The 111,605-nt window shown below is 41.1% G+C and overlaps 17 protein-coding genes across 23 annotated transcripts in view; 10 read left to right on the top strand and 7 right to left on the bottom strand.

Moving 5' to 3' along the window:
* Positions 1-2,612: 2,612 nt before the first annotated feature.
* LOC115759084 lies at positions 2,613-13,731 on the bottom strand. Its single transcript, XM_030699916.1, has 3 exons — positions 13,489-13,731; positions 7,647-7,832; positions 2,613-3,349 (listed from the first exon to the last, which is right to left on the bottom strand). The coding sequence occupies exons 1-3, from the start codon at positions 13,556-13,558 to the stop codon at positions 3,132-3,134; spliced, it is 474 nt and encodes a 157-aa protein (XP_030555776.1). The 5' UTR covers positions 13,559-13,731; the 3' UTR covers positions 2,613-3,131.
* A 3,403-nt stretch (positions 13,732-17,134) lies between these two features.
* Positions 17,135-20,533, top strand: LOC115758579 (intraflagellar transport protein 80 homolog). Its single transcript, XM_030699295.1, has 6 exons — positions 17,135-17,274; positions 17,331-17,787; positions 18,198-18,425; positions 18,483-18,862; positions 18,925-19,476; positions 19,918-20,533. Exons 1-6 carry the CDS (start codon positions 17,135-17,137, stop codon positions 20,513-20,515), a joined length of 2,355 nt encoding a protein of 784 aa, XP_030555155.1. The 3' UTR covers positions 20,516-20,533.
* Position 20,534: 1 nt separating this feature from the next.
* Positions 20,535-22,267, bottom strand: LOC115758581 (glyoxylate reductase/hydroxypyruvate reductase). The gene is made up of 4 exons (XM_030699299.1): positions 21,712-22,267; positions 21,016-21,347; positions 20,824-20,949; positions 20,535-20,764 (listed from the first exon to the last, which is right to left on the bottom strand). Exons 1-4 carry the CDS (start codon positions 22,167-22,169, stop codon positions 20,646-20,648), a joined length of 1,035 nt encoding a protein of 344 aa, XP_030555159.1. The 5' UTR covers positions 22,170-22,267; the 3' UTR covers positions 20,535-20,645.
* A 1,025-nt stretch (positions 22,268-23,292) lies between these two features.
* Positions 23,293-26,865, bottom strand: LOC115758580 (glyoxylate reductase/hydroxypyruvate reductase-like). Of its 2 annotated transcripts, none has more exons than XM_030699298.1 (5): positions 26,810-26,865; positions 25,190-25,600; positions 24,800-25,137; positions 24,616-24,741; positions 23,293-23,518 (listed from the first exon to the last, which is right to left on the bottom strand). In XM_030699298.1, the coding sequence occupies exons 2-5, from the start codon at positions 25,582-25,584 to the stop codon at positions 23,400-23,402; spliced, it is 978 nt and encodes a 325-aa protein (XP_030555158.1). In that variant the 5' UTR covers positions 25,585-25,600; positions 26,810-26,865; the 3' UTR covers positions 23,293-23,399. The 2 variants fall into 2 exon arrangements, with proteins under 2 accessions (XP_030555158.1, XP_030555156.1); XM_030699296.1 differs by lacking the exon at positions 26,810-26,865 and adding an exon at positions 25,732-26,085.
* Positions 26,866-29,986: 3,121 nt separating this feature from the next.
* Positions 29,987-31,085, bottom strand: LOC115758623 (protein AF-9-like). Of its 2 annotated transcripts, none has more exons than XM_030699356.1 (3): positions 30,894-31,085; positions 30,448-30,840; positions 29,987-30,369 (listed from the first exon to the last, which is right to left on the bottom strand). In XM_030699356.1, exons 1-3 carry the CDS (start codon positions 31,047-31,049, stop codon positions 30,091-30,093), a joined length of 828 nt encoding a protein of 275 aa, XP_030555216.1. In that variant the 5' UTR covers positions 31,050-31,085; the 3' UTR covers positions 29,987-30,090. The 2 variants fall into 2 exon arrangements, with proteins under 2 accessions (XP_030555216.1, XP_030555218.1); XM_030699358.1 differs by having other exon boundaries at positions 30,448-30,827.
* A 680-nt stretch (positions 31,086-31,765) lies between these two features.
* Positions 31,766-34,009, top strand: LOC115758607. Its single transcript, XM_030699334.1, has 5 exons — positions 31,766-32,575; positions 32,784-32,926; positions 32,995-33,083; positions 33,541-33,849; positions 33,906-34,009. The coding sequence occupies exons 1-5, from the start codon at positions 31,863-31,865 to the stop codon at positions 33,966-33,968; spliced, it is 1,317 nt and encodes a 438-aa protein (XP_030555194.1). The 5' UTR covers positions 31,766-31,862; the 3' UTR covers positions 33,969-34,009.
* A 104-nt stretch (positions 34,010-34,113) lies between these two features.
* Positions 34,114-54,045, bottom strand: LOC115758954 (protein FAM107B). 3 transcript variants are annotated; one of them, XM_030699754.1, is made up of 3 exons: positions 53,897-54,045; positions 35,091-35,289; positions 34,114-35,022 (listed from the first exon to the last, which is right to left on the bottom strand). In XM_030699754.1, the coding sequence occupies exons 2-3, from the start codon at positions 35,240-35,242 to the stop codon at positions 34,737-34,739; spliced, it is 438 nt and encodes a 145-aa protein (XP_030555614.1). In that variant the 5' UTR covers positions 35,243-35,289; positions 53,897-54,045; the 3' UTR covers positions 34,114-34,736. The 3 variants fall into 3 exon arrangements, with proteins under 3 accessions (XP_030555614.1, XP_030555615.1, XP_030555613.1); XM_030699755.1 differs by lacking the exon at positions 53,897-54,045 and adding an exon at positions 51,992-52,076; XM_030699753.1 differs by lacking the exon at positions 53,897-54,045 and adding an exon at positions 40,204-40,624.
* A 1,180-nt stretch (positions 54,046-55,225) lies between these two features.
* LOC115758924 (equilibrative nucleoside transporter 2) lies at positions 55,226-59,651 on the top strand. Its single transcript, XM_030699722.1, has 5 exons — positions 55,226-55,775; positions 56,537-56,837; positions 56,895-57,368; positions 57,949-58,231; positions 58,295-59,651. The coding sequence occupies exons 1-5, from the start codon at positions 55,473-55,475 to the stop codon at positions 58,404-58,406; spliced, it is 1,473 nt and encodes a 490-aa protein (XP_030555582.1). The 5' UTR covers positions 55,226-55,472; the 3' UTR covers positions 58,407-59,651.
* A 1,501-nt stretch (positions 59,652-61,152) lies between these two features.
* LOC115759158 (1-phosphatidylinositol 4,5-bisphosphate phosphodiesterase classes I and II) lies at positions 61,153-80,436 on the bottom strand. 3 transcript variants are annotated; one of them, XM_030700027.1, is made up of 14 exons: positions 80,306-80,436; positions 77,838-77,971; positions 77,231-77,416; positions 76,967-77,164; positions 75,799-75,981; positions 74,514-74,694; positions 73,212-73,452; positions 70,390-70,574; positions 66,508-66,721; positions 65,579-66,442; positions 64,650-65,118; positions 64,194-64,580; positions 63,974-64,118; positions 61,153-62,323 (listed from the first exon to the last, which is right to left on the bottom strand). In XM_030700027.1, exons 1-14 carry the CDS (start codon positions 80,414-80,416, stop codon positions 62,072-62,074), a joined length of 3,750 nt encoding a protein of 1,249 aa, XP_030555887.1. In that variant the 5' UTR covers positions 80,417-80,436; the 3' UTR covers positions 61,153-62,071. The 3 variants fall into 3 exon arrangements, with proteins under 3 accessions (XP_030555887.1, XP_030555889.1, XP_030555888.1); XM_030700029.1 differs by having other exon boundaries at positions 64,194-64,559; XM_030700028.1 differs by having other exon boundaries at positions 64,650-65,100.
* Positions 80,437-84,383: 3,947 nt separating this feature from the next.
* Positions 84,384-86,910, top strand: LOC115759160 (proteoglycan 4-like). The gene has a single exon (XM_030700030.1). It carries the CDS (start codon positions 84,474-84,476, stop codon positions 86,748-86,750), a length of 2,277 nt encoding a protein of 758 aa, XP_030555890.1. The 5' UTR covers positions 84,384-84,473; the 3' UTR covers positions 86,751-86,910.
* A 144-nt stretch (positions 86,911-87,054) lies between these two features.
* On the top strand, positions 87,055-89,074 carry LOC115759162. Its single transcript, XM_030700032.1, has one exon. The coding sequence runs from the start codon at positions 87,220-87,222 to the stop codon at positions 88,975-88,977; it is 1,758 nt and encodes a 585-aa protein (XP_030555892.1). The 5' UTR covers positions 87,055-87,219; the 3' UTR covers positions 88,978-89,074.
* A 1,429-nt stretch (positions 89,075-90,503) lies between these two features.
* LOC115759237 lies at positions 90,504-92,090 on the top strand. The gene is made up of 2 exons (XM_030700136.1): positions 90,504-91,365; positions 91,492-92,090. The coding sequence occupies exons 1-2, from the start codon at positions 90,504-90,506 to the stop codon at positions 92,088-92,090; spliced, it is 1,461 nt and encodes a 486-aa protein (XP_030555996.1).
* Positions 92,091-94,247: 2,157 nt separating this feature from the next.
* LOC115759161 lies at positions 94,248-96,652 on the top strand. Its single transcript, XM_030700031.1, has 2 exons — positions 94,248-94,327; positions 94,511-96,652. The coding sequence occupies exons 1-2, from the start codon at positions 94,320-94,322 to the stop codon at positions 96,549-96,551; spliced, it is 2,049 nt and encodes a 682-aa protein (XP_030555891.1). The 5' UTR covers positions 94,248-94,319; the 3' UTR covers positions 96,552-96,652.
* Positions 96,653-96,750: 98 nt separating this feature from the next.
* LOC115759164 lies at positions 96,751-101,586 on the top strand. Its single transcript, XM_030700033.1, has 2 exons — positions 96,751-97,849; positions 101,290-101,586. Exons 1-2 carry the CDS (start codon positions 96,871-96,873, stop codon positions 101,319-101,321), a joined length of 1,011 nt encoding a protein of 336 aa, XP_030555893.1. The 5' UTR covers positions 96,751-96,870; the 3' UTR covers positions 101,322-101,586.
* Positions 101,587-105,480: 3,894 nt separating this feature from the next.
* On the bottom strand, positions 105,481-107,259 carry LOC115759165 (lectizyme). The gene has a single exon (XM_030700034.1). The coding sequence runs from the start codon at positions 106,491-106,493 to the stop codon at positions 105,567-105,569; it is 927 nt and encodes a 308-aa protein (XP_030555894.1). The 5' UTR covers positions 106,494-107,259; the 3' UTR covers positions 105,481-105,566.
* Positions 107,260-108,311: 1,052 nt separating this feature from the next.
* On the top strand, positions 108,312-109,275 carry LOC115759166 (lectizyme-like). The gene has a single exon (XM_030700035.1). The coding sequence runs from the start codon at positions 108,317-108,319 to the stop codon at positions 109,148-109,150; it is 834 nt and encodes a 277-aa protein (XP_030555895.1). The 5' UTR covers positions 108,312-108,316; the 3' UTR covers positions 109,151-109,275.
* A 1,646-nt stretch (positions 109,276-110,921) lies between these two features.
* Positions 110,922-111,605, top strand: part of LOC115759167 (lectizyme-like) — an 878-nt gene continuing 194 nt past the window's right edge. The window contains exon 1 of the mRNA XM_030700037.1: positions 110,922-111,605. This exon is cut by the window's right edge and continues 194 nt beyond it. Coding sequence (XP_030555897.1) covers positions 110,922-111,605 — 684 coding nt within the window.

Here is a 111,605-nt window from a genome sequence, read left to right as displayed (position 1 = left end):
TAATCTGCAGCATAAGGCGACAGTAGCCGACGACTCCTCCTGCACACCCAAAAACACTTGACAAAGCGTGAAAAATGCGACTCGCTGCGTTTGGCTGCACGCACACCAAATGAGCCGGCGATCGAGAGCGACGCCATCGCCACACTTGGAGTTGATTGGCGAGCTTGAGCCGAGCAACAACAAAGATTGCAACGGATTAGGAGGTTAAGTTGAAGCCTAAGCCGTGGCAATAAAAAGTCAAATCACATCATAAACTTAAGCACGGCGGCGGCCTAAACTTCTAGCCGGCCAGTCGACCGATCGTGGTGCCCATTGACAGCCAGCCTGGGGCCGTTGGGGCGTATGCGTAACATTTGCAGCCAGCTGAAACGCTGAACAATGTCGATTTACAATATTTACCCATGCCCCCTTGATGATAAATGGCCAGTTTTATTGCATAAACTGTACGACATTTTCGCCAGACACGTCATAAAAAAACTGAAAAAACAGACATACATTTCATGCATGTATTTAAAAAAATAATAATAAAAAAAAAAGCCAAACGAATCGTGGAAAAGCCGTGCGACAACTTTGAATGGCCAAAACGTTTTTCTGGCATAGTTACCACCCATTATTTTTATATTTATTTATATATACAATACCCTAGGATCGTAAAAATTATTGATATGCGATTAAGTTTTGCAAATGTGTGCGGCAATGTCTTCTAATAAAATATGTTACTCTGCATGTTCATTATTTGCAATTATATTCGCAATTCTAAAGTTTAATAAATTGTTGAAAGGTAAACTTGTAATCCAACAATTTATATTTGTATTTAAGATTTAACTGTTAATTAAATTGATATTGGTACTTACAATTATGTATCTACCATAGTATAGATAATTCTAGATAGCTATATATTTAGCTATGCTTAATCTGGGAAAATAGGAAATGAGATAAGAGGCTCTTGAATAACCTATGCAAATACCTATGCATTTATTTATATTTATTCTTGTAGTGTTTGTTCTTTTGTTCTAGAAAATTTAAGCATAACAGTCCTATAAAAATCAAAAACTAATTTTTAGTTCTGATATTCCTTTCACAATTACCGGATAATAAAAACAGCAATTAAGTATCTTAATCTAAGTACAGGGTATATACTAGTTAAGCACTCTCTACCACAGCACGCGCATTTGCATTTGCTTGTTAATGTTTTTGTTAGACAGCTTTCAGGTATGTCTCAATGCTTGTGACAAATTTTCTGAAAAAATAATGCAATGATCACGCTTTAGGGCGGTACCAAACCAAAAGAAAAAAAAACGAGAAAGTAAGAATATTTTCTGCACGCAGAAGTCACAATACCCTTATTGGCTTACTGTTTTACGCATATGTAAGAATAGTGAAGGGTATGAAAGCTCCCACTTTAAAGCCTAAACCTGAAGATCTTCCGGACAAATCAAAGACTCAATTGACTTGGGTCAAATGCCAGCGCAGGCACTGACATTTTTGCGTGGTCGGCAATTACCCAGAGACAATTCTTAAATGTGGGCAGTTCCAGAACTGAACTCATTTCCGTTCTGCTGCGATTGCCGAACCACAATATGAATGACGCATCGGGAACTCAACGGCTCATCCAATTGTGTATCTGTATATCTTTTATCTGTGTAGCTTGCACAATGTCAAGCGCAATGATGTGAGACAATTATTTTTGATTTGCTTTTGAAATTAAAAAATTTAAGGTTACGTGGGCCAGGCAAAACTTGGACTGGAACGGGGAGCTTTAACAAATAAAGTGAATTAGTTGGAAATGCCCGACTAGGAGATACCCCAAACCTCTCTCTACCAAAAACACACACATTTATAAATGGAAAATTTGACAATTATGTATTCTTAATGGGATAAGGAATTAGAAAGAAAAACTGATCTTAATTATCTTTTATTGTTTCATAAAATGAATGTATTTGAATAAAACCAATAGCATCAAAATTGTCTCCGTTGTTTAAATTGAAATTTTTTTCATTTTGCGAAATGTGTAGGTGAGTTAAGAAAAAATAAAAATTACCCATTGCTGGTATACTATACGAGAAGCTACATGAAAGCCTACGAGATATGCTCAAATTCAAGAATTCAATATCGATTTTTATCGATTGCTTAGAAAAAATGCAAGTTATCGATGCGAACATGCATATGAATGGACGGACAGAAAAGCAACCAGACTCACAATCTTGGCTAATCGACTCGGCTGTTGATGCTCATCTAGAATATGTGTACTGCATGGACTCATTCTATAAAATTACAAAGGATTTACATAAAAACCTTTCCTGTACTCCAAAGAATTATGATCTGATAATTATGATAAAACAATATTTTGAGCCCTTGATTATATTATTATTATGTATCTTATGTAAGTAGCTAAAATTATCAACAATGCTTCAATCATAAGTTCTCCTTGACAGAGAGCTAAGAATCCGTGTTTTAGTGCCAGCGCATAGCCGCCTCATCTAATAATTTTATTAAAAACATTTAAAATTATATTTAATAAATATGCAAAAAAACTTAAATTATTAAAAAAAAACTTTAATTTAGAAAACAATGCTTTTTTTGTTACCATCTAATCAATTTATTTGCAAGACACCATAAAAAAGTGCTTCGATTACATTTACAATAAGTAATACAATATTACAAAGGCCTATATATGTAAAGATGTCTGTGTGTGTGAGTGTGTGTTGGTATGTGTGTGTGTAATCAATCAAATGTGTGTTACCCAATTGGCGTGCAAGTAGAATATGCGACCGTTTAACTATAATTTATTGATTGCTTAAGACTGACCAAGTGGAAACCTTTGAATGTTCTACAGCTACATAACATTTACATTTAAGATTTTGTATAGTCTGTATAACATATATATGGTAATTTTATGATATATTTATAGCGAAGTGTGACTGCCAGCAATTGGGTGCTGAAATTTAGTGCATTACTTGAATCTTTATAAGAGAATTTCGTAGTGTGAGTAAAAGTCTGAAAGATATGTCGAAAAAAACGCGACTTAACTAGGCGAAAGGAATTTCAACGCTTTAAATTCATTTTTGCATTTGCTTCATGCAATTAAGTGTGCAGTCTCCACCCACGGCTGAATTTTGCCAGTCATTAACTCATTTGCATAGCTGCTGCCTCAGTGCGGCGAGCAGGGGCAGCACTAGTAGCCCCACCAAACCGGAGAGTCCTCCAGCCGAGTTGCAGCCATCGGTGGTGCAAGTGCGGCAATAAACGGTCTTGATGTAGGATGAGGTCGTGTCCATGGCGCACTTGTCCGGCGCATCGTCCACATCCTCGTAGAAGCAGGAGCGCGATATGACCCGCTTGCCATAGACTGCAATGAAACGAACGCCATAATAAACTTTAAATATTTGCTGGCAAACTATTTTTTAATTAATATATCCACAGTGAGAAAAATGTTGCACATTGAATTTAATTTATGTGCCGCGCTGTTTTTGCGTGGGCTTCGCGTTTCCATATACTGCGTCCGTTCGGTTTGACTTATCTCAAAAATGTCATTTCAAATGTCGTCCAAATCGTCGATCAGGTGCTGGCTAATGGCTGCCTGCCAAATAGTCAAGCTGTGAGGTAAGTGCAGCTGATGCAATTGCCTAAGTTTTTAAATAGATAAATAGTAAACAAAAATCCCACAGTTTTAAATAAAATGTAGTCCCCTTAGTGTACACGTGTCTACTGTTAACTATGTTATCCCCATGTTTTTCTTAATAGTTTCAGATTTTGCTAAACTATCTTACAAACTGAATGTTATTAGTTCGATTACTGCAAGCCGCATTTGATTCATTTCCATATGTTCCCTTATGCAGACGTTCGAACACGATTTTAGCTTAGCTGAAACTATCCTAAATTTGTTGCTGTTGAAAAGAGAATTTAACGTAATTAGACTACTTTTATAATGACAGTTGCAATCTGCATTTCAGTTAAATTTTCATTAATCTGCCTGTTAAGGAGGAAAGCCTCTGCCGAAAACATTGATCGTTGCGCGAGTATTGGTGAGCGTGTTAAAGCTGAGCTGCTGTCTGACTACCACAAAGAAAGGTGTCTTGTAGATGAGTTATCTGTATGTGAAAGCTCTGTGAATTGGGAAAAACCTTAGACAATAATACACTGTTATAGAATTGTAGCTTAAACTGGCTGAACGGCAAACAGACCACTGGCGAAAATGGGTTCAAGGCTTGCTTGCGACCAGCGTTTGCCAGGCCCGGTCTTGCTCGGCTCGGCTCGACTCGGCCAGGCTAGGCCCGACTGGGCCAGCAAAAACGCCAACTGAAAATGAGGCCTGCAACTATGTCTAGAGCTGGCCGCAACATACACTGCCAAAATGAACGCGGGTCTCAGCAAAACGAGACAATTTGCAATCAGCGAAACGGCAAATGAAAACCAGAAAAAATGCACAACAAATTGCGTTTTCTCATTGCGTGTGTATATGTGTGTGTGTTTCGCAAACAGAACACAACAAGAAAAACACAAAAATCAAGAAACGATATAAAACAAAATCAACCAAAATAAATCGCAATAAAATGAAGTAAAACTTTAAAAGCGGCTCAAAAAGGTGCGCGTTGACCATTTTTGTGATTGGCTCCAAGAAGCAGTTGCAAGCGAGATAGCACACAAAGTGCGTAAGTCAGGGAGAGCGAGAGAGAGAGAGAGAGAGAGAGAGAGCGTGTGTGTGTGTGTAGCAGAGAGGGAGCAGGGGCAGTTGCGAAGGGGGCTCGACATCTGAGTACAAGCCTCTAATAAAATTGTTGACAATTGTCGCCTTATCACGGCCGCGGCATCAAACAAGGCACACAGAATGCAGTTGTCAGCTGCAGAGCCCAAAGAAAATTGTCAGAGCGGAAAAATAACAACAACAACGACAATGACAACAAAAGGAGAAACTCAAAAAATTGCGTATACGCCGCGTGCGCGACTTGAAACCAAGTTGGCAATGTTGCATTGTGTCATAAATTTAAATTTTAATTAATTTAATTATTTATTGGTCGAAATGTGTGTTGGCAACATTTTTCACAGTAACAAAATCGAGAGAGCAGCAGATAAAAAAAAAATCAAATAAAAAAAGGAACAAAAAAATACGCAACGCAATTGGCCAAAAATAGGCAAAAAGTCGGCGACAACTTTTCGGTTAGCCAAAATGCAACAAGTTGCAAAATATTTGCACAGTGACGCACAGTGACAACTAAAATGCAACGCACACTCACACACACACTCACACACGCACACACACACAACGCAAATAGCTAATTGCTTGGCTTGGCTGTTATTTTTATGGAATTATGGAATACATTTTTAATTTGACATTTGCCAAAAACTCAGCCACTCGTCGGCCCAAACTTCATAAGCAATTAATTTAACGGCATATAAATTGAGCAGTAGACGCAGCAGCAGCAGCAGTAAAAATAATAACAACAACTACAACAACAACTGCTGCATCGCCTAGTTGCATTTTTCTCAGACATTTGGCTAGCATTCTGGCTCTGGCTCTGCCTCTGCCTCTGCCTCAGCGACTGGCTCTGCCTCTCCACTCCCTGGTCATTGCCGTAATTGAGCGCTTCACGCTGTGCAACAACTTAATTAATTTATATATAATTTTTTGTTTGTTTGTTTTATTTTTGCAAGCATAGTTTATTCGTATATTATGTACTCGCATCTCGCTGCTCATTTGGAGACCGAGCCGCAGTTGAGATTTGCCGCTTGCAATTTTAATTGCCAGCCGCAAATCTTTGCAAATATTCGCAGCGCCAATTTGTAGACGCTTGATTGCAAAAATTTAATGGTGTTCATTAATTGGCCATAAGAAATTGGCCTGCTCCAAGCCGGGCACTTGATCATATGCCAATCGTTGGAGATTAGTTATGTGCAACAGTTTGTTGCGATTTTTAATTAGCGAATTTTAATTTGACGTTTGTGCTTGAAAAAAGTCCGGGAAAATCAAGATGAAGGTCACGTAATATGCAATAGAGGAAATTAGAAGACGCAACTGATTCTAATAAAACTAGCGCTAATAAAGGCAAGCAATAATTAAATATCCAGCAAATAAAATATGCCAGCTTAGTAAGATGAGTCTTAAAATAATCGGCTAATCTCTTGGTCAAAAATGACTCTAGATTTTTATGTATGTGTATGAATATAGAAAACAACGAATAATTATGTATACACAACCTTTAAACTAGTTTAAAATAAATGGAGATAAAATAAAAAGTGTGGAAGTGCCATATAAATTGTGCGCGCATTGAGCCTTTGTAAAAGTCCTTAAAGAATCCTTTTTATTTAAAAACTATTAAGTTTCTAACTGTCTGCTCATAACCATTTTATTTAGCTAAGGAACTCATCTAGAATTGCATTTATACTATAAATATACTTTCTTTTATACAAAAATTTGTTTTTAAAATATTTGCTTAGAGCAATATTTTGGAATAAATTGCCAGGGGACACACATGCATCCTACAATAAGTAATTCCTGCACTAAAAATAAAAATTCTAAACATAAATAATCTATTATTATTTGCCATTATATTTTATTTTGAATTTACTAAAAACAAATATAAAAAACAAAAAGTTTACTATACTATCATTTAGACAGATTTAAAATCTTGATGTGCATAATTTAATTATGCTATAATAAAAGCCAAAATTTAAGTAACTTTAAAGTGAATAACTTTTTTGTTAATCACATAATAATATCAAGCACAAGCAATATAAGTCCGTTGTGTATTATTTATGTGAATAATAACAGGTAAACAATTAAAACGGAAATGGAAATAAACAAATGGGTGGATTCTTTGGCTGCTGTTATCAAAATTGAAATCAAAAAACTGTCCACAGATATTTAAATGAGATAGAAATGCAGCGATACGCAACGTTTGGCAAATTGAGCAGCGTACGAAAATTGAATTTCATTTTGCTCGCCTTTTTTATGTGCACTTTTGTGTTTGTTGTTGGTTTGTTGCTGTTGCTGCTGTTGTTGCTTGTCAAATGCAAATGCCAACAAGCGGCACAATTTGCACTCGCCGCAGGCTGAACAATAAAAAACTAACAAAAATGCCAAAGCTGCAGCCAGAGCCGCCGGCACAGCCAAAGATCGACGACTGCAACACGAATATCACTCATACGCCGCGTGTGTTGGCGTTGGTTTTTCTCCCTCTCCTTTTTATTTTATTTTGTGTGCTCGCCACATCGCCACATAAATTTGCCGTAAATTAGCGGCGCATGCAGCTGGCCTGGCATGGCTTGGCCTGGCCTGCCCGGCTTGGGCCAAGTGTCGCCAGCACTTGTGCAGCCACGCCCCGCCCCGTCAACGCTCAGCAGCAGCAGCAGCAGCAGCAGCAGCTGCAGCAGGGAACGCGATCGCAAACGCTGAGCAATTGTTTCGTTGCGGCTGCCTCTGTGGATTTGTATGCCGCACTTGCTGCTGCCGACTCTGTCAGGCCAATAAATCTCAATCTTGTTTGACGCTTTGTGGCAGCCAACAACAGGCGGCAGCCTCGCGGGTGTGAGCCACCGGTGGGTCCCCGCACTCACCACAACAATGCCGCAATTGACAGTCCAACGGGCATTGCTGAATAATTGCTTATCTCTGATCTGTGCTGGGTGTCTGCTGGCTTGTTGCTTACCTTCCTGCACGAGCTTCTTGCAGACGGGCCGCGCATTCACCGACTTAACGCCCACCGAGTAGGTGCAGTTGACATAGCTCCAGTAACGCTGCTGCTCCGAGATGCTGTCCGACTGGAAGGGATCATTGCAGAATTCGCCATTGGAGACATCTGTGGAACAGCGCCAGCAACGTAGAACTCCAGAGGCTGCAATATTTGAAAATGTTCTTATTATGGGTGTTTTTCAAATTATTTAAATATTCATTTTAACTAAACAGCGAACTAATGAACTAGACAGACAGACTAACAATATATGATTATTAATATAATAATAACATAGTGTATATTATTATTCGTAGACATTCAATTCATAAATGTACAACACTCCATTAATATAAAAAGTATGAACTAATTCAAATTTTGAATTCAATTCAAGGCAATAAGCCCTTTATTATATGTGTCATAATATGGGGAGAGTGATGCAACCCAACTAGGTACAATTAGAGACATATTCCATTCAAGTCAGGTGCCACAGCTGGAACGCAATTATATGTTATCAGAGTACACATTACGAAGCGTTGTAGAATTTTGTTAATTGAAATGCTGAGATGTGTGTGTGCGTGTGTATATCCCCGTTTAGATAATCCATAAACTAAGTGAGTAGTTTTCGCTCTAAATTGCAATCAAGCGATGATTTTGATAGCAAGTGCATAAATAATGGGCCACGAGGCGAGATGCCTGCTGCGATTTGTAGTTGGCCGTTAGCCGTTGGCGGCGGCTTTTGAAAAATGTTGCAGCTAAAATTAATTAGACACGGGAGCCTTTTGGCTGAGTTATTTATGGGACAGTCGATTGGAGAACTGCCTTATAAAAGTGTCAAAACTTTCGGCTCTTGGCGTTGTTTATGCCCACGATTTGGCCAAAGAGCGTGTTGAATAATTATTAAACATTTTATTTTGGAACTGCAAAAGTCGCTAGACTTAACTGAGCTCAGCTCTGTTCTAAAATGGCATTGAGATAATTTTTCATCGGAGTCTGTCCGGGTTTGCTCTGGACGGCAGCGGATGTTAATGTTGATGTTGATATTGATGTTGACGACGACGACAATAAAAACCCGTTTGTGGGGCCAATTTAAACGTCAAACGTTAACGTTCAGGTTAAATGCACTTAACCAACACTTTGAGGTGCGTTTAAATGAAAGCTTAGATAAACAGCAAATAGCCTGGCCCGGCTCGGCTCGGCTCGGCCCGGCCTGGCCTATACCCAACTGAGCAAACTGTGCTGAACGCACTCGAAACGTGTTTTTGGCCACAGTCTTCTATTGGCTTTAACCGCATTTGGCCATAAACAACAGACATAAACATTACAATTTTGCGTATTTGAATAAAAAATACAATAAAATCAAGAAACCTATTCGGACTTCATTTTGCATTGCTTAGAAATTATTATCATTTACAATATATTGAAATTAATTGACATCTGAATTGTCAGATCGTTGGCCAAATTGTTTATATGCGTGTAACAGTGCGCGCGCAGTTGCGGTGGCAGTTTACTAATGGTAATGACTGTAATTGTATGCAACATGAAAATTGATATTGTGCGCGCGTTTATGCCAAATGTTTTGGCAGTTCCAAACAGCGACCCAAAAATGGTTACACACATCACTTTACCAGTGTGTGTGTGTGTGTGTGTGTGTGTGTGTGCTTAAGTAGTTTCTTACATTTATATAAGTATGTTGCAGTTCGATTACCCAAAGATATGCGTTTGAAAAGTAAAAGGTTACATGGGCATACATTACGAAACGCAAGAAAAAATAAAAAAATATGATCTACTTATTGTGACACAAAAATAAATAGTAGATGGTCTGATAAAATCTCAGACTGCCTACTGATCATATGTGGGTAAATATTATGGGAGTAGGACTTTTATATATACATTCAAAAACTGAAAATTAAATAAAACAAAAATTATAATTTTATCAACCGTTTTCCCTATTCAAATTCCAAGATCTAAGAAGCATATCAAAATAACTATTATCTTAGTCTCAAAAGTTAATACAAAAGTTAAATTCTATCGGAGCTTATTCCAAGCATTTATTTGCCAAATACATTAAAACAAGACCTGCTGTTAGGTTTGTACAAAAAAGTCGAAAAATACTCATATCCAACTGTCGCTTGATAAGGCAATTATAGTCCGCACTTCACAAGCACATTTCATTTAAACAGCCGCAGAAACTCACAATTTTATAGCAATTTTCCTGGGTTTCGCCTAAGTAAAATGGGGCGCGCCTATGTTATAAGCCGGGTTGAATGCACTTTGAGGCACTGTAACTTTATATCAACGACTTATGCAAAAGTCAGCAATAATAAACTAAAACTTGGGCCTGCGACTTTCCCACACACACACACACACACACACACACACACACACCCTACACACATAGTAAAGTTCACATGCAATTTTCGCATTAGCTTGACTCAGTTGAGCGGGGATTTACTTCGAGTTAGAGCTGGGGTTGCAATTGTAACTGAAGTTGAAAAGTTTATGTATCTGAAAAGCTTTAAAAAACGTGTTGATTATCAGCAATCTGGCTCCCGCCCAAAAAACGGCAGAGCCCGGCAAAGTCGCTGACAAACGGCACCATATCTAAGCCATAAAATCGACAACTTACGAGTGTGGACCTAAACCTTAGAAAGAGGTGCCAGTTAGGTGCCGACTTACAGGGTAAAGGCAGGGGGTAGAAAGTTTGTATTTACAGACATGCAATCAAAGTTCGTTCAACTGAAAACTGCCAACGACAATTGCGACGACTTCTCGAACATTTTTCAAATAATTCCGCATTTGGCCCAAATGCTTGAATAATTAGACGTGCATTATATGGAAATGTGCTGGAATGCGAGGGGTTTAGCTATTTACAGAGGGTTTAGCTCGAATGGAAGGCGAATATTAACATTTGTTTACATATATCTTGTAGATTGATCAGAAAGCTAAATATCCACACCCATTAAAACGCGCCCAGCTCATTGAAAATCTAAATACACGCGCACAAATAAGAGCATAACATTTGGGAATAATGACATCTACAGTGCTCGACTAGAAGATACCCAGCAAAATTGCATTCTCTACTATCGGCACTCTATAAAACTTGCAAACATCAAGGGCTCTATAACATGCTACAGAGCTTTGTTTTTGGACCAATATGTCACCTATTGCCAGTTACATAAGTAGGCATAGATTTAGTATACCCTTTATAACCATTTAGAGAGTACAGGGTGTGCACGAAAGATTCCATTGCAATGTTGTAAAATTATTTAATGACTTACACGTAGCACATTAAAATGATGACATTTTGTCATGCTTTCGGTCTTTTGGGTGTGTGTTGGTTTTGAGGGATTTCAGGGTTGGTTTTGCAGTATAATGATTGCTCCGATTGTATCTCAGGCAAATTACAATAAACCCCAGTGACATGCATGTCAAATGATAAATAGTTGCGCTTAGTCAGTTAAGCAATTTGCATGTGAATTGCTTTAATTATGGAACTTCTCTTTAGCACACTAATGTATAATTAATTTTTAAAATTTTTGTTAATTATTTACCCTGACTAACATTTGAGATCACCAGCAAACCAAATGAAATGCCTATTATAAAAGTAAACAACTTAATAAACGCAATTCGACTTGTTTCATTCAAAAATGCAATTATTTGGCGCAGTTTTCTATTTTTCTTTGCTGCTAAAATTGGGAAATGGGTGCGACAAAATATAAACAATTAGTTAAGGCCCCCAGAAAAAACAAAATGAAAATAAAAAACAATACGAAAACAAGGTTGCAAAAGGCCAGACTGAAACTGTCAGTGTCCACAATTTAATGGAGGTGCGTGCTCCAAAGTTGCGAGTGGACACAATAAAAACAAAATTGCTGACAATGTGTCCAGAACAGAAGCACACGCCCATAAAACTTACAAAACAACAAAATAACGTAGACACACATCAACTTCCAATTGAAGATATGACGACATCGCGAAGTTACAAGCTAAAACAAGGCCTATCTACAAGGCGCCAAAAAGATTCCATCAAGAGTATGTTTACAAAAGTTGAAGTTTAGTCTATTAATAGTTAAGTGAACTACACCTAAGCTCAAACAACATGAACAATATTTAAATGAAGTATTCCAAATATATATATAAATAAAATATAAATACATAAATTTTCTACCTAACAAGAGCCTCATTATTTTATTTAGAAGCTACAAATTTGGAGTAAGTGGGTTACATATTTGCAATATTTGCCAGACTTGTTCTCACCCTGTAAAGTGTTGTATAATGTTGAAATGAAATTTCTAATACATAGATTGTGTTTTAGCTTGATCAATATCAACAGCCCATTCGATACACTCATGTCTTTCAAGTCGATATACTCTTGTCCGTCCGTCATTTTCTTTGCTTCTTTTTCTGTTTCTAGTCTCTCAGCTTAGGTCTTTCACTCCTTCTATCTATATAGTGAGCATTTCTAGTATATCACAAAGCAATCAAGAGAATATAATATATATGATATGAACAATATAACACAACTCTATCTCAAAGCACAATAGAAAGAATCTGACCAAAAATTAGCTGCTGTATCGAAAAATGTTGTTTGCAAAATATCTTTACCAAGCTCAGCATCGCATTGCTCCTCACTTAACTCTCAGACCTAAATCTTAGTCTAAAAAGGATGTAATCTTAAATTTGCAGAAAAGGGACGTTCCTTAGCTGTTAGGTGTAACTGTTAATTAAGAAGGGATATGTTTGTGAAACATTTTGACAGTTTAATCCTTTGGGTAACTATTTAACTACATTTTTATACTTTAATAACACACAAAATCCTCAGATGTCGTTTAAACGGCATTCGTTTGCTATTTGCTCACCAAGAAAATTTATTTTGAAAATTATTTTATCTCACTCAATGCACATCTTTGGCTATTTTTTAAGCAATTAAAAACTAGACTCCTTCAGTTTTGCTGGACAACCCATTTATCTTGTTTTTTATTTCTAAACGTTTCGATTCAATTAAATGCCACCATTTATTATGCACTTTAATCAATTGAAGCTCCCCAGTTTTCTAGTTTGTAGCCCGGAAAATGCGGTGCTGTTCATTTAATGTGGCTCGTGTTAAGAGTGAAGAAAATGGCACAGCGCTTATCCATGTGTATGTGTCTGTGTGTGTATCTAAAAGTTAGCCTCATTCAATGTGCTATATTTATGTCTTATGAAAAAATTCATCAATTTTAAAGGTTGTGAAAATATTTTTTCAAGCGGCGCGCTAGCTGTGTGCAATCTGTCGGTGTTTTATGTATAAATAAATAGAATAGCCGACAAGTGCATAAATATAAATAAATCATGAAGTAATCCATTGCAGGCGCTTCACACAAAACGTTAAGTATACGCCCCTGTGACGGCAGGCAATCAAGAGCGCATTGAACGTCATTATTGGAGGCTGAAAGCTGTCCGAGATGAGTGCATCTTAACAATAGCATTGATAATGCCAGACAATGCCAGCTGCGGCTTATCAATTGGGGTCAACAAGGAAATTGATTGATTATCACAATATAATAGAGCTTCATTTATGTGGGTTGCTGAGGGGGCACATTAAGTATACGTCAAGTATCTCTGGAAAATTAACAAATAGGATCTAAAAAGAATGACAATTGATATGGAATTAACCCTGATATTATTTGCATTACTTTCTTAAATAAATGTATTTCTGTTGTTTCCCCCATTTTGGTTCGATGAACCCGAGCCCATAAGACCGCACCACTCAACGCGTGCACACACTTAATTAGCAGGAAAACTCATGCGAGTGCACGCACAGAAGCTGAACACCCACCTGCATCCAGGCTCAGCGCAAGGGAGAGCAATCCCAGCAGCAGCACGGAGCAGGAAGTGTAGGGCGACATGGCAGATAGGGTTAACAACTTGTTGTTAATGTGGGCAGCAACTTGTTGTCAACTGTTGTGTAAGAATTTCTTTAAATTTATATTTACACACAGCTCTTCACTTTGCACTGCGATTTCGTTGTATTTCAAAAAATTCGAATATTTCGTAAGGTCGCGGCATACGCATGCGACGAGTTGACAAACTGAATGCGAACTGAATCGAAACTGAACACGAAAAAGCGCCACAAGTCGCAGCCAGCAGAGAGCAGCAGCGGCAGCAGCACCAGCAGCAGCAGAAATCAACAACAAAACGAACCAATAACAAAACGAACGAACGCAAAGCACAAACGAAAATGAACTAGCAAGAGCGAGAGCGAGACAGCAGATCGTTCAATCAGCTACGTTTCAATCGCACTACACGCAGAACTGCAGCCAGATTGAACCTAACAAATTGAAACACAAAACTGAGCGAGAATTTAAGATGGAGAGCGGGGCAGAGGGATAGAATGCAGGCAGGCGAAGATACGCATGGAGCGCAGTTGAAGTGTCGCTGGATTTTATATTGAAGTTTTTTATTTATATGGGTTTGGGCCGGGAGCTGGTTAAGCACTTGTCTTTGGCCCGCTCTTCTAATGGTTGCCACAAAAACACTTGCAGTTTCATATGCCGCACAGTGGACTCAAATGCACTGCTAATGGATAAACAATAAAGACGTTAAATGATAAAATTATAATTATACATTTTTGTTGATAGAAGTGATCCGCGCTTAAGCCGGAGAATGGCTCTAAGCTGGGGATTCTTCTGACGATGTACACTCTGGCAGAATGTGTAATAATAATGTGGAATAATAAAACAAAAAACATGTCAATCCTTACTTTACCGAGAGTTACAAGATTATTCCTTTATAATCAATTTGATGGCTTTTTACTTGTCCTTTTAAGAACAATATAATAAATTTCTTGAAAAAATTCCTTTTTAGTTACACATGACAGCTGTCCTGATTGTGAATCTCGCCTTCTATAGTAGGGTACATACAAAATCAAACTTTAATCTTTATATCTGTAACCTTTTATCGCCTAAAATATCCATTAAATATAAAATAAGACTGAAAATGTAGAAAAGATGATATCTTAGACGTATTTTTATAGTTTTATAAATAAATAATACTACTATTTAAGAGCAATAATATAAATTGTATTGCGTATCATAATTAAAAACGAATAAAAAAATATTCCGATTGGAAAGAAAAACATATTCTACATTTGACATATAGTTTTGCCAGCACTGGTCCCACTGTGCGCGAAGCCATTGCGTTTTCCTGCACCATTTACGCTTGATGACAGTCGCCGTTTGTCGGTTTGTCAGTTTGTCGTTTTGTCAGTTTGTCAGTTTGTCGCCAGTTGCAATTGAATGCTAACTGCGAGTCTGTCGCCATCTAATCAAGCGGGGACTTTTGATAAGGAAATGCAATGTTGGCACTTTGCGGCATGGACGCAGCCACTCGCTGGGAGAGGACACCCGACCAGAAAAGTGGTTCAATCTCTGCTTAAATTTGTTGCAAATATTTTATGCGTTTTCTATGGCATGGAGATTTGTCTTTTATTGTTTTGCTTTTATGTTCTCGCAACGGGAACTTTACGAGTAGGGACTACATTGACTATTTCTGACACGGAGTACATTGACTTATAAGTTATATGACTGTGCTTAATATCTCTGGCTTGATATTAAACCCATTAAGCTGAAGCAATTGAAGAAGACAGCAAATGCGGTTAAGCACGTGCCATTTGGATTATGAGTATCATTAAACGGGACAGAGAAAAAATAGTAAACAAAATTAATATGAAAGCAGTTTGGAGAGAACAATTATTTAGAGCTCATTTAAACTCTTGAACATAAACAACTTTTCGAAATACTTGGCATATTTCTTTAAAAACATTCTAAGCGTTCAAAACATCATAAATTAGAAAACATTTAAACATTTCGAAAAACATACACAGTTTATATATTTATGACTAGACCAAAGCATTTCTTTTTATATATTTAGATATTTTATTTATAATCTAGCTAAGTATCACAATGATGTTTTGAAATATTAATAATATGAATTTTTGTTTTGGAAATTGACGATTGTTATTCTTGTTCGTCTAGGCCAGTTCAATGCCCAACCAAATAATTGTTGAGCAGCCAATAACCTGGGCAAATACAGTCAAATGGGCGTATGCATAAAAGTACTTACTTCTAAGAAAAACCTCAGACTTAGCTCAAGCCACAACAAAAATATTGGTGTCCCTACCCCCACATTTACATGGAATCAATCAAATTAGCTAGTAGGTTCATCGAACACTCCTCAAATCCAAGCAAGTCCAAAGCAAAATACGCCCCGAGCACATGACAACGCACAAATTCCAAACACAAGGGAAGGCTGTTCCTAGATGGCCATAGACCGATATCTATCTAGCTTTCGCGGGGCTTGGGACTATGCGTAATGTGCTTAGCAGGACAACGAGGCGTCGTTAGTTGTCCTTCGGTGGATTCGGTATTCCAGCAAAGCCCCGACTTGACAGCTGCATACAAATACAAATTAGAAAATAATTATGGCTCAGCTATTATTTATGTTTTAGGGCCATATTCTTGGATCTAGTTGTGGCTTATGTTGAATGGTTGGTCGTTTGCTGAAGCTAATTAAATGGAATCTAGTTAATTACTAGCTAAAACTAGGCTAGGCTTGCAAGACTTATACTACCTGTATCCGCATATCTGTTCGGTTTCGACAAGAATTTAAGTCCAGCAACTGTTCCAACGACAACAAGTACTTCCATTTAGGTGCAATTAACTTTGAAGTTGGTTACGCTAGCTTATGTAAATAATGAACCCTGCTTAATTATGGGGTAAACAGTTTTATAACTCTGCTCAAATCTCAGCTAAGCTATTTTGGCCACGTTGTAAACTTATCTCAAATAATGTGACTTACACAACGGAAGCGGAGCTAGTTAAAGTTGAAATAATTAAGAAATTAAAGCTTTGATCAAGATCAGCCTATGATGTCATGAGGTAGCAATATCTCAAGCTGCGCTTCCAAACAAAGTTGTTTATTATTTTTCAAGAAAAATTTAATTATTTGTCTGTATGTGATAGACATCAGACTTAAAGTTAAAATGAATATGAAATTAAACCAAGTCGAAATTATAGTTGGTTCTATTCAAAAATAAATGTATATAATTACAGATACATTTATTGTACAATAATGGAGCTCATATCCATATGAAAAGAAGATCTACACTACAAGCTAAAAGATGAATTTTGCCAAGTTTCAGAAAGAATACACTGCAGTACTTAATAGCGTAGGATATCCTTCTACTCTCAAATAATACGACTCTCTGCAAGGGTATTAAAAAGTTAGTCAATGTCAGCACCACTTGATTAGCCAATGCACGCACCACCTCGACCACTTGGCTATCCTTTGCAACCCTGCAAAGCCCTAATCCGGGAACCGTTAACACTACCGGCAAAAACTATTTCTATGGCAACGCACACGCCAACAAAACTATTTTTACTTGCCATGAAAGAAACCCAGAAAAGTAACTAAAAAAAACTAAAATGAAGCTTAAAACACGCATTTGCAAAAAAAGTTCATTGAAAACGTCGGAAAGCACACAAGAGCGTGGCATAATCCAATCCCCCAGCTATCCGCTAAGCTGCGTGGACTGGAGCAGCAATGAGGAGATCTATTTCGTCAGGTGTGTAGCCAGAATTTAATTCAGCCCAACTTTAAGGTAATACTCCCCCTGAGCAGCGACGACCATCAAATCTACAAGTGGAGCGATGTGAGTCGCGATTCCGTGGAGGTGGCCAAGCTGCCGGATGACTTCATACCCACGGATATGCACTGGCTGCTGCTCGGGGGGCGGAGCAGTGGCGGGGGCAAGGGCAGCGATACTCTGCTCATTTGCAGCAACGACGGACGCTTCATTATACTGAACAAGAGCGCGCGGGTGGAGCGCAGCATATCCGCCCACACGGCGGCAATTAGCTCCGGTCGCTGGAGTCCCGACGGCGCTGGCCTCTTGACGGCAGCCGAGGACGGGGTCGTCAAGATCTGGTCACGTTCGGGCATGCTGCGGTCGACAGTCATCCAAAGCGATGAGGCGATACGCTGCGCTCGCTGGGCGCCCAGCTCAACGGCAATTGCCTTCTGCCAGGGTGGTCACATTTCTATCAAGCCCCTGGCAGCCAATAGCAAGTTGATAAGGGTGAGTTCTCCGGGAGGGAAGTTACGCTCTAGTACATTAAATTACCCAGAACAGTTGAAAATGTGACCCATAGGTATTTCACGAAGGCAAAGAGCGAACGCGCAGCGTTTCGATACAGCTCTAAGCAAAAGTCAGAAGAGAATTCCGATAATGTATATTATATATTTAGATAAATAGGTCAGTTTAAGCCTGAGTTAAGTTAGTCTCTCCAATGCATAAAACGTTATTATGAAATTCTGAAAATGTCGTAAAGTTGTCCGTCTCTGTAAACGTTTCGATTTCAGCGACTATAAAAGCTAGAGACTTTGTATTAAGTATTATTTCGCGTATTTCGAGATGAGATCCCATTGAGCACTTCAGCTTACAAATGTAATAATAAGATGTTGTTTTTGAACACCTTTCCATTGCAGTGGCGGGCTCATGATGGTCTAGTTCTTTCGCTTAGCTGGTCTGGCCAGTCAAATATTATAGCCTCGGGTGGCGAGGACTTTCGCTTTAAGATCTGGGATGCGCAGGGCGCCAATCTGTACACTAGTGCGGCCGAGGAGTATGCCATTGCGAGCGTGGCCTTCAATCCGGAAAAGGACTATCTGCTGGTGGGCACCTTCAACATGCTCAAGCTGTGCCACAGCACGGGCGTGAGTCCACAACAAACTAATCCTTCCCAGCAAATCTCAAGTTCCTATCAATTTTAGTGGTCCTACAGCAGCGCACGCTTTACAGCGCCCAGCGTGGGCTCGTTTTACACGTTGTCCTGGTCGACGGATGGCACTCAGGTCGCCTGTGGCACCTCCACGGGTCAGATGATTGTGGGCTACGCCGTGGAGCAGCAGCTCATCTCACGCAACCTAAAGGCAACAAGCACCGGCCGCAAGTGCATCGCCTTGCAGGACATTGCCAACGGCAGCAAAGACGTCCTCGAGTTTCCGCAGCGAGTCATCAACTTCGCCCTGGGCTATGGACATCTGGTGGTGGCCACCACCCACCAGCTGCACATATACAACGAGAAGTACATCAACACGCCGATCATAATTGATGGCCGCAACGATGCGCGCGTCATTGAAGTGGGCAAGAAGTGGGTGTGGCCAAGGGCAGCTCGTATTGTTTAGACCTTCCCGTTAACTAGCCTACTTGCAGGTACTTCATGGTGCTGGATGCCGCCTCCATTTGGGTGTACACCTACACGGGTCGGCTGCATCTCAATCCTCGCTACCCGGGCTCACAGGCCCAGCTGCCGCTGCTGAACTGGCGCTCCATATCGCTGGGCCTGGACGTGCTCGCCATACGGGACAACTCGGAGACATCGCTGGTGCATCTGTTCGATCTCATTCCCGGCGCCTCGCGTCAGTACGAGCCACAGTCGCTGCGCGCCAAGCAGCAGCTCGCCGAGATCGCCGCCTGCCGGGCCGGCAGTCCGGATGACCAGTTCATCGCCTTCATCGACACCAATCGGGAGCTGTACATCAGCGAGACACGTAATCTCAACGGCGGGGGCACAGCTGAGCGCCTGGCCAATGCCTCCGATGAGATCCACAAGATTGGCACCCAGCTGACGGCCATCAAGTGGGCCAGCGAGACGAACATCTTAGTCGGCGTGCACGACTCCTGCTACAGCGTCTGGTATTGTCCGGGCGAGGGTGCAGCCGATCCCACAATCATTGCACTCACGACAATAACACTGGACACAGCGTAAGCTAAATATCACAAGGGTATCTGTCGAATTTAGATTCCGTTTGTCCGTCCGTAATATCTCAAATATTTCTTAACGCTCTTGAAGCTAGTCTTTTGCGAGTGTACAGGAATATATTTACTATAGCCGAAGTCTGGATTCTCTAGCTTTCATCAAATAAAAGCTTTGCCATTTGCTTGACATGTCTGACATACTCTCTACATGAACAATCGGTCGGCAATAAGGGCTGTGCATAAAAGTCTTCAAGGGAATTTCAACTTCAATCACATATGAGCCTTCCTTCTTATTATCTACTTTATATACTAATTCAATATTTAAATTCGATTCAATTTCGGAATCTATAGGTAGAAAAAGTAGGCTTAAAAGAGAATTTGATCGATATAAATCAATGCATTTATGCTAAATCCCACTCGAGTTATGACTTGTTTCACTCGTTTCAGTGAGTTTGGCAAGCACGTGGCCATCGACAGCTTTGAGGATGCTGTGATCACGTTTCGCTGCGCCGGCGCCCTGTTGCCAGTGAACGTGAACATCTACTGCGAGGTGCTGCATCGCAGCCTGCAGGAGGGGCAGTGGCAGCAGGCGTTGAAGATCTGCCGGCTGGCGCAGCACACGAGCCTGTGGGCGACACTGGCTGCGGTGGCCACCAGGAAGCATCAGCTGCAGCTCAGCGAGGAGGCCTACTCGGCAGCCCTGCAGATCGACAAGGTTAGCTACCTGCAGCACCTGAAGACCCTCGCGCCCTCAAGTGCCGAGCAGATGGCAGAGAACTCACTAATGCTGGGCCGGCTGCTCGAGGCGGAGACCATACTGCTGCACAATCGCAAATATGGCCAGGCGGTGGCCCTGGCTCTGCGCATGCACAGCTGGAAACGTGCACTGGAGATTGCTCTCAAGCATCAGGTGGATCAGCCGGACCTGGATCTGGTACAACGCGTGCTGGAGGAGCGACAACGGTATCTGAAGGCCCTGCAGCGCGACGAATGGGATGCACTGTACCTCAGTCATGTGGTCAAGAATGACAATGTTAGTGAATAAAGATAAAGACTTGGACAAATATCATTAGCACCTATTCTTGAAATCCTTTATACTTAAGCCTACATTCTGTTTATATACTATAATTTACAACTAATTTATATAGTTTTAATATTTGCCTGGGCTCTACAATTCAATACGCTGACCTGACCATTGGCCTGCCCTCAATGGCATTGATGATGTTGTTGGCTGCCAGGAGGCTCATTTCGATGGTCGTCTTCATGGTTTGCGTTCCCAAATGGGGCAGAACGACTGCAAGAGAAGCAAAGCTTAGACAAATATCTTGCAGACAGACTTTAGCTAATACGAACCACAATTGGGCAGCTTGAGGATGGGGCTGTCGGCTGGCAGGGGCTCTGGTGTGGTTACGTCCAGGCCAGCGGCAAGGATTTGGCCAGTGCTCAGTGCCTCATGCAGATCAGCCTGATTGACCAGACCTGCAATAGATGAAATGGTAAAAACTTTATTAGCTGACCCGCCTCTCTGCATATACGCCCACTTACCGCCTCTGGCCACATTGAGAAAGACCGCATTGCGTTTCATTTGCCCGAAGGCCTGCGCATTGAATTTCCCGCGGGTTTCGTCGGTGAGGGGCGCAGCCACCACCAGGAAGTCGCTCTCCCGCAGCAGACGCTCGAAGGGCACATGCTCCGCCTGGAACTCCACATCGTTCTCCTTGCGGGTTCGCGTCGTGTAGAGCATCTTGGCCACATCCCAGCTCTGCAGACGCTTTGCTATGGCCTGGCCAATGCCGCCGAAACCAAAAAAACCAATCACAGAGTCACGAATCTCCACACCCATTCGCCAGTCGATCTGCTCCGTGACCCACTGTGAGCTGCAAGGGAAATTTCGAAAATTAAATAACTCGTCAGAAAATATTAATAATAATTTTTCAATCAATTTTGAATATTTTTTCGAAAAATAATAAAACAAGCTTCCAATTAATTTGTTTCTAAATATGAATAAAAGATTAGCAAAAAGTTAAGTTTTATATGAGAATATCCCACAGATTTTCCAACCTTCTGAAAAGAACGCCATCGTGACATTGTAAAACTTTGTATAAAAAGTTTTTCAGTACAAGAAAATACGTTAGTTTGCGATCAATTTAAAAGTTCAAGAAAAGTTGGCAGCCCGAGTAGAGCTTGAGCTTTTGGCTGAAAAAGCTCTCGCGTAAGCTCTTGCGCACAGCTGATACTCACGCCTCGATGTCGCAGCGTCCCGCATGAAAGTGTCGACCGGCTGCAATCATCAGGCCAATGGCCAGATCCGCCACCGCGTTCTTGACCACGCCCGGCGTATGGCCCAGAGGAATGCGGCGGCGCTTGAACTCCGGCACATCCGCAAAATCAATGCCCGAGGACATGGTGCTCACGGCGCGCAGCTGCGGCCCGGCTGCATCCAGTATGGCGGCGTTCAGCGGCTGATAGTGCGCCCAGTAAATGGCATCCACGCCGGGCACCTTCTCCAGAATCTCCTCCCGCAACGGCGGCACACTCTGGCAGACCACAGTCTCGGCGCCGTGCGAGCGCAGCAGCGCCAGCGCCGGCACCGGCACCTGCGGATGCGAAATGAGAACCTTGAACGCTCTCGAAACACTCATCACGAAGAGACGCGACCTGACGCGCCCGGCGGTCAGCTTTAAACTAAAACAGAACATGGAATATTATGTAAACTAAACAATAATTCAGCTTTTTGCACAAGCTCTCTGCTTCTCTTGCTATCTCGCTTACTCTTACTATCTCTCTTTCTCTTTCCATATCTGTCAGATGTTTACCAAGATCTGATTACAGCTATCGTGATAGCATAACATTATTTTCAAATAAAGATATTTATTTATATTTAATATAAGGGCAACAAATTTCTAATAAACACCAAATATAAAAGATTTATAACAATTTGATTAGCATTATATCTATGCTAGGTATATTGGTATAAAGGAGCTGATTTCAAAGACCGGGACTATAGATACGTTAATTGCATTAAGTGAATCTACTTGACAAGTAGGCAATCAAGAAGCGAATCAAAAATAACGAGCAGTAAATACTTTTAACTAAAGTCCAATTGGCAAACAAAAGGCATTTATCACGACTAAAAATTGGACTAAAAATTTAAGTATTATTGTACTATTAAAACATTTGCAAAGCTATAAGTCCTACTTAAGGGACAGCTGTGTTTTAATGAGCAGAAAGTATACTTGGAGACATTTGATTTCTGAGCAAATAACTGAAAATATAATTTTTTTTTGATTAACATATTACATCATAAAGATATCACATGCTATAATCCTAAATGATGCAAGAACGGGACTTTAAATAATTTGACTTGAAACTATAAAAAATTCTTGAAAAAACATTTTTAGAAAACTTGATTGCTTACCATCCCCTAGATTTGAAACTCAGTTTTCGCAAATATATCTGTAAAAAAAGAGCTACCTATTCAAACCTGTTTTTGCTTGCGCTACGTTAAAACTTAATGAACACGTTAAAACTTGTGGAACATGGGCGGAAAACGTGCATGCAACGGTTTCCACCCATATTCCACAGTTTCGCGTGGAATTATTTTATTATTATACTATCCGATTAAAACTTATTTCCGAAATTCAGTTGAAACTAATTCCACTTCTACTGAACATGAACCCAAAGTTATGTAGATTGAGAATCAGTTTCAAGGAACTAAACCGAGCCGAGGCGCAGCTTAAAATATGTTGCCTTATAGAGTTCCCACGTCGCTTTTGCACCGGTTCTGAGCTGTTGCTACAATCTGAATAGGCATATGCAACATTCGCATTTGATATTATATTATTTAATTTACAATCAATTGTTAATAATGTTCACAGCAATAATCCTTGCACGCTTCAGTGGGTCTCCCATGCGTTTCCATGCTTTTCCTAATAGGCCGGCGACAGCATCCGCTCCCCGGCCAAGCCGCGCAGCACGTTGTGAGCGGCAATCGTGGCCATGTCGGAACGGGTGCGCGTGGTGGCGGAGCCAATGTGGGGTAGAATAACTGAAACGAGCAGCAAAAAAACAAAAGTGAAGTGTGTTTGCCTTGAGCTGCAAATACATGCAGATACTGTATCTAACGATCTGTGAACAGACAAGTCTATCAAGGCAAGGCCTATCCAGTGCTGGGCGTTGAGGTCAAAAGGGTTCAAGGTCAGTCAGATTATGTTTATGCTAATGTGTTAAATGTATTAAAGTAGCAGCTATTTATTTTGTTCTTTTTCTTTTGATTCACTTGAAATGCTTAACAGCGCATTTAACTGTGTCATGCTAAAGGGGCTTGACGTGATTCCCGATAAGATATGTCTGTTCAAAGAAAATATCACGACTTTGGCTTATATCCTACTGGCAGGCACTACGTTTCCATAATTAATATTTTTCCGTTAAAATTTTAATTCAAAAATTGAGAAATTATAACATAAAAATTATAGTAATAAAACTGATATTGCTTATGCTAATTCTAATGCTAATCATAGTTCTAAGGCTAATGCTAATGAAAATGATATTGCCAATGCTACGGCTAATGCTAAGAATAATACACCTACTAATGCAAATGATAATGATAATGATAACGCTGTTGCTAATGGTGGTTATGATAATGCTAATAGTAATGATAATCATAATAATGAAAAGTAATAATAATAATTATAATAACAATGCTAATCATAATAATATGAATAATATTAGTACGAATTCTTAAAAGCCCTCATATCAATTTTAAGTTTCTACCATTATTAATTCGGCAATGCCTCATTCATTCTAGTACATACATTTTCACAAAAGCAATATACCCCATTGTCAATGCTGGGTATAATAATATTGATAGCAATAACAATGTTAAGTCAAAGAGCAGCCCATTTCTTTGAGGTATGGGAACTGATTTAAATAAATAATATTCTTTATGGAGATAACCTAGAAAGAACCTTGGTCATCAATTGCAAAACTAGCCCAAAAACAAAACTCTCTAATTTGTTGGGAAACAAACGCTAACGAAACTGAAGATAAGACTAAGTCACCACGGCGATAAGACGGCGAGTAATTATCACTACAAAATGTATGTATATGTAGCTACAGTTATTTATAAATAAATATACTACTTACCGACATTGTCGAGGGCGAGCAATTTGTTATTGGGCGGCAGGGGTTCGGGATCCACAACATCCAGGCCGGCGGCAAAGATGCGGTTCGATTTGAGCGCCTCGTAGAGATCGTCCTGGTTGACGATTTCTGGAAACAGATGAACGGATGAGCAGGCCAGGCACGGGTGGCATGAAGCTGTACTTACTGCCCCGGGCAATGTTGATGAGGACGGCGGTCTTCTTCATTTTGTTGAAGGCGGTGGCATTGAAGATGCCCTGCGTGGCCGGGGTCAGGGGTGAGGCGATGACGACAAAGTCGCTCTTGGCCAGCAGCTCATCGAACTCCACCTTTTTGGCGTTGAGCTCCTTTTCGGTGTCCTTGTCGATGCGACGCCGTGTCGTGTAGAGCACCTGGTCAATGTCGAAGCCGGAGAGGCGCTTGGCTATCGCCTGGCCAATGCCGCCGAAGCCGAAGAAGCCAATGACAGAGTCGCGCACATCTTGGCCGAGCAGCCAGTTCAGATGATAGTTCTCCCAGTTATCACTAAGGAAAGGATTGTGGATTAGGGCTCCGGATAATTTCAGCTTTGACTTACGTGTCGATCTTCCGGCGTGCCTCGTGAAAGCGACGACCCGCTGCGATGAGCAGACCCACCGCCAGATCGGCCACAGCCGTGTTCAGCACGGTGGGCGTGTGACCCAGTGGAATCTTGCGACGCTTCACCTCCTCCAAGTCGACGTAGTCAATGCCCGCCGACATGGTGGAAATTGATTTCAGCTGTGGCCCGGCGGCATCCAGAACTTCGGCATTGAGTGCATCGTGTCCGCCCCAGAAGACGCCATCGACGCCCTTGATTTTCTGCAGCAACTCCGCACGGCTGGGCGGCAGGCTCTGCACCTGGAAGAGCTCACAGTTCTCCTTGAGCAGATCAATGCCCGACTGCGGCACTTCCGGGTGTGTAATCAGCACCTTGAATGGCTTCGCGGACATCGTGCGATTTCTGGATCTGCGCAACAAAGAACCTTCATTGGGTGTTACCAACACGGCCACAAAGCAAAACAGCGCCAACAACAAATTCAATTTCACAGCCATTCTGCTTGAAGCTAGGTTTGGCCAGCAACTGAGCCGCATACCCACCCCGGCTCTGTATATAGCGACGGCCGCCCAAACTGGCCCCAGTTGCCGTTGATCAGCGACGACAAGCTTCTGAACCGGTTAAGCATTCCTAGTTCGGTTTTAATGGCTTTGTGCTCTTTCGATTTCGAGCTGCTCACTAGAAAGAGAGTCTGCCGTGCAAAGAGTATTTTAAGAGAGCAACAAGTGCTGACATTCTTATTGGACGTGTTGACAAGCGGGAATATGTCACGGCTGCAGATAGTTATTTCTAACTGGAATCAAGCGCTACGCTTAGGGTTGAAAGTACTTTGGAAGTGTCTGAAGCTTAGCAGGAATGTAGAAAGTGTTTAAATAACATAGAGATGTGGGGAAAAAATTACATGTTTTATTAAGTTTTTTCGTAGAAAGTTTTACTTAGAAGTGAAGAAAATTTGAATTTTATATCAAATATATTCCACACGATTGAGGATCTAGTTGTGTTACTTATTTTCTTTTTATCTATAATTGCTGGGAATTTTCAATTATATTTCACTATAAAAACATTGAATTTTATATTGAAAATGTTTGCTTCTAGATTAAATCTAATTTCTATGGCAACAATCAGTTTTCAATTGCAATGTGCTATAATAGTCACACTTCAGCCAGGGTATTTAATCTTCGGCAAGCTATCTCTAGATACTTAGTGCTAAAAATTCTATTTTCTAGCTGTTACACTTCGATTATGAGCGTGAGATAAGATTTGAAATGTTTTTGCTAATAAAAAAACTGTTCTTCAATCAATTTTATGACGCTGCTATTATTCTATTTAATTATTTAGCACCATTTCGATTCGTGTGTGCTGGAAAAATACCCAATTAACATTCAGAATGTTAAAGAACAAATCAAAAACACTTTTGCCTCTCTTCCTGCGGTTGATTAGTGGATCACTAAGAGCGCAATTGTTCCCATGTATGTTCCCATAATTTTGTTTTTAATTACAAAAAAACGTCTGTCAGATGAAAGCTCTGTTCGATATGTTGGGAACTGAATGTCAACTGAAAGCTGTTATGTGCTCTTAACAGGCGCTGCTCTCACTTGCGCTGCCGCTCTTCAAACTCACCAACTATCACTCTCTGGCTCTTGCAAAACTTAACGGCTGGGCGTTTGCCGCGCGACTGAATGGAAAGTCAATCAGCGGCTAGCTTTTTATACAGTTACTAACTTGACGATTGCCAGAAAAGTTTATGACTATGGTGGATAAAAGCTTTATTTTTTTTTTTGGTGAGCAATCGCCCACTAAAAATGGTTTATGATTAAGTTGCATTGAATTTGATCAAGTCCAGAGCAATTGAAGCTCTGCTTATCTTTTCAACGATCATCCAGCAAGCACTTCCCCTCGATTGCGTCGCCGCCCCCGAGCAGAGCATGACATTCAATTTTTTCTTCGACTTTTGTTTATCTCGCTCTCGCATTGCACATTTTGCCGCTCTTTGCTTATCTCGTTTTGTTTGCAATGTTTCTTATCTGAACGGACAGCCAACTTATCCGTCCCAGTCTCTGTTCCCGTCTCTGTCGCTGTCTCTGTCTCTGGCTCTGTGATTGTGAACTCTTTAGCTGGCCCGCTGCTGGGCCAAGCTGCGCGCCTGCTCAAAATACCAGTTGGGGATTTTTTCCATGTCATTTGTGGCGCTCGCATGCGAGTCATTTCCAATTGGAATGGGTCAGGTATCCCCAGCTCTGGTGGAGTCGAGTCGCCATTGGAACGTTGTGGAACCTACTCATACGCCAAATGCTTGGCCCCCGCCAACGCCAGATTCACAGCCTGACACCGCTTTTTTTGTGAGCGGATCTGCTCAAATATTGTCCGCATAGCAGCAGGCGCGCAGAGCCGCACAGCTGCTCTCTTCCGCCCCGCGCTTTTAAATCCCATCTCTCTGTGAAAGCAGCAGAAAAGAAACAAGAAACAGCAGATGACTTTGGCTCTGTTGCTGTCGCTGCCACTGCCACTGCCGCTGGCGTCGGCGTCGGCGTCGGCAGTTGTGTGCGTTTGCATGGATCAGACGGGGCAACAACTGCCTTGCAGGGCTGTCGCCGAATGCACGTAATTATACCCTGCATTGCGTGTTAGCAGCCGGGTAGTCTAAGTTAACAAGTCATTTAGTTGCACTTGTAGATAAGGAATAATATAGTTAGGGGTAAATGTAGTATAAAGATATAATTGAGATTGAGAATTGACTTGAGTTAAGAGATAAAGCCATGTATATAGTACATAAATAGGTAGAGTCCTATCATTAGTGTAAGCTTTATAAGGGAATTATATATTGTGCTCCAGCTTTTAAAAAATATATTCGAATAAGAAGCAAACTTGTTTTACAGCGAATTGCCTAGTTTAAAATCACAAAATAAATATGTTATGATAAATTGTTTATATTTTACACCACTAGAAAACTTTTTTTATGTTTGATTACTGTTCATACTTTTAGGCTTGGCAAAATAAAACATAAGTACATTCACATACATACACATACCTATTAGAGCTCAGAGGGTATACGAGAGTCGTGCATTTGCTTCCTCTTGTGGCTGCAATCGTAATTGTGACGCCACGATTTCAAGCTTGGGGCTGAGAAGTTCGCTCTGCGCTTTGGAGAGTTTCTAGTCGCGGCTGCACTTTGCCTAATTGCAAAAAGGTTATTGGCCCAGAGTTGCCAGCTGCCAGTTGCCAGTTGGCAGTGCTGCCAGAGTTGGCCCCCAAAGTGCGAGGGTGGTTAGTTGTGGGCGCCAAGCGACGTCTCGCGCGTCTCTCTTTGTGGCTGCGTCCGCTGTTTGGCGTCGCTGTCGCTGCTTGCGCTTTGTTCTTTTGCTTTGTGCTGATTTTCTTTTGTGGTGGCTCTCGCTCCAGTAGTTGGGCTCGCTGGGTGTCTGCTGGCTTTTATGCTTTCCTGTTACCAAAACACGATGCGTCATTTTGACTGACGTAACCAGGAGACAGCTGTCTATCAGTTGCGACCGTCGTGCCGTCGACGTCGTTGTCGTTTACCGTTACGCCCGCTGCCGATGGCAATGACAGCGCTCGCTGCGGTTTGGCGAACAAGTGCACAGCATTCAGCAGACAGCAAAAAGCAGTCGCGCAAAATAAAAGATGAGCTACACACAAAAGCACAAACACAGACACACACCATACATTCGCATGCACAGTTACACGAAAGATTGCGTGGCGCCATCGTAAAGTTACAGTTGTAGCCAACGCTGGTAGCGAAAAGCTTGCTGATAAGCGACACCCCCACCCCCAGCCCCACTCGTTCCTTTTCCATTTGTTTGATCACGCTGCTTAAATAACGGCGTTTGTCAAGGGCAGCAGCGCCCACGACATCAAGGGGCAGCATCCAGCAGCAGCCGCATTCTGTTAGCTTCATAACCAACTACAGCGCAGTCGAAATCAAAAATGGTTGCCAAGCTGCAAGCCACAAAGCTGCAAAGGCCGCCAGTCAAGTGCATATGCCATGCGCAGGCGCCAAAAGACGAAGCGGCGCCTACAGCCGCGAACGGGCCACTGCCGCCAGCCCAGCAGCAGCAGCAGCAGCTACCCAAAAAAAAAAAAATAAAAACGGGTAAGCACAACAACAAAAACAAAAACAAAAAACAAAGCACCGAGCGCCGTTAATTTTTACATGTTGTGAAAAACGGTCGAAAAAAAGCAACGCGCAGCATTGAGGCAGGTCCCTCTACGCGATACGAGCGAACAGGCGCGCAAGCAGCAGCAGCAAGCGACAATGCGACGTCGGCCACGCCAGCTGAGCGAGCAAAAGCTAGTGCGTGTGAAAGCATGTACGTGTGTGCGTGTGTGTGTGTGAGCAGTGCCAACACAAGCGAGCGCCTACGTCACAGCAGCACATGAGCAGCCAGCAGCAATCGCAGCGAGAGCGCGCGCGCTTGTGTGCCTGCTGAGAGTGAGAGAGCGCCTCTGGCTGCGTGGGAGTACTGCCAATGTGTGCGTGTTTCTGTATACGTGTATTTTGGTTGTCTTTGCTGTGACTGTGCTTCAATTACCGTTACATGCTGCGCTGCGCGCAGCTATTGTAATGTTAACATTGACTGACACCAGGCACGGGTCGTAATTTACATGTCTCTGCACTTGTACTGTTACTGTCCGTACAGTAAGACAAAAAGAATGCAGTCTGAGTGGGACAAGACACACACACACAGAGAATGTAGTTTGTCTTTGTGGAATTGAGCACAGGGCTTTTTGTTTTTGTTTTTGTTTAATAGCATTTGTGCTTTGGGAAAACGAGCGGAATTCTTATGCTGTTCTCATGTATATTTTTGTTGGATGCAGGCATGCAGAGATTATTATATTCACAAACAATTTAAGCAGCATCGATGCAGTGTGTCTGTGTGGCCATTTCAGTTTCGAATTTGATTCACATTCGCGCCAAACTCTGATGTGGGTGCAGTCGATCCGCTTGATTCCGGGCCAGGTGCAACTGCAGCACTGGCCGCCACGGCCACAACGCGATAGGGAAACGAGCGCCCCGCCGCCGGCTGCAATTGTCGCGCCGGCACGTCCTCCTCCCTCTCCATGTTGCCCAGCATGGGCTCAAACAAATGATGGAACAGGCTATAGGGCTGGGCGGTGACACTCCTGTTGGGCGATGCTGGCCGCTCCGACGAAAACGGTTGCGGCTACAAGTCGGAACCCAATTATTATCTCTCTCTCTCTCTCTCTCCCTCTCTCTTTCTCTCTCTCCTCTCGAGACCTACCTGCAACAGTGTGGTATACATCTGATCGGCATAGTTGAGCAGCAGGCGCAATCCCTGGAAGCCCTCCTCGCGTTCGGGATGCTGGCGCAGCTCCTGTGCCGCTGCATTGGTCATTCGGGTGAGTATTTGGACCACCGTGGAGAGGCTGCTCACCAGACGCATCACATCATTGTTCACATCCACGGCCTGCGGCAGCATGAACCACTCGGGCGTGTGCCCATTCGAGCTGCTTAAGCCAATAGCATCGCTACTGCTGGTGCTGCTGCTGCTGCTGCTGCTGCTGCTACTGCTGCTGCTGCTGCTGCTGCTGCCGGTGGTGGAGGCGGGGCTGGTGGTGTTAGTGGCAATGCGCATCTGGCGGGGCTCGACAATGACAATGGCTGTTGGGGGAGCCTGGTGGCAATTAGGCTAGGCGTTAGCTGTCATGGGGTTCGCGCTGTGGTTACCTGATCGCCATCCGCAGGCTCCTTACAGTCGTCTGGAATCGACCAGTCGCCAATGGAATTGGATGCCAAAAAGCTGGCGCCGCTGCCTTCCTTGCTGCACCACATAAATGGATTTGGATTTTCAAATACTTTAGATTTTAAACACGGTCTATACATTGTACGCTTGTAAACGAACTAAATGGAATTAGCCAAACGTTTTTCAAATTGTCCGCTTGCTACGATCCGACACTGAAACTTATCTCTTATCTTCAGAAAATACTCGGTCTGATAATTCACTTATCCAAGAGGCTCGACACATCCACGTGCGCACTGTACATAGAATCGAAAATATATTCCAATGTTCATATGAAGGCTCGTTATGGAAGCAAATGTTGCTCGAATATTCTAGACTATCGCTATTTATAATTATATCTAAAAACTTCAAATACAATCCATCTAACTAAATACATTCCAATAGTTCCAGAGACCGTACAGATTAGAGATGTGTTGAACTCCAAGGATGTTATTGTATCGAAGGAACTACGTCCTTCTTTTCTCATCGTTTCTCAATAGAAATAAATACAAAGCTTAGAAACAAGACAAGATAAAAATTCCATTTTCTTAAAGGTATTTTGGATTTTTCATTAAGTTTTAAGAATTTCGCGAAATAATGTCTCTCCATACCATATTATATCGAGCATATGCTCGGATATCGAGCGGCTATATCCGTGCAGTAGAAAATAAAGCTCCGATACTATTATTGAAGAACTTATATTATATTATATTGTGTTTCATTCTATGCATATGTAAATCCCGTGAAATATGTATATATCCTGCGGATTATTATAGTGTGTAGGAAATATCATAGCAAGCCGAATGTCAGACAGAGGGCAACATCAACATTAACATTAACATCATGTCAACACAACAAACAAATCGAACGCATCCATTCAAAATATACAAGAACTCTTGTTTAGCATATTAAACACCATGGCAGATCGGGCCTCCAGGAAACACACACTTATCATTATGCGCGAACGGATGGAATGGCTGGATGGACTGTTTCCCTTGCCACCGTTACCACCTGATCAGTGTCGCGATGAGTACCTCAGGGAGTTGCTTCAGTCGCGGAAGTCCATTACATATCGATCGGGCGAATTTATGGACACATCGTCCGATGGAAGCACATTGACCCGAAGAATTCGTTTTGGTACCGAGATAAAGAACACCGAGGCGAGGATCGTGGACGAATTTGTAAGAACTCGCTCCATCATAGTCCCAAACAGGCAAACAATGGTACCCGGGAAAACCATAATGCAAGACGACAAATTCAACCCGTCGGTCCTAAACAAGATACTCAGGGATCGTTACGGCAGCATAGCCAAGGCAATTGGCTGCGTGGCCGTGCTCTTCCAGATGACGGAGCTCAAGAAGCAGATGGCCGTGGTGCGTGAGATGTGGCGGCATCACTCGAATGTCGAAAACTCCCTTAACATGTTCAGCTGGTCCATCAAGGACTATTTCATGCGCTTGAATCTGCGCGACACGGTCTACCTGGACACCATTGAGCTGGAGCTGAAGGGTCAAATGGACTGTTTCAAGTTTTGCAAGGATCTCAAGGAAATCATACGGCTCGTCGATGCTGTGTATGACGACTTTAAGGCCAAGCGGGATATGTGCAACAGCTCTATGTTATTAATAAAGTAAGTAAACTAGTTCGCACACATTTGTCCTTAAGAAAATATGGGTGTATTAAATTAGAATGATAAACTATATGTATGAAGTCGTGGGCAGGACAACACGATGAAATTCCATGAAACTCAAATTGATCTGCTTTACAGTAGATACATACAGTAGATCCCGGATTTTGTTGCTTAACTGAAGTCAACCTCAACTATTTGTTTTTTGCAGAGATGCCCAAGGGGATATTATGGAGCTGTTGTCGAGTTCACAGAGGGAAGCCGACGCGCAGCATAATCAGCTGACAAAGGATATGCAGCAAACCCCACGTTTAGCCAATCCGGGCCGACAAGCGAAAATCTATTACATGGATTGTAAGCACACATTTAGATAGATAGATCATGATACCTGCTATTTGCATTAATCCTATAAATGTCGCTAGTTATGGTACCAATTGAGGCACGCTATAAGACAAACTGGGCGCAAGCGATAATGGAGCAGTCCATCTTGTATGATGATATTTGCGAAAAGGTAAAATAATATTTCGAATATTTTTCAATTGTTATAGACCCCAATGAAACAATAATCTAGTACTGGAGGCTAAGTTGGGCCTAAATACTTCTTTAAATCAATTATTTCCACTCATTTTCCGTCTGTGCACGCGGAATTACTCAAAACCAGTGAAAAGTTTAGCTACCCACGATTAAACTTTACAATTAGTTTATTTACATTTATGGTAATTACTTATTATACATAATGTATATCCTATGTAACTTCTGAACAGAATTGAATGCTCCATAATATATAGCAACTGTTCCAATAAAATTCCACCAATGAATATCTGAAATATTGGGGGAATTTTATAAATAGATAAAGATTATTTAGATTAAGAAATCTTTTTATAATTCCAAAGAACTTCGGATTTATTTTAAACAAAAAAAAAAATTCTTTTTTTCCAAACATTTCAATGAATTTAATTTTCTGACAGGAACTCTTAGAACAGGTGAAATATTTCAAAGCAGACAATCTCGTGGAGGTTCTCTACCTTTGCAAGAATATAAACATTGCCTATGTTTTGGAGAACAGCAACTATAAGCAGCGCATCACTGAGACCGAGCAGGCATACGAGGAGAGTATGGAGCTAGTCGAAAACGAGATAACTATAACACGCAACAATTTGAGTAAAGTTAAAGATGATCTAGCTTTCTGCATGGAGCAAGTGCCCATGTTTCATCGAAAAATTGCAGAGGTAAAGGCGATTTTAGCTAGCCAAGAAGAAGAGCACAAGAAAAACTTGGTAAGTGAGAGAGTTCCTGCATATTAGATGAAATCAAGCACAACTTTCTTTACCAGGAACGAATATCGACTCGTGTCTCAAAAAAGAAATCGATCGAAAACAAGAAAAAAGTGAAATAGTTTAGTAATTCAAATATTTCAAAAAATAAAATGAGAAAAAACAGTTTACTTAACGTTTAGCTACCATAAAATTTATTAATACCAGAAAACTAAATTGGTGTATATAGATATATATTGTATATATAGTACTTTTGTTTTTTTTTTTCTTTTTGTTGTTTTTATCAATTTTTCTTTGCAACTGCAACAATTTCATTTGAAAACGTCGCTTGACATAAAATAGTTCATATACACATACATACTATATAGTAAGTATTTTAACTCTCTGGCTTACATCGAAACATTCGTTCAGCTTACACGATACTAAAATCCTCCACTGCCCTGTTTATCATATCAATATATCAATATCGCATCCTATGACTAATACCTAAACGTACAACTTACAGACACTCATTCAGCCAATTCGTAAGACCTTTTATGGAAGAAGAAATGCTTTAAACAACTAAAACTTTATACATTTTTTATACACGCACAGCAGAAATCATAATAATAATAATAATAATAATAGTAATAATTATCATAAACTTTCGTCATTAACATAGAACAAAAGATAAACTAGACATCAACTTAGTGCTTATGAACTATCAATTAATAATATCAATATCAAAATATTAACCTTAACGTTCTTCGAGTTAAATAAAAAGAACTTTTTGATGGGTAACACACACATAAAACTTTCGAGTTAATTAAACAGAAATTTGGTTGGGTCACAACTAAAGATTAGATTTTCAAAGATTACAGATTTGTTTTTCGTTTTTGTTTTTAATTGTTTTAATTGGGCGCATGCGCCGTGCGCAGCTTGGCGCGCACATTTAGATATTCGGGATTGACATATTGACGCTCCTCGGCATCCTCGGCGTTCTGTTTCTGAGCCGCCGCGCCAACCTTCTGGGCACGCTCCATAATCACGCGTCCCAGCTCGCCCTGGAGGCCGGCCAGCTCCGCTTCGGGCGAATGCTGTTCGATTGCTGCCGCCGCTGCCGCCGCCGCATGCCGCTCCTTTTGCTTCTCGTAGGCGCGCTGCAGTTCCGTCTTCTGGTTGAGCACACTCTTGCCACTGCAACAATCAGATGGGAATTGGTCAAGGGATGTTTTTTTGTAGGTCTAATTTCAGTTTGTACTTACATGCGCGCATTGAACTTGAGCTCGCGATGCAGCTCCTTGCGATCGGTATTCTCAATGCAGGGATTGATCAGCTTCTTTGGCAATATGAGACCCTCAGCATCGGTCTGGACACCCGTGGGCGTCGCTGGCGGCGAACTGGACATGGACATCATGGTGCCAGTTACGTTCTCAGCCAAGCAATGCGTTCGCGCTGTCGTATCTGCAAAAAAAACACACATACAAAAAAAAAGGCGATCAATATAAATGTCGCTGACTTGTTGAACTTTCTTCAAGAATTGAAAAATAATCTGGCCAGTTACTAAGTTTAATTGGCACTTGGCCTTCGTTCCATAAATCAAACAATGCACAACAGCAGCAGCAAGAACCACGACAACAACAACAACAAGAAGGAGAAGCTCTTATAAAATACGAGCCACACAACAAGAGAGCGGCAAGTGTCTTGCCTCGACTTGGCTGTCTTGACTGTCGCCCGTTTATTAAGGTTAAATATTTCTTTGCATTCATGTCATTGTCAATTTGTTGTTACACAAAAAAAATATAACTACAACAACAGAAACTGCCTATCTGTTACAAAAAACAACTGCAACAACAACAACAGCTTAAGGCCAAAGGCAATGGCCGAGCAAAGCCAACCGACAAGTTGTCAATTTCAAGATTCTTTCTTTGGCCGCAAAACTGCTTTGTTTGCCCCCCGTCATAATAACCCACATTTGGGCGCACATTTCTGGAGCAAAAAAAATAGTATAAAGTATATGAAATAAAAAAGAAACGTTGGTTTAGGCCCAGAACCAGAACTTAAACTAGATTAATAGGTGTTGATAAGGGGACAAACTGCCGTTGAGAATCGCTGATGAGACAATCGCGAGATGTGAAAGTCGTTCAAATTTATGCGTATCTGCAATTTGTTCTAAATGCTTTACAAAGAATATAAAACTTAAACTAATAAAGAGCGTGAAATCAATGCGGAAGCCATTTGGAATCATTTCTGGTGGCATATGAACAAATATATTCGTATGCTCTGCAAAAATATGCTAAATAGTCTGTGGAAAGCGGGCAAGGGGGGAAATACAAACATACACGAGAGTTTTGCATATCAAATTTAATGGCCCTAGCTTTTAAAGTGTCTCAGTTCAACGGAAATGTTGGCATCGGCCCATTATATTTATATATATGAGAAAACATTTGCAGTGCTTCAATTTTATAGTTTGTTGAGGAATTTCGAGGAAATGGAGCGCTATATTTTCATATGAACATCTTTCCTGTCTGATTTTATTATATTATATTAGAACTGAATCTATATACCCATATTCTAGCTGGGGTTCAGTGCTAAACCTTATCAGAGTATTAATATAATCGAACAAGATATCCGCATACCAAATGTGCTTCATTTAACTCTCATAGCTTCTTAGTTCAATGAGGTGCAAAGTGGATTAAAGCAGCACAGGCAACAAAATTAGAGATAGAATATGTTTATATTGATGAAAAGAACCTAAAAGATGCCTCTTTGAAGCTTAAGAGTGGTAGAATATACAGTCCAGCATGTGAAAAGCAAATTTCCTCGAAATTTCTGAGTTCCATAGTCCAGATAGTTGACTGGACAATAGTTTATAGTTAAAGGAATATAACACAGTTGAAGCATTCTCATATTAAATTTGCTGTCTTTAACTTTTTCAATCTCCTAGTTCCATAAAGAACTCTATTCATAGCCTAAGAATTTTTCGAGTGTAGTTCTTTAGGTTGCCCAGTTCGTTGGGGCTTAGTCAAATGTTTATCATAAAATGAAAGACCTAGGCGGCTTAAGGCAAAACAAAGCGTTTGCATTGATTGCTGCAACTGGAAAACTGAGCATAGTTTTTCATTATTAACCCATATGCATATGAATGGAAGCGTAAAGTTTTCAATTATGCTATATGTCGCGGCATCTGAGATATGAGTTTGGGCTAACTGTACTCGAATGTCATGCCTAGTTTAACTTGAAACGCGCTTAGTTCTATTAACTTTCTTGCATTGCGGGTCATAGGAAATAAACACAAATTTTCCATGGCCATAAACTTGTTTCAAGACAAACAGCTCAAAAAACAAAAAAAAACTTTCATTCAGACACCTAAAAACAATGCGAGTGCGCTGCTTGTTTGCTTGATAATATTACAAGTTTTCGTATGATAAATTAAATACACACAGAGAAAGAGATAGAGATATGTAGAGAGAGCGAGAGAGAGGGGGCACAACAAGAAGTCGCCGCTTGCCGTTGTCTGGGGCATTGTGGGTCGAATTGGACATGGAGCAACTCGATGAAAACAAATTGCATATAATTAGCTGTTTGGCATGGGAGGGGACGATACCCTTATAAAGTCTCGACTGTTATTTCATTTGACTTAATTTCACACCAACACACACACACATATACACACGCACAACTCTAATGAGTACACCCATGGGTTCTTCCAATAAGGCAGCGCGTCTGCAACCGGGCTTTGGACTGGGCTTTGGCCTGGGGCTGGGCCTGGACTGCGCGAATTGCGCAAGTGAAAACTTGTTAGACTGCAGCGCGTAATCGTCATCAACATCGACATCGTCATCGTAATCGTATTCGCAGTCGTCCATGTCTGCATGCCCAACTGTGGCAGACTGAAAACCATTTATAGTGTCTGCCTGGCAGTGCATTGCATTGCAACCGCCTCCAATTGGTGTGAGGCCCTCCCTCAGCTTTGTTGAACCCACGGCCTTTTTATGCGCTTGCAGAGCGTATTCAGAGATGACACGAGTCGGGACACCTGGTTTCCTATATGGTATACATATTCCTGATCAGTCTGTCGAAAATGAAACTTTCGTATCAAAGCCAAACGTTTAATAGGTTATTAATTCTCCGTCTCTTTATGGCATATATATTCCTGATCAGTAGCGGGTACTAAATCCACATGCGTGTGAGGATATTCCCATTCCTAAAAGTCATATATATTACTGAAAGCTTTTGTATTGAGTTGCTTTATTCCTATAAAGTATATATAGTCCTGATCAGTAGAGGCTAAGCCACATGTCTAGAAGGGTCTTAATGGTGCGTCCCTATGAAATATATATATTCCTAAACAGTAGCGACTAAGCCACAAGTCTCGAAAAGTATTCTCCATTCCTATAAGGCACATATATATTCCTGATCAATAGCGACTACATAATCGATCGCAAATAAAACTTTCGTATTAAAACATTTTCAATCCAAATGTATTTGATAGGGTATAAATTCTTCGGCGTCTCGAATGCAAATGGTAAACATGTCAAACGGCAAATCAATCAATCAATTAAGATTTGCATATAATTTTCGATTGGGTCACATGACAATATGTTAAAGACTTTGCGGCATATTTCATAATTGCACAGCTGCTGGTTATCAAGAGCTGAAAGGTTAAAGGTTAGCTCGCCTGATTCATGGCCATTTTCCAAAAAGAAAAAATAATAATAATCCGCAAAACAAATGCCAGCATTTTAAACAAATTTAAAACCTATTGTTAAATTAGTGATAATTTGTTGTAATTGTGTGCAGCGACTCTTAAGAAATGGTTTGATTGATGGCTGCAGCAACAAATGTATGTGTGTATGCCCATTCGAACTTTGAGCTGCTCAATTGGCTGCTTTAAGCAGGCAGACCCTTTGTTGATGGCTTCACTGAAGTTGACTCGTTATTAACTGACACAATTAACTGACATTTCTCAATTGAAAGCAACTGCAGCTGTCTTTTAAGCTGAACGAATTGGTGGGCCGCTTGAACTTTTCACATTTTCCAGCACTGCAAAATAGTTCAAACAAACTCAACAAGAGTTTTCTAGATCACAATATCAATCTGAAGTTTTTGAACACTGACAATGTTATATATATTCACAATACTATATTATCAAATATTTGTCACGAACGGAAATGTTATTATTTATAATAATGTTAATAAGCACTTCATATATTAAATAAAGTTGACAAAATACCTTAATATACCTCAAATTTATGCCTAGGCTTTCCGATTATAACGCATTTTACAACACTTGAAAATATGAGCAATTAAAAGTCTTAATCTTGCTGCCTGCTCTGTGCACTTCATTTAATTAATCACTTGCGATGAATCGTAAATGCAATCAAAAACACGTTTTCGTATTCGAATTAAACAGGAAAGTTGACCAAAAGTAAATTTATTAACTGGTGAAGCACAACCAACTTAACAGCTTGCCAAAACAAAAAAACATCTGGCAACCCTCGAGTGTATATTTAGCTTTTTCCCAGGCAAAAGTTGCAGTTTAAAAGACCTTAGCTTAAGTTTGTTAGTTAATGAGACCCTTAAAATAAAGTCGTATATGTTGCAATTGAATCTAATCGATTTGATATTTTCGCGAGCGTTGAAACCTTTTTTAAATTGTGAAAGTACAGCCCATTTCGTAAATGGACTTTTTGATAGTAAGCCAATTAGGAGCTTTTAACTTATGAAGTCTTCAATTAAAGTTGTTTAAACTTCATGTTGAGACGCAGCCAACTTAACAAGCACAATAATTTCATGTTGCCAGATCGCTAAAAGAAAAATTGAAAGTACAAAATACGAAATGCGCATAAGACAATCACGAAAAATGAAAACGAAATACTATACAGAAGTCACGAATATCATAAATGAAAAGACATAAACTTCTTAAGTGTTAGGTTTTTACTCCAAATAATGTCAAAGTTCTGAGTAAATGTTATTTTAAATGTAAATTTCTCTTGTATTAGCCTGTTGCATTAGCCATAAGGCTAAGACGTCAATTGAAAACGCATATCTAATTACACAGAGTATCTCGAAGAGTTGATCTTTCAAAATAAGTTTTCTGCCGCATGTATTTTGCCCTGAGCACAAAAGATCTATGGCCAATATCTTGAAAAGCATCTGAAACACGCTTCAGCACGCATTTACAAGACATTTCGGATTATTTACGAGCAGGCTAAGACACACACACAAACACACACACAAAAGATTTCACCTGCACACAGATACACACGCAGGCAGGCAGATGATTTTTTGTGCTTAAAAAACGTATTTGTTTTGCTTTAGAATGGGGCATACAAAGAAGGCAAAGAGATATCGAATTTTTGTTGTTAGACTCACTTTCAAAGATCGACATGCGGCTCATGATGCTCGAGGAGATGTGCGGCACCGGACGTTGCATGTTTGTTGATTTATTATAAACAGATATAACTATATACTTATATTGTCAAGGTATGTAATAAGCAAGACGATGATAGCACTTGAATTTGGATTAAAAACAAACAAGGAAATTTGTAAGATTTCCCAGATATATAAAAAACACACCAAGACAACTGTTACTGAGTTTTTGCTTCTCCTCTTTTAGACCGAGTTTGACTTAACTTGGCTAATTGCCAATGGCAAATCAGCTGTTGTCTTATTATTTCTGTTGCTCTTGCTGTTGTTCTATGTTGCATCCAATTGCCTATGTTGGCAGCTGCATTCACAGGTGAGACTAAGACGCAGTGGCCACTTGTATTTTCACTTGCCCCACGGTTTGCTGCCGCTTTCGCTTTCGGCTGGTGTTCTTATCAATGCAACTTATGGCTTCAAACTGGCCCGGCCAGCTAGCCGGACTCGGTCGCCGACTCGGCTTCGGATTCGGACTTGGACTCGGCGTGGCAAATGCCTGCAATCGATTAACAGCGACGAGTGCAGCACGGCGACAGCCCACGTAATGCGGCTGCGTTTTTGCTATTTTAGGCTTCCTCATTTGTTGCAACATCAGAAAGAAAGCAAGAAAAACAAAAACGAGCAAGAGCGGGAACGAGAGAGAGATATCACCCGAAATGGGTGGCCGAGCGCGGGCTTATGCAATGCCGCGCCAATGGGGCGACAACTGACCCAAATTTGTGTGCCACGAATGGCAAAGCGGCAAGCAACCGGCTGGGGCAACATGCAAAAACGCATCCATTGTTTCATCCTGGCTGCCTGCAACGAAAGTGAAAGCTTTTGTTCAAACCCAACCCTTACAACAAAAGCCCAAAATCAAATTAGCAGCCTTGCAGCACACATGTGCAGCTTGCAGCATTTATACACTCAGCAATTTTGCCAGAATTTGCAGTTCAGCAATGTTTATAGTTTGATAAATATATCAACCTAGCCCATGGAGACGCTTCTTTGTGCCAAAACTCTAGCGCCTACTAATGAAGTTGATCTGATCTGCGACCTTTGTTAGGCCTTTGCTTAATATGTTGTTGTTAAGGACCTTATTCTATACAAATCTATACAAATTTATGCATAATAATTTCATAGCAGAAACTATTTTATGGCAAATATGTCCTTTAATATCAGGATTTAACTGATATAATAGGAGTAACAAAATATTTCTACTTAAATGCAAATCTTAGAATTTTCGACCTCATTTATAAACTGAAGCTGAAAAATCGAATAATCCTTTTGTTACAATATTTTTGCAAGTGCACAGGGAGTCTGCAAAGTTGCCTCATGTGGCATGTATCGTGTTGCCTTGACCTGCAGACATTTTGTTGTCGCAGCTGCTGTACACGTGGGCAAGGCCAAAGCTCGACGGAAGCTGCGTGTGTCGTGATTGGCTCTCTGGCTGCCAGTTGTGTGGGTGTGTATCTCTGTGTGTGTGTGTGTGTGTGTGTGTGTATCTGTGTGTATGCGCAGTTTCAGGGGCAAGCATAGGAGCAGCCAGTCAGCCCAGGAAAACCTCACATCGACCGCCCAGCCCTCGTCCAAAATGGCAGACGCCGTCTGGGCGCTTGCTGTTCGCCTGGTGCTAATTGGCTCCATGGAGAAAATGGCCGCTTTGCGGGCCATGGAAAACACGCACACAAATGCCCGTGCGAGGCAAATGGTCGGGCGAGAAGATGCAGCGTCTAAGACATTCAACTTCTTGTCTTGACTCCAGTCGCACAGCACAGCATGGCCCCAGCAGCATCGCAGCTCCACTCCAGTCACTTCTCCAGGCGGGGCGGGAGGGATGAAACGGTTTGAGTCTGAGTTGCAGCACTCTGGGGTTAGTTGGGGCCTGGTGGGGCAAAGCGCAGCGCGCCATTCAACAAACTCTAACTCAAATACTCCGCCTCAAAACAACAGGCGCACAGCAACCAGCCAAGGCTGACGGCGCGCAGGAGCAACAGGAGACACAAACAGGAGCAATGACGTACTCGGCACAGGAGCAGACGGCATTGTTTATACAAAACAAAAGCTTTGTGTCGAAAGCTTGAAAGCTCTCTCCTCGATGTCGTAGGAGTCGCATCGCCTCGTCTCCTGTTGACGTCACGTCAGCCACGTCAGCCCTGTTGCCAAGGGCTGCCAGTTGACGGCAGCCCTGTCCGCCATTTGCCACTTGGCGAAAAACATCAATAAATAGATTTCCCTGATTTTTCAACAGGATAGCAGAAAACGCCAACAACGACCGACAAATGTTTGTAAGCCAGGCAAATTCACACAGAAGCATTGTTGTTGTTCTCTCCGCGTGTGTGTTTTTAACGGATGAAGGCGGGCGGGGTGCGGGGAGGGGAACGTTTTCTTGCCCCATTCCAGAGGGGGTTAGCCGGCAGCTCTTATCAGCTAACAGCTGGGGCAACGCGTTGCAGCACAGTTCCCTGTCTAGCCAAAAGCTGCGCTACACTTGAATATACATATAGATACACATATATCTACATTTATATGTATGTATGTATATATATATATATATTATATAGACACTAGAGGAGAGGTCGACTGTCTGGAATTTATGCGCGTCCAAATATTTGCGCCTCTTAAGAGCCCAAAACTGATCAATAAACATTTTTATTTATTTTACTTCAAGGCGAAACTTTTGTTTAATTTTTGACCATAAAAATTGTTGATTTTTCAGCAATCGCAAAATTTTTGACAACATTTAAAAACAACGAAAGCTTGCTAATTAGAACGTTGCTGTATTAAATTTAAATAATACAGACAAGCGAAATTTTGTAAATATTTTGAGAGTAAATGAGCTATTTTGCAAGAAAATTGTTTGCTTTGGCCCAATTTTGTTTGTGTTTAAACAAAGGCCACAATTGTTCCAATTTCCGAGCAGCCATTGTCTGAATAATGTTAAAGATATTCCAATAAACAAAAGATTTATACACAACACAAAAGTTAACTAATTCAATAAAAACAACATATGTTAATAGAGCTGTGCCATATTCCAAGAAAAAACTAAACAAACTAATAAATAAATAATAAGAAATAAGAGAAATTTGCAAAATATTTGCGCAAGTTTCAAAAAAATATGCTAAATTGTTGAACAAAGGAATGAAAAATTATTAATAATTGTCTAGCATTAGAAAAGGCTACAAAACGATTGAAAAATTTTTAATTAATTATAATTATAATAAAAACAATAATTGTTGGAAATAGATATATTAATTATATAGATATATTATATATAAAAATTTCTCTCTAAATTGAAAACTCAATTTTTGAGGTACACATATAGAACAAGAATGTATACTTCTATATATTTATATGTAAAATAGATTATATTATATTTATATATATAATTGCATCAATAGGCAATCAAAAATTTATAATATATATATATATATATATATATATATATATATATATATATATATTTCTATCCCTTTTACCTTCAAAACTGAGCTTTTAATTTTAGAAGAAACCAAGTTTAATCTTCTGATAATCTTCTAGCTAGGCCTAACAAACGATTTCTCAAAATCGATATTTATCGACATTGTCAAAACTAAAGAAGATATCGATAAGCAAGAATATATATTTCAAACTTTCCAGCCTCCAGCATTTGTTTCTTCGGGAATACAAATATGCACACTTCCCTTAATACGGGCGTGATATTATTCACAATATACAATCTTAATCAATCGATATCGGAACAGAGGGCTGTCAAAATTGAATAAAGCTGAACTCTATTCAATTTTGTACTAATTAAATGATTGTAGCTCACTTTTGAATAACTTTTTAGGCACAATATATATGTTACAGGCAACAAATTAATCACAGAACTGCAAAAGGCAAGCCTGAAACCGCAATTCTCATGCCTATTTTCACACTTGTGTGATGCTTCTCAGTTATTGTTGCGACTTTTTATCGATCACTTTAAATAGAGCCAAAGTATTCCTGTGCCGCCTACGGAGACGTCATTGTCGGCGCGTGTTAGTCATAGCCATTTAGAGGTATTTAGTATTTGTATTTGTATTTTGTTATTGGTATTGTTATTGTTATTGGCTTGTTTGTCTGCTTGACATTAAACGGGCCGAGCCGACACACGCGACTTTTCAAAGAGCTCGACCCCAAGAGACCCGCCCACACACAAACACACACACACACACACACACACACACGAACAGGCGCACACCTTGTATGGAGTGTTTGTAGCATACCCTTTGGCGAGGGCATTTTCATTTCAACAGTAAGTATGTAACGTTTCGCAAATTTCTGTAGCAAATGCATCAGCTTGAGTTGATTAGTTGATAAATAAATGTATATACAAAGATTGCAACCATTTGCTAGATTTATCATATCATTTTGTTATATATATCTAATGTAGGGATCGATTTTCTAGACAAACTATCTTCTTTTAGTCGAATATCTGGATTGATTGTTATTTGTTTACTTCCTGATTGGTTCAAAGATTCATTTCTGTTCTTCTTAAAGTCAACGAGTTTACAAGCACGTCTCTTTGTTTCAGAAGCTCGAACTCAGCTCCCTTTTATCGTATGCAGACAGACAGACATCTAACATTTTGTGGACCACAACAGGCTCTACATATATTACTAAGGTTGGAAGAAATTGATAAAATAATAGATAAAAGAATCAATAAGTTCCCCAAGTGTCCCGACATTAAGCCAAATGAACGAAGAAGTTTCTTGTTTATAGAATTTGCCATATTTTACAGCTTAAGAGACAGTTTTCAGACTATTTTACAAAACTTAACAAAATAGACACAAGCTCACATAATGTAAACACAAATCAGCTTCAGAAAAGAAAGCATTTATTTTGGATTTTTATAAGTGTATTAAATCTGTGAGCAATTCAAAGAGAAGCTCTGCCTAATTTAGTATATACTTATATCTTTTTTCGTTCAACTTTAGTGGCGTGTCAGAATTTATTGGCGCGCTCATTTTGTGGCCCATTAGCAAGGGAGCTGGGGGAGACCCCCAATTTATACGCTCAGCTGACTCACGAATGAGAAATTAGCTGTGGCCCCCTGAAAGTGTCTTCCATATCGGATGGCTGTTGGTTGAGGTCTTATGGGAGTGCAACTGTCGCCCAGTGGGAGATGTGCAGCAGCCACCACAGGAAGTCGCATTCCAAAAACGCATTCACAATACACAGTTCACAATGTAAGTCAGCCGTAGCCGTAAAGTGGCTTACTTGGCTTTCACTGTTGGCCACACACTCACTCGCACTCGCACACTCGTTCATTCATTCAGTCTTTCAGTCAACTTGAAATTTTCAGCGCCGACATCGTTTGTCGTCTTGTTGAGTTTTGCGGCAATTTTTAGTATAATTTGTGGCCAGTTTTTTGCCAGCCACTTGACAAGTGCCACCAAAAGGAAAATAATCGTAAATAAAACCGGACACATTTGTGAATTGCGCAACAAGCCGAGTTTTTACCAGTCCAAAAGTAACAAAATTTTGGACCAGCTGCTGATATTACGAGCCCACTGACCTTTTCCGTGAATTGCGGTACGCCGTAAAAGAAAAAAACAAACCAGAAACAATTTGCTAAACGTTGGCCTGGGTTGGTGCGGGGGGGATTTGGGTTCCACACGTCGATGCGCGTTCCACGAACTGATCTGAAAATTCTATGGCTTGTTTATACAAAGCAGAGCATTACGCTCCGAGGCTCCCATGTGGCGTTCTCGGCATTCCCCATAAACAAGCCAACAACAACCCAAACACACACAAAGCACAACTAAAAGGCGGCGCGCATAAACATTTTCGATAAACAAATTGCGGCTGGCAGCACGTTTAAATGCAACAAAAGCCACTTTTATGAAAAGTGACAACTACGACTAGCAGATACCCTCTAGCAGCAGCTTTCATATCTGATCTGTATTGAATTCCCAAACCAAATTATGAAAGGTCTATCGATTGCCAACCGTGTTATCGCTAGTTTCGATAGATTATTTAACACAAATTTATTTTAACTATAGAAAGTATCGAGTTGTCGAAACTATCGATAGTTTTAATTAGCTCTAAATTAGTTATATTTCAGCTTAGGCATTTTTATATTTTGACTAAGTGTCTTCTTTCATTCCACTTTTCAGTCACATTGTCGCAAAAGCTGAAATAAGTTCTTATTTTTCTACCGTTAAACAATCGATAACAACTATCGTCAACTATCGGTAGTGGCCAAAGCAATCGGCATATACAAATATCGTTATTATTAATTAAGATTTCACAATACCAAAAACTCTTATAAAATTCCGCTGTCTATTCAGATAAGTCTGATTGTTGAAACGTTTTCTTATCTAAAACTATGAGAAACTTATAATCTAACGGGACCCAGACAGCCCTAGAACTTATCAGTCAATAAAACTATGCTCATTAGAAGCAGAAAACGTAAAAAGACTCTTGATATCTGAAAGAACTTTTCCCATGTGGCCGGTAATAAGCCATGGGACGATCAACATAGGGAGTATATATTTTGACTGTGTAGATGGGACTTTTTTAAAAGTAAGCTTAAATTCTGTAGCATGATAAAAAAGTTGGTTTGTCTATATTATAACTTTATTGTAGCTATGCTTGATATAACCATTGGATGGATACAAAAAATAATACAATGTGAATAGTGTGGGAGGAGATTCTTCTAGAGCTTTTAATCTCTACTTAAAGTGCAATAAGCTTTAAGCTATTCTTCATTTAATATTCTAGTTTTAGACACTTACAACCCTTTAGAACAAAACCTAAATACCCCTTACAACATGTTCGCTGTAAAGGGTATTAGGAACGCGTTTTAGTCACTTTTACGTTCGCATTTTTCGAGCAATTCAGAATAGTTAATTTAATCAAAATTTCGTAATCCCCCCAGAGCCAGCCAATCAACCAAAAATAGCTAATCAAGCAATTTTCGGTTGAGGGGAGGGGGGAGAGGAACGTGCGCTCGATCGCGGGAACTCTAAGAATTCGCCAGCTTATCAACATCGGACCAAAATATTCTACAAAAAAAGCTTTTCATAAATTCTTCATTCGAGAGCTCAAACAAAAGAATATATATGTATGTGTATACATTTATGTATATATAAAAGACTTCTTATGTGCTGCCTATAAAATGTATCTCAAGTTACGATAATCCCATAAATTTAGAGCTCTTTTATCTTAAGCAAATATTTGTTGCCCACAATAAAACATAAAATGTGTAGACGTAATGACAGATAAGAGGCTTTTATAGAGTTCTATCTCAAACGAGATACATGAGGCAATCGCCATGTGGCAGGCCGAAGCGATTCAAGAGCAGATATATATATACATATTTTTCTGAATGACGATCAAGTGTTATGATGAAATTCTGTGAATGTAGGCACTTTTATAGACTTTGATTTACTTTAATCAAAATGCATTCAAATGCAGCAATTAGCCAACGTTGCAAGCTTTTATGTTCTACGGACTGTAAAAATCGCCTTTATGGCCAAATTGACGCCATCAAATTTTCACTGGTCATTAACAATGTTTGGGCAGCTACTGTTTTGGGTTTGCTTAACTTCAAAGTGGTTCTGCTTAAGTACAAATTACGCATTTTTACGACTCTCCATAAACATGCGAGGGCTGATCTAATTGGGAACTGCAGCTAAAGCTATAGAAGATAAGCTGAAGCCCGATTTACAATTTCTATTTCACTATAAACTCAAGTTGGAAAAACCAAACAAAAACTGAGGAAAGTTTGTTTGAACCAGCGATTTCTTTTTTTATTTTTTGAGGGAGGCGAGCTGACAGCCCTGGCATGTATGGCACGTGATCATTTATGGCTTACAATGAAATATACAACTTGATTTCCTTATGGTATGCCAATGCCATTACATAATGGCCATTAGACACATTCGAGAGACTCCGGTAAGCCCCTGGCCCCTGCTACCGTATCCCTGGCGCTCGACAAGTTAGCGTCAAGATATTTCACACAGCGGCCTCTTTGAAAGAAATATCTTAAGCCATAATGCGTGTAAGCGAGCATTACAGCAAATGGCCTTCATAAGGCGGCTCTAACCGAAACCACAACGAAACAAAACTTGAAATTAGCCAATCAAAGCTCAAAAAGCAACGTTCGGCTTTTAACAAGAAATATGCAGCAGGTGTGTACCTGTGTGTGTGTGTGTGTGTGTGTGTTAGAGAGGGATGCAAAATACTAGACACATTTTATGTAAGCCGAACGAGACGCAGTCAAAAATCGCAGCACTTGACCAATAAAACACAGATTGCAACAATTCACGCAAAACAATTTAACAAAATGCGCATTCCAGTTACAGCAACAACAACAATATATAAAAATATTAACAAAAAGTAAACAATTCAAACAAGAGACGCACTTGGCCTTTCACTTTGGCCAGCCAAAGCCGTTAATGCAAGTACATACAAAAATACATACACACATATATAAACATATTACAACAATTTTATAGTTAAGATATAAACAAATATGTTGCCTGCAAACATTAAGAAAAGTATTACCTATCGCCAGGCAGATAATATGGCGATAGCTGAGCAACAAAGACGAAGACAGAAAACCACTGGAAGATAAGAAAGCGACAGAAAAGCGATACTTGTCCTGATTTGCAGCACCTCATAGAGGGGGGGGGGGGGGGGGGGGGGGGGTTTTAAACCAATGAATGGACAACTTAGGCTAACTTTTCCTTAAGCCGGCCTTCCTTTTTAGTTCCAATCTATTTCCTCGCTTTTCCAAACCCTATTATGCCTATGAAACATATGTATACATAAAATGGCATTAAAATATCTCAAATCAATCGAACACACTTTAAACCTATATTTTAGGCACATGTATATGTACCTATGTGAGATATTGAAAAACTAGGAAAAATAGAAATTTTTTTCAATTTTTTTATATAACCCTTAAGCGGACGTCTTCCACACATTGGAATCCTAGATAAATCAATATACTATGTGGGTATATTTATCAATTGTTTATGATGTACTATATTTCCCATTTCCAGACGAAGCATATACAAAAGTGCAATAATTCCCAATGGAATCTGGAAAATATCGTTCTGCGATATCCAAAGAATTCCAGTTGCAAAAATGTAAGCAAGGAACTTTTCCTCATACTTATGAATACTTGCTCATAAATACAGAAAGCCCTTTTTATTTCCTTGACTATAAAAGTGAATGTTGAACCTAAGAAATGGAAAATAAGCCAAAAATAGTAAACACTATAAAAATCCGAGGTGATTTATTCAAAAATCTCCCCAAGTGCTGCAAATAACAAAACATTAAAGCTCAAGTGCGCTTGGGCAGGAATTCCCGTTCAAAAAAAAAAAAATAAACAACAAAAACTTGATTGTTCCCAACAAACGGTATTTCGAAATGCTCTCATTCGTTTTGATTTTGTCAAGAGAGCACATTAGAATTTGCTAAGCTCATTAACGAATGTCTTGAGTACGTATGCACGCATGTATTTATGTACATGCATGTATGTATGTGTGTACGTATATGTTACTCATTAAGAAGCTCATTAACATGATAATCAGAAAACATTAACAGTGAAGCAGCGAGAACACAACAGTACGGCAACAGTGCGTTCCATACACATGTAGCATGGAAAATGTTCGCATGCAACAAGTCGCTTTAGATTGAAATATCCAAATGTTCACAGGAAATCATCAAAATGTGCAAGCGCATGTTGAATACATGTATCCAATAAGACTTTTTGACACACACACTCACACACACGCACGCTGCTCTTGTTGTTGTTTTGCTCTCTTAGCGCTGGTTGGCATTGTGGTTCGCCTGGGTGCCAAAAGGGGCACAAGTCGAAGAGACTGAGAGAGAGAGAGGAAGAGAGAGCGCGAAAGAGCGTCAGACGCGCATTTACAGCTGTATTGCTTATTTGTTCGCTTTGCCCCCTTCTTCAATTCGGATTTATGTTTTTTTTCTTTCCGTCCGTTTGTTGTTGCTGCTACTGCGTGCGGGGTTGCAAAGGCAAGAAAAATCGAAAGCGCCATCGCGACCGACGTCGGTTCGGTGCTGGTGGTTGCTTTGGACTCGGTCATTGCACAGTGGTTGCCTCCCAAAAAACAATGGATCGGGCGCACAGATAACGTGTACAAAAACAGATCGGAAAAGCGCGACTTCAACAAATTGTCTGTGATAAATGGATATGCAAGTATGTGTGTGTGCGTGTGTGTGTGAGTCAATTTACAGTTGTTAACACATTGTACCACTGTCGCTTGTGTTGCTGCTGATGATGTTCATGATGTTGATAATGATTATGATGATGAGTTGAAAAGTCAAAGTCAAATGCAAGACATAAAACAATAACAACAGCGGCAGCAATAAACTATGTACACCCTGTGTGTATACAATAACACAGCAGAAAGCAAAACAAGTTTTCACTTTTATTTACTTTTTTCGTTTTTTGAGTAACTTAGGCATGCTGAGAGGGGTGGCAGAAGGGGCTTGCCGTGTGGCATTCATTACCAAACGGCGACTCAATTGCATTTTGTTGTAGCTGCGGCAAATTGTGGCCATAATGAATTGCATAAGCCGGAATCGCAATCTCAGCCACATTTGGTCAACTGCAGACGCAAGAGTGAGTGTAAGAGAGAGAGAGAGAGAGAGCACTCGAAGCTCAAAACGCAATTGAAATAACACATCAAAATATGACCATTTAAGGCAGCAGCACATTCACAAATTCCCATATGCGGCTAATCGACATCATTCAAATGACAACAACAAAATTACATACATACAATAAAGCGCGCGCACACACACACACACACCACGCACCCGAAAAGTTACTCTGGCTGCATACGGTACTCGCTTTATGTACTTCATTCATTCATTGAGCTCGCGCTCATTCTCATTCTTTTGGTACCCATTGTTTTGAGTGGCCGTCGCGGCCTTGCCTTTGCGCTTTTTTCGCAAATCCAATTCCCATTCCAACAACATTTCCAGTGGGTTGAGTGTCGAGCGGGCACCGCAATTGGGAGTGGAAGTGGGCATGGGAATGGCGTCGAATTAGCTCATTTACTTATTGTTGCTATACTTTGCTCATTTTGGCAGCGGAAAAAGCACAACGGGAGCTTAAGCTCGAGCTCATGTGCGTCATTTAAGGCAATTGCGCTTTAGAAGTGCTCGCAACAACTGTTCAAAGATTAAAAAAAAAACACACAATGCGAATCTGCACAATAAACCCGTGTACTATGCTACAAAGGCTGATAAATAAATTGACGGAAGCAGTCAAGGAAAGTACATATGTACGTACAAATACAATCACATCATTTGCGTGTAATGCCCAATTAAATTGATGATCGGAATCAAACAGCAGATCAAACGGGCATATTACACAATGTCTTGGGGTTGATTGCACCCGGCGCACTCTCTCTATGCAGCACTAAATCAATTCTGATACGATAAGAGAATCCAATTAGAAGTTCATTGACGAAAATTCATATTGATATGAGTGTAGTGCGTTCCAGTGCGTCTCCGACTGATTTCGAAAGGGCTCTCTCTCTCTCTCTCTCTCTTTCTGTCTCTCTCGCATGCACAAACACGCACACATGTACATATACACGAAGAAATGAGCGCGCGGCTAGCATGCTAATCACAAGCACGAAGCAAAAAGAGCCGAAACAACAACAACAACAACAACTACAACAACAACAGCAAACAAACAACAGCAAAAGGCAAATTCGAAATAACAAAATTAACAACTCGCCTGGCAACTGGAGAACTGGGGAAACTGGCCGATTGCCACCGTCGATTGCCGTTTGTCGACTTGCTGCCCTTTGCTCGGCGCCTGTTCAAATAAGTTTCAAATTTTGACAAATAAAACCATGGTTTTGTAATTTACGAGCGCTATTTTCATCATGATTGAGCGCGGCGACGGCGACGCCAGTTGAGTGGAGTTTCCCACGCCCATTATTCACACTCAGAACAGAACGGGTTTCAGGACTCAAACTCACTCGCTCTCTCCCTCTCTCTCGCTCTCTCTATCCCTCTTTTACGGTGTACTTGGTTTTTGGTTGTTTGTCTTTTGACTCCTCCATGACGAGAGCGCAATAAAAAGGGATTATGTGCAAGCATGTTGCGTTATGTCTGTTTGAGTGTGACTGTGTGCGTGCTTTGTCGGCAGGGGCGGGCGATAAGCGGGGTTTGAGCGAACCGAAAGAAGCTGCAACATCTCCCCGTCTAGACGTTTGATTACCGGCACACAAACACAGGCGCACCCAACACACACACACACACACACACACGCACACACTTGCACTCAGACACAGGACGCAGCAACAGCAGAAGATGAAGAGCCACAGGCCAAGGCACAGTGAGCCGAAATGTCGTTAGATCGCCACCAAATGATAATTGCTTGGCCAATTTGTTTTTTTTTTATTGGTTAAGCGGATTTCTCCTGCGTGTTTCTGTTCTCTTATCAGTTACATTATGAGAGTGGAGAGAGTTGAAAGAGAGTCATAAATGTAAAGGTTTTTATATTGTGCCTGGCATGTTGATAAGCTGTGCATCGAAATTGCCTGGATTTATTAAAGGCATATTATTTGAAATTAAATCATTTGCGCTGGATTTCAGACAAAATTAGCACCTATTTTATCACTCATTCTTATTATGCAAAATCTGTCGAGTCTTTTTGGATGACGTACATATAGGCAACTAGAGGTCACAAAGGTCACTTGTGACGAATATTGCAAGCGTTTCTTTATCTTTCATCAAATCATGAATTTCTCACTTAAAATTGATGATAGTCTTTGTTATACGTATCTGAAGAGTACGCCTGTAATAAATCATTACGTGAAACTTAAGACTTTCATTCCATTGAGTTTTTCATTGTCCAAAAACAAAAACTAATTACGGGAATATACATATATTCACTTTGAAACCAATTTTGTTGTTTTTTGACTCAATTTAATAGAGTAACAAATTTGAAATATTTTTGAGTAAACGAAAAGATAAAGTGACAATAAAGATTTGACTTTTTTATTATTTTGCCTTGTCTTAATGTCGTTAATGGAATTTTTTTCTGGCAACAATTCATTAGTTTTCACATAATTCGTAAATGCAATTAAGCTAAGCAGATTTCGTAAATCTCCAAGTCTCTCTCTCGCTCTCTTTAAGCAGCCTCAATTACAAACCCCATTCGATGCAGCAGCTTAGAGAACAAAGGCTTAACGAGAAAAAAAAATAAATCTGTTATCTGATAAATTCTTCTACCTGACGTAACTCGTTTGCTTGCGGATATGCGGATATGTCATCCATATGCATGTGATTTCGTCACAGTGGATTAATCGGCTTTGTGTTTCTCATGCTCTTCTTCTTCATTTGAAAGCCACTTTAAGCAATAAAGATAAAGATCAAAAGGAGTTGCTTCATTTTTTAGCACAAACGTGACCACTGTGCGTGGCAGGGGACAGTGGGAGAGGCGGACAGAGTCAGTGACAGGCTTGTCAAGGACTGTGCACACTCGATGCTTGGCAAAGGTCACATAATCGGCACGGCGGAGCCTTGACTTTTGCACTTTCGTCAAATGTTTGCGCCGACATTCAAAAAGAAATCAAACACTGCACTTAAAAAAAAAAAGTAGAAAACGAGCAAAAAAACAAAAGAAACTCACCACACAGCCAAATGCTTCAAGTGTCGTCGCCTTCTGGGCGTCCTTTTTGTGCCGTGGTGAGTTTAGCGCTCGTCAGATGAAACTGGAATTTTCGTAGACTGCGTCTTTGCCAGCTTCTGTTTTGATTTCGTTGCTCTTTGTTGTTGTTGTTGTTGTTGTTGTATCGAATGCTCTCAGCTGCTTGCGTCTGTATGGGTATTTTTGTGTGTGTATGTTTTATGAATCCTTTTGTTTCGCATCTGCTTTTTGGCGCGCAATTTTCGATTGTCTCGGCGGCTGCTGCTGTTGTTGTTGTTGTTGGTGTTGTTGTTGTTGCTGTTGCTGTGTCAGGCACATACGCGAAACCGTCTTGTTGTTGTTGTTGTTGCTGCTGTTGATATTGTTATTTGCATATCACGTTTTGCTGCTTGCCTAATACGAAACAACAGCTACAAACACAATAACAACAAACAAAAACACACACAACACACACACACACGCCTTTTCCGAAAGGAAGCTGCGTCCGTTTTTTGTTTTTCTGTTCACTTCTTTCTTCGTTTAGTTTTATTTTGTACTTAATTTTTTTTGGCTGATTGCATTTTCAATTAACTAAGCAAATAGCACTCAATTATTGTTTCCCTGTTCGTTTGTTTTTTAGCTCTTTTAATCTGTAGCAAATGTTTGCTGGCTGTGGGGCTCCGACTCCGAGCGACGGCGACGCGTTGGCGACAATAAATCGACACGAAAAGGCAACGTCCGTCTCGTTTGCACGTTTTCAACGAACTGAGAGGCACAAGCAAAACAAAAACTCTCAGAGCCAAAGCAAAACAAGCGATTGTGTGTGCGCAAACACAGCAAGTCGACCCTCTAATACACTGCACGCCGTTAATTTGATGCGTCATATCTATATATTAAGATATTATTGTTCATAGCTGGCTATTGTTTTTTTGGACTTTCATAAACATAATAAATATAGTTTACCTACATATCTAACGTGCGTATATTGTAATATAGTTTTTGCTTGAGTTTTTAAATAAAAGTAATAATAGAAATGTGACCAGATAACGGGGAAACCACAATCAAGTGTTGCACATAAAAATTAATGTATTCATTAAAATTATAACAAAAATTAATAAATTAAAATTAATTTATTTTTACATTCTTAATAATAGTTCAAATTATTCAATAATTAAATCACATGAAAAGAAGGAATACCTTTGTGCTTTGTAACATGTGCTGCAAACCTAACCTAACACAGTGTGGCTGTGCGCGGCAAGCGCTGAAAATACCAAAAAATACCAAAAAGAAAATACAACTCTGAGCAGAACAAACCCTAAAACATTCTTGTTTGTACACGGGCGTTAAATATTATTGTTTATGCGTCGGACAGTGCAACAACAACAGACGGGAGCGAAGAGGACAGCAAGAGGAAAAGCGCGACTCAGCGAAAATCATTTGGAAGCGTGAAATTTGAAACACATGCACTTATAAACAGATATTATTTACACGGCTGCTGATGAAGTAGCAAAGATTAATAACAAGAAGGAGAAGGAGAAGCGACAACAGCTGTTTTTGTGGGTGCGAAGAGCAACACGAAATGCAACGGGACGGAGATCAGCAACGGCTGCTTGATGAGGAGCAGCAGCAGCAGCAGGAGGCGGAGGAGCAGCAGGACGAACCGATGCTGGGCAGCGAGCAGCGAGGCTTTGTGCCCGCCTTTTCGCCACAGTACGACGTCGACGATGACGAACGCTGCCTGCTCGTACGGGAACGGGATCGGGACGAGGTGGTCCAGCTGACGAATGCGCCCAGTGCAGGCGCCGCCCTAACCTATTGCGTCTTCTACCTGCTCGGCATTGGCACCATGACGCCCTGGAACTTTTTCGTCACCGCCGAAGACGTAAGTAGCGACCCGCCCCCTTCCCCCCCTTGTGCCCGCATTATGTTCGATTTACAAGCGCAACTTTTGCGTCGCTGTCTAAGACGTTTTCTTATCTCCGTTCTGGCATTGTGCTTTTTATTAATGGCTGTTCTCGTTCTCTTTGTTGTTGTTGTTGTTGTTGTTATTGTTATCGTCTTTAGTTTCTCTTTGTTTACGCTATTTTGGTTGAGTCAGCGCGCCCCCCACGCCTAGCGCCCCTCTCCCAGCAAACGAACAACCGTTGCTTGCCTACTTTGGACTTGTTGCACCCTGTACTCATTACCATAAACGGTAAGGGGGGTTGCTTAGGAAAGAAGGCAGAGTTCGCTCGATAAGCAAAACTATTAGAATGAGCAAATCTATACGCTTATTTGCATACTATTAAAACGCTCGAAAGAACAATCATTTGAATAAACATATTCGCATCATATTGCAATTTAATATATTTCCTAATTAGCATCAATTTAAGAGGCGAATGAACCCAGTTATCGAGAGATCACTGTATGCTCGAGAAGATAAATATCGATTGTCAATTTACTTCGCACAGATAATTAATCTACACATATACAGATATATATATATAATATATACACGCTTAAATACCCTCTTTGTCAAAATAATGGGTACTCAGAAGCCAGATTTCTTTTTATGTTGGGGAAACTTAGGAAAGAAGAGATGGGCGCAATTCATACAGGGTATCAGGCGGTCGTTCACTCACTAAACTGCATCAATTTTCGCAGTATTGGAAATACAAATTCCGCAACACAACACTGAACGGCACACATCCCGAGGAGGAGCTGACGCCGCTCCAGAAGAGCTTCGCCTGCGACCTGGCCCTGACCGCGACCATTTCGGGCACCACGTTCCTGCTGCTGAACGCCGTCTATGGACATTATGTGTCGCTGCGTGCCAAGATGCTGGGCACGCTGTGCACGATACTCGTGCTCTTTGGCGTCACCACGGGCTTCGTGGAGGTCGACACGGACCGCTGGCAGGAGCAGTTCTTTCTCATCACGCTCATCATTGTGGTCATACTGAACAGTGGGTAGAAACTGCGAGATGCCTGCCCATCAATCTATATCTTCTTTCTGCTTTCAGTTAGCTCGGCGACCATGTCGGGCGCCCTGTACGGCGTCGCCGGCCTCTTTCCCTCGGAGTATATGACAGCTGTGGTCAGTGGCCAGGCGCTGGGCGGCATACTCACTGCATTGGCGTTCATTTTGGTGCTCGCCTTCGATGCGGGCCCCTCAGCCACCGCCTTTGTGTTCTTCATCATGGGCGCCCTGCTGATCTTCTTCTGCATCGTCTGCTACTCTGTGATGGCGCGCCAGGCGTACTTTAAGTATTATCTGGATGGCGGCGATAAGTTCAAAGTGATTAGCGCCCTGCCCTCGCACAGCCGCAGCGACGAGTCGGGCGTGCCCCTCGAGCCGATCCTCAAGCAAGTGCTGGGCAAAATCTACATGCAGGCCGTCTGCCTCGCCCTGCTATATGCCACAACGCTCTCCGTTTATCCGTCGGTGACGGTGCTCATGCAATCGGAGAATTCCGCCAGTCACACCGAGTGGAGTGGTATGAGCCCTACTTGATATCTAAATATTTATGGGGAACTGCATGACGCACTCAGCGCACTGACTGACTGAGGACTGACTCAAGAAATCGCTAGTTTCAAAGTCCAGATTTCAAATAATATCCGATAACCACAATGTGGCACATTCACCCACGCAGTCGGGAAATGAGTGGAAGTTTAGTTTTAAAGAACACTGGGGAACTTTTCTAATCTTAAAATCGACTGTTTTAAAGGCCCAAAGCGGGCCTATGCCCATTTAAAAAGTTCTTCAAATCCACTTTCACAAGTGGAAATGGGCGAAAGTGTGTTTGAATAGTTTGTTATTGTAATGCGATCAGCTTAAAAGTAATTTATTTGAAGATCTATCAAATGGATTGGTCGCAGGATTGAATTTAAAGTCCTGTTGCAAGCTCTACATTGAAAATCGATTAATTCAATGCGATTAACTTTAAGAAATTCACAACTAGGCGCGGAAAGTAGATCGAAAAATGCGTGAAAACTTAAAACTGACGCGGACAAAACTGGTTAATATCGTTGTTAGCTTTATATTTGTGCACCTTGCTAATGGTTGCCCACTTTCAGATGTTTACTACCTGCCCGTTGTGAACTATTTGTTCTTCAATTGCGGCGATTACTTTGGCCGCCTGACTGCCGGCTGGCTGGAGTGCCCCAGGAGCCAGCAGACGACGCTGCTCTGGACGGTGGTGCGTGTGCTGTTCGTGCCCTGCTTCCTCTGCTCGAACAGCAGCGAGCACCACTTCCTGCCCACGCTGGTGCAGCACGACTACACCTTCATGGCCATGATCATAGCCTTTGCGCTGTCCAACGGCTACCTGACCAACATACTGCTCATAATGGCGCCAAGGTGAGGCCCCCCCTCTTTAAAAGCGCCTTTTGTCAGACTCTAATATGGACAATATCCTTGCAGAAGCGTCGATCAGCACGAGAAGGAACTGGCCGCCTCCATAATGGCCGCCTCCCTGAGCGTGGGCATGGCCGTCGGCTTGTTGCTGAGCTTGGCCTTTGTGCAAATGCTGTGACCGCCGTCTGGCCGCCCGGATCTATGGTGCCTTAGAAATCTTTGTTTACATTTTAAACTATCTATAGCGAATTATATATATATATCTATATTTTTTTATCCGTAACGAATGTCCTATTTTGTGTCCGTGTGATTTCCTGAAATCTAATGCTCCAAGATTAGCCAATGTCTGTAAGACTTTAGACATATCAAGACGAACTTATTTGTGTTAACATTTTACAATCGGTTTTCTTTTTTGTTATTGTTACCTGTAAGTTTTATGACGTGTTCTTAATTGGCCACAATTTGCATGTATATAGGTTTTAAGAAATGGAAAGAGCAAGCGATTGAATCAAAAATAAAATTAGTTCTTTATTTTAAGGTAATTCTGTTTGTTTAACGTTTATTTTGGTTTCTGCAGATCACAACAACAATGTGGATTAATTCGTTTTAAATTTAGGATTAGGTTTTAGTTTGCAATTTTTGTATGTCTTTTAACTAATGAACTCCACTGTAAATATGTGTATGTATTGTATTGACATTGACAGCTTGCACATTTAGTTTTTGAAATTACACTTTTTTTTTTTGTTTATTTTTAAATCGTATTTATGTTTGTAAATTTAATTTCGCCCTGTGTTCGTTCATTCTGCAAAATCGCATATTAAATTCAAAATTGAACTGCCGTCGCGCTGCCAACTGAACATTGATAAGCTAGTTGGCAACGCGTTGCTCTTTCTCACTGCTCTCACCAACGGCTAACTGCACTCTTTGCATTTACGACTTCTCTTTGAGCGTAGAGCTGAACTTGATTAAGTTAATTCACAAACCTAAAGAGACACAAAAACGTTATGAGTTGTGCTTGAGAGCGCTCTCAATGAGTAAAGTGAGTTGCTGCCATTTTGCTTATCATTCCTTGGCAGCAATGCACATCAAACTGTAACACAGGCCCAGGGCGTTTCAATAATTTAAGTTCGCATTTAAATGCTATTTATTTTAACTTGAATGTGTTTTAGTGCATAATTGTAAATTGTAATATGCATTTTAACGTTATTAAATTCTGCTCGACATTTAGAGATCGGTTTTAAAACTGTAAGTGCTGCCAGGTGTTAACAATATGGGGTATGCGCTACGATCTGGTCTAAACATTTAATTAGCTACGTTTTTTTTTTCTGTGTATTATTATGTGTTTAATACTCATGGGGGACTCGTCCCACCATATCCAATAATAACATTTAATATCTTATTTATTTTTTGCGGCCTAAATTTCATGTTAATTTCTTTTCTCTTTGCTTTGTGGTGTTTAACACCTTTTTTGCTTTTAGTTAATATTTAATTTGGTTTTTCTACTAACTTAATTTTACGAAACGCACAACAACAAATGTCGATTAAAGCCTGTCTCGAACGGAAAATGGGCGCATGCACTTGCTTCGAGCTGAAAAGCAAATGAAAATCTATCGGAAAAAGCGCTGCAACTGCAACATTAACTACAACAACAACAACAACACCAAAAACAAGAAGAAGAACAACGACAACAACAACACACAGATACAGAGTAATTTATGCATATGGACATTTTGTACATACAACACCAAAAACTATTTTAGTTGATTAATTCTTAGCTTAAATGTTCCAACTAGAGTCCAGTTGGATTTCTACTGTTTGAATCTGTGGGCCAATTGGATTGTAACACACACATACATATAACATACACATATAGAAAGTTCTGTAGCCAATCTAGCAGTTCCACGCAGTTTCGTGGAAAGACACGCAACTTGCGCAGAACGCGTGGATTCATATCGTAGACACCAATATAGACACATAGACACATAGACACATAGACACATAGACATGACTATTATAAACAAATACACACATACTTATATATTGTATTCACCTAGTTGTTTTTTCGGGCTTGGGGAACTGGAGTATTGCTTGTCGCTATTTGTAGAGGGGGGGGGGGGGGGGGGGGGGTTCTTACAAATGTTATATGCTACATACATAGATACATGCGTACGTACAACAGACACGAATTACAACATCAATTTGGGCGGGGTCGTGGGGCGGGATCGTGGGGTTCATCAAATCGTCTACTCGAGTAGCTTTGGAAAGTGTTTTTAGCATAGGAAATTACAACATCTAAGGTGGTTTTGCCGTCCAGTGAAATGTTCTTTCGACTTGTAGATATTCATCTATTTTCAACGTTAATTTTTGTTTGGTTTTGATTTCTTCTCATTACATGTATGCATACATATATTCGGTAAAGAGTTCTTGTGTTTTGTGGGCTGAAATTTTGGATTTCGTTAAAAGGCAGCTTGGGTTTACCTAAAAATCATATCAACTTCGGTAACAACACAAAATCGAACGTTGATCAACACTTAAACGTTTTTCTTATATTTGATTTTCTTTTTTGATTGTCGCTAAGAGCGCGCACAGTTTGGCGCAGTGCTGCTCAAACTGTGCGGACGCCATTTTGGTATTTGGTGTTGTAGGCTGTGCGTCGTCTGTGTGACTGTGTGTGTATGTGTGTGTGTGTGTGTGTGTGTGTGTGTGTGTGTGTGTGTATGTGTGTGTGCGTGTGCATGTGTGTCATGTTGGAGAGTGTGCCCATTCATAAATCTAAAGAGAACAAAACAAAAAAGCAGACTCTTAAAATAAAAAACAGTTCGACAGCGAATATTTATTAGAGCCTTGAGTAGATACTAAACTAAAAAAAAATCGTAAGTTTAGTGACTAAAACAAGCATAAATAAATAGTTGTATAATACCTAGAAAAAAAAAGAAGCCAACCAAAGAAAAATTGACTAAAATATTGGCATAGCCTTGTGCTTCTTCTTCACTAAGTTCTACAATGCGCGAGATTCTTGTCACATTCTTGTGCGAGAGCATTCAACAAATTAAATATATGTATATATATATATTGTATATAAATAATTAATGTAAAAGTAAACTCTTGATATAAAAAGTAATACACACAACCACATTAAATAGTAGAAATGGAGCACATGGCGTTGCGTCAGACGAAAGAGAGGGAGAGTCTACATACTCTCTCTCTCTCTCTCTCTCTCGCTGACTGCGTCACATAACCTCAAAGTTAAGTGAGGTTATAAATTTCTATCTGTTTATAAATTTCTTTTTCATCTACGGTTTTGTTTTTTTTTTTTTTTTGTTAAATAAATTATATAGTTTATGCTTAAAGGTTTAGACACTCAGAGTTTCAGCGTAGTTCGAATAGGAAGAAACCGTATGGTTCGGTCTAGAGATAGAATAGAATTATTGTAAGTATATCATCTATTGATAAACATATGAGTCATTCACATACACAATAAATACACCGCCTATTACAGTTAACACCACACACACATGGACATACAGTTCATGTGCTACTCAAATAGATAGACGCAGTACATGCCCGCGAGTACTACAGCTAGTTTGTTCAGTTAGAAAACGCGTTTCCCTTTTCGCGTGGTTACAGTTACAGTTACAGTTACAGTTACAGCTACAGTTACAGTTACAGTTACAGTTATTTAGATCTATAAGACTAATCGCTACGAAGACTTCTTGTTGTTTTTGTTTTTTTGCTTTTTTGCTTTTTTGCTTTTCTTTCCCTAACACAACTGCCGCGAATACTGAAAACTGAAGAATAACACGAGCTATCATTCGATCCCTTCTGTTCCGATCCTGTCACATTTTACGTCTTCATCTCCGCCGTAATGCTATTGTGCGACTTGGCTGGCGATATGGCCAGGCCAGCCCCACCGCTGCCCACTGCACCAGCGTCCAAGTTGAGTGTGAGATTATTGCCAGAGAGTGGGCCGGAGCCGCCGGTAACAGCTGTTGCCGCCGAGCAGCCATGATGGTGCGGTCCATGGAAGAGCACCAGGAAGCCGTTGTTGGAGACACAGCTGCGAGATTCCGCGTCCTTGTCGAGTATTTGACGTGCCTGCCAAAAGATGGTCCAGATATTATGAACAGAACAATAAATAAATGTTATCCTAGATCATGAATTCCCCTGAGTCTATCGCATCCAAATGTGTTTGAATACACAAATAAACACATATACTACTTACATACATACACACACATATACATACATACATACACACACATACATACATACATAAATACATACATACATATACATACACACACACACACACACACACACACACACGCACACACACACACACATACACATACATACATACATACATACATACATACATACATACATACATACATACATACACACACACACACACATACACACATACACATACATACATACACACTTGCACACACACACACACACACACACACACACACACACACATACATACATACATACATACATACATACATACATACATACATACATACATACATGCATACATGCATACATGCATACATACATCATACATCATACATACATACATACATCATACATACATACATAGATACATCATACATACATACCAACATACATACAAAAACACACACAAGAACAAACAACAAAAACCGCAAAAAACAACAACAAAAAACACAAAATAACAACAAAAAACAACAAAAAAACAACAACAAACAAAACAACAATAAAAAAACAAAAAAATAATTATCACAAAAAAATCACAAAAAAATACCAAAAAAAAATACTACACTACTAGCTAAGCTAGGAAATCTGCAGAGCCTACTTGAATTCTTGAGAATCGAGGAGTAGAGCACTTGATAGAAATTCGTTACATTTAAATTTGCAGCACATCGACAAATAAGCTTGGACTGCGTTTGGTATGAGAAAACTAACATGCATGCGTACATATATACATAAATGTATACATACATGCATGCAAATACTAACACACAATCGCCCACACACACACACACACACACACATACATACACACACACACACATACATACACACACACACACGTATATACTACTTATATCTTTTCGTAGAAAATACTTGTATTATTATAAACCTTGTTCCATATAAGGTCACTATTATAAGATTTGTATAGAATCTATACTTTATTTATTGCTAATTAATAATAATTGTCAAAGCCAGTCTTAAAACAGTTGAGAATTACAAGATGCGAGCATTGAGCGTATGTTGACTAGGGCTTTTGGGTGAACCCTTATTCGAAGTCTAACGTGGAATTTCCCGAAACACCGACTTAACGTGCACCTTTGTCAGACAAGGTAACTATGGTAACAATTTCACGGGTTTGGGCTCAGTCAGGACAAACAGTTTTATAGAGATTAGAAAGCTAATAGCACAAACTATGCCGGAATCGGATGGATCGAACGACTATATTATATTGTTATGAAAATAATAAACCGAAAACTAAGCTCTTGTATGAACAAGTTTTAGGATTTTTAAGATATCTTGACCACGCTTCTTATATATTATATAGCTAACATAGGTTTGATGGAGCTAAGAAGAACTCAAGTGTAACTTAATCTCTCTTGTGTAGAATGCGTTTTATTAATCAACTCTCAAAGCTGAGAGATCAGAGAGATGAGAATACGTCAGCTTCGGGATGTTTCGTGAGCCTGGTTTATCTGCAAGGGTTAACAAGGGATTGTCACCCACCTTGGAGCGATGGTCGGCGAGCGCATTGCGCACGGCATCGTGCTGCTTCTGCAGTTCATCCGTACGTTTTTCGAAGGTCTGCTTGAGGCGCACGCGTTCCGCCACGCCGCGCTCCACGACGGAGCTGGCCACCTCGCGTTTCATTCTGTTCAAAGGGGGGAAAGGGAGTGTATATAACAATAAGTAAGCACTAGTAGGGGAGAGATTCATTTCGGCTTACCTGACCAGCTCGTCGCGATCTCTGTGCACCGTGGCGAGATTCTTGACCTCGTTGCGCCGCGCCTCCTGCAGCTGATGCATCACCTCGCCGGTGACCTTGTCCAGGGAGGCCTTCAGCTGTTTCATTTGACTGGTCTGCGAATTCTTGAGCACCTTCTCGGCGGCCGAGTAGATGGCCTCGTGGTACTTCTCCTGCAGCTCCCGATACTGTGTGGTGTACTCGCGACAGGCGTAGCGCAGACGCGACTCCTGGGTGCCCTCCAGGCTGCTGGAGGCGGCCTCGTCGCCCAGTTCGCCGGCGCCGGCGCTCTCCTCGCTGCTGTCGCCCAGATCGAGGGGGCAGGCGGGCACCTCGACGCCCGGCTCGCTGTACGGAAAGAAACAATTACTAATTTCAATGGCGTCATCTGGCAGTGACCACATCCCCAAAAAGCACAGTCGCCCGCCGGACACTTACAGGCTCCTGTTGCTCAGGCGCTTCACCAGCTTGTTGGTGATGGTGAACTTCGGCTTCTTGCCGCCATCGAGGGGGCTGAGCTTCTGGCCAGCGATCTTGAGCTTCTCCTTGTCGTGCTTCTTGCGCAGCGACTCGAGCTTCTTCTCCATCTCGAGCCGTTTCTCGCGCACCGACTTGTGCTCAAGTATCTTGTCCAGCGGCTCGGCCACCACCAGGTCCACATCGAACTGCGACGACTCCACCTGCCTAATCGACGTGCTCACCGACTGGTCCAGCGAATGCTGATGCTGTATGCTTGACGCGACAATGGAGACACTGTCATCGTTGCGCCCGCCATCGGTGCGATCCGTCGGCAGCTCCACGCTGGTGGCGGCAATTATCGAAATGCTCGCCCGATGCTTCGGCGAGGTGGCTAGCGATTCCACCGGTCGCAGCTCCTTCTTTTGGCCACCTACTTGGACGAAAACGACTGAAGGATCAGAGACAATCGAGCAGAGAGCGAGAAAGAGGGCGAGCGAGGCGAGGCAAGAGACAGAGAGAGACAGAAAGAAGAAAGAGAGAGAGAGAGAGAGAGAGAGAGAGAGAGAGAGAGAGAGCGAGTTCGAACGAGTAAAGGAGCAGGAGTTAGGAACGGGTGGGTCGGTGGGCATTTTGGGGTGCAGTTTGTGTGTCCGTCAACCGTTTTGTGTGGTGGTGTTGGTGGTGTTTGAGGAGGTGGTGTTGGTGGTGTATTTTGTTTGTTGGGGTTGTTGGTGGGTGCGTGTGCGTATAACCAAATCCAAAATCCAAAAGTTTAACCGAAAGTTTTATGACATACAAAAGAAAAGTAGAAAGAAAAGAAATTAAATTAAAACACAACTCGAATGCTACCGATATCCTTGGAGAAGGGTCCTTCAGCCAACTAGTTGGGCCCAACTACAACCACTTACATGACTTGGACAGATCCTCGTCGGCATTGGCCAGAGCGTCTGTCTCATCGGTCAGCACAGAGAGCTGTATGTCGCGCTTCTCGAGCTCGCTCTGGTATTTGATGGGATTGGCCAATGCCTCGGCGAAATTGGAGAGATCGTCGGGCACATAGTCCTTGACGACAACGCACAGAAAGAGCGAGGCCAGCGCAATGGGCTGGCCCACCTCGGAGCGCAGATTGACATGACGATAGCCCGGACAGAGCCCGATCACGGGCAGCACCCGATGGCCAATTAGCTTGCCGCCTTCCTCGTAGGCCGCAATGCGTATGCTGGCCAGCTCCGGCAGCACCACCTTCTTGAACACGAACGGCTCTTCGTCGTAGACGGGATTCATGCCGTTGTCGCGCACCGTCTTGGTGCGGAACTTCTTGCGCACCGTGTCTGCCGGCAGGCCGTACATGTCCACCTCGACAAAGGTGTTGACCCGCTTGTCGGTCAGGAACTGGCCCGAGAGTACGGTTATGGAAACGGTGCCAGCAATAATGCCGTCCACGGTGCTCTCGGCGAACGGATCGAGTCGCCGATCCGAGCGTCGCATGAACTCCGGCTTCAGCAGATAGCCCGAGCGTGCGTTGTACTCGAAGATGCCCAGATTCAGCTGCATGGCCAGGTCCAGGGTCTGGAAGTTCAGCGCCACCAGTTGGCAGCCCGCATTCCAGAACAGTTGTGGCATAAAATTGGAGCTATCGAAGCGTGTGCCAGCCGGATAAACCCGAGACAGCTGATGCTTGTTGTAGTTGACAAACTCAATGGGTCGCTCCTTGAGCAGAGTTGTCGCCTGCTTCTCATCGAACGAGGACATCTCATAGCAGCGATTCTTCTCTGCAGAGTTGAAGGTCGAAGGTCATTAGCAATAGCAGTTGGGCTAGGGGTTCCGTGGCACTTACTCTCCGCATTCTCAAAGGAGCTAAAGTGTATTGGCTGCACGTAGTTGACCAGCGCTGAGATCTCGGCGCCCGCCTCCGTTTCCTTTTGGGCCTTCTCCGGCGGCGGCTCATTGCCGCTGGGCAGACTGGGCGTTGTATTGGGCAGGGATTCATCGTCGCTGGAGCTGTCCGAGTCCGAGGAGCCGGTGCTATCCTTCGAGCTCTGGCGTATTTGCTGTCAAATAAAAGAGAGCTCTTTAGATCAGGTCTATAAATATTAAGGACAAGATACAACTTCATCATATCTGCAAGTGTTGCAAGACTATTCATAAAATGAATGGGAAAAGGGAATTTATCTACCTGGATATAACAATTTAGCAACTTCTTCTGGAAGACATTGATTTGGCTTATATTTGGATTCTATAAAACATTTTTTATTTGAACCTCCTATCTTTTAAATAAGCATGGTAGGGCTGGGGCAGCTGGTTAGGTTTGGGGTTCGTTTCATAGCACAACAATTTATAGGAATTCCAGGCTCCAATTGGTTGCATTTCACTTATATATTTTATCAACTATTCTACAAATTCCTAGATTTTCAAGAAATATCTATAAATTTATAGAAAAGTATTTTGAGTATTTTAAAAAATTCTCTAGATTTGTAGTTTTTAGTAAATTTCAACAATGTAATCGTTACATTACGAATATACAGATTTATGTTTTTTTTTATTAACAAGTTTAATTATTTTAATTATTTACTATGATTCGTGCTTATATCAAGAGATTGTTAGTATTTGCATCAACTTATAGATTTGAATCAACCTATTTGAAAATAAATACAAAACGTTAATAAATATTACTTTAATTTACATCAATTGATGAGATAAAATAAATGTGTAGCACAAGCAGATTTGTATTAAACTTGCAACAAAATATAAATAATGCAAATTCCGAATGAAATTAATTTAATTGACTTTACGAAACTTTCTGCTTTTATCAAAAAAGTTTTCAATTTGAATAATTAAAATAAATTAATAAAAAAGTTGACATAAGTACTACAACAACAAAAATGACATATTTGACGGCTTAAAATGTTCATTTTCGTAATAAAGATAAAAGGACTGCAATTAAATGTAAATATTTGAGTAGGGGTAATAAATATACTATGTATATACTGCCATAAATTATGGCCAGACGGGTTGTAAATTTTTATTATTGAATGGCCATGCTCCAAAGCGGAGGTCACGGGCGGGGTTCAAGCTGCGCGGCGCAGCTGCCAATATGAAAGCTTTTAAAATGTTGCGTTGTTATCGCTGCAACAGATCCGACAGCCAAACAGGCAAACAGCCGGACAGATGGACCCTTGGACCAATGGACCAATGGAATGATGCAACGATGGAGCGACGGATAGCATAGTCAATGGGTTCGGTGTCGATAATGCGAGCAGCGCATAATGGCAAGAAAATGGCGCAGATTGTGTTTCCCGCGGAAGGAGCTGAATGAGTGGCCGTAGCAGGACTCCGTACAATGGGCATGCAAGTCGACATTGCATTGTGCGTTTCACAAGGCTCACAACGACAACCGAGCCAACACAGTATCTATATGCGAACCAGCCACCCGCCCATCCTGCTATCCGCTCGTCTGTTCAGCATTTCACATTTTCCGTCTCGATTCGCATCGTATTGAATCGATTTGGCTTTCAAAGAATACTGTGACAAGCTGCCCACAACACAACTCAACTGGCTCCATACCCGCCCCCCTCCGACCACAACTCGTGCGGCTAATGAGCCCAAAATGCAACGCACACAATGCTGCCCAAACGGTGCCAGTTTTTGTTGGGCTTTTGGCCGGAAGAGCTGACATCCGCTGCCATTAGCTTAAATTTGCAAAATTGTGGTCCCCAAACTTGTTGACTGGCGGTCGGTTGCCAGGGTTGTGCCCTGGCCACAACACCCACGCTCCCTCGCCCCCATGCGAAATCATGAATAATGATGTGTGCCCCAATAGCAAACGGTGCAATTAAATTAATATGCATAATGCTCATGAGGCCTACAAAGCCATTAAACCAAGCACTCAGCTAGGATATGAAGTCCGTTACAAAGCGGATGGCATATTGTCTTGGGTTTAGCGCGAGAGCAACAGAAAGGACAAACATTAATATCGGAACCCATTGAAAATCAAGGAAATACTCACCGAGATTTGAGAATTAATAGATAATTGCTCCAGGCTAGGGTTTAATTTTTTTTAAAGAATGTTTTGAGTCCGAGATTCAATTACTCTTCGTTCGCGCAACCTCTTGTCAAGTTAATGTTAAAGTTGCTGCTTATTTTGCTGTCAACCTAGTGGAACGTTGCCATGTATGTGCGATATTTGGATAGTACCTTAAGTTGACAGCTCCCTTATGAAAAATTGACAGCGCAATTACAGATCAATATAACTCAAAGAAGAGTAATTGCAACGCTGCAGGCAAGCTAATAACATTCCAAATCGCAACCTTTTGTAAAGCACAGAAAGGCTACTGTTACATTCTTAAATTTCTTTGTAATTCTCAAACAGTTCTGGCAGCTGGTAAACATTGCTTGGCCTTGCCATATGCAATGCAGGGTTTTCAAATTTAATTGAAATTTAAAATTTACAGAATTAAACATGTTTTTCTCTGTACTTTTATATTGATATTTTACTAACATTTTAATAAGCTGCAAGCTTTAAATTGAAAAACAGATTAGCTAGAAGTTGGAAATCTGAATCTAATTTTAACAAGTTAATTTGCTTGTTAACTTTAACAGGAAAATGGGTAAACGGTTGTTACCAGATAAAATAACTTAGGTAGCTTGTGAAGTCGACAGGGATTTATCTACTCGGAACGTATAGTTCTCAGAAAAACAGATAATGTGATTAGTACAGAGTCTTAGTCTGCGAGTCGCCATAAAAAGTCGATTTTTACAGAGAAGCTTGAAAAAATTGAGTTCGAGTTGAATCTATAAGAATTTAATACAATTTTGGAAGATTGTTCTGGTGAAATGTTGATGAAGTATCAAGCTAAAATTAAAACAATTAGGAATTAAATAAATGATTTAATTCGAGTGTCGAGAGAAGTCCTTAGATAATACGAAATCGGCGCATTCTTCCTATAAGCCAGTTAGTTTTTCTGCAAAATTTGCTTTAAGGGGATTTTTAACGAATTGCTACCTAATTAACATACAGGCACATACAACTGATGAGACCTAATAAATTGCCCTTTACATAAACAAATGTATTTTTTATTCAAAGAGTTAAGCTCTTGCAGAAATGTTGTATCAACAATAAAAGTTTAATCCCAACAAGTTGAAGCACTCGTTTGAAAAGAGTTTTTTTGTTGGCAACGTGATGCTCATCCTGAACAGGGTCAGGAATTGTGAGGGCAACTCTTTTTCTGGTTTACGGTTCGTTGACTGTCACTGGCCATCAAACAGCTCTCCAATTCATGCGTTTATTCAGCTTTCGCACGTGTGTGTCTGTGTCTGTGTGTGTGTGTGTGTGGGAGTCGGTTTGTGTGTGGGTGTTGTCATTACGACGTATGTAAACTCACAGCGTAAACACAGCAACGATGACAATCAACATCAAGAACAACAACCGAATACCTCCGCACACACTAAACCCTTAGCTGGCGTGGGAGTTTGCAGAGTAGGGGACGGGGGGTGGGGGAGGCAGGGTCAAGGGTTGGGACAGACAAACAGTGGGACAAATCAAGCGGGGCCTGCGGAGTCGAGAAGCAACAAACATCGCAAATAGAGGAACGACGTGTGCGTGTGCTACCATTAAATGCAATTACAGGCATGCCATGACCACGCCCACACAGACACACACACACACACACACACCCGCCCGCCTACACACACACGCGCGCACTTGAACATATAAACTTACTTGCAATGGCGGCGCATGTCCACCGCCAGCCCCGCTGACAATGTCGCCATTTGCGGCGCCTGTCACTGTGCGTCCTGCTGCTGCTCCTCCTCCTACTCCTCCTCCGTCGTCCTGCGCTGCGGCAGCCACTTGTTGCGCATTGGCAGCTGCTGCCGCTGCCGTTGCCGCCTTGGCCGCCGCGTCAACTGCAAAAAATTTATTGAATAAATACGAGATATATTATGCGACACCAGAAAGCAATAAAAATGCATGCTTAAAGTATGCTCATCCTGATGATACCCTGTAGATCGATTTAAATATCTCATATAGTATATCCTGCAAGTACTGTTGTTATTGTTAAAGTTGGTGGATAGTATAAAGATTTGAGTATCGCACAGATGTGTTTAAACATAACAACTGTCAAGGGGAATAAAATAGAAAGGATGTCAATGCCTTTTTCTATTGTCCTCATAAACAAGTTTGTGGCTGTCGTATATGTATCTTCCAGGCGATAGAATTTTGCCATTAACCATAAAATGCACCATTTATTCCGATATATTTAAAGAAGGCGACATAATTCGTTTTGACCATAAATTAATCATCCAAGCGATAGACTTTCCTTTTAACCACTGAACTAACATTAATTTCGAATCATCATTGTAAATATATTGACCCTATCGTATATGTGTCTTCCAGGCGATATACTTTCGCTGATCTGTTCCGATACTTTTTAGAAAAGCGTCTTAGGGCGATATGATGCGATATATTGTGGAATATATGGTGCTCTGGATATATTTAGTTAAGGAAATATTTTAGTTTAGTTAGTTTTTGATGCTGCTCAAGAACAAATGTTCTTAAACTCATATTAATTGCCTATTCCCCCTCTCGTCAATTTGTATGACAACAGGGTATGTGGCATGTGAATTATTTTACAGCATGTTAAGCGAAATGCGTTTTAAAAATTATTTGTCCCTTACTGCAATATGTGTATAATAAAATAAATGAATCGCATTAGGAAATACAAATATGAGTGCCAGACATATTCGCTGGCAATGGTCATAAAACTGTGGAGCTGCAACTGAGGAGCACTGCTCAGACGGGAGCTGGGAGAATGGCTCCCAGTAGACGGGCAGCTGGGACTGCAGCGGCAACTGCGACTGCAGCCAGTGGCAAAAGTCATTTGCATTTATAAATTGGCTTTTTGCAATTCATGAGCAAAATGTCAACTGACTGTTGCGCGGGGTAAAGTGCCGCAAAATGGCATAGAATGTCAGCCATGGGTAAATTGTGCAGTTGTGCATGCAAATGGATCCAGCAGGACTCCGCAGCCAAAGACCCGGCTGTGGCCCATTAGCCAGGACACGAACCAGACAACTAAATACATTTTATATGCAAAATACTAATAAAACTTTAGATGAGTGCAGAGCACACGACACGACAGCAAGCGACTCATCGAGCTCCTCAACATATGGCCGGGAGCTAAGAATATTGATTTGAACCAAAGAATCGGCTCTCGAACTGAAAGACATGCATAATTCTGGCCATTATAGAAAACCATTTGGAAACCAAAACTAATTTCCATGCAAAATATCCTGTTATAGTTTAACTAATGGCATTCGATTTTGATGCAAAATATGTGAATACAGCGATGATTTTATGACCCCATAATGTGTGTTAAATGCCTTTTTACCCTGTGCCCATTGCAAGTGGATAAAAGGGTAAATCGGATTTCATAAGCTTATATATTTCCGATCAGCACTGTCTGTCTGACTGCTTTGTCTCATTTTTGTGCAATAGATGCAATTCAATATCTATATTCTGTATTTTGAGTAAGTCGCGTAGGACTTCAGAGCAGGAGCATAGACTCCATCTCCGTTCCCTTCAGAATATATAGCAGCTTGAAGGGCATCTACTCGTAAACTTCCGACTGAGCGTTTTATATTGCTAATCTTTCACTCTCTCAGGTGGGTTACGTTAGGTATTTGGAGCTGTTTGTTATTTTTCACCTGAAATCTATTTTCCAAAATTTTTTAAAGCTAACCACAAGTTAATAAAAGAGGACATCGAAAAGAGAAAATTCACAAAAAATGGGCAATTCTTTTAAGTATGCTCTGGGCTTGATAAATGTTCGTGGCCATGCAGGTTAAATTGATCGACTGATCCTATTTTTGGTTTAACATTATCTAGATGTAGGTAAATTATAAAATAATTTAAATTAATTAGATGTAAATCGAACAACTATGTCTGAAATCTGCGGTAGGTTCAGATACATAGACAACACATAGAAAGATTATTAAAAGGTAATTAATCTACCAAAAAAGTCAAGCATAGGTCTGACATAGAAAGGATCGTTTCAAAATGAAGGTGAGTTAAATATGAATTTATATATAACTTTGCTGAAATACATAACTCTAGGGGTATAACGAAATAGTTAATCTACTCGTTAAATTGGCCTTCGAAATGTAAATCAGAAATTTAAAAATGTAATATGCCATTGTGTGTCCCTTTAGGAAATTAGTTAAAAACTCGATATGCAAGTTAATCCACGCCTTGAGTTTTTATTTAAATTTGAAGAGCAACAAACAACATCTGCGTGTGTGGAGCTCATTTACATTTACCAGGCGTCAGGCTGTGGCAGACAGAAGGGCAGCGAGGGGCAAACAACTGGCTCAATGCTGTAGCATATAAAGCAGCAACAGCAGGGATAATAATAATAATAGTTACATAAACAACAACAACAACAATGCCTGACATGACAAACGCAATATAAAAAAAAACGCACATAAAATTACGCATACGCCGTGTGGCACCTGGACGAGAGTTAAACTGAGGAGAAGGCTCACCTGAGTTGGCCGTTGTTAGTTTATGGCTGCCACCAGGTGTGCCCTGGCCCATTGACGAGCTCGGCTTCTTGTGATGATGGTGATGATGATGATGATGCTTCTTTTTGTTCTTGATAATGATCTTGCGACGCAGCATCGACGGCGGCGGCAAATCCATATTGGGCTCTAGCGGATGCGAATCGAGCGGCTTATCCAGCAGCATATCGCCAAAGATTTCGCGGCAATAGTTGGCAATCTTGGCCTGGAAATGAGCAAAACGGATACATTTAGTTTTGCCAACTGGCTGCTAACTGAAATTTGATGAACAGCCCGCAGCAGGCAGGAGACTGAGTAACTAGCTTGCCAACTTTCCCATTGGCAAGCACGTGGTTCGGCCCTCTTTTAGTTACCTGTTCCCCATGGTAAATTTAGTTTATATAACTACTTTTAATGGTAAAACTTTAACCAGATGCCTGTGCCTGTGTCTGCACCTGTGTCTGCACCTGTGCACCTCTCTTCCCTGCCTGCCTAAAAAAAGTTTGCCTTTGTTATTATCTCGTGGAGCTGAAGCATCAGGCAATTACCCCTCGAGTAGCTACTGAGATTTACTCAGCCACACAGCAGCTGGGCTGCTTTGGGCTGGGCTACACACGTGAACGTGTAAGTTTTTTGTTTGCCTTCTGACGGATTGCTTGCCTAATGAGTGCGAGCGGCAAGAGCGAGGAGCGTGTTTTGATTTTTCCTAAATACACGAAATCTGAAATAGTTTTCGTGTTAATGCGCGAACTTTCCGTGTTGTTTTCGTGTCAATCGTGTTGAGTAGTGTTTCAACTGGTGTTGATCTTAACGAAGACATGTTCTGTATTGTTTAAGTCGTGCTGAGTTAATTAGGCGTATTTAACGTCGTGTTTCATCGTGTTAAGTGTTGTAGACTCGTGCTTAATGGTGTTAAGCTATGTTAACTCGTGTTAAAGTCGGGCAGAGTAGATTTGGGCTCGTGTCAAGCTTTTCAAAAACGTGTCACCTGCGTGTTTTTAAATTTATGGCTACCTACTTTTAAGTCGTGTTGAGTTACGTTGAAGTCGTGTGAGGACGCATTGAGTCGAGCCCACTTCTACTTCTGTCGTATTGCTTTAGTACGCGCTCAGCTCTAGGCGGGAATATGAGGCGACTTTTGGCAACTGTTAGTTTAGGACTAGTTACTTTTTGACAGGCAGGCAGCACAGCTGTCGAAATGCGGGCGAGCAATCATTTCTCTAAATACTTTTACAGCTCCTTTCCATTACACAGTTATCCTGTTTCACTTTCGCTTGCTCGACTTACCTGTTGCCTGGGATTGCAGTGATTCTCGAAGCTCAGTATCACAGGGAATTCGGATGTTTTAAATGCGCTCTCCGCGATGGCCTCCAGCACGTCCTTGGCAAAGATTTCGGGCACAAATGTGTAGCCGTGCACAATGACCGGCTCCTCGGTGCGTCCGTTCCAAAAGTCCAGCTCGACGCATCTGCACACAAACAGGAACAATAACAAATTATCAACGACGATAAAATTAACCGGCGAAAATCCACAAAATGGTGGCGCATAAAATTGTGTTTATCAGTCAAAGCAGCAGCCGCAGCAGCGGCAACAATAAGAGTTGCTTTCTGCGGCACGCCGAAGCCTAAATACACTTTTAGACACATGGCTTGGACTGGACTTATAGCAACTCTTTATTTTCATTTGATCAGGTTGTAATCTAGTAGTCTTTTTAAAAGGGGGCTTTACGGATATGTTGAAAGAATATTGAAAATCTTGATTGCCCAGTTTAGTTAAAATTTAAAATCATTTTTTGATCGATTCGTTCAATTGAGCTAAGTGATATAATATTTCATGTAAATATTCGACATACATATGGGGAGCATTGTGAAAAAGATGTACATATGCAACATTTTGTCAAGATATCTTAAAAACATTTTGATCAAAAGATCTATGGCAGCTTTATAATATTTTGCAGCGGGTTTTAAGATGAACATGGCTTTATATACTCGACTGGACATAGGACATATCTCCTTCTATGCGTTACACATTTTATGCCAAAATAATAATAATACCCTCTGAGAGGGTATATAAATGCCCTTGCAACATCTTTTTCGTCAATAAATTTTGTGATGTGTGCATCGTCAATGCCAAGCGAAAGCAGCAGCTGCGACTGCAACGTCAACGCAGACGGCGACGGCGACTGAGGCAGCGGCGTCAGCGGCCGCCATGTTGATGATGGCTGCAGTAAAAATGGCGACCATGCAATTTCCGTTGTACTTAAAAGCAACTCAGTGGCAAAAATGGAGCACACACACACCTGAAACATTGTATGCGTGTGTGTAGAATACGTGTGTGTGTGTGTGAAGGCTAATACACACATACATCCTTATGTAGCGGGGGACTGCAACAAGGTCATGGTCAGCATCGAAAATGTAGGCAACTGACCACACACATACACGCACACACACACACACACACACACACACACACACGCACACGCACACGCACACGCACGAGTGTGTCCATTTAATTGCGTAATTAAAAGCTCCCACCACGTATCCATACGCCCAAGGCGACCCTCATCACTAACCTGCAGCCAGCTAGCAGACATTGTCTGTATATTTCCACGGACGATTTGCCAGTCAGCTGGTGGCCCGTTAGGTAGGTGTTGTGCGAGGAGTTGATGAAATAGTGCGACATCGGCTGGTCCATATCATCGCAGAGATCAAGCTTGTTGGGCGCCATTATTGGATTATCATCGCTCATGAGATACCTAAAAGGAAATGGGAAACGGAGCAAAAGAGAGTATGTGAATTTCAGTAAAGCTAAAAGCCATCTGGCTGAAAGTTTTCATGGGATTCATGGGGAGAGAGTGAAAGATAAAGTTAAGAAAGTTAAGTTCAAAAAAAGGGGAGACTGAACTTGGATCAAATAATTAGTTAGATTCTAGAAATTATACGGTTGTTGCCTAATAAGCTTTCATATGCTTTCCAAGAAATTTGTTGTCTATTTTATTTGAAATCTCCTAAAATGTTAAAGCCTTAATTATTTAAGATTTCGAGTTGAGCTTATGTTGTGGTTATCTGCTGTCATTAGGCTTAAGTCAAGCATCATATTTTAATACTAGTTAATATTACCGAAAGCTTTCATGTACTTAAGCAACTGTAGCAATTGATATATGTTGTTAATTTGCATGAGCTATATTTTCCTGTGAGATTAAATGAATTAATTTGTTGAATTTTGCACGAGTTTCTAAGGCTATTAGTGCATGTAATGTGCATTTATAAACTTTCTTGCTTTTATTTTAGGATTTACGTAAATTCCATTACTTCGCTTGAAGCTTTAAAAACGTATTTATATTATTTTTGCTCAAACCTATTAATCGAGTGGCTTAACACGTAAACAAACATGCATATTTTGTTATTGTTGTTGAATTTTTTGCATAAGTTGCATGTGATATGTGAAGGACACGGGACCACGCGTCCTTAGCGCCCGCTGCTGCCTGAGACCCGGCAAACAGAGAAGTGTGCGGCTGCCTGATGATGACGATGATGACAATGATGAAGATGACGTCTTGGCTCCGCGTCATATGCAAGCGGTGCGCTCTTGTGGGGCCTTGAGTGCCGTCAAGTGACTCTAACAGGCGTTTGCCGAGCACACGATAAGCTGTCAGGCTCAGGCGCAGGGCCTAAGGACGTGTGGTGCCTCATTTAAGGGTTTTGCGGTAGGCCGAGCGCGGGTAGGCGGTTGGGTCTTACCTCAAAAAGCCATCCAAACTAAGCTGGCCCTTTTGTGCATTGAACTTGTTGGGCTCGTATTGCTGTATGAGTTCCTTGGCGCGTGCATTATTCGCATACGGATAGAGTATCTCGTTGAGGCGTGGATCGCGTTGCGTCTTGTTGAGAAACTCCACCAGCTGTGCTATGGACATGCATTTGCGCTTCGAGTTACCCACGCTGCAATAAATAGAAGCAGGGATTAGCTGCCAATCTAGATTCAAGTGATTAGCTTAATGTACTCACATGCTGTCGAAGAGACGCTCCACCTCGGAACGCTGCGTCAGATATTTGTACAAATTATAAAAGTCCTCAAATTGAAATTTCGACACCGATATGCTATCGACCTTTCCCGATGGCAAGCCGGTCACGTCCAGCGCCTTCTCGACACGTTTCCGATCCTCTTTATTTTGCGCAAAAAGTTTAATGATGCTAAAGTGGTCACGACCAGGACGATAACAGACGACGGCACCGGCGTTCCAGGATGGAGAGGCGGGTTGAGGGAGTTCGTTGTCCAGCCAGACAATGCGGTTCGTGTTGTTGATGATGTTGTCGACGTCAGTGATGCATGAGCCACGTTTCGGTCACATTGAGTTGTTGCGCAGGATAGACGGAGAGTGAGCGAGCGAAGGGAGCGAGTGCAGGAGGAAAATGCGAAAAGAAATTGGCGTAAATTTCAATTTTCTAGGCAGCACTTAACAAATATTGTCAAATACTTCAACACACAATGCACAAAAGCCAAAAACCCCAATCACAAGCCCAACCTCAACCCTGGCCCTTGCCGGGATCAGGGTCACGGTCAGGGTTTGGGGTATGGGTTTTTGAGGCATGGCTATGCTACTGTGGCAATTACTTTTTCACTGGGATGCGTCCGCTTTTATCCACCTGCAAACAGAGCTTTGTGTGCGCCTTCTGCAGGAACATAATCGCCGAGCCATTCAGCTGGGAGAGGCTATAGGCCAGCTTGATGAGGCCATCCGTCCAGATCTGGAAGAAGACAATACAAGCAAACAGGCTAAGGTCAGCATACAGAGTAGTATTTGGAAGTGTAACATGAGCCGAGCAAATAAATCAATTGAATTTAATAAAACTCAAAAGAGAGCTCAGTAGTTCAAGGAGTTCATTCAGTTAGAAGTGAAAGATTGCCAATGAAAGGTTTCTCGATGTGCTTTACGCTTATAATTGAATTTATTTTAAGAAAGAGGTCAGCATTAGGATGTTTATGGAAATGAAAAATGACATAAATAGAAGATGGGCATTATACAAATTCACAAATGTCCGAGTTTCCATTCGAAAAGTGAAATTGTGATTGATGTCGTTGCTGCGAAGCAAATACAAAGTTTTAATAGTTCATTTACGATTTGAACCAGCGACTCGGCTTAAGTAACCATTCTTGAACCTGACTTCTTAAAATAGAAAAATTCAATTTATGCTATTTATTATTATTGTTTATCGAAATTATTCCATTATTTATTATCTATTATTATAAAAATGGTTTGCTTCAGCTTGAATTGATCTGTTCTTTAACCAACTAATGCGATTTGCATTTGACGCATGTCAATGAGGACCCAACATGGAAGGGGGACAGAAGTCAACAATTTTGACTCTGAGTATTTAAGTTAGAACAACTCGAAGCACTAAGATAATTTTGTTTCTTATATCTAGGAAAAATGATTAATCTTTCGAATCGAAACGGGCCAATAATGTTCTCAAGTTCCTTTTACTATTTTTATTGGTTTATATGTTTTCAGTTTTGGCTTAACATGCTATTGGATATGAACTGAGTTTGTACAGTTCCACAGTTGGATAGTTTGCTTTATGTGTTGAATGATTCTAATTGCATTTCCTGGCAGACATGTCTACAAAGCGCATTTATGTACATTGCCTTTGTTAGACGCTTTTCAAATAATTAAACAAAACACCATCTCTGCCCTCCGCTTCCAGTTACCGCAACATGTATGCCAAAAGCTGCATGTTTATTTATTTTGTGCGGATTATATTTGTGTGCCCCGAAATTCCGTAAAAGTTTATGAAATTTTGGCATTCGATGTTGTTTATAGGAGCGCTTGCGACGCGTGCCAAAAATAATAACAATAACATGAATGCACGCACATGCCGCGCTGCTAGCTACGTCGTCCGAGTCCGGGTCCGTGTCCGGCTCTAACTGTGCCCCGGATAGACGAGCCCGTGATAAAATATAGAACATTGATTTTGACCGACCAGCAGAAGGCTGACAGCTCCAGCAAGAGCAAGGTCACCTCTGTGTAAGGGGCGGGGCATTGTGGGTTAAAATGGGACTTCGACTCTGAAACGTATTTGGACTGTGTCCAGTCAGACATTGAAAAGGCGTGGCAAACCAGCCCTTATGTTAAATCAATAAAATGTGTTCGACAGTCACTTATATTTTTACGCGCATTCGACAAACGGTTAAAAATAGCCCCAGCAACTGGCGACAGGTGTGTCCCAACGTATCCTAATGACTAGCACAATGCGTATGTGTGTGTGTGTGTGTGCCTGTGTGGATAGATTAAAGTGCTTGGACTGAGAATTATGTAAGGGCCTGTTCCAAATGTCGTACACTAAAAAATCGTTTTGATTTTGTTTTTATGTATGTATTATACAAAATAAAATATACTAAATATTTTAAATGTTTAAGAATTTAAGATGAAAGTGCGGCAAAATTTTGTTTTGTTTTGAAAATAACCTAGTTTTCTAAATATTTTAAGGTATTCATTAATCAGTTTAATGAAAGATATACTTCCCAGTTCCCCTCTACACAAATATTTATAAGATTGAAAGTTTCAATTGTCAAAATTATAAAAGAAACTGGTAATTTATGTAAAACGACATTGTTTATTGTAAGGGTTAACTTGATTTTGTGATATTTTACCTTCTTCTTCTAAAAAGTATTAAGAATAGAAACTAGCTTCAGCACATACCAAGTATTATAAGGACAAATACTTTTTACGTTGTAAACTAATGAAAGAAAATAAAGAAAAATAATAATATTTTAAACTTAGCAGATTTTGAAAGTGTCTCGAATTGCAAACGAATTTGGAATTCGGAATATGCCTGCTTATTAACAGTTTCGCGCGCGCGACCCACTTCCCAATTCCCAAATGATTTTCTAGGCGTGTGTGTCTGTGTGTGTGACCCACTTTTTCGGTCCCAAATAGATTTTGATGCCCCTTCAATGCTCGCATTTCAATTGTCGTCAAGTTGTCAATTGGCCATAATGAGCAGCTGTTGGCATTGGAGCATTGCCAGGAATGAACGACCAGCAGCGGCACCTCCCTCCCCGGCATACCCCTTTCAGCTTACCTGGGCAATGTCCCGTCGTGTGCAGCAGAAGTTGACAAATGTCATGTTGACAAAATCAGAGCCATGGCAAATGGTGACGGTCTTCTCTTCGAGCGTGTCCTGCGGTCCCATCGTCACAATCTGGCGCAGCTTGGCGTCCTGCAAAGAGACGCAAGACAAAGGCAAACGGGCAATGATTATTATTAATTACCAAGCATAAAGCACGCCCCCAAAATGAAGTTTTATGGCTCGTGGCCACTCTCGTAAATCGAAGCCATATCCTTAGCCCTAATCCAGTGAGTGCGCCGACAAAATTCATTTGGCTGCTCGTAAATCAAATAACAGGGCAATGCGAAAACCAGACAGCCAGACAACTGGACTACTCCAAGGCGCCATAATTCAATTAAATTTCACAAAATGGATTTACGAGAGGTGCGGAACACAACTGCCAAGGAACGGCCATACTGGACACACCCAGCAAATCAACCCAGTAAAAAGAAGCAAGACGTCCAGAAAAGTCTAACAAGTACTATATGAAAGAACATCTGAGAATCGCCGAATACTGAATGCACTAGATATTATTTATTTATTTCTATTGAATAACGAAAAAATATAAAAGTCTTACTTTGATGAGATTTTATATATTTAAAAAACTTTTGTAACTTCAATTTACTTAGTTAGATTAATATATCTGTATTATTAAATCAATAAGATTTTGTACACTAATTTTATTTTCAGACTATAATTTAGACTAACTCATTAATAAAAAGCACTATAAAAATACTCCTGAGACCTAACATATTTCACATGTTTTGTTCAATCCACCAACTTGGGCGGAAAGTGGATTAATACGTGTTTCACTGATTTGCGAAAGTCAACTCGAAAGACTGTTTTGTTTTTTATTGAATCGAGTACAAGATTATTTGCAAATATCTAGGTAGAATGTCATTTGAAATGTGATTGCGATAAATCCACTGGGTGTAAATGGGGTGTGGAAAAGTTTGCTCAAACGTCACACTTTTCGTGACAAGATTTAAATACCTTTTGCAAGAGTATATAAACCCAACTAGGCTAAATGTAAATCAGCCCGATAGCCAGATAATCACGCAACATGTTCTACAAAAGTGAAATAGGGAGAAATGGAGATAGAGATTGAGAAAAGGAAGTAGGAAAGAGGCGGGGAAAAGAGTGACAGGACAAGCGACTGTTTGGCGAGACAAGCGTCGGTATTAGTTTTGGCTTTGTTGTCAGTTTAGCAGCTGTCCCTGTCCGCCGTCTGTTGCACTGGCTCTGAGTGGCAGTTGCACCGACAGAGTGGCGGTTGCTGTGGCAGTGGCAGTGTCTTATCTGCTGCAAGCTGTGGACTAAATTGTTGTCGCCCCGCTGGGCGTTTAATGACAAATCCAAAATCAGCTACAGGATTATCAGCGCCCTTTAAAATGCATGATACACACACAAACACACTCACATGAAACGGGCGGCGCTAGGGGCTAGGGGCTGTAGCATGAATTTGGCATAAACTTTGGGGCAAGTCATGTCTTGATATTTACAGTAAGCCAAACTGTCTCTATGTGTGGGCTTATGTGCCTGTCAGCCGTCCCGTGGAGCTGCCGACCTTAGCACATTTGATAAACTGCTGGATAACTACGGTCAAATACCAGTGGATAATATGTGGTGTGTGCTGTTTGCTTATGATGATGTTCGAGCTCTCCTTATTGGACCATATCAAGCAAGTATTTTCAATATTAACCCGATGCAACTTGTGAGCATGTAAGCAGCAGGCTGCGATTCAATGTTTCATATACAAGGTACTTAAATATATATATGTATGCAAACACAAATTAATATTATGTTGTGTTCAAGCAAAATTATGTCAAATCTGACTGACAGCCTTTAAATTAATGGATTGAAAAGAGCTGAAACAGCTCCGAGATTTTAATGCTAAGGTTATCGGAGCATAATGACACTTGAAAATTTTAGAAGAAAATGAAAAGAAAATAAATCAAAGATATTTCGAAAAAAAAATAAATAAACCAGAATAAGGATATTTTGAGATCGGCTAAAAAATTCATTTTCGATCGATTCATCCTGTACTGCTATATAGCAGTGCGATCTTGATACGATTTGGTTTATATCTAAGCTGTATAACATTAACTAAATGTTTGTTATGGTCCAGATATTAAGATGTATAGTGGTTCGATATCAGTAAAATTTTGCATGTATGTAAGGAACATAGTGAAACTTATAAATGCTGAGTTTGGTACAGATATCTTGATAAACAAAATGTTTTCAATACCACAGAAAGACGGACCTATGCGAATTTCCTAGACTTAACTTTTAAACTCAGACACTAGTCCGCTTAAAAGCAAACCCTCGCGCAAGCAGACAAATGGACATGGCTCTATCAGCTCGGCTCTTGATGCTGATCTAGAATATATATACTTTATACGGTCGGAGATGTCTCCTTCTATGCGTCACACATTAATACCCGTTGCAAATGTATGGCCTTCAACAAAATTGTCACCATTTGACTCACGAAAAACATACATGCACACTATAACCGAGCTGGACAAGAGCACCTGCTCTGAATCATCCTGTTTGTCATATTGAACAATATATAAATTGGGAATGCAGTAAAATAATTGTGCTCATTAAAGACTTTTATAAAACGGCGGATATTTTCTATTTTAGCGAATGACGAATCTGGACATCGCGTCCGTTATTAAATGGGTAAATAGGATTTTGTAAAGCGCAATTTAACTTTACATTGTTTCACTTTGTTTACTTTAGAAACAATAAGAAACTCAATATACATCCCAGTGCTTCTTTATAATTAATACATCAGATTTCTACGTTAAATCACGATATCTTATAATATTATATAGTAAAATAGGCATAGTAGTTAAACGTAGACTTGCAAAGTTATGGTTAGTATCTTGGTTTGTGAATATCCTAACAAAAAATTATTTAATTTGCAGTTCATAGTTTAACTCTATGTTTTTCATCTTTATGTTTAACATTTAAGATCCATTTTTGGTGAAATAAAAAAAAAGCTTGTTAGCTGAGCAGAGACAGGTTACGGATTGAACTCGACCTTGACCTTAGGCGGCCCAACCAGCAATTGGATTGAATTCCCTATAAGATGGCATCAATAACTCGACACTGCATAACGGGCTTTGGCTGCCGTCAAAAGCGATTACAATCGGATCGGATGTAGCCCAATCAAAGGCCAACAGAACAGCAGAACAGGTAAAAGCAGCTTGAATGCAAAATGGAGCCAATAATGAGCTTTTGCCGTCCAAGTACGTTCTTAACCCTTCATCCTACGGTCATGCGTCCATTGAGCCAAAGGCACTTTTGACTTTTGCAGTAAGCTGATTGACACACCACAAAGGGGTGCTTGACGGGCAGCTGCTCAGCGGCCATCACGTGGCAGGCTGTGGCAATTAAAGCGTCATTCACTTTAATATCGGCCTGGTGGGCGCTCGCTTGGCGCTGGGCCATAAAAAGGCAATGAAAACTTCCTCGTCCTGCCCGTAACCCACCGAGTGCTTTTCGCGAGTCCTGACTGCGCCGCCGTTAGAGCGTCATAATTTGCTTTTAACTAAAAACTAAATCGAGCCAATTTGTCGTCCTGAATAATGTAACAGCCAGCAAAGAAGAGAGAGAGGGAGGGAGAGAGTGCGGCACAGGTACAGCTAGAGGATTTTCGTCCTTGCTAGGATATTTCACGGGCACTGCAGGAAGCGTAAAGCGGAAATGACTATGGTGGTTATCTTAATTGCTTCACACGCTCCTCTCAAAGTTTTATTTGGGTAGGTTCTACTTAGCTGACGCCTCTATCTGTACTGGTACCGGCAAATCCTATGGGTCTGGCTCGGTATTTAAATGTTCAGAGCCCTCATTAGCTAACTAGGCATGGAAAGGGTTGCTCAGGCCCGACTCTTCTAATTTTACGACGGTTCCACTGCCGCATTTCATTACTAATTTACTAATGGTATTAATGAAATAGGACATATATATATATATATATTATATATTTATATATACGTTCCGATATATTTTGTTATATTTTCATTTCGTTTTGACATTTTGCTAGTCGTGTAGAAAAATGTTACAAAATTATTGAACAGAGAAATTAAAAAAAAAATTATTTTATTCAAAGTCCATCAAAGTGCATCGCAACAAAATGCGTAGGCAGCAATCAGCACCTCTTTCGCAAGAAGAGCCCACCCAGAAGATACCGAATTTGGCCCAGTTAACTCCCTATGATGTAATGCGAATGCAAAACTGCAAAGGCTATAAGTTTCGAAAGAGTGAAATGTATCCAAGCATCAGGCCGCCAGTATCCCAGTGTAATCCCAGCAAAACGATTGCTTGGTTTTCAAAAACGATGGATGCTAACGGCTGTGGATGCGTGGATACTCAATTGTTGAATAGAAAATATAAAAGTTCAACTGTTGAAAACACGGAACTCGTGTCGAAAAATGTTTTAACTGGTACAGGCAAAGATATGTTTAATCTATGCAAAATGAACAATCAGCGAAGACAGCAAACACAAAATACCCCCGAAAGGGGTATCAACAACATGCTTGACTGGAGCAAAGTGACTCCCTACGATTTCATGCGAATGCAGAACTGCAAGACGTTCAAGTTTCTCAAGTGCGAGACTTATCCCAGCATCAAGCCACCAGTATCCCAGTGCAGTACTCCGCAGACAGCTGAGTGGTTAGCCGATGTGGTTGAGGACGCTGGCTGCGGACGATACTTTGATATGGAGCAGGACGATGTCATGGACGTCTGGAGAGAAAGCCCAAATAAGCAGACGCTGAGCTACTACGGCGTGGCCTCGGCCCATCACCAACCGGAGGCATTAATGTTCAATAGGGTGATCGCAAGATCTCTCGAAAAGGCAACCGCAGTGAAGCCTGCATCGCGCAAGCCCGAGGTCACAAAACCGCAGATCATGCCATATGCATCATGGCCCTGTGGGAAATTTGTGCTCAATCGTCAGTTGCTGCAGGCAAAAGTCACCAACATGCCCACAGTACAAAAAAAAATTGCCCCAAGCGAGGCATTCACCATGTTGCACTGCCCCCAACCGACAGAAACTGTGCATCCGTTTCTCGAGAGCCAACCCAAAGTTGCTTTAACAAGTGCCCTCGATATGGACCGACCAGTTCCAAAGCCCAAGCACGGGCTTAGGCGCAAACACAAATATTGCGAATTGCAATGTCATATTCCGGAGAATAAATGCACGGACTATGAATGGAGAAAATACAAGCAAGATCCCAAGCCCATTGAAGCGGCCTTTGAGAAGGAGATGGAAGAGATGGAGAAAGGAGAGCCTGAGCCTAGAAACTACGATGAGCTATACTCACACCTAGTGACCTGCTTTGAAACTGAGGACAAGGACCCATTGTGTGATTATTATGAAAAGTGCTGTATGCCTCCCCCGAAACATGCTCCGGAGGTTCCTAGTGGAGGCTCGCGTGTTCCCGAAAAAGGTGTTCACCGTCGCCCTCCCAGAGTCCCTCGCCCCGCAGATGATGACGGTCCTGAAAAACCTGTGGGGCATAAGCCAAAAATACCCAAGCCACCCTCGTTAGTGGGTGCTGAATCTGGCGATGGAACGCAGCCAGAAAAACCAGTCAAAGAAAAACCAATCAAAGAAAAACCAGTCAAAGAAAAACCAGTCAAAGAAAAACCAAAGAAAGAGGAAAAACCAGAAAAGGAAAAACCTGTAAAGCCAGTTAAGGAAAAACCAGAAAAGCCAGTTAAGGAAAAACCTGTGCCTATTGGCACCTCGGAAGCAGACTACCCCCCTGAAGAAAAGAAACCCCCTAAAGAAGGAAAGCCAGACAAACCGGGCAAAAAAACACCTGTAGAAGAGCCTCCCCCAACAGTACAGCCTGAAATTGTACCTGGAGATCAGCAGCCACCAGCTCCCGTTCCAAGCACTAAGCCTGAACTGCCTAAGCAGCCGAGGAGGCCAACTGAAGGAAAGGAAAAACCACCCAAAAAGCATCCAAAAAAACCTAAAAAACCCAAACAAGTTGAACCACCTGTTACAGACCCGTGTAGCCCGGCCAATGACTGTCCCTGTGAAATTTGCGAATTCATGAAACGGCGACAGAAGGAGTCGGATACCCCACTAATTCGTCAACTGAAGCAGGAAGAAAAGCGGCGGCAGCTTCGGGATTACTACAAACGGATGTGCCATCGCGAATATCTCAAGTGGCGGAAGCCTGAGTACCACGCGCCTCAGCACAAGTGCGATGGTATTGTGTGCGACAATTTCTTCTGCCAGAACCCCAAATTAGGGGAGTACTGCGAATGCTTGGATGCCATGCAGAAGCTGCAAAAACTGCTTGGACCCAAACATCGCATTGTAAAGAATGAGCTGATATTCAATGTAGAGGATCTGAGGCGTCGTATATGTAGGCGTTTTTGTGATTGCCTTTAGATATCATTCTCAATGGAATTTGTGTTGTCTAAGAAGTGGGTGTCTAGCAGAATTGCGAACTGGTGTAACTTGGATATTTTCTCGGTGTTAACTTGAAAGTGTGCCTAATATGTTTCGATCCCATTGAGTAAATCAGTATGTTGTTCTTCTTTTGCCAAAACACCCACAGATGAGTTGTCTAAGTACTCAGTATGTGCTACTACTTTGTTTTAGAAGATACAATAGTATGATAGGTCGGAATTTGGACCTATAGCTAGGGATAATAATTTCTCGCATTTAGTAGGCCAAGGGCTCAATGCTTGTAGACAATATATTTGTCTAGACTTTTACTTTTATAACCTTTCAGTATCATGTGTAAAATGGTTTGAATCGAATCAACTCAAAATTTAAGTAATGTACTATTTGCGAAAAATTGGTTTTTAAATTTCAGATTTTATAAGGAGACCAGTTTTATAATATAAATATTAGAATGCTGAAAAAGGAAGGGAAACAATCCCAAAGAATACTTGATTCCTCTCACTTGACGCCATATGATTTGATTAGGAACTGCAAGACCTTTAGCTACTGTGAGGATGAAAGTTATCCTTCGATCTGGCCGCCAATAACTCGGTGTGGTTCTGAGTTTACAAGTCAATGGTTATCAGAAGCGGCTGAGAAAAACTGCTGTGAGAGGCCTGTTAACATGGAGATAGATGATATCGTAGAGGTCTGGAAACAAATCCCGTATAAGGACACACTGAGCTACTACGGCATAGGTGCCGACATTCCGACGCCAGAAGCAGTTGTTTTTAACCAGGCGATTTTGAAATGTCTTGATGAGGTCAAACCGGAAGGGGCTGCAGTAAAGATACCAAAAAATGCGCATATTCCGGTCAGACCACAAAAACATGAAACAAATGCTTGGGGAGCCTTGGTTTTAAATCGTCAGTTGTTAAGTTCGAAAATTACTCAAATGCCCGTAGTGCAAAGAAAGCTATATCCAAAGGATATAGGCTCTTGGCTGCACTGTCGCAGGCCAACTAAGCCCGGGTACCCGTTTATTGAAAGCCAAACCAAGGTACCTCCTACAAGCGCACTTGACATGGGACAACCTGCTCCGAAGCCCAAACACGGTCTTAGGCGCAAGCATATGTACTGTGAATTACAATGTAATATTGCAGAGAATACGTGCACAGATTATGAATGGAAGAAATATAAACAAGATCCTAAGCCACATGAAGTGGCCCTTCAGATGGAGATGGCACAGGTGAAAGAGGAAAAAATAACCGAGCCGAGGAACTACGACGAACTGTATTCGGAACTTGTAACCTGCTTTGAGCAAGACACTAATCCTGATCCTATCTCTGAGATTTACAAGAGGTGCTGTAAGGGAATATCGGAATATGGTCAAGATGATCTTGATGGTGGTTCTCGTGGTGGAGGTGATCGAGAACGAAGACATGGAGATGGAGATGCTGACGAAGGTTCCGATATCGGGAAAACAGCTGGTGAAAGCGACGTTAAAAAACCAGGTGAAGGTGAAGGTAAAGGAGGAAAGAAAGGTAAAGGTAAGGGTCAACGGGGTAGTAAAAGAAAAAGTAAAGGAGGCAGGCGTGGATCGGGTAAAAAGGGTATAAAGAAACAAGTATATAGGGGGGATTTAATGGAACCTGACGGAGAAGATTTAACGCGTGATGGTGGAAAAAAAAACCGATCCGACTCATCAATTTTGCGCGAGTTAGATTTAACAAAAAATGAAATAGAACGTGAGAAAACAGAACTAGAAAAAACTCTTAAGCTAACCCATACCAAAAATAAACGCAAAAAAAAAAGGAAGGGTAGTAATAAAAAAGTTAATAAGCTTGAGGTGTCAAAAGATTGTCCCTGTGATATTTGCAAGTTTATGCAACGTAGACAAGATGAGAAGGACACGCCACTCATTCGTCAAATGAAGCAGGAAGACAAACGACGCCAGCTGCGGGATTACTACAAACGGATGTGCCATCACCAATATCTCAACTGGCGGAAGCCCGAGTACCACGCGCCTCAGCACAAGTGCGATGGTATTGTGTGCGACGATATCTTCTGTCGGAACCCCAAATTAGGGGAGTACTGCGAGTGCTTGGATGCCATGCAGAAGCTGCAAAAGCTGCTTGGGCCCGAACATCGTATTGTGAAGAATGAGCTGATATTCAATGTAGAGGATCTGAGGCGTCGTATATGTAAACGTTTTTGTGACTGTCTTTAGCAATCATCGTTTAAACAGTAAGCCAAATCAAATGAATTTGGGTCTATTTACGAAATATAGATGTAAACCGGTGTGACTTTTTTGTGATACAATAAAATATACATGTTTTTGATAGAAACTTCTGTTTTGTCTTATAAAATGTTCTTGATATGTATGATAAGGTTATGTCCATTTACATCAAAGAGAATTTAAACGTACCCATAATAAATTAATGGGAGAAAATATAATGGCTATATCGAATATAAAATTTGGTTCATGAAAAGCCAGGTAATACTCGCCACTTCCCAAAGGGATAGTCGGTCTTCCGTTAATATTAAGCGGAGAAGGCAAAATAAATTAACTATAAAATGAAATACATTTGATATACACACTATTCTTTATGCTTTATGTCAAATTTGGTGATAGCTAACGAGATTTGCTAAAAACCTGATTTCAATATCGATTTTTATCGATTATTGGAAACAAGATTGTACTGCGCGGTCACTTGGAGCACTTACGTTCCATTTCAAGTCTCCAGCTCTTATAGGTTCAAATTTCCTTTCGTTCATACATACGGACGGATGGAGGGACAGACGGACAGACTGACTGACAGACGGGCAGACGGACAGACAAACGGACATGGCTAGATCGACTCGACTGTTGAGGCTGATCAAGAATATATATACTTTATGGGGTCGGAGATGCTTGTTCAACTCATTTTTAATAGGTTCATGGTATAAAAAGGAGGAGAATAAGAAAAATATCATGAATCACATCGCATCGCCTGCGTACACACCTGTAGCTACAAAGGTGTGAAAAATGGGCTTAAGCTTCTGTTGTGTTCTGTACTAACAATATATAAGTTATAAATTTAAACACATTCATATTTGGGTCGAATAGGGTAACATATTTTGAGCTCCACACATAAAAGTAAATGTAATAAAGACGCACGCATTGGATTTTAGAAAAAAGCATGGCCTACCATAATACAATATTATTTCCTGGGGTAAAATATTGTTATAAGTTTACAGTTCATTATACGAGAAGTTTTAAAGCGAATACATCAAAATTTTTAATGGCAGTATAAGTTTTTAGCATGTTTTAATAGATCTTATGTATTGACATTTTATTATAAAACCAAGGTTAATATAAATATGCAAAGACAAAACACACTAAATAGGAACAGGGACCAGCCAACTACCTACGGTGTCCTACGATTGCAAAACTGCAAGGATTATGCATTTCGGAAGGGTGAAATCTACCCAAGCATTAATCCTCCAGTAGCTTCATGTGGAAATAACGCTACAAATAGGTGGTTGTCTAATGTTGTTAAGGAAACTGGCTGTGGGACCCTTGATCCGAAAATTTTAACAAACCTCAACAAAAATGCATATGGTAACAACAATTTTACTAAGTCCACTCAAGAAGGGATTGATAGTCCCCGCACAGCACGCACATACCTTACCCAACCAATAGAACTTTCCCAAAGGAAACTAGACTATAGCCAGCTAACTCCCTATGATTTAATGCGGATGCTAAACTGCAAGATGGCAAAAGTTCAGGAATGGGAGACTTATCCCAGCATCAGACCTCCAGTATCCCGTTGTAGTGCTGCACTGACTGCTCAGTGGTTGGCCGATTCTATGAGAGATAGTGACTGTGGACGCCCATTTGACATGGAACACGATGATATTGTGGAGGTCTGGAAGCAAAGCCCAAATAAGGACACACTGGGCTATTACGGGATAGGCCCAGATATTCACAAGCCGGAGGCAGTTGTGTTTAACCAGCTCATTTCGGAATGCCTTAAAAGGGTTATGCCGGAAGCAACCAAAGATAAGAAAGCAACAACCATTCCACCTGATGATGAGAATGTGAAGAAACCCAATAAAAAATATGTTCTTAATCGTTTATTGCTAAAGTCAAAAGTTGATAGAATGCCTACTGTACAGGAAGCGCTAGATGCGAGCAAGGCACTCACCTGGCTGCATTGTCCCCGCTTACTGGAAGAAAAGTACCCATTCCTCAAAGGTAAGCCCCACGTCAGACCTCAAGCCGCTTTCGGTATAAAAAAGTTGGTTCCGAAACCTAAGCATGGTCTCAGGCGAAAGCATTTGCTCTGCAAATTGCAATGTGTTCTTCCCGATAATGCATGCACGGAATACGAATACAGAAAAGATCCCAAGTCGTATAAAGAGTTTTGCCGGAAGGAGATGGAAAGGTTGAACGCTGAATGCGAGGAAGAATTCGTAGAGCCGAGGAATTACTCGGAGTTGTATCCACATTTAGTTACATGCTTTGAAAAAAGTTCACATATTAAAGCCCGCAAGCCTAAAACACGAAGCTCGAAGTCGGAGGTCGGGTCGGAAGATGACACCGATAGATCTGTTGATGGTGAAGGTGTTGATGGTAAAGGTGAAGGTGTTGATGGTAAAGGTGCTGGTGGTAAAGGTGCTGTTGGTAAAGGTGCTGTTGGTAACGGTGCTGGTGGCGAACATGTTGGTGGTGATGTTGTCCAACACAAAAAACCGAAAGGCGATGGTAGCACGGATAAGGGTAAGGAAAAAAAACGTTTTGAGAAATCAAGAAAGAAGCCAAAACTGGAAAAATTCCGTCAATCGAAAGAAATACTCAACGATCAAGATAATCCCAGTAAGATATCCGTAACAACCGAAAAGCAACATATAACTTCTTATAAAGAAGATAAACACCCACGCAGAAGGCAAAAAAATCCAACAAGGAAAACCAAAGTCCTTAAAAAGGAGCCGAGCGAGAAGTGCCCCTGTGAGTTATGTCATTTTATGAAACGTCTAAAACGCGAGCCAGACTCTCTGCTCATTCAACAAATGAAAAAAGAACAGAAGCGACGGGAGCTGCTCGATTACTATAAGGGCATGTGCCTTCGAGATCAAATGAAGTATCGTAGTCCCAAGTATCTAGCTCCGCAGCACAAGTGCGATGCCATTGAGTGCGACGACGGCTTCTGCAGGAACCAGAAATTTGGCGAGTATTGCGATTGCCTGAGTGCTATGCAACATCTGCAAAACTTACTTGACCCCAAGAATTGCGTTCTGCGCAATCTGCTCATAAGTCTCAAGGATCGCATTTGCCAGCGCATCTGTGGGTGTCTGTAGCTGCAAAGCCATCAGCGAACTGGCCAAACCGGATATGTTGAGATCTGGCGCGTTGCATATGATTTTAATGTTTTTGTTCATAATAATAAATGTATTTATCTTTAATCAATTGGGAGCGCGGGCTATAAGAATTTTATCCATTTTCACATTCTTACAGATGTTTAGATCGTCTGCTTTTCAGACGGTCAAAATATCTCGTCTCTTTCGTAAATATAGTCAGCCTTTCGCTCGCTTCACGGCAGGTTTATTCTGTTTACATATGCTGCTGGGTTTTAAAACCCCTGTAAAGGGGTTTGTGACCCCACTAATTGTACATGTTTTTAATTAGCATTAACAAACGTGTAAATCAATCTAAGACCTGTATGTTTGTATTAAGAAGTACAAGGTCGTTGTGGCTGGGTACATCTTCTAGTCGAGCACTATTACCTTTTCATCAAATCGCAGCATTTTATCGAATTCTTCCTTCATTCATCGATTTTAAAGTTTTGTACAGAAGTTATATACAATTCAACCAAAAGGGTGTGGAAAGAGTTTCAATTGAAGGATCCTGGAAGATTAATGTCTGTGAACATAGCCTACTTAAATGCCTCGTACGTTCCCTAGCCTATTTTAATTGCCAGTTTTATTTCAGTTTCCAAAATATTTTCAGCTGAATAACCCCAAAATTTTAATTATGCTTTATAGAAAATTAACCGATTTTGTAGATTATACTTCTTGACTTATTTATTTTTACGTGAATTCTCAGAATGCGTAACCGGTCTGTAGACCACCTCGATGCATGCAAATCTTTGCTCATTCAGAACGGCAACACCTTTGCGTTTTGTAACGGTGATAATTATCGTAACATCCACCCACCTGTGTGTCAGTATAATTCTGAGCTCACAGATAAAAGGCTTTCTAATGCGATTAACCATACCAGCTGTAGACCCGTTAAGCTCCGAATAATAAAAAAAAAGCAACAAAGTCGAAATGGGGAGAAAATAAAACAGCTTAAAAGGACCCTCGATTGTGACAAGCAGCCCACCAAATATATGATGCGAAAGCTCAAGTGCAAGACAGCCAATTTTCAGCAATGGCAATCCTATCCCAACATCATACTTCCAAAATCCGCGTGGGCTTCTGGGTTGACAGCAGAAGGTTTGGACAAGGAGGATGACCGTCAGATGCTGTTTGACATGGCACAAAATGATGTCATTGAGGTTTGGAGGCGAATTCCAAATAAGGATACGTTGGGCTATTACGGCATAGGCTCAGACATTCACAAGCCGGAAGCGATCTACTTTAATCTAGTGATCGCAAAATGCTTAAAGAAGGTAACCCTCCGAATCAAAGCCTGACAACCGAAGCGCAATAAAGCATTAAGAAGTGTAATTATTGGAGTTCAGCTTAAGAGATAAATCCCAAAAAGGAGATGCTAAATTGAGATCCTCTTCTGAAATACGTGTCGATCAAAAAATGAAATAATCTGATACTACGCCGATCAAGAACTGTCCCGTGAGATGTCATTTTATTATTGCCTGACTGCCATGCAATATCTGTAAAAGTCGCGGGCCCGCTTGTGGATAATCAGCATCGTTTTAACGACAAACAGCTTAAGGATCGCATATGCTAGCGCCTCTCGGAGTGTCTATAGCTGTAAAGCGATAAGGGAACAGGTCAAACCGGACAAGCGTTCCTCATGAAGTTTAGGTCTTGTTATAAATATATGTATTTTTGAAATTTTAATCAATTGGTGAAGTGGAGGAGGCATACGAGATTCCTTACATTTTAAGGATCTTACTTTAATTTAAAGATCGTCTGCTTTTTAAAACAACAAAATAGAGCGTTCCGGTCGTGCGTTCTGCCAAAGTATTTTGTTATAGGTACTATAATATATTTTAATTCATTGAAAGGTGGTAAATGTCGTATTCCGCTGGATTTAGGGTATCTACTAGTCTGCCACTCTGCACCAGCCAACTGGCCGGCTCGTACTGTTTCAGAAGCTTATGGCTTTTATGACTTTATAAGGGGAATTTTTACTTTTGTGGGACGTATAGGATATGCATGTAAGCATTTGTTTAATAGCTGCGTACAGGGTATCTCCGAGCCTTTCTTATATCGCAACGTCTTGACGAATCATTCTTTCATTTCCAGACTCTAAAGCTTGCTCCAGATGTTTTTATAACACAAAGATCGTCTAATTCTACCAATTTAAATGTGTAGAGTGTAAACATTGAAGGATCCTAGAAGATGTATCGGTAAGCAGCGCCTACTTAAATACTTTGTAAGGCCCCCAGACCAATTCAATTGCCAGTTCTATTTCACTTTTAAAAACATGTTTACCTGAATATATCTCAAAATTTTCGTTATATTGTAGGAAATCTTAACTGATTTTATACGTTTTTATTTCTTGGACTATTTTTAATTTTTATCAAATTAAGGTACCCCAGAATGCGAAAACAACATATGGACCACATCACTCCCTACGATGTGATGCAAATTCAGAACTGCAAGACATTTGCATTTCGTAAGGGGGAATTATATCCCAGCATTATACCGCCAGTGTCTCGGTGCGATTCTGATCTCACAGCCAAGTGGCTTTGTAACGCAATCAACGATTCCGGCTGTGGTACAGTTGAGCCTCGAGTATTACAAAAAATGCAAAAAAGTCGAAATGAGAAAATACATCTTCAAAGGACTCTCGATGATGGTCAGAGCTCCACCGAAGATATGATTCCAATGCTCAAATACAAGAAAGCAAACTTTCAGCAATGGGAGAATTATCCAAGCATCAGGCCTCCAATATCTCCATGTGGTCCTGAGTTGGCAAAGATGTTGGATGGGGCTGTTATGGGCAATGACAGTCAGCGGCTATTTGACATGGAACAAGATGATATCATGGAGGTTTGGAGGCGAAGCCCCAATAAGGATACGTTGGGTTATTACGGCATAGGCTCAGACGTTCACAAGCCGGAAGCTATCGACTTTAATCAGGTGATTAAAAAATGCCTAGATAAGGTTAATCCCCAGCTGGCCAAGGAAAAGTCCAAGACCAAACTTACGCAACTTGCACCTAAAAGTAACGAGCAACCTAAGGAACCTCAAGGAGCATTTCTACTTAATCGTCAGATGCTTAAGTCTAAAATTAATAAACTAATCCCTGAGCATGAAACGCTTAGCGACGCACTCGGCTGGGTGCATTGTACCCGTTCATTTGGCGACAACCAGCCGTTGTTCCGAAGTGAGCCGAAGATCAGTGTCAACGCCGTCCTTGACACTGAACGACCATCCACGAAGACAAAGTACGAGTTAAGACGCAGACGCAAGCATTGCCAAGATGATATTGCCGCAAACCAATGCACAGAATTCGAACGGAAACGAGATCCAAGTCCATATGAACTGGCGTACCAAAGGGAGATGGAACAGTTGGAGAAGGAAATCGAAGCAGAGCCGAAGAATTACGATCAGCTGTACTCGCAACTAGTCACATGCTTTGAAAAGAATACCTACACAGATCCTATTTCTGAAGCTTACAAGTGCTGCCAGAAATCTTCAGTGGTTGAGGATGAGGACGATGGCGCTGGTGCGTCCGGTGACGGTAGAGCTGGTCGAGATGCAGGTCATCGTTCTACTAAGACAGCTGATATGGGAGCTGGTGATGGCACTGGTGTTCCAGTTGGGGCAACTGGTGGTGCAGGTGAAGGAGCAGGGAATGGTGCAGGTGGAGGAGAAGGAGATGGTCCTGGTGGTGGAGCAGGAGATGGTGCAGTTAAAGGGACTAAGCCATCCATAACTAAAGCTTATAAACAGCCGAGAAAATCGTCTAAAAAATCTGGCCAAAACAAAGCTGAAAGAAAACAAAATGGCACTCCATTAAAAAAAAATTTCGAACTATTTCGTAATACTTCCCAGTCTGGGAGTGGAACTATTCCTTCTATTTCGGTCGATAAACCAAGCGGTCCAGAGCCTTCCCGAGTGTCTTTGCAAACGAAAGAGCGTCCGGGAACGAAAATGCGCTTAAAGCGCAAAAAGGGCAGGAAAGCCAAAAAACTAATCGGTCGTTCAGAAAATGACAATGTACCGATTAAGGATTGCACTTGTGAAGTTTGCAAGTTTATGGATCGTCGAGAGAGTGAGCCAGATTCGCCGCTCATTCGCCAAATGAAAGGCGCAGCAAAACAACGTGAGCGTTGGGAATACTTCCATAGCATTCGCCAGCACATGAAGTTCTGTGGGCCTGAATATCGTGCCTCTCAGCACAAGTGCGCTCCTATAGCATGCGACAACAGCTTTTGCTATAACCGCAAGTGGAGTGAGTCTCTTGACCGTTTGGCAGCATTGCAAAAGCTGCAGAGGTTGATCGGTCCCAGGTACGAAAATATGGATCGTGATGTTCTCGACAAACTAAAGTTTCTCAGAAATCGTATATGCCAACAAATGTGCGACTTTATAACGATGCAAAGGACCAAGCGAAATATTTGACATTCAGGATCTTTTGATACATTTTACAATTGTTGACAACGTTATTTTACAATAAAATTGTGTTTTATAAGACATCTTTTTGATAAAAGCAACTTGGCATGCTAGGATTTGGTAATTTTGAATAAAATTTCTTACGCAGTGCCTACTTGACTACTATTTTTCTAACTGGGTCTACAATTGTGACATTTTAAAGCTTATAATATAAAATGTTTTGCAACGACAACACGTAAAATTTAAGTAATGCAATAGAAAAAAAAACCTCAAACGTTTTTGGATTTCAGCACTAGATTTCATCATCTACCGTAGAATCTGAGCAAAGATGTCCAACCAGCAAGAACATTCTTCCGAGGAATTGGAGCAGACTGAAGAGGGGTTAGACTACAGCCGGCTTACGCCCTACGATGTGTTGCGTATGCAGAACTGCAAATCAGCCCGATTTGTGAATAGAGAAACATATCCCAGTATCAGGCCGCCAGTGTCCAGGTGTAGCAATGAGCAGACGAAGATATGGTTAGCTGACGCTGTCCAGTATATTGGCTGCGAGCGGCCTTTTCGCTCGGAGAAGGAAGATAGCATCCTAGAGATGTGGAAGCACTCCCCAAACAAGCACACGCTCAGCTGCTATGGCTTGGCCTCAGATATCTATCAGCCAGATGCAATCATTTTTAATCAGGCTCTTACCAAATGCCTTGATAAGGTCAACGGTGTAGAGCCAAAGTGCAAGAAGTCAAAGAAGACACCTAAGAAACCCATGAAACAACCCAAGCCAAAAGGAGCCTATGTGCTCAATCGTAGCGTGCTGAAGTGCACCATCAATAGTATGCCTACTGTAATGAGAAAGACAAATGCAAGCAGTGCCAACACCGTGCTTTACTGTCCCGAGCCAGCAGACCCAGAGAATCCCTTCACCGAAGATGAGCCATTCATTCCTCTACAACGCGCACTCGACATGGAAAAGCCAGTTAAGAAACCCAAGCATGGACTTAGGCGAAAGCACAAGTACTGCGAATTGCAATGTGGTATTGCCGAGAATAAATGCACGGCCTACGAATGGATGAAGTACAAGCAAGATCCCCTGCCGTACGAAGTGGCATTTGAGATGGAGCTGGCCGAGATGGAGGATGTAAAAGAACCCGAGCCGAAAAACTTTGACGAGCTTTACTCGCAGCTGGTCTCCTGCTTCGAGAAGAACCAATACGAAATTCCCGCCTGCGAAGTATATGGAAAATGCTGCAGGCGCCCCTCGGATCGCAGGGTCATTCAGGGTTGCGGCGAAGATAAATTATTTGGACCTTGTGGTAAGTTTCGTGAATCCAATTAAGATTGGGGAAAGACTTTTGTAAGAAATGTGAGGGATATTGTAAATAAGGTTTCACATATAATGAGACAAGACTAGAGAAAAGGGTATATATGGAAAGTGGAAAAGAGAAAGGCGAAGAGAAAGCTAGTATACCTTCAGTAATGGAAACACAGGGCAACATTGTAATCCTTTTATCTCTATCAAACTTTTATTTTATCATTTGTAAAGTCGGTCTTTTTTGATGATTTTTTGTAAAATCTCAGCCAAAAAATGTCAGATTTTGGAATTGTATACCATTTTATACTCGGTAGGATCAGTACTAACGATTGGCATCAAAAAAATGAATATCTAAATTTTGACTAAAATTGACCAAATGGCAAGGGGTTACATCACGTTTTTTGCCAAATTCGGGGTCGGCTCGAAAATCAAAATATTTTTGATGATTTGTTTTGAATATCTCGGCCAAAAAATGTACGATTTTGTAATTTTACCCCTTTTTGAATTTGTATGGATCCCTACTATAAATTGGCATGAAAACATTTTAAATATCGAGTTTTAGATTTTAATTTCTTATATAACATTTATGAAAAATGTAAAAATCACCTTTACTCTAGCCATAAAATATCTAGGGCATGTTAAATTTGATTTGATGCTGCATTTAGTGTGTTTACCTTGTAATCTGCGAAAAGGGACACCAAAGGGAAAATGTCAATAGACGCTGGGAAGAAAACAGCATACATTAATTAATAAAGATGAGAATCCCAAGCAAGCTTTAATAGGTAAGGCTTCAGGCTAAGCACAAGCACAAGCTACCTTTTGTCGGCTTCTCGCTCATTTTATTACCCTTCCGATATTCTCCGAGCACATTGCATAATTCATTTAAGGACACAAATCTCTTTAGGCGGCTCCGAGGCATATCTTTTTCGCCTGCCCTTGGCGTTCCCTTCATTGCCGGCGTTCCACGCTTCAGCGAATTTTAATAAAATCGCATTCCATTTCGTTTCAATGCAGCAGCAACAAAAACAGCAGCAAAAATATAAGTTAAAAATTAATTTTGCTGTGCCGCAAACTAAATACTCTTGCAAACATGTTCGTTTTTTATAAAATATATGTGGAGTTAATCTAAATCGAAGTACATTCAAAAGAGGGAGTCCCTATATGGCAACCAATCAGGCTTTGGTTTTATAACAAACTCTAAGCAAAGAAAAAGCGAATATTTATATTTATTTGAGGTCTATCTGAAAATATTTTTATGTTCCTTATAAATCAAAATGTACTTTTATATATTTGAACGAATATCAAACGATTTTATAACTTATGGAAGTTGTAACTGGTCTGATTTATCAAGAGCAAACATTATAAAATATTATATAAGAAGACAATCAATCAGAAATTTATTTACTGCGAGTATCCCTTTCAGTGGGTTACAGATTTTACGACCAAATCAAAAAACTCTTGCGTAAAGAACATTTTTAATCAACGTGAGCCAAAAAAAAAAGTAAAAAAAGACAACGCCCTACAAGCGCACACACCCACACACATACACACACCCACACATATACATTTAATGAAAAAGAGTTAAGTGGACAGGAGGAGAGGGTTGTTGGCAAGGGGCATAGCTTCCAGTTGGATTTTCTACAGACTTTTAAATTGACTTTATGCACCGAAACATATGCAGCACTTTTTGCAACATTCCAAGTTAATCATCACATATTTACTATCTACTGTAAGTGGGTGTGGCATGCGCCCCTCTCCCCGTTCTCTGCGTCTTTCTCTCTCGTTGCATTTAATTAATGCAACGATTTCGCTGTCCATTTCGGGGCCGAAGCGAAACTCATTTGGCGTTGCCTCTTGGCCCACTGCACGCTAAGAGTGGCCAAGTATTTGGCAGAGCATGAGGGGAATATGGGAATGGTGGGTGTGGCATATATGAGCTATACGCGCAGCCCGTCAACTGCCAGGCCCATTGACCTAGGTCAAATATGCAGTTCCAACAGTTGCCACAGGACACCGCGCCGTCATCTGTGGAGAGGGCGAAGGGCGGAAGAGGGGGCGTAGGACTCTAAAACCCCAACGTCGAGAGATTTTTTTATGTTTTGTTTTGTTTTGGAAGGGCGCTCAGCAAGTCGTGAAAAGTCAGAGCAAAAAGTCGAATGTTTTTTTTTTTTTGCTTTTTGTGGGCAACGAGGCTTTGTTGGATTTTTTGTTAGATTTATTGTTGTTGTTGTCGTTTCCTATTTGCCGCTGGCAGGATACGCTTGCCGGCTGGTTGAATCGTCTGTCCCTGTTCGGTCGCTTCCTTATGCCAACGTTACGTAAAATGCTTTTTACGCTCAATTCCTTGCAAAAAGTTCTGGGGAGTGGGCACAGCAGGAGTGGGGCACAGGATCACATGCATGTTGCCGTGTCATTGCAATGATAAATGTATTTGGTCACACACACATAGATATCTGGCATACTAGCACCCACATAAATAGACACACACTCACAGCGAAGCACTAAGTACACACAATGAGCATTTGTGCCATGAAAAGAAAATTGTGTGAATCGACCAAGAAGTCGAATGGCGCCCATAGCACATATTGTTCAGAACGAAAAATAACATAAAACAGAAGCAACTGCAACACGAACTAGACCAACAAATATGGCGACACAAAACAATGCCAATAAGGCAGCACACACTAGTCGCATTTGTTATGGATTTTGCCGCCGAAAAACTGGACACAACGCACGTGAGCTGGCTAAACAAACTCTGTGTAAAAGATTTTTCAAAGTTGTGGATTACGCGTGCCTACCTGAACAATAGAACTTTTGTGGCACATCTTTTCCCAGCCTGTAATTGGATTTCAATTGTTGTTGGCGGCAAAAATCAAAAAGCAATTTTTATTAGCTCGTATTCGAAACAGCTTTGCAAATGTTTGCGTCGCAGGCGACCAACCGTATCCCATACAAATATACAAACATGCCACAATGTTCATTCAATCCGAGACCCGAATCACCAGAATAATACATATTTTGCCAAAACTATGTTTACTAACAAACAAAAATGAAGCCAAATACAGCACAAGGCACGCTTCAAGTACATAGTACATGCATATATAGAATATATACATGTACCATTTTTACATGAATTTTGACCAGTAAAATTGTTGTCAGATTAAGATGCAAAATTGAACTAGAGGTAAAAGCATGAACAAAAAGCCAAATCTGATAAGATTTGATGTATGTTTGTATGACATGTGCACATGGTTAATGTTACAATAAAAAAACATTAAACCTGAGACTTTTGCTTAAATTCTTGATAATCGTATAGTAGGGCGTTCTGGATCGCTAAGTTTTTGTCTTAAAATGTTGAAGTAAAATCTTTCACACAACTGACACCATATTTATAACAATTATAACACTGTTATCACTGTATGTTTACTTATTTTATTCCAGGATGCAATTGCGTCGGGAACTTGGTGAATTAACTAGATGAAGAAACAAACATTTGGCATACGCACCTTTGGCTTTTTGGCATATTGTCCGGTGCGCACATCGCGTATTGTGGCAATATCCAGTATGTCGAGCTCATTGTTTTGATCGACCCAATATAGAAAAAATCCTTTGGCATCTACGCGCATCGTCACCGGCGTACCACTGCCCGAATCCTGCAATGGAAAATCGATGAAAAAACATATGTCTTAGTGCAAGATCTGTGTATGAGGTTTTTTTGTAGTAATAAAAATGAAATTCCATTTGCGCCCAAATCTCCGTTGACTTCGGTTCGTTCAACTCGCCGAGACTAATGAATTTATTACACCGAATTTCGCTTTCCAATCGCCCACAAAATGGCCAAAAAGAAAAAGTCATCTCTGCTCATTATTTAAGTCAAATTAAATGGGCCTGTAAAATGATGTGCACTGTGCCCCTGTCCAACCACCCCCAGCACTCCGACTCGTCTGCTGCTTGTCATAAATATTTGAGCATTCATTCATAAAAACCAAAAGAAAAGAATGCGAAATTTTCTCATGTTGGCCGCAGCTGGCGGCCTGGCAATGGCAAACAGATGCGTTCGGATAAAACATCGCGAGCCAAAAATGAAATATTTTATTTTTTATTTAATTTATTTTGTTTTTTTTTTTTTTCGTTTTGGTTTTGTTTTTAATATATTATATGCAAAACAGACGCTACGAGACGTTCGTGAATTTTGAAGATCTTTCAGGCAACTGAGGAAGCTGTCTTAAATTTTCTTGGAATCTTCCTACTTTCAGATGCGTTAAATGGCGCGTAAGAAACGAAATACTTATTGCCGATGCAAATTATACAGATATTTGTATTGTATTGCGAAACGTGCTTTTTCTTCAAATTTAAGACATATTCCACCAGTTTTCCGCCCGTGATGGTGAATTTTACAAAAAGCGTACGAGGGCTTCAAATAAGTTTTCCCAAATAATTTTGCAAATGAGCTTAAAACCGATCGGATGCCGAACAAAAGTTTTCCATGCTGCCCAAACATCCTTTGGCCCTCATTTTCCACATAGTAGGGAAGGACTTAAAACACCCCAAATTAAATTACAATTTAAAATATACATGAAAGTTAAAATTTGGCTAAAATATTCTTAATTGAATTTAACAGGAGCAAAATCTCAATTTTGCACGGACTATTTAATTTAAAACAATCTAGGAAAAGTTGCCACTCTGTTTACGGGAGCAACAGCAAGAAATGGGCAATTGCTAATGCAACTGAAATTTGGGGCAATCACGTGCAAAGACTTTAAAACTGTAGAGGGAGGTAGTAAGCGCAGCAGGCGTGTCTGGAATATTTTGGACATTAAAGGGATCAAGCAGTAAGCTTCTTGTTAAAATTGTTGACTACAAAACAAATGTTTTCTATTTCAGACTGTGAACAGAGTAAGCACCAAGAAATTAAATGGAAATTGTTCAAGCTATTTGCTTTTGGGCAAAAATAATGACTAATTTTTTATGCCATCTATAAAATTTTACGATTTAAAACATAAACTGAGAAATTTTTATTATGAAAATACATGAGCCTAAGTGATGCGTATATATTCATATGAAATACAACTGAAACTTTACAAAATAGAATTTAAGAGTAAATACCCAACGTAAAATCATTTATAAGCTAAACTTTTTATGATGATTACTTGTCAAGGGCTAAAAGCCGAAAGAAATATTGGTCCATGGTTCGAACCAATTTCTTTGCTGCGGGGCATCTCAAAAGTTTGCTATATAAAGAAACAAGGAATTTTTGAAGGAAAAAATGAATTCCTCGCTTAAAAAATTCCTTGATTTATAAGCAAACTCTAAAAAGTAACCAGAAGAGGAAATATGCATATCTGCAAAGGAAATATTCATAAGTACTATTCTCTTGTTCACAGTATTATCTCTTGTGTCTGGGCATTGTCTAAAATTGGAATCAAGCCACTTTGACCTGCCAAACGAAGCCTGAAATATGATCATTAGCATTAGAGAATAAGTGTTATTTTGGTCGGAAATTGATGAGCATTAAAATAGTCGTAATGAGCAAGTTTAATTTGCAGCAGCTCGGAGTTCATTATCCGTCCTGTTGACGTTGGTTTAATGAACTCACAAGGTGGCAAAAATGGCTACAATTTCACTCTGGGAATGGGGACGGCGCTCCACGCTATTTTCCACAGCCCCATGTCCATTCTAATAATTGATATTGAAAACATTTACTTGCACTAGAAATATGCGCAGGCGAGGGTGTGTTTGAGGGTCATTTGGGATTCGAGTAAGGTTTGGTTCATTTCCTTCTGAACTCCTCTCCCGCTCCTGCAACATTTTTATTCAATTAAGCGCATATTTTGTGCAGATTTTGGGGCTGCCATCAGAAAAAGGGTTGCGCATCGCTAATTGGACTACAGTTTAACCCCATGCTTCCCAAACACTAGATATGCCCCGCTTGAATAAATCTTGTTTTTTCTACTTTTCTAATTACTTCTCACTAATTGAGCTGCCAGCCAGCCAACGACCCGTTCGTTGATTTGTTTTCAATAAGCAAAATTCGCTGCTAACCAACACTGCCAATCGAATTGACAAATATCCAAATGGCCTGCGAATCGACTGCGAAATGCGAAAATTTCAACTCGTGACTAAAAAAATGGCAAGCAACAGACGCTTGTCTGGCTCTAAAGCTTGTTTGTGTGCGCGTTTGGGCTAAGAGCGATTACATGCATAATTCAATTGTAACAGCCTGCCAGCCCCGCCTTCCCATAGATGCTGGCAAAGCAAAGGGATAAATGTGCTCGCAGCTGTGCCTCAGTTACAGATACATTTAGAGCCAGAGATACAGATATATCTAGAGATACAGTTGTATGCATATTGTATTGTCAATCATGCTTAGGGGCCTGCCAATAAAGCCGGCAAGTGCGTGCGTTTCTCTGAGTTACAGTTGCCTCTACGCAGAGCGTCAACTGCTTTGGGGACTATGCAAATGCTATTTGGGATTACCCAGCTGCTGCCAGGCAATCTGTATGCGTGTGCGTGTGTGTGTGTGTGGGAATTTTACTACCCTTTCCTTAACACTTTTGGCAGAGTTGAACTATTGGATAAAATAAGTGTGTTTCAATGCTTGACTTGGCAATACCCGGACTACAGAAGTATCTATTACAGATTTACACTTGATTCGCAATATACTTTTCGTAAATACATTTACACATTTTTAATTCCTCAGCAATAGTTTGACAATAATACGACATTCATTTTTTCTCTCCCAAGCCAAGCAATTTACTGTGTCATTGTTTCATTTTTCCCATTGATTAATAATCGTTATGTTTTGCAACGCAAAAAGAATTCGTATCTCTGGCTCTAACAAGTTCGCGAGTCATGTGATTCATTTCTGCTGCTAAGATAGAATAACTTTTAAGTTTTAGCTGCACATATGAAATGCACTCTTCGAAATACCAAAATTATATACTAACAACCTTTTTTAAATAGATGATCTGATAAAAATATAAACTTTAAACACATGAATGTAGAAAGGAGGCCGTGAGTATTTCGTATGTTATCTGCTCTGAGCCTTAAGAACATATATGTATACCCATATAATAATTGAATCGCATCTTAGCTGCCTTCATCTCTAGCTAACTGTGTACATAAATATTGTGCAGGGTATACGAAGCAGCTTCAGCATCTGCAACTTCAAACTTCATGCAAATGATGTCATAAAAATGTAGACAGCCTCCACGTTTGTCACCTGTGCAAGTTTGTCGAGCACTCGAAACTAGATGCTCGAGTTGCTCTTGTTGGTTTAAAGTTTTGCGAGGCACTTATTAAGTATACGCAGAGTGGTACACTCCAACAAAATGAAGCCAGTCCCATGCAGCAGCAGCAGCAGCAGCAACAGCTGTCAACGTCTGTCGGAGCTCTAGGTAAATTAAGATTGATGTACGCAACGTGTACAGTTGCAGAGCCACTGCAATTTGACCCTGCACGCGCAGCAGGTGCCCCTAGAAGTTGACATCAGCTAGAATCTACGATTAGGAATGCTCGATCCACACAAATTGGGCTATCGAACTTATGGGGCTTATCGAGCAGTTAATTGACCATTGGCGATATTGTTAGTCTGTACCCGATATCTAGGGCTGAATTTTAGAGATTAGATAGTTGTTGTTTGCTTTAATTGGCGACAAGTTTATTACGCAAAGATCAGAGCTGTAAGACGTTAGCTTAAAGACTTCACTGTTCGCTGCTCAGTTGAGCTGGTAGTAGGCGCTAATTACTTGGTAGATCCAATCCACATAGGCGGGCACCGAGGTGAAGACCGTCGGCCTATTGGCATAGCCGCAGGGCATATAGCTCCAGGAGCCCAGGCCCGCCAGTTCAGCTGGTCCGTCGATGGGCCAATAGACCAGGGGGCTGCCGCCATCGCCATAGCATGCCTGTACCTGGGCGCACACCTGCCTCTGCGAGAGCGGCGCATCCGTGGGCAGCAGCTCCGCGCAGCGCGTGCTGTTCATCAGCGCGGAGAATCCATATTGTAGCTCCTTAGAGTACGCATCACCGTCGACATCGGTCAGACCCCAGCCGTAAACGGTGGCCGTCTTGCCGCTGTAGTCCTCATCCAGATCCGGCAGCGCTATCTGCTGCACACGCGCCGAGTACACAAATGACTCAGAAACGTGAAGCAGGGCGATGTTGTCGCTGCCGGCCTGGCCGTTGAAGGAGCGATGCGTCGAGGCAAAGTCCACGTAGCGCACCTGGGCGTCGCTCACGTTGGCGCGATTGGAGAGGCCCGCATAGACGGCGTTGCCAATGATCTCGCCATTAAAGCTGCGCCACTCCTCGCAGCAGTGGGCAGTCGTGAGGATCCAGCGCTTGCCAATGATGGCACCTGCGCACTGATGACTGTAGGTCAGCGGGGTGAGGCTCAGCGAGACAAGGTAGGGCGCATTGTCCACGCCCTGCACATCGAATCCATCAATAATGCGCGACGTTATTTCCATTGCCTGCTCGTTCTGCATCTTCTGCATTATACTCTCCACCACTGATGCGATATTCCTCTCAGCCAACTCCTCATAGTGACCCGACAGCAGGTGCTCCAATTGGGGTACCTGAGACCTGGCCTTGGCCTGCGCCAAAAGTGGCAGCAAGGCTAACAAAATTTTTACCACCAACATAACGTTACGAATCGTTGCGAACTGCGATTGTTGTGAACCATTCCCGGAAGCTCTCAACACTTATATACGTAGTCGTCCAGTGGAGCTTTACGATAAGCAGTGAGGGTAACAAGTGCGATTAGTATTGAAGCAGAGAGATAGGGAGAGCGTGCAGAGACTAGAGATGGCAGCGTGTTGGACTTTTCTGCAGTTGCCACAAATTGCAAATTTCCACGTTGCTTAATGATTATCATTGTTTATTTTTTTTCTATCCATACATATTCCATTTAAGCATTTTTAAAACTAGAAGAGAAACATTTTTTTTTTCAAAAGGTTGTTGACGTTGTGCGTGTTCGCAATCACGAAGGGAAGTCACGACCCGCTAAAAGTGTAGCAGAGCGAGAGAGAATTTCCCTTTTAATTAACACCTTGATATAGGTTGGGATATTTGCAATTTTCACTGCCTCAATATATATTGCTATTAATTCATGTTTTAATTTCGTTAGTTTGATCAATCCTTGGGTCTTTCAAGAAAATATTGCTATATCTTCCACAATTCTTACGTACGAAATTTTTAAATTTTGATAATGGTTCACAGACCAAAAGAATTATTCACTAACTTTTGAATATGTCTTTTGATTCCTTGGAATATGTCTCCCTGTTTCTTTTTATCATGGTACTAACAATCAAATTTCAAACTGCCCTATGCTCCTTTAACATGTACTAACTTATATCAGCATCGGATTTCTATATCATTGAGCACCTATAGGAACAATTGGCCGAAAATCTGGATTTTTTCTTGCTCTAAATTATTTTAAGCTATATACAATTATCTCTAAGCCCCCTTTTCGAGATATCTATCCACTTGTTAGATACTTTGCTCTTAGAACTCTTAATATTACTAAAGCCTTTTCTTCTTTTGATTTCCACAAAGACAATTAATGAAAGCCTAATTGGATTTTGATATTAAGCGGATTATGTCCTTCTAAGAAACATTTGAATAGATTAATTTAATTGTAGAGAGCTTGTAAAGATTTTTTTTTTTTAAATTCAGCGTGGCCGCAGTTTAGTCAGGCGCTTATTAGAGGATTCTTTGTGCCTGGTCGGAGCTTAATTATCATCGTTTAGCTGGTCTTCAAAGTGGCATTCATGCCACATGTTCTGTACTTTCCTCGCCGTTGGGCTTTTCCCTGCGCTGTTTAGTTATATGTGTACACATTTGTTTGAGGCGCATGTGTGTGGGTGTGTGTGTGTGTGTTTGTGTGCGTGCGGTTGCACAAAGTCCAAGGCCCGCAGCGGCGTAAAATTTGCTTTTAATTGGCTAAGCCCGTAAAATGAACACCATCTGCCGCGGGCCAAGCGCCGGACATTGTCCACTCTTTTATGTAACCGCCAAGGACGCGTATCCCTTTATAGACAAACACACACATACGTATAAATATATATATTTAGCGGCCTTTTATGAGAGGGGAACTTAGGCTCGGGGCGACCTTGCACGCGTGGCTTGTCAACACCTTAGAGCCCACATTACACATGCTAAAAATATAGCAATTATCGAGGGCCCAACACGTACAACGTGTAGGGATTGTAGAAACTTGGGTTTCTGGTTCTACATAATGCTTTTTAGTATTTTTAATGGCACGCTTCTTTGGAATCCCTATCCTTATCAGCTGGATTTGTTGGATTAGCTTAATTTCGGTTGGTTTGGAAAAATCAAGTCATAAAATTATATTATTATAATCATTATCGTAAATCCATCTTTTAATCGGCCGATAACAACGAACTATAAAAGTTCGCTGTCACGCCAACGACTCAGTCATTCGGCGTCCATTGCTTTGAGCAGAATGAAAGTACTCGCTGTTACCCTGTTTGCCCTGCTGGCTGCCAGCGCCCAGGCTGGCAAGCTGACAGATACCTTGGCCAAGGTTATTCCCAGCTTTGCCACCGGATTTGTGATCAACGGCACCGAAGCCGATCCCCATGCGGCACCCTACATTGTCTCACTGGGCACCAAATTCGACAAGCACTCGCACATTTGCGGAGGCACCATCATCAACAAGGAATGGATCGTCACTGCCGCTCACTGTATCTCCCAGCCGGTTGGCATGAGCGCCATTGCTGGTCTTCACAAGCGCGCCGAGGTAGACGAGCGCACCCAGCACCGCCAGATTGACTTTGGCCGCGTCCATGAGCAGTACACCGGCGGCGTTGGTCCTTTTGATATTGCCGTGTTGCACGTGAGCGAACCCTTCGAGTTCAACGAGTTTGTCGGCCCAGCTACCCTGCCCAGTCGTGAGGAGATCCACGAGGGTGAGACCCATCTGTACGGTTGGGGTCAGCCCAAATCCTACATTTTGACTGCCGCCAAGACACTGCAGACCGTTACCACCGAGATTGTCAACTACGATAAGTGCAAGGAGGTTCTGCCCGCCGATGCCCCTCTCGCTGAGAGCAATGTCTGCTCCGACTCCCTGCAGCAGAGCATCTCCGCTTGCAACGGTGACTCCGGCGGCCCACTGGTCGTTGAGCACGAGGATGCTGCCTCTGAGCTAATTGGTGTTGTCTCCTGGGGCTACATTCCCTGTGGCTTGGCCAACTACCCCTCAGTTTACACTCGCGTCTCTGCCTACATCGACTGGATTGCCAAGATCCAGAGTGCCTACTACATTCTGAACTAAGTTCTTAAACTTTTTAATAAACGAACTTGACTCTGGTCAAGTCCAGTTGGATTATTAAGGACAAATTGCATTTTTATAAAGCATGTGATCTTCATATGTCACCATACCTAATAACAATATACTATCTCCGATTATTTAATCTAATCTCCGATAATTATTGGCTAATTTTGGCTGGATTAGTGTAGCTTTTTATGGACTTTGGTTAGGGCACGTGTACCTTGTTAAGGGGCGTATGTTAATAGATTAGCTAAAAGCAAGTTAGATCGTTTGGGTCGGGGAGAAATGACTGTTGAATACTTTGTTTATTGTGTTATTATAATTTTAGATCGGTCGAGAAGAGGGAAAAGAGTCTGATTATTATAATTTTAAATCAGCCGAAAAGAGTTTGGAGTAGTGAATGTAAAACTGTAAGCACAAAGAAGTTATTTTCAAATTGTAAATTTAACAAATATCAATTTCTGCAATTAGTGAAAGGGACTTTAATTTAAAACGGATTTAAACGTACACTTTATGAAAAGAATATACTCTTTTTCACTTTGTGAACAGAGTACAATTATCAGCTATAGTATTGCAACCAATCGGAGCACACGCAAGAAACTTTTATTGAGTTATCTATAAGTGTCTAGGAGTTTCTTGTTCCTATTGGCCACCTTTTGTTGGTTCATGTTTCCGAGCTATATCAATAAATTAATGTGTCTGAAGATAAGCAGTATTAAGTAAATGGCTTATATAAATACATTTGTAGAATTTTTGCAAAATCATTTTATGCAGCATAATTGAATAAATATGACTTTGAATTCTGCGTATTTTGCATAAATATTAAAAGGATTCCTGATATGTAAATTTCCTAGAAATGGTTGACTGACAAAATAGGTTTTTAATTGGTAATATTACGTATAAATATATAATATACCGCTTATTAGCTATTTCATTCCTTTGGAAAATATTTAATATAGTATATGCGATATTGATACCATTCTGCTTATACAAAGAGAGCATACTGAAACTATTAAATGATGAGATAGGCCAATATATCCTGAAAACAAAACAGGGTTTGCTATGGTTGACTATAGTATAGCAATCCAATCTGACCGGTTTGGACATATGTACTGCCTGTAAAAGAAAGCTTAAATCTTAGGGCCCAGCTTGCATTTAAACATACAGGCCCATAGACAAACATCGTTAAATCGCTAAATGCTAACCTTTCGTTTTTCATCAGCAAAGTTATTTCCAAAAGTCTAAGATACTTTTCATCTCAGGTGCCAATAATTGACTCTTAGGTAACTTTTCTAGACTTTTCTTGAAAAGCACTAAAGATGTGCGAAAACTGAATGTCTAATCGATATATATAAAACTTGCAGTTTCTGTTGAAAGCTTTTCCATAATAAATGATGGAAGCAAACGAGTACATTTTCTTAAATATTCTTTCAATATTCGAATTATGTATTGCGGTGGTATTCTTAAGTTATCGAAACTATCGGACGGAGTTTCGGACCATCGCTCTTCGTTTGCCAGGGTTGTCAAAATATTGCAGTGGGCTGCTCGCTATTTAAATCTTATCAGGCGATGAAAGATCCCAATTAGCTGATTAGTTGGAATATTGATAGATGGGAATATTTGTGTAATAAAATATGATTATCGTCCTAGGGATATCTGTATCATAAATCTATCTGCTAATCTGCCGATAATAAAGCTTCTTCTTCCGGGCTGATGGCCCTATAAAAGGTTGTATCTTATCATTTGGTTCATAATTTCAAGGCATTCAACCGGAATGAAAGTACTCGCTCTCACACTTTTGGCTCTTTTGGCAGCCAGTGCTCAGGCTGGCAAGCTAAGCGATACCTTGGCCAAGATTATTCCCAGCTTTGCCACTGGATTCGTGATCAACGGCACAGAAGCCGATCCCCATGCGGCACCCTACATTGTCTCCCTGGCCTCCAACTTCAATAGTCACTCGCACAGCTGCGGAGGCACCATCATCAACAAGGAATGGATCGTCACGGCCGCTCACTGCATCTCCCAGCCGGTTGGCATGGGCGCCATTGCCGGTCTGCACCAGCGCGCCGAGGTAGATGAGCGCACCCAGCGCCGCCGGATTGACTTTGGCCGCGTCCATGAGCAGTACACCGGCGGCGTTGGTCCCTTTGACATTGCCTTGTTGCACGTCAGCGAACCTTTCGAGTTCAACGAGTGGGTCAGCCCAGCTATCCTGCCGGGTGTTGAGGAGATCCACGAGGGTGAGACACATCTGTACGGTTGGGGCCAGCCTAAGTCCTACGTGTTTACGCCCGCCAAGACTCTGCAGACCATTACCACTGAGATTGTCAACTACGATAAGTGCAAGGAGGCTCTGCCCGCCGATGCCCCTCTCGCTGAGAGCAATGTCTGCTCCGACTCCCTGCAGCAGAGCAAATCCGCTTGCAACGGTGACTCCGGCGGCCCACTGGTCGTTGAG

This window comes from Drosophila novamexicana, unplaced genomic scaffold (assembly GCF_003285875.2).
Source record: "Drosophila novamexicana strain 15010-1031.04,08,12 unplaced genomic scaffold, DnovRS2.1 tig00000193-arrow-pilon, whole genome shotgun sequence".
In the NCBI taxonomy this organism is placed as follows: Eukaryota; Metazoa; Arthropoda; class Insecta; order Diptera; family Drosophilidae; genus Drosophila; species Drosophila novamexicana.
Note: the sequence above shows the minus strand (reverse complement) of the source record. Positions and strands in the feature narration are given on the sequence as shown.

Coding starts and splice junctions, on each gene's coding strand:
- LOC115758580 (XM_030699296.1), bottom strand. CDS start 25,817: ATGCTTAACCGGTTCAGAAGCTTGTCGTCGCTGATCAACGGCAACTGG. Junction 25,601..25,731: donor TCGCTATATACAGAGCCGGG/GTGGGTATGCGG, acceptor TTTGTTGCGCAG/ATCCAGAAATCGCACGATGT. Junction 23,519..24,615: donor GCTCGCCCTCGACAATGTCG/GTAAGTAGTATA, acceptor TGCTCGTTTCAG/TTATTCTACCCCACATTGGC.
- LOC115758954 (XM_030699753.1), bottom strand. CDS start 40,264: ATGCAACGTCCGGTGCCGCACATCTCCTCGAGCATCATGAGCCGCATG. Junction 35,290..40,203: donor CCGCATGTCGATCTTTGAAA/GTGAGTCTAACA, acceptor TTTTTTTTGCAG/ATACGACAGCGCGAACGCAT. Junction 35,023..35,090: donor CTCAAGTTCAATGCGCGCAT/GTAAGTACAAAC, acceptor TGATTGTTGCAG/TGGCAAGAGTGTGCTCAACC.
- LOC115758924 (XM_030699722.1), top strand. CDS start 55,473: ATGCAACGGGACGGAGATCAGCAACGGCTGCTTGATGAGGAGCAGCAG. Junction 56,838..56,894: donor CATTGTGGTCATACTGAACA/GTGGGTAGAAAC, acceptor TTCTGCTTTCAG/TTAGCTCGGCGACCATGTCG. Junction 58,232..58,294: donor CTGCTCATAATGGCGCCAAG/GTGAGGCCCCCC, acceptor ATATCCTTGCAG/AAGCGTCGATCAGCACGAGA.
- LOC115759160 (XM_030700030.1), top strand. CDS start 84,474: ATGCGTAGGCAGCAATCAGCACCTCTTTCGCAAGAAGAGCCCACCCAG.
- LOC115758623 (XM_030699356.1), bottom strand. CDS start 31,049: ATGTATAGACCGTGTTTAAAATCTAAAGTATTTGAAAATCCAAATCCA. Junction 30,841..30,893: donor AGCCTGCGGATGGCGATCAG/GTAACCACAGCG, acceptor AATTGCCACCAG/GCTCCCCCAACAGCCATTGT. Junction 30,370..30,447: donor TGTATACCACACTGTTGCAG/GTAGGTCTCGAG, acceptor TCCGACTTGTAG/CCGCAACCGTTTTCGTCGGA.
- LOC115759158 (XM_030700027.1), bottom strand. CDS start 80,416: ATGGGACCGCAGGACACGCTCGAAGAGAAGACCGTCACCATTTGCCAT. Junction 73,453..74,513: donor ACTGCAATCCCAGGCAACAG/GTAAGTCGAGCA, acceptor GCTCATTTCCAG/GCCAAGATTGCCAACTATTG. Junction 66,443..66,507: donor CTCCTTTGAGAATGCGGAGA/GTAAGTGCCACG, acceptor TCAACTCTGCAG/AGAAGAATCGCTGCTATGAG.
- LOC115759166 (XM_030700035.1), top strand. CDS start 108,317: ATGAAAGTACTCGCTGTTACCCTGTTTGCCCTGCTGGCTGCCAGCGCC.
- LOC115758607 (XM_030699334.1), top strand. CDS start 31,863: ATGGCAGATCGGGCCTCCAGGAAACACACACTTATCATTATGCGCGAA. Junction 32,927..32,994: donor GAAAATCTATTACATGGATT/GTAAGCACACAT, acceptor AAATGTCGCTAG/TTATGGTACCAATTGAGGCA. Junction 33,084..33,540: donor ATGATGATATTTGCGAAAAG/GTAAAATAATAT, acceptor ATTTTCTGACAG/GAACTCTTAGAACAGGTGAA.
- LOC115758581 (XM_030699299.1), bottom strand. CDS start 22,169: ATGTTCTGTTTTAGTTTAAAGCTGACCGCCGGGCGCGTCAGGTCGCGT. Junction 21,348..21,711: donor GGACGCTGCGACATCGAGGC/GTGAGTATCAGC, acceptor TTTCCCTTGCAG/CTCACAGTGGGTCACGGAGC. Junction 20,950..21,015: donor TCTCAATGTGGCCAGAGGCG/GTAAGTGGGCGT, acceptor CATCTATTGCAG/GTCTGGTCAATCAGGCTGAT.
- LOC115759165 (XM_030700034.1), bottom strand. CDS start 106,493: ATGTTGGTGGTAAAAATTTTGTTAGCCTTGCTGCCACTTTTGGCGCAG.
- LOC115759162 (XM_030700032.1), top strand. CDS start 87,220: ATGCTGAAAAAGGAAGGGAAACAATCCCAAAGAATACTTGATTCCTCT.
- LOC115758579 (XM_030699295.1), top strand. CDS start 17,135: ATGAAGCTTAAAACACGCATTTGCAAAAAAAGTTCATTGAAAACGTCG. Junction 18,426..18,482: donor AGCTGTGCCACAGCACGGGC/GTGAGTCCACAA, acceptor TATCAATTTTAG/TGGTCCTACAGCAGCGCACG. Junction 18,863..18,924: donor GTCATTGAAGTGGGCAAGAA/GTGGGTGTGGCC, acceptor GCCTACTTGCAG/GTACTTCATGGTGCTGGATG.
- LOC115759237 (XM_030700136.1), top strand. CDS start 90,504: ATGGCAAAAGTTCAGGAATGGGAGACTTATCCCAGCATCAGACCTCCA. Junction 91,366..91,491: donor TGATGGTGAAGGTGTTGATG/GTAAAGGTGAAG, acceptor AAAAACCGAAAG/GCGATGGTAGCACGGATAAG.
- LOC115759164 (XM_030700033.1), top strand. CDS start 96,871: ATGTCCAACCAGCAAGAACATTCTTCCGAGGAATTGGAGCAGACTGAA. Junction 97,850..101,289: donor TAAATTATTTGGACCTTGTG/GTAAGTTTCGTG, acceptor ATTTTATTCCAG/GATGCAATTGCGTCGGGAAC.
- LOC115759084 (XM_030699916.1), bottom strand. CDS start 13,558: ATGTCGCCCTACACTTCCTGCTCCGTGCTGCTGCTGGGATTGCTCTCC. Junction 7,833..13,488: donor TGCGCTGAGCCTGGATGCAG/GTGGGTGTTCAG, acceptor CAAATATTGCAG/CCTCTGGAGTTCTACGTTGC. Junction 3,350..7,646: donor CAAGAAGCTCGTGCAGGAAG/GTAAGCAACAAG, acceptor GTTTCATTGCAG/TCTATGGCAAGCGGGTCATA.